This window comes from Crinia signifera, chromosome 9 (genome assembly GCF_055691185.1).
Source record: "Crinia signifera chromosome 9, ASM5569118v1, whole genome shotgun sequence".
NCBI lineage: Eukaryota > Metazoa > Chordata > Amphibia > Anura > Myobatrachidae > Crinia > Crinia signifera.
The window spans coordinates 121,769,459-121,908,457 of NC_139225.1; the positions used below are offsets into that span (position 1 = coordinate 121,769,459).

General features: G+C 45.1%; 2 long non-coding RNA genes across 3 annotated transcripts; one reads left to right on the forward strand and one right to left on the reverse strand.

Moving 5' to 3' along the window:
* The first annotated feature begins 75,653 nt into the window (after positions 1-75,653).
* On the forward strand, positions 75,654-109,290 carry LOC146036696 (uncharacterized). Of its 2 annotated transcripts, none has more exons than XR_014460933.1 (3): positions 75,654-75,737; positions 76,160-76,262; positions 108,968-109,290. It is a non-coding gene; the product is annotated as an uncharacterized LOC146036696 (long non-coding RNA). The 2 variants fall into 2 exon arrangements; XR_014460934.1 differs by having other exon boundaries at positions 76,160-76,258.
* On the reverse strand, positions 76,394-81,783 carry LOC146036695 (uncharacterized). Its single transcript, XR_014460932.1, has 3 exons — positions 81,564-81,783; positions 80,197-80,373; positions 76,394-77,900 (listed from the first exon to the last, which is right to left on the reverse strand). It is a non-coding gene; the product is annotated as an uncharacterized LOC146036695 (long non-coding RNA).
* Positions 109,291-138,999: the final 29,709 nt, after the last annotated feature.

The window sequence follows — 138,999 nt, forward strand, 5'->3', positions numbered from 1 at the left end:
CTGCAAAAACGAATGTGACCGATGGCATAATACAAGTTTTTACATTCCATAACTTTAAATGTAATATTCGATTCTGTTTATATCTTGTATAACTAGATATTAATAACTAGATTATTTATCAATAGTTTTCATTTTACTCACTATAATGGCCAGTCTCTGAGCACCCATACACATGTGTTTAGCAGCATCACAAGGGGAGCTACATGTGTATTAGCGGGTTGGGATCATTTGGTCTATTGCATTATGGTAGAAAGTAATTAGGTCGAATCCATTAGGTCGACATGCTAAAAGGTCGACATGACTCTAGGTCGACATGGGAAAAGGTCGACATGATTCTAGGTCGAAAGGTCATTAGTTCGACAGGTCATTAGTTCGACAAGGTCATAAGTTCGACATTGTCTATGTCGACATTCACAAGGTCGACATGGGGTTTTTCACTGTTTTTTTACCTGAATGTCAACACAGTCGACATGGACACAGTTTAAAGTGCACTGCATCCCCTCGCATCGCTCGCTGCGCTCGCCATGCGTCGGGCACGGTGCCTCGCTACGCTCGGCACACTATTTTATTCTCCCACCACGCCCTAGTGGATGGTAGGGCATGAAATACCGCCTGTCGGCACATGTTGGCTCAAAAAACAGTGAAAAACTCCATGTCGACCTTGTGAATGTCGACATAGACAATGTCGAACTAATGACCTTGTCGAACTAATGACCTGTCGAACTAATGACCTTTCGAACTAGAATCATGTCGACCTTTTCCCATGTCGACCTAGAGTCATGTCGACCTTTTAGCATGTCGACCTAATGGATTCGACCTAATGACTGTCGACCATAATGCAGTAGACCAAATGACCGCATCCCGTATTAGCCTAGGGCACCTGGATCCTGTAATCAGGCCCTGACATTGCTATCCCTATCAGATTAAATAAGAAAATATTTTTTGCCAAAATGTCCCAACCTTTATTATCCTTCAATTATCCTCATTAAATTACACCCTTTACCTGCTTGTGAATCAACATGCATTTTCTCTATTTTCCTATCACAAAACAACAGCCATAGCAACTTAATTTTCAACAATCATGTAAACAATGCTCTCAACTTGTTGTTGAATTTTTCATAAAGTTATTTTAAGAGCCTTGGGGGCTAATTCGGCTTGGATTGCTAATATGCAATATGCAATATGCGCACAGGGCAGCACTCATGCGACAGCTTTTAAACTGCATTCACATTCAATGAAAAAGTGCCAGTGGGAGTCAGCGATAGGGTATGGGGCTTTATTCTAGTTCACTCTTTTTGACAAAATCCTTCTTAGATGGACAAAACCATGTGCACTGCAGGTGGGGCAGATGTTACTTGTGCAGAGAATAAGGCCCATTGTGAGGGCGGCGTTGGGAGTGCACGGGGTGGGCTATGGCAGCTGTGTGACCTCACACAACAACCAAACCTGAATGAAGCCCTTAGAGCGATATCCAATTGGCGGCCAATTGACTCCTCTCATCTTAGCCTCGATGCCAGCAGTCATTGGTGATTATGTTTCACATGCTTGGGGCACACAAAAAAATATAATGTGTCACCAGCCAAATGTTTTGTGGGTAATTGGGGACACACCTTAGGCCCTGACAGGGCTAAAACTAGGATTTTCGTCACCTGGAGCAAGACACTAATTTGGCTGCACCCCTCTCCCCTCCTCATCAGAATACACGAATGGGTATTACATTTAGTTGCGGCTCTGGTCCTGGCTCTGAGCAGAACTAGGGCACCGTGCAGTTTAGTCTCATAACAACATGCTTTATATTAACAACAAAATCTGAAACCACCAAATCAATGTATCACTGGGGGGTGCACTATGAGTAATTACACACAATTAAAAAAACATAATTTAATATAAAAAAGTGCCCCATAGGCAATATAACAAACACAATCAAATGTTTTTATTTATGATCCTTCATACTTTTGGTCTTTCCAATACAGTAACCGCCCCAACGCGTTTCGTCAAAGAATTGCCGGTTACTGTATTGGAAAGACCAAAAGTCTGAAGGATCATAAATATGAACATTTGATTGTGTTTGTTATATTACCCATGGGGCTCTTTTTTAAAATTAAATTATGTTTTTTTAATTGTGTGTAATTACTCATAGCGCACTCTGAATCTGTTCTTTTTATCTCTATTATTCTTTCGGGTCCTTTCTAACAGGGGACTCTCAGGGGTGCTGCGCAGTTTGGGTTATTTTGTGTTTGCATATATATATATATATATATATATATATATATATATATATATACACAGTATAATACACACATTCATAGAAATCTGCTATATATCCTCACAGAATGTGGTCATTTTTGAAACTTCAGAACTTTGTAGTAAACCAAATAAATCAAGAATATATTCCCATCTGTTCCTGTAATAGGTGCAACTTAGCAGTCCAGCAGTCTGCACAAAGCAACTGTCAACACTTAACAGCAGAGAAATGCATAAAGGGTCACGCCACGCTGGTCACGGTAAACCTGCTTCATAGAGCTGCATTATACTGTACCTGTCTCCTGAATATTGAGCCTCAGCTGTGTTCTCCCTCCTCTACTCAATTATTGTGCCATTCCCGCTTTTAAGATTGAGACCATTGGATGAGCAAGACTTGCTCATCCAATGCTTTCTCTCCTTCCCTTCCTTTCCACATTGACCTTCTCCCACACAACTGTGGATAAAGTCCATGTACTGTAGTACTTTCACCTTCAAATATGCCCTTGTCTCACCCATCCTTAAGGAACCATTACTTGGTCCCAACTCTCTTCTCTGATCTTGGAATACATATTTGCTCTAATTTGTAGCTTAGCTAATTGTTTTCCCATGAAGTCTAAGCATAACTGTCTGCATTGTTCATGTGTTTGGCAGCATCATACTCAGATTTCTTATTTACTGCTGGAATGTTCGTCAGTTTAGTAGCAAACATATAAAGCGTTATTGCAGTGATGGTGGGAGGTCATTCTTCCAAACTGCTGAAGTCCTGGCAATGGCTTCACACAGTTCTGATAGCATAAGTGAGGTGGAATTTAGCAATAAATATATTTCAAAGTTATTATCCTTTATGGGGTTAGTTAATGCTAGCCAAACAGGTCAATGCAACAGAAAATAATTCTCCATTTTGTATATTCTCATGGCCTAAACAAATAAATGCACTTGGCCTTGAAGCCAATCTCGCATGGGTCTATGTTCTCTCACATATTTCATCTGTTCTGGGTGCAAACATATAGTCATGGGAAAGTACTGTCTTCCTGTAGGCTCATTTTCCCCATTAACCACTTATCTGGCTAATATTTTTCCAAAAACTGCACAGAAATGTATTTTCTTTTCTTTTTTTAAATACATTTTTATTTAGCATTTGTAAAAAAGAATAATATTGTCTTTGTAAAACATAGGTACATCGCCCACCACCACTGGAACATTGGCCCTCATTCTGGTTGACTCGGTAAGCTGCAAAGCTCGCAGCTTACCGAGTCCCAGAGGGCACACCCAACCGACCTGCGGAATCCCCACCCCTCCCCCCTTGCACCGCTGTATCCCATTGCAACCATGCGAGGGGATGTGTCATGAAGACACATCCCCTCACATTTCCCGCTGGTGGAGAAATCATTCAATGGTCCGTGACCATCAAATGATTTCTTTAGGCCACACAAATAGCAGTCAGTTGGGACTGACTTCTATTTGTGTGGGCCTGGCCGAAGACAGGGTGGGCAGCTGACATCATGTGACATCAGCCACCTGCCCCAGGCACCTTGCGTCATGCCATCATTAGCATGGGAACGCCCAGTGTTTGCATGGGAAAGCTGGGCGTTCCCATACCTCCTCTCTGCATCTGCACCCGTCCGCCCACCTTCGCTAACCCCCCCCCCCCCTGTGCAAGCGCAATGCCGACAGTGCAGGTCAGAGAGGGCACTCGCACAGAAGGCCTGCACATGCGCAGTCCCTAGGAGCACATGTAGAAGTGGACACATTTTAAAGATTAATGGTGACGAGGGGCTAAGGATGGTGATGAAGGGCTGAAGATGGTGATGATGGGCTAAAAAGGGTGATGAAATCGGCTAAAAAGGGTGATGAAATGGGCTAAAAGGGGTGATGAAATGGGCCAAAAAGGGGGCTAAAATGGTGAAGAGGCGCTGAGGAAGGTAATGAGGGGCTAAGGGTCTGGGTTAGGGTAGGAGAAGAACCAGGTTCCAACCCAGGTTCCAACCCAGTGGTCTGGTCTGAACTCTCTGGAATCAAGGCACTTACTAGTCTGGAGAATTGTCTCCTGCAATTACCTTAACGTCACACTATCTGTGACAGCCCAGGAGGTGTGGTCACTTCTGCCGGGGGCTGGACAGAATCAGTATTTGTTTTATTTTATTTTGTCAGGCTGTGGGCACAATGAATCAATGTGTGTTTTCCTGTGTAGGCCCTGTGGTGGCTATTGAGGTTTTCTTCCCTGTTGGGCAATGGGGCAGATGTATGATGGAGCGTTATGGGGGAGAAGGGAATATCAGCGCACAATATGTGCACCGATACCACTACTGCCCCATGTATGAATGAGCCGGTGAATGGTAAATGACAGGGGTGCTCTGCGCTCCTGTCCATATCGGCGCTGCTATCTAAATGATAGCAGGCCGAATGTATGAACGGTCAGCATCACTGCTGCTATCCATTTCGTTAGCAACAGGGTGGTGAAGCCCTATCTCAACTACTGTTGGCGCTGGGCTGCGCTGGAGATCTCACATGCATAGGGAGTTCCTGCGCATGCCCAGTCTAGCTGGCCAGGGGGTAGGAGATAGCACGTCAGTGGAAACTGATGCACTGTCTCCAGGAGGGGACATCACCGGAGCAGGGAGTTTGCACTCCCCCACTTCGGCAGACAAGATGTTAATACATCTTGTTGATGTCCCTTCCTGCTTTGCCTCATTAATGAGGCGAAGCAAAAAGTATTATAGCGGCACGCTATGCACCGCTATAACACATCTGCCCCAATCTGTTATTTTATTCCTATGCAGGCCAATGTTGTTTATTTATTTATCAAGAAGTCAATATGTGTGTGTGTGTTTGTTTTTCTGAGGGGACCAACTTGTGCCTATTCCTGTTTTTCTTGTGCAATGTTTTTAGTGCACACAGCAGAGGCCACACCTCTACCCCTAATCCATCTCTGAATTAATAAGGATTAGGCTATTAAGGTTGTATTTTAAGTGCTTTTAAATGCATAGTTTATTGTCTATATGTCAGTATCCAGTACTAATAATTCTGTACTAGGTGATTCACCGCGCCCTACGGGTACTCTTCACACCATTGTAAGGGGCTCCACCCCCTTAACCTGTGAACGTCTTTATTGCGTGAAATATTGTTTGCTGTAGTATCGCTTGCCCCAGACACAGCTCTCCCCTGATGCCATACTCCTAGCACAGCTCTGGCACTGATGCCATATCTCCTTCCTGATGCAGCTCTCCTCTTGGCACCATACTCGATGCAGCCATGCCTCTAGACGCAACTCTCCCCTTTACGTCATGCCTGAATTACGCCACTAACCCCGGGCCACTGGAGTAAAGTATCAGCGGCAGAGGAAAGAAGCTTGATGGTCCATTACTCAGCGGGTCCTCCCAATGTCCGCCTCACCTGGGTGTGGGAGTGTGTCCGTTACCTAAGGGCATGCCCCTCTCCCACTGTGTGGTTCCCCTGCATATGGGGGTGTGACCACTACCTCCAGGCACTCCTCTGAATGGTGCGAGGGCACGCCTGCGGTGATGTCACAGCACCTCCATGCGCCTTCCACACCACTGGAGTAGATATATGAAATGATGTACATACATAATCTTTGTCTTGTGCCCTGCTCCGGCTCTTATATGTGCAGCTATAATGTGTGCACATCATGTATATGGCGGCCTGCTTAAGCTTGTGCTCCCTCTGTGACTGTGTGTATAACTCCAGGCAGCGTTATACACACACTCACACTGCAGTATTCAATGCTCCCGATGCACCGTTTTTTTTTTTTTTTTCGGCGAATCGGGCTGTTTTCACTCATTGCGGTGAATCTTTTTCACTGAAAATCTGATTTACCCTTTTCAATGTTCACTGCTCGCGAGAAAGCGAAGAGTGAATGCCGGCCAGTTCTCCGTTTCATGCTCGCTGCAATTCGCTGGTGTATTTCAATGGGGTTTTCACTGGATTTCGCCGAGAGTGTATTCAATGCTAGGATGGCGATCTGCTTTCAGCATGATTTTCGCCATGATTCACCATTTTGCATTAGACACCTATTTAAGGTGAACTGGAAAGTGATCTTTTAAAATAAAGGTTTATTTTTTTTATTATTATATATTTAATTTTAAATGTATTCATTTTTTCACAATTTTTTTTTTACACGTTCGCCAGCAGGGGGCTGGGAGCTGGGATTACATATTCACTTCACACTGCTCCAGCTCATTACATATGCATGAGTGGGGAGCAGTGCAGCGGCTCCCTGTGTTCCCCTGCCAGCTCTCCCGGGGGGGGGGGGGGGGGGGGGGGCAGCTTCTGCTGCCTGTATCCCCGGGAGCTCTCCTTCCCCCCAACACAATCTGGGGCAGGCAGGGAGACTTCCATCTATCTGCCTTCCGCCGTCCTCCGGCTCCCTGCGGTGTTCATCGCAGGTGTTAAAATTCACCATCAGGGGCAGCGAGCCCCTGCGGCGTTGAATAAAGTAACAGGGAGTGCTGGCAGCGAATGCTACAGCACCACAGAACCCTGCGAATATGCAGCGAATCCTAAACAGGATTCGCTGCACATCATGAAAAAAAACGCATTGAATACTCAGAGTGGCAGATATGGGCTATTATAAGAGATTTTATATGTTTATGTGTAATTTAATTATGGGCCTATCTCCATGTGACCCCTGTCTATACACATTCCATCTGTTCTGGGTGCAAACATACAGCCATGGGAAAGCACTGTCTTCCTGTGCTTCTATGGCTCAATGTCCCCGTTTGACACCAATTACTGTCTAACTGCTCATATGACTTTTTTTCCCCAAAAAACTTTAGTAACAGGTTTGAAATTCCATAATACACACTGAGTACAGAATATGAAATCTGGAACACAACAACAAAACTTGAGATATGCGATGACATCTATACAGTATATAAAATACAATTATAGAAAAACAAAATATAAGATGTAATAAAATATATAAAACTATGGTGTGTGGTTTGTTCTTATTATTAATAACGAGACATATGACAGTTACCCCAGTGAGAATTCACCCCTATGGAGCGTTTCCATATTATACCATTTTGTAGATTGGAAACATTATCGTACGGTCTCTCTCACCAGTGTTGATAAAGTCCTAACATATGGGAGCCATACATCCAAATGTTTTTCTGTTAACTTCTCTTTCTGTAACGTAGTATTAGTCCAATCCATAGAAAATAAGTATGAAAATCTAGGGTGTAACAATGAAATGGAGACTACGTCCCGGGATATGAAGTGGATGCATTTTTATAATAAAAAAGAAACATAGGTATCATCACAAGATGTGCCCAGTTCTGGAACAGTTGCGTATGATCGAGGGTTATCATGGGCATAATAAAACCATAGAAATGTGTCTTCACTCTTCACTAACACATCCCCTCGAGGGGAAACGGCGTCAGAACGGGAGGGGCTCTCTGGCGCTCGGTAAGCTGCAATCTCCTGATTTACGTTTCTTTGGGGCACATTTACGAATTATCGGGTTTCAGAACCAAGAATTAGAATTTCTTTTTGCAGACATTCACATTTGCCAGAATTTATTAAAAATCTCATGCAGTGTCGGCAGACCAACCAAGTGCTGTGGCCATTGCAGGGGAGGCTTTAGGAGCAACATTCTCATGGTAATATCTGCTAAATAGTAGCACATACTGTAGGCTACTACAACGCTAACGCTGTTTGCAATATATGGCTGAGCAATATATCTCCCCCATGTGTACGGGTCTTTACTTAATTTCAATGTATTTTTTAGAATGTGGCATTTTCCTAACTACAGTACCTGGGTTTATGTGTCCCACAATTTAGCATAAGACTGTAGAAGCCAGCTTGTCTGGCTGAAAACAGCATAAACTCACCTGGCTATTGGCAGGAATCCTTAGCTCACACACTGGATCTGGGCCCGGGGGTTCGGCTTGTCTTGATTGACGGGCCGGCTGATTTGAATGACGGTCCAGGATAGGCTGCTTGAGGTCAGAGGTGGAGATTGATGGGGTGATGTTCTTGCTTCCAGAAGATTCTGCCTCTTGCTTCAGGAAACGTTGCCCTCCCTCCCGCCCCAATTGTTAGTTAGAATTCGTTTTGAGAAGTCGATCGCATTTATTTGTTTAGTTGTTGTCGGCTTATTTTTGTTTTGGCGGAAAGAACGGTAGTTTAAATTAGAGCTGTATCTACACTTAGCTGGTGGTTGATGTCGAGATGTGGGCATCACCGATCCAGGTGGGCCCACATCTGGACCTTAACGATCATCTACTTCGGATAGGGTAAATTGTTGCGGACATTTGTAGTTTAGGGCAGGTGGCCCAATTTTTTGATGACTCGGGCAGAGTGGTGAGCTCTGCCTTAGTGATATTGCGAGGTCAGGGGCAGAAGCAGAAGGTCAACCCCCTGACCTTAAGGGCAAGTGGCCCCTTTTTGAAAAGTCCGCTTACAAATTGTGCCGTTGTCTTGGACGCTGGCAGGTGGCCGGTCCTTGGCAATTAAGGGCAGGAGACCCTTAGATCCGGAGTTTGTTATTTTTATTACTTTGTTATTTTCCAGCAATGTTATTTATCTTGCATGCCGTTCTTTGCCCGCCACCTTAGTTAGAGCAGGGACATAAATTTTAGTTAGATTCAAATAGGCCGCCCCTGCTCAAAATAAATAAGCCGTCCCCTTTAAGCCCATTCAGTTGTACGCGTCTTTATTTCTTAGATAAGTAGTGTGAGTGTGGATGAATGCCTATGTCTGTGTGGAGTTTACTACAATTACCTTTACACCACTACAATATCATTTTTAATCAACACCACTTCAATCTGTATAACTGCCACAGTTGTGTACCCATTATGTCATCTACATCTAATATTTTTCATAAACATTACACATAATAAATGTGTGGCATTTTTCAAGATTCAAATATTGTGTAATGCAATGCTGCCACTTCCATATACTACATTCCCATACATATGTGGCCCAGTGCATACCTCCCAACTTCCGTCCGGAGGAAATAGGGACACTTGCCGCGCGAGCGTCCGAAAAGGGGGCGGGGCGTATGCAAATGAGGGCGCGGTTTATGGTAATTAGCCGCAACCTCATTTTCATACGAGAATAGACGCTGTGCGCATGCGCACAGCGTCTATTCTACTAGATTGGGGGGTCTCCCAACTGCCACCCCCCACAGCGGGACAATGCCTGCCGCGGGTGGGACGTCGGGACAGGACCCGAAAATCGGGACTGTCCCGACGGAATCGGGACAGTTGGGAGGTATGCAGTGTGTGTGTGTGTACTTGATCACTTATCTATTATAGCATTACAAAACACAATTTCTGGAATGTGTGCTTATGTGTATACAGTATGTGTTCTGCTGTTACCAGACCTTACATTCATGCATTCATTATTACAGTCATATCTATGGCCATCACACACAAACCTAACCCTTTATTCTGCAAACACACACACACACACCACCACACGTTCACCACAGGGCCGGCGCCACCACTAGGCATCCTTAGGCATTTGCCTAGGGCGCCGGCCACTGGAGGGCAGCAATTGGGACGGAGCAGGTCACAGTGTACTCGCCTTCCCACCCTGGAGCCAGGTGAGGTGAGCTGCAGCAGCGCCCGCACCCCTACCCCACTCCCACCGTACAGCAGGTGAGCAGTGGCGCTGAGCAGAAATCCCCGGCGGCTCTGTGCAGGAACTCTCGGTGATTGACAGCGGGGGCTCAGGAAGCGCTGCTCTGCTATGATGGTGCCATCGGACACACAGCGCATGGGGACACTGAACTTGCGCTGTCTCACTATCAGCACAAGCTTCTCCCCTGGCACCATCATAGCAGAGCAGCGCTTCCTGAGCCCCCGCTGTCAATCGCCGCCCGGGAGAGCCGTCCCCACCCTGGAGTGACCCGGCGGCGGTGGTGGATGCATCACCCCCCTCCCCCTGGAGTGACCCGATGGAGGAGGTGGATGCATCACACCCCTCCCCCCTGGAGTGACCCGATGGCGGCGGTGGATGCATCACCCCCCCTCCCCCCTGGAGTGACCCAGCGGTGGTGGTGGTGGATGCATCACCCCCCTGGAGTGACCCGGTGGCGGTGGTGGATGCATCACCACCCTCCCCCCTGGAGTGACCTGACGGCGGCGGTGGACGAATAACACACACACACACACCCCCGGCGGGTGAGTGGCGGGTGAGGGGCGCCCCCGCCTGGGGCGTTGTAATCACTAGCACCGGCCCTGGTTCACCAACATGTATTCATTACCCTCCACTTTATACACACATAAAAATGAAAACACACAAACATATTTGAACAGAACACAAACAACTTCTAACTGTGAATAAGCTTTTATTGGAAAAGAAAAAAGAAAAAATTCTCATAATTTTGCCACCTCCTCTGCCGCCAGCAAATGTGTTCAAGTACATGAGGCATATTGTGTACATACCACTTCCAACATCTTGTGAGGGCAATCCTGTTTCTGGACTTCCCTCTTCATTTATGTTTGCCAACACCTGTGTTGAACAGGTTAATGGATCAAAAAGGTTTTTCAACACAGGTGCCTGCCATCATACATTCAGAGGAAAGTCCAGGAACGGAGTATTCTGTCCCTCCTGGAGAGGGTCATGTTGGGAGGTATGCATGTGAAGTATAATACACATCAGTATATGAAATTCTCTCCCAATGGGACTAAACAGCATTGATGGATGCTAATGGAGAAATGTGCAGGACAGGCCAAAATAAAGTTATCCAAAACAAGGGCAACAATCTTGTTTGTTAACACATCAGTGACCTTTGAGTACATGATCATATAGATGTGTGTCATGTCATTACATTTTTGCATACAAGTATGAGAGTTAACACATGTTGACTACTTTTAATTGTGGCCAGTACTGTGTCAACAGGAGAAACACACTTATGTTGTAAGGGTGTACATGTATCAATGGGGGAAAAATGCACATGGCATCAATAACAGATATGAATTCCTTTCATGTCACATTTCCATACCTCCCAACATATGACCCTCTCCAGGAGGGACACAATACTCTGCTCCTGGACTTTCCTCTTAATGTATGATTGACATCAGCTGTGGTGAAACACCTTTCAGATTATTACACCTGTTCAACACAGGTGATGGCAATCATATATTAAGAGGAAAGTCCAGAAGTAGAGTAGTTTGTCCCTCCTGACATGGGTCATGTTTGGAGGTATGCATTTCTAACAAATGTCTGGCTTCCGTGTTTGGGCTGCAATGACTTAATGGGTTAATGCAAGAAATCTCTCCAGAGGACTGGGGTAATTAAAGTAAATTGACCAGAGGACTGGGTTAGTATTGTGTGCAGCTGGGAGTATTTTGGCTGCGGGCGTACTGATTGCCCGACCGAATGCGGTGCTGATGAACTAGTGCCCTGCGAGACATGAAAGCTACTTGTTTGCACCGAAGGTTTTGGGAGTGTAGGGACACGGTCACTCGGTGATCGGTCCAAGGGCACGCCCTGCACTAATGGGCCCCACCCATGTTTACGCCCGAGTGTACAGTATTGGCCACTTTCACACCGCGCCCATCGACATGCCCACATTACGCCCCTATTGTCCGACCTTGTTTGGAGGCCATTTTTTGCTTGTAGCGTTCCGACCGAGTGCGGAGTGCCGCCATTGCACATGAGCAATGTGTATGTTACACATGCGCAGTCAGCAGCAAAACACAATCTGAATGAATGTGTAGCTGACCGACTCAATCAGAATAAGGGCCCTGGTGCAGCCTGGAGCGCTGGGTCCTGGGAGGGCACAGCTCAGCCTCCGGTAATATAGATTAATGGAGGAGCGTTTTGGCAAGATGGTGGTGCATGCACATGCTGCAGCTGTACCTACTACAGGGTCCTCTGGTTAATCGCTACTATAGGAGTACAGGTAGACCCTGTACTGCAAGATAACAGAGCTGAGGCACAGTGCAAGTCAGAAGCAGGAGGCAGAGGAGAAGGTAACCATGGCACCGAGAAAGGTCCTGACTGTTATTGATCACATTACCCAGCTGCCTATTCATGGTGTCATAGCATCAGTGTACTGGACTGCGGTGGCTGTTCATTGGGGTGTAGGGACTGGTATGAAGTTACTGCTGTCCTCCCACATTACTGCATGTTGTGATAAATGATATACAATATCAATAACACCATAATCCTATCACCAGCCCCAGCTTTCCATCACCAGCATTATAAACCCATCACCAGCCCCAACATTACTAGCCCCATCCTCCTATTAGCACAGCCCCATTCTCTTATCAGCCCATCTTCGTATCACAAGCTCCATCCTCTTATTATCACACATCTAACCCCTTGGCAACGAGCATCTAACACCTTGGCAACAAGCACATATCTGTCCGATAATTGATACATCCATGTGATTTAATCAATTATTGCATTGAGGATTGGGATGACTTAATGAAATCACATCTGCATCCTCAAATGCGGATGGTGGTAACTCGGACACATAGTACTTTAAAGCAACCTAGAAAATATCACTTAAATATCACATCCAGATCAAAACTACTATATATGCTATTTTATCAAAACAGTTACATAATATAGCGGTGTCACTGCAGCAGTTATAAAACTTTCTCCATGCAGCAGGGTGAAAACATTTACATTTTATAATATATATATATATTTTAGTAAAGTCAGTTGCAGTAACATACGCATTGCACATGCGCAATGCGTATGTTACACATGTGCAGTCAGCAGCAAAACACAATCCGAACGAATGTGTAGCTCACCGACTCAGAATAAGGGCCCTGGTGTATGCACATGTGCACAAATGCACCTGCACATGCACATATGCACAACATCGGTCCCCCGTGTAAATGCATGGGGATGCGAAGGAATTAGAATAACCCCTGTTATGTAGATGCTAGATATAAGAGGAATCTGAAGGAAACACATTTGTAAGCTTGGTCCAATGGCATATGAGGATGGCATTAGCGGCCATGTCCTACATGTCCTATACTTGCCTCCCTCAGTGCCGGCGCCACCACTAGGCAAATCTAGGCATTTGCCTAGGGCGCCGGCCACTGGAGGGCGGCATTTTGTGCCGCCCGGGTACCTGTCCTACGGCGCGGCGGAGGCAGCGGGGGTCCCTGCAGTCCATTAGAAATAACGAGCGCTATCCGCCGGGCTATGCGGAAGCGCTTCTGTTGTGAAAACACTGGCAGCACGGCGCACGCTGATCTCAGCCAATCAGCGTGCTGCCAGTGTTTTCACACTAGAAGCGCTTCCGCATAACCCGGCGGATAGCGCTCGTTATTTCTAATGGACTGCAGGGACCCCCGCTGCCTCCGCCGCCAGATTTAAATACACAGCGCCGTAGGACAGGTACCCCCCCCCCCCCGGGGCGCCCCCACCCTGACTCGCCTGGGGTGCTCCGGTGCCTTGCACCGGCCCTGGCCTCCCTGACCCCCTTCATGAGAGAGAACTTCCGTGGAAATGTAGGATTGCCATCACCTGTGGTGAAACACCTTTCTTATCCATTACCTAGCTCCCCACAGGTGCTGGCAATCACACATTACCAGGGAAGTCCAGGAGCAGAGCATTTTCTCCCTGAAGGAGAGGGTAAGGTAGGCAAGTATGGGTTATGCCATCATTGTTAGGAAACTTCCAAGCCCTCCCCAGCAGGCTGAACTGTTCACATGTGCTCACTGATGGGTCAGAACCCATTTGTAAGTTCTAGAAGCAGTGATAGATGTGACACTAGGACAGATTCTTATCAGGTTTTGTTGTAATGGCATATTTGCAGGCATTGGATACCTCACTATACACCAGGGTTGCCTACTTGTCCCTCACCTTCAGGGAGAAAATGCTCTGTTCCTGGACTTCCCTGGTAATGTATGATTGCCAGCACCTGTGGTGAAACACCTTTCTTATCAATGACCTAGCTCCCCACAGGTGCTGGCAATCCTACATTACCAGGGAAGTCCAGGAACAGAGCATTTTCTCCCTGAAGGTGAGGGTCAGGTAAGCAACCCTGCTACACACACACCTGATCAGTGAGTGGAGCTTAGTAACCCTGCATGTTATAATATTATCCTGTGGGTGTGGATAATAAGATAGACCCCAAAATGTTGACATGCAATAGGTCTACATCAGGCCTTCCCAACCACGGTCCTCAAGGCACACCAACAGTGCAGGTTTTAGTGATATCCAGGCTTCAGCGCAGATGGTTTAATCAGAATCCCTCAGGTACTAATTAAGTCACCTGTGCTAAAGCCTGGATATCTACAAAACCTTCACTGTTGGTGTGCCTTGAGGACCGTGGTTGGGAATGCCTGGTCTACATGGTCAAAAGTTCAACATGGAAAAGGTTGCCAACAAAAAGTTTGACATGGTCAAAAGGTTGACATGAAAGGGTAGATACATGAAAAGGTGGAATGTGTTTTTCATGTTTTTGGTGACGTCTGTCAACATGGAGTCCCAAATACTGTATGGCTTTGCTCGCCATGCTTCCGGCCTGGTGCTTCGCTTCACTTCACACACTTTACTGCTCTCAATTGTAGTCTACATGGATGGTAAAGTATGAAAAAGTCCAAAAAGGACCTGTTACATCTTTGACCCTTTTTGTTGTCAACGTTTTGACCCTGTCAATCTATTGCATGTCAACCTTTTGGTATCGATCTATTGACTCTCTAACTAGACACTGTAGATCTATCAAGTGGAAGCATGATCCTTGTTGAGCGTGAGGTCGGGTCAGTGATAATGACTTTTAGGCTCGTACATTCTGCCATTGCATTTGACTATTTCTACACTTTTTCTGCAAAATTGTAAGATTTCTGCCTGACACTATACATTTATAGCTGATCATCATGCATCTGTGATTGCATCTGTGATTGCCCCCTGCTGGTTATTAAAGAGAATGCATGTAGGAAAAAAGTGTTTTTATATATAAACTTGTATTTTGAACCTGACTCCACGTCAATACTTTTTGTGCCCAGGTTGCAGAGGCTTTTTTCAATAGATGGAGGTTGGCTGTAGGTACTGGCAGGAAATTTGTGCCACTGTAGAAACAAGGCCTGATTGACCAATAGGCTGATCAGGGGCTGACTGGCAACTTTTAGCCTAGGGGGCAAGTACTGAGCACTGGCCCAAAAAGGGGGTGTGGTCGATAAAAAGGGGGCTTGCCATTAAGCTAACTGGGGCTGTGAGGCAGACTGGGGTGGTGACACTGATACATAGACAGATACTGACACTGTAATACAGACAGCTACTGACACATTACACACAGATGCAGGCAGATATTAACAAACTTGCACATGGAAGTTGACACACAAATGCTGACACACAGACAGATGCTGATACACAGATACTGATATGCAGATAAATTCTAACAATTGGACAGAAGGACACTGACAACTGACAGATGCTGACACACTAACCCTGGACACACAGACCGACGATGAAATCAGACCATATGCCTCTCACTATCTCCTTCCCTCTATCAATCATATACAGATGGGTCTGTTCCCATCTTTGCAGGGGATGGCGCTGGCGTCGCCAGCCGCCATCCCCCGCCAGCGCCATGGCGATCGTGAGAAGGGGACGCGCGCGCACGAGAGGCGCGCGCGCCCCCTTCCGACGGCGCTTCCAAACGTTTCCCCGGGTCCCCGCCGGCTTGCCGGCGGTAACCCGGGGTCCCCGCCGCCTGCCCGCATCCCCCCTAACCCCCCCCAACCCCGTCCGTCTCCCTGAGGCGGAGACGGACAGGGTTTCCGCCACGCTAGCGACGGAGACTGAGACGCGCGTGCGCGTGAGACGCACGCGCGTCTCAGTCTCCTCGCTGGCGAGGCTGCTGGCGGGTCGCCAGCGCGTACGTTCTGGCGACCCGCCAGCAAGGATGTGCATAGGCACATACTGTACCTTTCCATTCCTCCTTCATCCACACACCTTATGCCCAATAAACATAATGCCACATACCTTAATGCCCATTACACATAATGCCACACACCTTAATGCCCATTACATATGCCACACACAGTAATGTAAATTACACATAATGCCATAACGCCACACACCGTTATGCCCAATAAACATAATGCCACACACCTTAATGCCCATTACATATGCAACACCGTAATGTCCATTACACATAACGCCACACACCGTAATGTCCATTACACATAACGCCACACACCGTAATGTCCATTACACATAACGCCACACACCGTAATGTCCATTACACATAACGCCACACATCGTAATGTCCATTACACATAACGCCACACACCGTAATGTCCATTACACATAATGCCACACACCGTAATGTCCATTACATACAGTATGCCACACACCGTAATGTCCATTACACATAACGCCACACACCGTAAAGTCCATTACACATAACGCCACACACCGTAATGTCCATTACACATAACGCCACACACCGTAATGTCCATTACACATAACGCCACACACCGTAATGTCCATTACACATAATGCCACACACCGTAATGTCCATTACATACAGTATGCCACACACCGTAATGTCCATTACACATAATGCCACACACAGTAATGTCCATTACACATAATTCCACACACCTTAATGCCCATTACATATGCCACACACTGTAATGTCCAATACACATAATGCCACACACAGTAATGTCCATTACACATAACGCCACACACCGTTATGCCCAATAAACATAATGCCACACACCTTAATGCCCATTACATATGCAACACCGTAATGTCCATTACACATAATGCCACACACTGTAATGTCCATTACACATAATGCCACGCACCATAATGTCCATTACACATAACGCCACACACCATAATGTCCATTACACATAATGCCACACACCGTAATGTCCATTACATATAACGCCACACACCGTAATGTCCATTACACATAACGCCACACACCGTAATGTCCATTACATATAATGCCACACACCGTAATGTCCATTACACATAACGCCACACACCGTAATGTCCATTACACATAATGCCACACACCGTAATGTCCATTACATATAACGCCACACACCGTAATGTCCATTACATATAACGCCACACACCGTAATGTCCATTACACATAACGCCACACACCATAATACTGTGCCTCCCTCTTCTTTACTAAACTGGCGGGCCTAGTTGCAGGGAAGGTGGGCTGGCGTAGCCAGGGCCCATGGTAATATAAGGGCCCACAGCTGTGGACAATATTAGTGCTAATAAATTATTTGTACTAGTAATGTCCACGGCTGTGGTGCAGTGCACCGGCTGCACCACCAGTAGTTCCGACTCCGTTACATACACAGTGTCATACACACAAACACATATGATATACAGTCACACATATATACAATATAAATACATAGTTACACAAAAGTACACACGTCTTATACATAAAGCCACAAATACATTCACACTCATACAGTCACACATACATAGTCAGATACTTGTACTACACAAACATACAGTCACACACATACAGTACATAAATACAGACACACAGATTATATAATGCCCCATCCTCCTCCCTTCCATCCTCAAATCACATGCAAGCAGGGTAGATACTGTACCCCATGGTATGTATAGTAAAAGACCCTCTGTCCTCCTCCCCGCCTCTCTCTCCATGCTGCTGGGGCTTGGGCTGTTTGACAGTGAGGGTTGTGTAGCCTCTACCCCTACTGAGAATCCACTTCACCAGCGTGACTGACAGCCAGGACCAGCATTGATAAGAAGAGGGGTGTGCTCCTGCGGTGGCAGTGGAGTTACTTTCACACCGTGCGCCATCCCATCTTTCTGTGTACCCCTGCCCACAGCCCCGCGCACCTATGCTTCTTTTTCAAACAGCGCGCCAGAGCTATCCGAATCCGCACTTCCGGGCAGCGCTGGACGTGCTGTTATTCTATGACAGACACTAGAGGAACGGAAGTTCCTCTAGTGTCTGTCTCCTCTAAGGCGGTGGCCATTTTTGGAGGGGCCGTCGCCTTCACAAGCAGGCTGCCGCACGGGGACTGGTGGTCTCGAAAATGCAGCAGCGGCACACTGGACCACCAGGGCCCTTATTGTACAGTGGAGGCGGCCCAAGACACTAGGGTAACCAAGTGGCCGCTGGTTCCTGGGAGGGCACTGCTCTGGCAATATAGATTAATGTAGGAGCGGTTTGGCAAGATGGGGGTTCATGCAGGGCCGCAATAACAATGGGTCTGATGGAGCTACAGCTCCAGGCCCACTGTCCAATTAGGTCCATTTTGTAGATGAGGATCGGGGCTTTCTAAGGAGCCTAGCCCCACGTCGCTAGCCCCCTGGGAACCGGAGATACTGCCGGGCAAAGCTGGAACATTTTTCCCCAACGTTTTCCCAACAAGGGACCCGCTAATTCCGGACCCCCACCCAGTTCCAAGGGCTACCAGTTCCCTCCCCTGTTGATCTCTTTCGAAGCCAAATCACTGGGCCTTCAATCTGATACCAGGTTGGTTCATATGGGTTAATTGGTTCCAGTGATATTGCGGGTAAACCAATTTTTTTTTATTTCTGAAATGTAATTTCATGGTTGTTCATGTTTTTGAGGGCAGATTTCCCTGGAACCAATTGGCCCAGTTTCATGGGATTAAAATAAATCGAAGCTCACTTAAAAGTTCTTCAATATGATACTGGTCTTATGTAAATGGGTCAGTTGGTTCCAAAGTTATAGCCGGTGAAACGATATAGCCGGTTAAAGGGGGAGGGGGGTTGTTTTCTCTTCCCTTCACACCAGAAAATGCAGAGACTAGGCTGGTTTAAAAGAGGCCAACCCGGGAATGTCCCTGCATGATCCTGGGACCATATTCCTGGGTAAATCCCTGCATTTTCTGGTGTGAAAGGGGTATTATTTCAAATAGCCGCAGTACTCTGAATACAGCCGGGCAGCCCCCCTGCTCTCTGCCCGGCTGTCAATAGCTGTCACTTCTGCCTGGCGGCTGTCCCCCAGTTGCCATGTATTCCTCCTTGGCAATGAGCATGTAATCCCACATGGCAACAAGCATGGAACCCCTGGCAATGAGCATGTAGGTAAGCAGCACTTATGTAGCATAATTTTTAATTGCCATTATGGTGTTTGGCATAATACATAATGGAAATTATAGTTTGTGGTTTAACATGTAATGGACATTATGGTGTAAATTTTTAATGTTCCTGTTTGAGAAGCATATTGTGAATTTTGGTTCAATCCATTTGATATAGTGTGTATTTTGTCTCAATCCCTATGGCAAAATGTGAATTTTGCCTTAATCTGTGTGGCATAACATGATTTTTGACTCAGTCAGTGTGAATTTTGGCTCATTCCATGTGTAAGAAGCAGAGTACAGTATAAGGGATTATATGTGTTAATTATTGTGTTGCCTGATTTGTATAAGGGGTATATGGTGTGGTAAACTTAGGTGATCACATAAAAGGTGCTGAAATGTTGTCTACAAAGTTTTGGCTTTTAGGTTTTTTTTTTACAGAATCAGAATCAGAATCAACTTTATTGGCCAGGTATACTTGCATATAATAGGAATTTGTTTTCAGTTTGCTGTGCAGCAGCCAGTTGGGAAACAAGTAAACAGCATACAGTATAAACAATAAACAATATAAACAGGTGGGGGAACATAGAGGGGGACAGATACCTGGGTATCTGAAAAGGGTGCCTGTGTGAGTCTGCTGTACCAAGCTGCAACCGGTGTAAAAATGGGGGTGTCAAACCCCTAAAGGTAATCAGAATATAAGCATGGGGTGGTTGTGCTACACACTAAATGCAGGTATACAATTTGAAATTTAAAATTTAAAGAACATTTATTGCACAATAGTACATTTAAGACACAATGAAATTAGCTTAAAAGAAGCTCAAGTAAAATCATGAAAGTAACATGAAAAAATTATGAGAAAAATGTAATTGAAAATATTGCTGCAGTCATACATACACATGTTGTTAGAATATTTAAAGAGGTCACCTTATTCTCAGGTATGTCCTGTTCCTTTTTGAGCCCAAAAGGTATTTGTGAGACCTGTTTGTCAGGTGTATATATGGGAGTCCTGGATGTATGTTCGTTGTGCTTTTCTCCACAGGGTTTGTATCCAGTTTTTCCACAGAGGGATAAGTGAGCCTGGGGGGACTTGTAGGATCTCGATTTTGTGGCAAATTAGAGAGGTGGCGTTCCTCCACAGCAAGTGTTCGTGCCTCTCTGACGATCCTCTAGTCACTGTCGCCCAGTCAGGTTTTAGGTTCACACTGAAATGGGTGTATGATGGCAGCAGTTTGGGGTGTACCAATCACCAACACGTTTCGCTGCTCCTGCAGCTTTTTCAAGGTGGGGGAACATGTACAGTCATATAGAAAGTTATTCCGAGGGGACACCATGTTAGATTATGTGCAAAGGGTTATGGCGCGACTAGACAGTGAGGAGTTCATGAGTTTATGTGTCAACAGGTGAACCGCTTGAGGAAAGAAACTTTTTAGGCTACTGATGGACCTGGTGGGAACAGCCCTGTAGCGTCTGCCTGATGGCAGCAGGTTAAACAAGCCATGGCCAGGATGTAGTTGGTCCTTGACTCTCTTCGTTGCTCGCTTTTTTGCTCTGGACGGGTACAGGTCCTGGACAGAAGGAAGGTCTGTCCTGATTATCTTCTCCGCAGTTCTGACTACCTTTTGGAGTCTGCATTTGTCTCTCTCGCTATCGGAGCCGTACCAGACCAGCATTGAGGAGCACAGTACAGACTCCACAATTGCGGAGTAGAAGAGGAGCAGAAGCTTCTGTGGGATGTTGAACTTCCTCAGTTGCCTAAGGAAGAATAGCCTCTGCTGTGCTTTTCCAAAAATAGTATCAATGTTGGGCCCCCATTTAAGGTCCCGGGAGATTGTGGTTCCTAGGAATTTGAAGGAGTCCACTAGCGACATCACACTGTCAGCAATTGTTAGCGTAGGAACACCAACAGTCTTCTTCCTAAAGTCCACTACCATCTCAACGGTTTTGAGTGGGTTGAGCTCTAGATGGTTGCTGCTGCACCACCGGGCCAATTGGTCCACTACTTGCCTGTAGGCCGATTCGTCCCCATCCTTGATAAGACCAATGACAGTAGTTTCATCGGCGAATTTTATTATATATATATATTTTTCAAAATAGTTTTTATTAAGGTTTAGTTCTGTTAAGCACGGAAGGGGAGAAGGGTACAGAATGAAGATGGGGAGTGGGGGAGGGGGTAAAGGGTACAATCCAACATACATCAGTATATATGAAAAACAACAATAAGCATATTGTGTAATAAGAATATCGCAAAGGACCAAAATGGAAATAGTAACATTAATATGATACATTTTATAGTAAGTAGTACTATACTAAAAGGGTTCTCCAGTAAATTAGGCCATATTGAATAATAGGTTTGCCAATTTAGCAGGGGTAAAGTAAAGGTTATGTAAGAGTTTAAAATGCATTTCTATGTGGTTGCTGCATTTAGATATCTTATGTGATGTAAGATAGATTTTTTCCCATTGTTGTTGGGAGAGAGAGCACGCCAAGCTCACCTCCTACTTGGTTTGTATATAGGAACTAACCTCTGGGGTAGCAACCTGCAGCCCAGAATACCAGAAACTTATTGAGCCCTTAGAGTTACCCATAGCTAGTTTTTTTAATATGTTCAAGATGGGGGAGCAATATTGGACCTGATGATCGTATAGCGCTCTTAATCCAATGAACAATTTGGTTATAAGAGAAGAGTTCCCTGGGATGTTAAATTGGGATTGAAGAGAGCTAAAGGGAGTTATGGAGACACTGTCTACTTATACAGCTATAGAGCCAATGCCGCAGTCTGTCCAGTTGGTTAGGTTTATATTAGGCAACAATTTTGATAGGGCCTGTAGGGAAAGGGTACGGGAGGGGAGGGAGACATATTTAGAGGATATGACTAGTGTGTCCCATGCGGAGAGAGAATCGGAGATAGAGCGTATATTCGCGAATGAGGGGGGTCTTAGTTGGGAAGAGGTCCAGAGTAGATCCAACAGTGATATGCGGGAGAACAGCTGGCTCTTCAAGTCCACCCATTGTTTTTTTACCTTTAGGTAGAGACCAGTCATTTATTTGGGCCACTAAATATGCTTGTTGGTATTTTTTCAATCCTGAACTTCCAGGCCCCCATGCTTACGCAATCTAGTTAAACTCTTATATGTTATACGGGGAGGTTTTTTCTTCCAGATATATTTCAGGATTATTGAGTGAATTTGATTAATGGTTTTCTGTGGGACTTGATAGGGAATCGCACAGAATAGATACATTAGTCGGGGTAGTATTGACATCTTAAAAGCAGCAATTCTACCGAGCCATGATATCTCCAAGCTAAACCAAGCTTTTAAAAATGCATCTATTTGGGATATTAATGGGGTGAAGTTGATTTCTGTGGCGGTAGCTAAAGAGTTGGGGATGTTAATTACAAGGTATACAATGTAATTCTTCTTCCAGTTATATTCGTAGTTCTGTTTAAAAGTGGAAAGTTTATCAGTGCTCAAACTGAAAGGTAAGGCCTCGGTCTTGGTCGTGTTAAGTTTGTAGAATGATGCTGCGCTAAGATGATCAATTATGTCATGGAGGGCAGGTAGTGAGGTGTCCGGCTTTGTTTCTATGAGAAGAATGTCGTCAGCAAATAAACCTATTTTATGGAGGGATGAACCCACTTCTATACCTGGGAAGTCTAGAGACTGATGAATTGTCATTGCAAGGGGTTCTTTTGCCAACACATACATGATAGGGGATAAGGGGCAGCCTTGCCTTGTTCTGTTGGAGATCTCAAAAGGGGGTGATGTAAAACTGTTACTGTACACTACTGCGTTTGGCGAACTATAGAGGGCTAGTATAGAGGAGAGGAAACAAGGCCAAACCTTGTCAAGGTCTCGGTGAGAAAGCCCCAGTGAAGCCTTTCAAAGGCCTTCTCGGCATCTAATGATAAGAAAATCGCTTCTTCACCTTTATGATGTCAGGGCTCGTGGGTTTTTGCAGGCCAGGAGCTAGGGGGCACTCTGAGGGTTGGAAGGTAGCAGGCTTAAGTGGCACCCTTAGAATTGAGAGACTATGTCACCAAGCACTTTCAGTTGATGAAAGAAGATCATTGTGAGATGTCACCAACTCCTGCATTTTGTCCTCCAGGTGTTCAGTACGGCTTGTGATGCTCACTAGATCCGCTCTGAGGGACTGGATAGACGTGTCCAAGCCTGTAAGGAAATCTGTACAAAAAGCTGAAAAATTTTAAGCATCGTGTGGGTCGTCAGAGTCCAGGTCCGCTGGTGTAGCCGAGGTCGAGGATTTAGTCATGGACGTAGGAGTGGTGGGCTGTGTAGAACCGCTAGAGGAGGGATTTCGACTCGGGTCATGTTTTTTGGGAATTGTATAAGTGCAGGTATCTTGTAGAGGAGCCTGGAGCTTGCCGGTGTAGTTGAAGTGTTATAGAGGATCCAGAGAGAGTTCGGAGTTTAGCCACTCATGGGGTAAGAGAGGTTGGTTATGGTGTGAGACCCATTTCGGTAGGTGGATTAGAGAGCCATTAGGTGAGAAAGACCACACATCGGCTTGACCTCTTGCAGAATAGTAGCCCGGCCTGTGTTGCTGCCCATCCAGAGATAGTGTTCATGTACACTGGCGGAGAGATTGCCAGGCTATATGGACTTTGTGGGGAGACACCGGTGGTGTTATGTGGGTTATATATATCTGTGGTCAGCAGCAGGGTCTTATCAGCCTGTCTGCCCCTGCTGTCTGCCCGTGCACTCCCCTAGCTACAGCACTCACTCTATATATGTATTGTTAAAAAATATACAATAGGCAGATATCAAGTGGGGTCTGGGGTCCCCCACCTAATCCAGGGCCCCTGATACCCAGACCCAAGTGCCCCTTTATATGACTCCTATGGGCAGTAATATGAGCTGCAGGGCAGTTTCTATGTGCTGCTGGCCAGATCCAAGATGGCCGCCGCAGCAGAGGAAGGAGGGAGACACCAGGAGCTCCACACTCCCCACGGGTCGCCAAGAGCTCCAGGCCAGGGGGGGGGTCACTGGTATAGGGAGAGGGGCCACTCCAGAGTCCCGATTTCACCGCGAGCGGGTCCCGGAGATCAGCCGCGGGGTGCGCGGCTAAATTGAGTCCCCGGCTTCACCTGAAGTGCAGGCTGCAACCCGCAGGGCTGGATTTTTCCTGGCTCCGCAGCGCTGTCAGCCTCAGACCAGAGGGTCCCCACAGGGCAGGTGTGTGCCCTCGAGCCGGTGGGGACCTGGAGCAGGACCAGAAGTGAGTTTTAGGAGCTCAGTACAGAACCGTCCTGTCTCTCTCTGCACTAGCAAATTTTATTATATTTTAGACTGGAATGCCGCCTCACCCCGTAAGTATCTTAAGACATCGGCGTCCTGTGGGTGCACCTTTGGAAGGCACTCAGCAATTTATCCCCCTGCATCCGGTTAGTGTCAGAATTTGTAATATATAATTAGTTGAAAGTATTTACACAAATAGAGACACACCCATGAGCAGACCACCCAACCAGAACACTGGTCACGCCCCCCACATTATTAGTTGCTGACCACAACCCCTATTATTGCGCATAAAAGGACCTTGATAATTTTCAGCTCCAGGCCCATTTAGACCTTAATCTGGCACTGGGTGCATGCACATGCTGCAGCTGTACCCACTACAGGGTAACCATGGTACAGAGAAAGGCCCTCACTGTTATTGATTCATGGTGTCATAGCATCAGTGTACTGGACTGCGGTGGCTTTTCATTGGGGTGTAGGGACTGGTATGAAGTTACTGCTGTCCTCCCACATTACTGCATGTTGTGATAAATTATTTACAATATCAATAACACCATAATCCCATCACCAGCCCCAGTTTCCCATCACCAGCATTATAATCTCATCACCAGCCCCAACATTACTAGCCCCATCCTCCTATTAGCACAGCCCGATTTTCTTATCAGTCCATCTTCGTATCACCAGCTCCATCCTCTTATTATCACACATCTAACCCCTTGGCAACGAGCATCTAACACCTTGGCAACAAGCACATATCTGTCCTATAATTGATAAATCCATGTGATTTTTTTTTTTTTGAATAGACGTTTTTATTGATTTTTGCAGGAAGAAGAACAAATAATTATGCAAATTGTGCACCAATACATTCTGTAACAGCATGGTTTCAGTAAAAGATTGTCAAACATTGCGTGTGTACATTATACTCGAGTAGAAGGAGATCTGAGTTGAACAATTGATCAATAAGCTCGTACCGGAGCAGGACTAAGTTATTGTCTGATCTCTGACTTCTTGTTAGTGTTATGCTACACAATTATAACAGTATTTATATTAACCTCGTATATGAACTTAAATACGTTTGCAAATAAAGTAGTTTTTCTAATTCCTGTTAGAACATGGGAGGGGGGGAAGGGGTGTTAGAATAGAGCAATAAGTGTTAGCTGTAAGAATGATGAAAAGAATAAAGGAAGAGAGAATTACGAGAAAGAGGGAGAAGTTGGAAGAAAGAGGAAGAGAAAGAAAGATGGGGGGGGGGGGGGTGACTGATAATTTCCTGACAGATAAGCCTTCCGCGGAGCCATGAGCGCCCCCGGCCCCCCACTCAGCCTCAATTAAGTCTATAGTTGTTTATTTAATTTAGTAGTAATTATGTTTGGCCTAGCGTTACGTCCAAAGTTTCTTGTTCGCCTCTATGCGAGCTAGACAGTTCTCTTTCCTCTTTAGTCAGAAGCAGGTCTGGTAGTGCTATAAATGTTATGTGCTGATGTACGTAATAGTGACCAATTTTGATGGTCCGAGAAATGGTAAATCTTAGCCTGTGTGTCTGCGTCTAGGGCTTGAATATATAGACCCCATTTATTCCGGAATTTTCTATCACCTGTGATGGCGTTTCCTGAAAGGTATTTCCTATCGTAATACATTTGCTCTAATAGCATCTTTTGTAGTTCTCCCACTGAGGGTGCGGTTCTATCTATCCATCTTTTGAGTATCAGCTTTTTGGCTATAGTAAATATAATAGTGAGCATAGGAAAAAGTTCCTTAATTTTTTTCTCATCTGCCCAGACCGAGAAATTGATACATAAACATGCCTTCGCTTGTGGTGCTAGACGTATTTGGAATGTGGAGTTCACAAAGGTGAGTACTTTATTCCAAAAGCGTCTAATTTTGAAACAGTCCCAGAAGGAATGGTAAAATGAGGCTCCTTTACCTCTGCATTTAGGGCAGCTCCCATCTTCCTCTGGAATAAAGTGTGCTCTGATGTTTGGTGGTAGGTAAGCTCTATGGAGGGTTCTGAGATGCACCTCCTGCAAATATGCAGAGTGAAGGATGCGCATGGTGGACTCATAGGTCCCTGTCAGATCCTCCGCTCTCGCAATCTCATTGACGTCGCGGTGCCATCTGTCTGCATTAAGCCCCATAAGTACTTTGGCTGGCTCGTTAACTAGGACCGTGTATATGTGTTTTATCTTGTGTGGATAGGTTTCCCATTGTTTGATGACCTTTAAAATAGGACAAGGGATTGATTGTGTTTTGCAGTGATATTGTAGTGATTGTACATAGTGTCGTGTTTGTAGGTAAACATAGAAGTGAGAGTTTGGTAAATTAAATGTTTCCTTCAGATCGGCAAAGGAGAGTATGGAGCCCCCGGGGTCGAAGATTTGATTTGCCGAATGCAATCCTTTTTCTCGCCAGTGGTGAAGTATTGGGTTTTGAAGTGATGGTGTGAATGCTGGGTTCCCCCATAGGTGGACATACAATGTACTGTTTCTCTCCCCTTTAACTTTTTTGTGAAGTTTAACCCAGCTAGTGTAGGTGTCATGAAATAGTGGATGATGTAAAATATCAGGAGGTATTAATCTTTTTTCGGCGTGTAGCAGTGCATTAGGCGAGTAAGGGAGGAAGATCTCCTGATCCAACAAGGGATCGGTAAATTTACTGTGCCCCAGAATCCATTCTATGGCGTTCCTTGCCAGTATTGCTATAGAGTAGGCCATTATGTCAGGGAGACCCGCTCCACCTTCTTCCTTAGTTAATGTGAGTCTCGAATTCGCTATCTTGGGTTTTTTTCCCTGCCATAAGAAGCGGGTCATAGCTTTTTTCAATTTTTGGTTATCAGAGACTGAAATACAAAATGGAAGTAACTGCATAACATATAATATCTTTGGGAATATGATGGATTTTAATATAGCTATTTTGCCTAATAATGATACCGGGAGGTTCATCCATCCCTCTAGTTTTGTGGTAATAGCCGAAATTGTTTTTGTATAGTTTAATGTGTATATGTCTGAAACTAGTTTTGATATTAGTATCCCTAGATATTTGAAATGGTTTTGTGTAATTTTAAGAGATGTGTTGGAGGTCAGGGTGAGGAGGTTTGCCGATGATATATTGATAGGAAGTAGCTCCGATTTTGTAACATTAATTTTATAACCCGTGATATCCTCAAAAAATCCTATAAGTCTAAAGATTTCTGGGATCGAGTTAAGTGGGTCTGATATGAATAAAAGCATATCATCAGCAAACAAGGCGATTTTTAGCTCTTGCTTGCCTATCATTATCCCCTTATAGTTTTGTGAATTTCTGAGGAGCATTGCTAGGGGTTCTAGAGCGATGGCGAATAATAGGGGTGATAATGGGCATCCCTGTCTAGTCCCTTTCTGTATCGTGAAAGGGTCAGAGAGTAGGCCGTTGCATGAGATTCGTGCCTGAGGGCAATGATATAATAGTTTTATTGTGTTTATAAATTGATCAGGGAAGTTAAATTTTCGAAGAGTATTATAGATGGGGCCATTCTATAAAATCAAAGGCCTTCTCTGCGTCAAGTGAGAGAATCGCTGTTTGCTTTAGGGGTGTGGCTTTTTGGGCCGTGACTAGGGCAGCAATGATTTTTCGGTACTCTTTACCTAGAACGGCGCCCGCGATCAGAATCGCGGGCGTCGGGGGTAAAAAATCGCGGTCATCGCGGGCCTCGCGGGTAAATCGCGGGTACATCAAAATCGTGTACCCGCGATGACCGCGATTTTCCCATAGGGAACAATGTTAAAAAGCCTAATTGATCGCGATTTTAATGTAAAATGCCTCAATGCCCGCGATTTTCCCATAGGAATCAATGTAAAATGGGCTACAGAGCCCAAATAGACCCAATTAACCCTTAAATGTCACCCCAATTTTTTTACGCCACCCCACGATCCACGCCAACCCGAAGCGTGGTGAGCGCAGCGAGCCCGCGAGGGGCGGCGGTACGCGTCCTCCGACCTTTTCATGCCCTACTATCCACGTCGGCGTGGAGTTGAGAATAGAATAGTGTGGCGAGCGCAGCGAGCCACCGAGCCCGAAGCGTGGCGAGCGCAGCGAGCCCCGCGAGGGGACGCGGATACCTTCACAGGTAAACGCGTCCCTTCGCGGGCTTCACAGGTGTCGGCGTCGCCACGGACACCTGTGAAGTCCGCGAGGGGACGCGTATAACTGTGAAGGTATCCGCGTCCCCTCGCGGGGCTCGCTGCGCTCGCCACGCTTCGGGCTCGGTGGCTCGCTGCGCTCGCCACACTATTCTATTCTCAACTCCACGCCGACGTGGATAGTAGGGCATGAAAAGGTCGGAGGACGCGTACCGCCGCCCCTCGCGGGCTCGCTGCGCTCGCCACGCTTCGGGTTGGCGTGGATCGTGGGGTGGCGTCAAAAAATTGGGGTGACATTTAAGGGTTAATTGAGCCTATTTGGGCTCTGTAGCCCATTTAACATTGATTCCTATGGTAAAATCGCGGGCATTGAGGCATTGAATGCAAAATCGCGGTCAATCTGACTTTTTAACATTGTTCCCTATGGGAAAATCGCGGTGATCGCGGGCATCGCGTCGCGGCCGTTTATGTACTGCCCGCGATCCCGCGATCACCCCGATGGGCGCCGTTCTAGGTAAAGAGTACCGATTTTTCTGACATTGACTACCGAATGCCTGCCAGAGATGAACCCTGTCTGATCTGGGTGAATAATATGTGTCATTATCGGTTTTAGTCTATCTGCTACAATTGTGGCAAGAATTTTATAATCTAAATTGAGCAGGGATATCGGCCGATAGGAGCCTGGTTGGGCCAGGTCCCTATCAGGTTTGGGGAGGATTTTTAAAATGGCAGAGTTAAAGTGCAGTGGTGGGGAGTGTGAGGATATAATATCATTAAAGGCGGCAGCTAGGATCGGTGAGAGTGTTGGGGCCATAAGTTTATAGAATTCCCCACAATACCCGTCAGGTCCGGGGGCTTTGCTCATTTTTAGACGTCGTATGATGGCAGACACCTCTGCTGTTGTTATTTCTTCCTTTAGTGTATCTATCATATTTGGATTTAAGGATGGGAAAGTGCAATCATCCCAACCGGTGGGAGGGATGTCTTGGGTTTGTGGCGGTGAGTTTAGATCTGGGTTTTCATTAGTGTGGGAAGAGTATAGTGCCTCATAGAAGCTTTGCATCGTTTGTGCTATTTGTTCATTAGTGGATGTTAGTGATCCGTCAGATTTGCGTAGGGGTAGAACTATAGTTGGTTTACGTGTGCCTTTCATTAAGTTGGATAGCAATTTGCCGGTTTTGTTGCCGTATCTGTGAAACTTGTAATGTACCGAAAATAAGTATCTGTCTCCCATGTCTGTCATATATTCGTTGAAGTGAGTTTTAGCTAAATGGTATTCGTTTTTGAGTGTCGGTGTGGGGGAGTGCTTGTATTTTTGATATGCAGTGGTCAATGTTTGTTGTAGTGACATATATTTCTTTGTATAATTCTTGTTGGAGGCGGCGGTGAAAGATATCACAGCACCTCTCAGGACCGGTTTTAGAGCCATCCAAAACATAGCTGGTTTGGATTGTGCGGTCTCCTCATTATTATCGCAGTAGTTTTTTATTTCAGTCTCTAGGAGTTTTTTAAATGTGTGTGATTTGCAGAATCTAGCTGGGAATTTCCAAAGTTTACTGACACTTGTCTTTTCTATAGCTTGAAATGTGGTCATCTGATAAATCTATGTGATTTAATCATTTATTGCATTGAGGATTGGGATGACTTAATGAAATCACATCTGCATCCTCAAATGCGGATGGTGGTAGCTCGGACCCATGGTACTTTATAGAAACCTAGAAAATATCACTTAAATATCACATCCAGATCAAAACTTCTATTTATGCTATTTTATAAAAACAGTTGCATAATATAGTGGTGTCACTGCAGCAGTTATAAAACTTTCTCCATGCAGCAGGGTGAAAAAATTAACATTTTATAATATATATATATATTTTAAATTAAAGTCGGTTGCAGTATTTCTCTACACCACAAGAGGGCAATATTGGAATGCTTAAGTTTTCATTGGTCTAGTAACATGTTTGAGTCAAGAGTTTATAATGTACTGTAAATATTTGAAACTTTGACAAGAACAATAATTATTTATATGTAATTATGTTTTTACAATTACAAAATACAGTAGATTTTCAGGACCAGTGTTTAACCCTTTGAGTGCCAAGTGAATTGGTCAATATAGGTGTTATAATTGCCAAGTACACCTTTTTTATTCATCACAATGACCTGTAATGTTCACCTTATATCGGAAATATAATATTTTATTACGCAACATTTTTTATTTGAATTTATATAACAAATGTGAGTGACGCTGGTATTTTTAGCAGATATTTTGCACATCTCTCACAGAGATGCTGGCACTCAAAGGGTTACAAAATATATAGTTACCATGATCCAAAAGTACATGCTGCTTTATGAAATAAAGATTTTAAAAGTCTAAATAAAAGTTTTAATTCTCTGAGATTTTGAAAATAAATTGTCAGTAACAAACTCGTAGATGATGTGAATAAAACATAAGACAGAGCATCAAATTGTTCTAAATTATTTTTATAGCATCATTATATTTCAGTGCCCTGTACAATCCAAGAGTTTGGGGTAAATTTACTAAGATGGGAGTTCTAGTGAAGATGGGATGTTGCTTTGGGTAACCAATCAGATTCTATCTATTGTAAGCTCCTAACTGCCATTTAAACACATCTTGTAGCATAACAGTTAGGAGCTGATTGGCTGGTAGATTTTCACTCTCCAGCTTATCACATTCTGAAGCTTAATACATCTGCCCCACAGTGCGACCAGTTCACATTGGGCCTTATTTTGGTTCATTCTTTCTGACAAAATCCTTCTTAGATGGACAAAACCATGTGCACTGCAGGGGGGCAGATGTAACATGTGCAGAGAGAATTAGATTTGGGTGAGTAATTTTGTTTCTGTGCAGGGAAAAAAATGACTGCTTTATTTTTACACTGCAATATAGATCTCACTTTGAAGTAAAACCTCACCCAAATCTAATTCTCTCTGCACAAGTAACACCTGCCCCACCTGCAGTGCACATGGTTTTGCCCATCTAAGAAGGATTTTGTCAGAAAGAATGAACCAAAATAAGGCCCATTATATCACAATGCATTGCCCCAGTTCATATAATTTTTTTACAGTTTCTCATATAGCGCAGCAACTTCTATTGCACTTAACAGTTGTAGACAGTGATCGAACAAACTGGGTAACAACAGACAGACTTGGAGGTAGAAGGGCCCTGCTGCAAGCTTACAATCTATAGGGATATAGGAGGGAAACACAAGGACAGGCATCAGTAATAGCATAGCAGCAGAGGCGTAACTCTGGGAGGCAATGGAGGCATTTGCCGCCGGGCTCCTGCTCCAAAGGGGGCACCTCTCCTTCCCTGCAAGTTTGAATCAGTTAATTGAAAGCTTTCAATTTCACTTCTGTGGCTGACTCCCCTCCTAACATAATTTTTACAATTGTCACCCTGTATTCGAAGAGCCCATGACCTGTCTTACTGGAGACACCTTAATGATTGAGCTATTGGGGGGGGGGCACCAATATTTTTCTTGCCTCAGGGCAACTGGGACGAACTTACGCCACTGCATAGCAGTCCCACCAAGTTGTAGGTCCAGAAGGGAAGCTATATAATACACAAGTGCCTCAGAGGGTTATGGGTGCAGTACCTAAATATGAAGAGGTGAGTTTTCAGGGAGCGCTTGAAAGTTTGGAGGCTAGTGGAGAGTCTTATTGTGGGTGGAAGGGCATTCCATAGGGTGGGAGCAGCCGATGAAAGTCCTGTAATAGTGATTGGGAGCTAGTGATCCGTGCAGAAGACAGACACAAGTCTTTTGCAGATCATAGTGGTTGAGGTAGGAGATATTTTGAGATAAGCACAGAGATATATGTTGGTATTTTGGATATGTATTTGGGGAACAAAGGACAGTTCAGAGTCCAGGATGACCCCTAGGCAGCGAGCTTGTGGGGTAGACTGTCGAGTTGTCAACAGTGTACACTAAATAGTTTAACGCAGGTGATGGCAATCATGAAGGAAGTCCAGGTAGATATCACTCTGTCCTTCCTAGAATGGGTCATGTTGGGAGATATGCAGTGTAAATCTAACTCTCTCTCTCTACATGTTACATCCGTTCCACCTGCAGTGCACATGGTTTTTCCCATTTTGAGAACAAATTTGTACTGCGATCAGATCTGAATAAGGGCCACAGTTGAAAGTACCAGCCTAATTTACAGACTGTGTTTGAAAAATGACAGGAGCTGAATGGCTAGTACTTTATCTCTCACCACTATTCACTTTTACTCTAAAGGGTGATGTCTTCAGGTGGTCCCAGGACTATGCCAACCTTGCCCAAGCATGAGTGTGAAGAACAGGACAGGGAAACGTGCGCAAATATGCAAAGAGAAAATCAGACAGGGAAAGAGAATGAACCAACAATGCAAACCAGAGCAGGAGCGACCAAGGGTTAACAGTGTCAGTACAGGATAACAGGATGCACAGACATGGCAAACAAGAAACAAAATTCAAAACAATGCATACAAATCTGACACAGGCTACAGCAGATACAGACATTGACTGACAAAGGTAATGGCTGTCACTGAGACTAGGAGAGGAAAATAGCACAGTTCACCTAAGGGTCAGGAACAGTCTGAAAGGGCTGCGACCTAAACAAGCCTGACCGCTGCTGGCAATGCACTTCAGCTCATCCTGATAACTGATAATAGACAAATATGGCAAAACTAGGTGATTCATCGCGCCCTACGGGCGCTCTTCACACCGTCGTAAGGGGCTGCGCCCCCTTAATTTGTGAACGTTTGTATATGAGAAATATGGTTAGAATTGTATGAAAGATGCCCTGTATTGCAACTTAGGTGTCCGCGAATCGCGGGAGGGGGGGTCGCGGAGGGTGCCGCAAATTGCAGGAGGGGGGTCGCGGGGGGTGCCGCGAATTGCAGGAGGGGGGGTTGTGGGGGGGTGGATGCTGCGAATCGCGGGAGGGGAGGGATTGCAGAGAATCGCGGGAGGGGGGTCGCGGGGTGGGTTGCCGCAAATCGCGGGAGGGGGGTTACGGGTGCGGGGGTTGCGGCGAATCATGGTAGGGGGGGTCGCGGGGGGTGTGCCGTGAATCACGGGAGGGGGGGTCACGGGGTGGGGTGCCGAGAATCGCGGGGGGGTGTGTGTGTGTGCGGGGAATCGCGGGAGTGGGGGTTGCGGGGGGGGTGGGGGGTTGTGACGCGAATCGCCACAAGAAAAAATCAACACAGAAAGGTCAACACATGTAAATGTTGACATAAGTGTGGCACTTCATTGGTGTCCATGTCGACACATGAGAATGAATATGAAAACATTCAAAAAATGAAAAAAAAAACTTCAAAAACTCATGTCAACCTTTTTCATTGTCGACCATAGCCGTGTCAGTGTTTTCCATGTGCAATTTAATTCTGGAGCTGCCGCGAATCGCGGGGGGGTGCCGCGAATTGCGGGAGGGGGGGTCGCCGGGGTGGGTGCCGCGAATCGCGGGAGGGGGGGTTACGGGGCGGGGGTTGCGGCGAATCATGGGAGGGGGGGTCGCGGGGGTGTGCCGTGAATCACGGGAGGGGGGGTCACGGGGTGGGGTGCCGAGAATCGCGGGGGAGGTGTGTGTGTGTGTGTGCCGTGAATCGCGGGAGTGGGGGTTGTGGGGGGGGGGTGGGGGGGGTGTGACGCAAATCGCCACAAGAAAAAATCAACACAGAAAGGTCAACACATGTAAATGTTGACATAAGTGTGGCACTTCATTGGTGTCCATGTCGACACATGAGAATGAATATGAAAATATTCAAAAAATGAAAAAAAAAACTTCAAAAACTCATGTCAACCTTTTTCATTGTCGACCATAGCCATGTCAGTGTTTTCCATGTGCAATTTAATTCTGGAGCTGCTGCGAATCACGGGGGGTGCCGCGAATTGCGGGAGGGGGGGGGGGTCGCGGGGTTGGGTGCCGCGAATCGCGGGAGGGCGGGGTTCACAGGGGTTCCGGTGGGGGGTTGCCGCGAATTGCGGGTAGTGGGGTGTCACGGGGGGTGCCGCGAATCACGGGAGGGGGGGTTGCGGGGGGGTGTGACGCGAATCGCCACAAGAAAAAATCAACACAGAAAGGTCAACACATGTAAATGTTGACATAAGTGTGCCACTTCATTGGTGTCCATGTCGACACATGACAATGAATATGAAAACATTCAAAAAATGAAATAAATCTTCAAAAACTCATGTCAACCTTTTTCATTGTCGACCATAGCCGTGCCAGTGTTTTGCATGTGCCATTTAATCCTGGGGCTGCCGCGAATCGCGGGGGGTGCCGCGATTTGCGGGAGGGTGGGGGTTGCGGGGGGTGGGTGCCGCGAATCGCGGGAGAACGGGGTTCATGGGGGTTCCGGTGGGGGGTTGCCGCGAATTGCGGGAGGGGGGGGGTCGCGGGGGGGGTGCCGGGGTGCCGCGAATCGCCGGAGGGGGGGTTGCGGGGGGTGTGACGCGAATCGCCACAAGAAAAAAATCAACACAGAAAGGTCAACACATGTAAATGTTGACATAAGTGTGGCACTTCATTGGTGTCCATGTCGACACATGAGAATGAATATGAAAATATTCAAAAAATGACAAAAAAACTTCAAAAACTCATGTCAACCTTTTTCATTGTCGACCATAGCCATGTCAGTGTTTTCCATGTGCAATTTAATTCTGGAGCTGCCGCGAATCACGGGGGGGTGCCGCGAATTGCGGGAGGGGGGGTCGCGGGGGTGGGTGCCGCGAATCGCGGGAGGGCGGGGTTCACAGGGGTTCCGGTGGGGGGTTGCCGCGAATTGCGGGAGGTGGGGGGTCACGGGGGGTGCCGCGAATCGCCGGAGGGGGGGTTGCGGGGGGGTGTGACGTGAATCGCCACAAGAAAAAATCAACACAGAAAGGTCAACACATGTAAATGTTGACATAAGTGTGCCACTTCATTGGTGTCCATGTCGACACATGACAATGAATATGAAAAAATTAAAAAAATTAAAAATAAATCTTCAAAAACTCATGTCAACCTTTTTCATTGTCGACCATAGCCATGTCAGTGTTTTGCATGTGCCATTTAATCCTGGGGCTGCTGCGAATTGCGGGGGGGGGGGGTGCTGCGAATCGCGGGAGGGGGGTCGCAGGGGGGGTGCCGCCAATCGTGCAAGGGGGGGTCGCGGGGGGGTTCTTTTTGCCGCGAATCGCGGGAGGGAGGTCGCACGGGGGGTGTTTTTTCCGCGATTCGGGGGGGGTGGGTCACGGGGGAGGGTTTGCCGCGATTCGCTGGAGGGGGGGGGTCGCGGGGTGGTGGTTATGCCGCGAATTGCGGGAGGGGTCGTGGGGGGGGTTCTTTTTGCAGCGAATCGCGGGAGGGGGGTCGCGGGGGTGTTTTTGCTGCGAATCGCGGTAGGGGGGGTCGCGGGGGAGCGGGTGTTTTTGCAGCGAATCGCGGGAGGGGGGGTCGCGGGGGTGTTTTTGCTGCGAATCGCGGTAGGGGGGGTTGCGGGGGAGCGGGTGTTTTTGCAGCGAAACGCGGGAGGGGGGGCGCGCGAGGGGGGGGAGGTTTTGCCGCAAATCGCGGGAGGGGGGCGCTCACCTGGTGGCTGTGGAGTAGCAGTGCTGGGCAACATGGGAAGGCAGTGGGTGTCTGGCACTGTCTGTGGGCTCACTGGGCTGGTTCTCTGTCACATACCTCCCAACATGACCCTCTCCAGGAGGGACACAATGCTCTGTTTCTAGACTTCCCCTTAATGTATGATTGCCATCACCTGTTTTAAACAGGTTAATTTCTCAGAAAGGTGTTCAGCACAGATGAAGGCAATCACACATTAAGAGGAAAGTCCAGGAACAGAGCGTTATAGACACAGACACCCACTTTGAGTGACAGATGTAGCCAAATATATAGGAGATAGATAACTTTCGTAGACAGCCTTGGACAGGGGCGGATTGGGACTTGATTATGGCCAGGGGGGGGGGGGGGGCCGTATGTAATGTGCGCAGGGGGGTGGCGGCGGTATGTAATGCGCACGGGGGGGGTGCGGCGGTATGTAATGCGCGGGGAGTGGGGGGGGGTGCTCACCTGCTGCTGTTGCTGCTGCTTCTTTCTGGGAGGTGCTGTGCCGCTTGAAGGCCCTGGGAGGTGCTGTGCGCACATGTGCAGCAGCCTCCCGCGGCCATTTTGGATTTGGGCAAAGTGCTGCCTCTTTTTAAAGAGTTTGGGCCCGGCACACAGGGAAATGGCCCGGTTTCCCGGTGGGCCAATCCACCCTTGGCCTTGGAACTAAAGAAAACAAAAAAGAAAAACAGCGCTAATCCGGAAATATGTTTAAAATATTTTACTATTAAATCAAAAAAGAAAAAGTAATACAGTTTTTAGACAATTCACCAGCCGGTGGCTACAAGACATACAATTTATATATTTACATAAAACTGCATGTGATCACTTAATAATTAATGCTTTTGGTTAGTAAGGCAAGCAGCACAACTGTTATTAGTTCTTCTTATATATATTTGTTAGTGTGTCCATGGACTATGCTTCTAAAATCAGTTGATGGTGGGTAAATGCTTATACAGTCCTTTTAGCTCTCTCACAGCTGGTTATGCAGGATTTACTGGAAAACAGGTACCGGAGTAACTGTTGGGGCGCCTGTGTGAGTTGTTAAGCCAGCAACAATCAAAAAAAGGATTGTCAGTCCCTATATGGAAACGCAAAAAATACAAGGTGTAGATTGCGCTGAATTGATGACGGAAGAAGGTTAATAGTAAATGGTAAACATTTAAATTATACATATAAACAATAAAATGCAAGAAATTAAAAATAATGCAAGGAAATTGGAAAAGCTGCATCCAGTTATTATAACATCACCTTGGTGAGAGTCCACAGTTCAGTTGGGGCGCTAGAGTGTGAAAATGGCCTCCAGACAATACACAATGTGGTGTCCTTTAAAGAGCTTCCTCCAAGTTGGTAGTGGGGGTGGTGTTCCTCCCAATTTCTGGAACATCTGAAGCTGTAGGTAGTCCACTTAGTTGCCAGGGCAGGTGCTTTAGAGAGGTGGCTTTCCTTCATTTGGTAGTACCATGCCCAAGATGGTATTGGATGGCCAAGTGTAGTCCGGGGCCCTGTTTCTGGTTTGTGGTTCTCAGGGAGTTTTTGGTGGGTGATGCCTGGAACAGCAGCTTGAGGGGTGAGAGGGCTGGATGCCTGATGCCGACGCGTTTCGCTGCCTACTGCAGCTTTTTCAAGGTCATGCAGGATTTACACTGATATATGATTTATGGATGAATAGTCAATCCGTATTAGTAATTAGTGGTTAGTATGGATAAGCAGTCAATGGGTTAATGAACTTATTTGAGTTCTCACTTGCCAACCTTGCTTTTAGCTGCAGTGCTTAGTTGCATCCAAACTGCGGTGTCCTGGCTGCTGGCTCCCAGCTAGCATGTGCCTCCAGCCAAAGTTAGACAGCCCTTCAGGTAGGGATGCCAATCCCCGGGTATTTTTTCAATCCCGGAATTCGGGATTGAAAAATGCCTGATCCCGGGATTGGCATCCCTAATGCAAAAACCGCCCGGGCACCCCGCATATTTGCTTACCGGGCGGGTGGGCAATGAGCAGGGGGCGGGCAGGTGTGCAATGAGCTGGGCGGGTGTATCAGACAGCCTGGGCGGGAGGGCAGCACGCATAGGACAAGCCATGGCCGCGTTCACTGTGTGGGCTGCACAGCGTGACCTGTGACGTCGTCACGCTGCGCAAGGCCACACTGCTGGGGATGGGAGAAGCAGAGTTTGAGCACCTGCTCAGACGCTGCCCGGCATTAGACTGCGCATGCGCAGTCTAATCCCGAAATCCCGGGATTGGAAACTCCAATCCCGGGACTAAAATCCCTGTGTTTTAGTGGCCAAATCCCGGGATCCCACCGATCCTGATCCCGGGAATGGCCACCCTACCTTCAGGGTTCCTCCATGGATCGATGTAAAAGCAGCAGTGATCTGGCAGGGTGAATAAAAATAAAAGGGGGTCCTCTTTTGCGTTTCTCCGCCTTTCTCCATCGGTGTATGACACCTTTCTGATCAAGCCGCCAATTTACAAGGCAGAGAAATGCGTGAGAGTACCCCCTTTTTTTGGGGGGGGGGGTGCGTGCACCTGGCGTAGGTTCATGCGCAGAAATGCGGCTGCACAAACATCGGTCCCTATGCGAACGTACATTCCGTGCGAATATGACCATACCTCCCAACTTTCCGGCCGCAGAAATAGGGACACTTCGCCGCGCAAGCAACCAAAAAGGGGGCGCGGCTTATGCAAATGAGGGGTGCGGCTTATGCAAATGAGCCGCGTCTCTGGTTTCGGCCGCGAATAGACGCTGCGCACAGCGTCTATTCTGTCAAATTGGGGGGGCTCTGAACTGCCCCCCCCCCGCAGCGGGACACCTCCGGCCGCGGGTGGGACAGCGGGACAGGACCCGGTAATCGGGACTGTCCCGCTGAATTCGGGATTGTTGGGAGGTATGAATGACCCACTAGTTCACAATAACTTCTTTATGTTTAGCAAGTTGTAAAGCTGTTAGATGCTAATTAAAAGACCATCTGAATAGGAGACATACAGTACAGTACTATTCTGACGAAGTAATTTCGTGATGCCACAAAAAAATTCCATTCCTAAGGATCCATAAAGAAACAGGCTGCTAGCACGCAGCAGATGAGAAGCAGATGCCCGACACAGCTGTACGAAGCATACAGTGCACATTCTGCAGAGAGGGAACATGTAACATACAATACAACTCTCGCTCTTACATGCACTTACCATGGAGTTTATCATGCAAGCTGATAACATTTAGAACAAACAAAAACCATATAGGGCCAGATGCACTAAACTTCAAAAAGTGAAAAACGGAGAGTGATAAACAGCCAGCCAATCAGCTCCTACCTGTCAGTGTATCAAACTCAGCCTGTAATATGGCAGATAGGAGGTGATTGGCTGGTTGATGAACACTCTCCATCTTATTACTATATAAAGCTTGATACATCTGGCCCCTAGAAATGTGACATGATGTAGCCTAGCGCAATTACTAACTGTCCCTAATTTCCAGAGAGGTTTTTCTGCAGACATTTTGGGCTTGATTCAGAGCTGATCGCACATCCAAGAACAGGTCCCGGCTGGTGCTGATATCAGAAACCCTCCCATAACAGGGTTAGGCATGCCTGCCTTTTCTCTGTCACTCCCTCCATTTCTTTGGACACACCCAGCGTTTTTCTTGGCACTCCCATGAAACGGCTGGTTCCCACCCCCATGCGCCCACTGCATGTCAATCCCCTTGCGTCCGGCCAGCAAACAGAAAAAGTGCAGTACTTGATCGCAGCCAGGGGTCCAACACGCGCATTGCTGCCGATACGCACGCGCAGTTCATCAATGCGAATACGCAGCAATGCGATCAGGTCTGAATCATGCTCCTCTCTAGTTTGTATCTTCACAATATAATTTAACATAATCATATTTTGGATTCAGTATTGAATCCCGGCGGTCGGGATCCCGGCGTTCAGAATCCCAACGCCGGAATCCCGACAGCCGAAATGCCGACAAGGGGGGGACGTGGATCGCCCCCCCTTGTGGGCTCGCTGCGCTCACCACGCAGCGGGCCCGGTGCCTCGCTACGCTCGGCACGCTATTTTATTCTCCCTCCAGGGGTGTCGTGGACACCCCAGGAGGGACAAAGTGTCGGCATTTCGGCCGTCGGGATTCTGAACGCCGGGATCCCGACCGCCGGGATCTTAACTGCATCCCCATATTTTTAAGTGCAGTTTTCACTATCTATTCTGAATCTCTGGGATTTGCAAATGATAGCATTTGATGAAATTATTATTATTATTATTATTATTATTATTATTATTATTATTATTACAACCTAACTGAGCAAGCCCAGCACTGTGATGGTTCTGTACATTAAGGGTCTCATGTGAAAGTTCAGCAGAGCATCTATCATTTTATGGGACCTTTTTCTTATTTATATTTAGTTGCTATAACAAGTAAATCGGTTACAATAACAGTTTAGTATTAATACTGCTCATTAAAAACACAGTATTATGAAAATAAAAAGTTCCTAGCACCATTTAGGAAAGAAGGAAACTAAAAATCCTGTTTCCCATGCCATGTGAAATAGAACTTCCATCTTTTCCCCCACCATATGAGATGATTTGAAGGTAGGTAAGAAATATCACAAAGCAATGAGAAAGGCGAGTCAGATGCTTGGTTGCATAGGGAGAGGTATCAGCAGTAGAAAGAAAGAAGTAATAATGCCACTGTATAGGTAGAACAGTTTAATAAAACTATATAATACATATTCAGATTTCAGTATCACTTGTATGTGGATGATACTCAAATCTATCTATCAACCGCAGAGTTGTCACCAGTGGTTTTGGGCCGAGTCTCTGAATGTCTCTCTGCTATCTCATCTTGGATATCTTCTCGCCAACTCAAACTCAATATTTCCAAAATGGAATTACTTATATTCCCGCCAACTAAGAACAGTTACCATCCTGATATCTCCATCGCTGTTGACAACTCAACAATCTACCCTACCCCACAAGCTCGTTGCTTAGGGGTCATCCTCGACTCTGAACTGTCCTTTCTTCCACACATTCAATCTGTCTCCAAATCATGTTACATGCATCTAAAAAACATATCCAAAATATGACTCTATCTCACACAAGACACTACCAAATCTCTTATCCATGCACTCATTATAATCCACATTGATTATTGCAATAGTCTCCTAACTGGTCTTCCCAAGAACAGACTCTCACCACTGCAATCCATTCTAAATGCTGCTGCTAGGCTGATCTTCCTTGCAAGACTCTCATCGTCTGCTGATCCGCTCTGCCAGTCCCTCCATTTGGTTGCCTGTATCTTGACTTACCGTATTCAATATAAAACACTTCTACACTCATAGAAAACTTTTAACCATATAGCACCAGCTTGTAGCTCTTTACTTATCACAAAATATCTCCCATCTTGACCACTCCGCTCTGCACAAGATCTGCGTCTCTCTTCTGCACGGATCACTAGCTCCCATTCACTATTACAGGACTTTCATTGGGCTGCTCCTATCCTATGGAATGCCCTTCCATACACAATAAGACTCTCCACTAGCCTCCAAACTTTCAACTCTCCTGTTCAGTCAAGCCTATAATATTTAAGTACCACAAGCATAACCCTCTGAGGCACTTATGTATTATATGGCTTCCCTTCTGGACTTGTAACTTGGTGGGACTGCTATGCTGTTACTGGTGCCTGTCCTTGTGTTTCCCTCCTATATCCCTATAGATTGTAAGCTTGCAGCAGGGCCCTCCTACCTCCAAGTCTGTCTGTTGTTGCCAAGTTTGTCTTATCACTGTCTACTATTGTAAAGCGCAACAGAATCTGCTGTAATGTAGATGTAAGTTTCACATTTACATCAATGGCATATCATCAAACTGACAATGGTATAAGAACAGAATGCTCTGAGAATAGTTACCAGATCTAATGGATCTGAAATAAAACAGTTCAATTCAGGAGTGAAATTCACCAAGTGACAGCCCCGGCAGCACACTGGATTCAATCTCTCTGGCAAATAGTCCTCAGGGCAGCCTTCAGTAAATGTCGCTTTTCTACCCCAAAGTGTGTGTGTGTGTGCCGAAACTAAAATGACCTCTCTTCTGTGCCACTGCCAGTGATAGCCTCTTCATCTGCATCTGAATTATCCCCATTGTGCGAAAAGGTCCAATGAGCCAAACCCCAGTGCCATGACATCATGACATCACCTAAAGGGGTAGGGGCTGCCAGCACCAGGAATACAGCACTGCTAGAATCATCTAAAGGATGCTCCAGGTGGCTTTGTATGCTATATAGAGAGCTACATGCTGTGGTTCCAGGCCCCCAGGAGCTGATTGGCTGGCTGTTTATCGCTCTCCATTGTATCACTTTGTGAAGCTTGATACATCTGGCCCTCATGGAGAATTCAATTAGCTGCGGTAATTTACCGCCGGCTAATTGATCCCCTGGAGTAATCCAATTGACCCTTAACGCAGGCCACCAGTAGCTCTTATAATTCATTTTTCTTTTGAGACCTCAGCAGGCTGTTTTCATTAATCTGGCAATATTAACACATAGATCCGTGAACCTAACAAATATGTTTTAGCATATGAAACCAGAAAGTTTAACGGGCACATGAAAGGACTGTAATTGAATAGCCTGAAGCTAAAAAGGGAGAAAAAGCTTGAGGCTACCCCCTGTTTTTTTGCACCTGTTAAATTATCTGGACTAAGGCCCTTATTTAGATCTGATTGCAGTACACATTTGTTCTCAAAATGGGCAAAACCAAGTGCACTGCAGGTGGGGCAGATGTAACTAGAGATGAGTGGGTTCGGATCCTAGAGATCCGAACCCCCAGTGACGTGCGGTGAGGTTAGTGGTTGGTGAGGCACTGGCTTGGTGGATCCAGCGACGACGAGGTCTGTGGGGAGCGCTGGGTCCGGGTTGCTTCTGCGCTGACAGGCAGGTGCAGGAGCTGCCTGTCTGCAGAGACCGGCAGAGCAGCTCCTGCTTGACAGCGCAGAAGCAACCCGGACGCAGTGCTTGCAACAGACCCCGCCGTTGCTCACTCCACCAAGGCACCACGGGGTCTGCCCATTTGTCTGCCCACATACCTCTTTTCCTTAAAAGAACACTTGTGGCCAAATGTACTAGCCAGAGTTCAGTGGCTGTGTGGGCTGTGTGGGATGCCGGCTGAAGTCTAAGGTTTTTTAAAAAGGAAATCATGGTTTTTCCTTGTAAATGTCTGCCTCTTTAAAACAACCTCTGAGTTCAGCCGGCCTCCCACACAGCCACTGAACTCCGGCTAGTACATTTGTCCCATATACTTTAATTTATTTAGAATAAATAAACAATAAAAGCACACTTATTTTACAGAAACACACAGATACAGGCACACCTATCACTTTACACATACACACACCTCTATCACTTTACACAAACCTCTGTCACTGTACACAAAATCACACGTCTGTTACTTAACACAAATACACCCAAACACCTGTGTCACTTGAAAAAAACAACAACCACAGCCCCCACCACAGCGCACACACACACACAGCACCATTTTACACAGACACTGCTTACCTAAGCAACATAGACAGCAGTGACTTGCACCCGGAGATGGAACCAGGACGCCGAGCGGGAGGCAGAAGAAAGACCCCTTACAGGAGAGGGTGAGAGACCGCATGGAGCACAGTGCGTGCTGGTGCCCAAATAACAGCGAGAGCTGTCGGCCTGGCTCTGCGCATCCCCCTCCCCCCAGAGGCGTAACTAGAACATTCAGGGCCCCATAGCAACATTTTTAAAGCCCCCCCCCCCCATTACAATGCCCCTGAGGGGGTCAGAAAGAGGGAGAGTATTTCATGGAAAAAGAGGGAGAGTAAAAGAGAGATGCGTGTGAGAAAGGGATGAGAGAGGACATCAAGGTGAGAGAGAGGGTATCAAAGAGAGAGGGAGGGATGTGAGGAGTGAGAGAGAGTGCACAAGGGAGGGAGAGATAAATAGGGGAGTAAGAGAGAGTATCAGGCAGAGAGAAGTAGAAAGAGAGGATGCCAGGGACAGAGACAGTGCGAAAGAGAGACAGAATCAAGGTGGGAAAGAGACAGTGTTGAGGAGTGTGAGAGAGATGGGCAGAAAGAGAGAGACAGCGTTGGGGAGGGAGAGTCGGGGAGAGAGAGAGAATCAGTCAGGGGGCAGGCATAGACGGTCCAACAGAGCGCGATATGGAGACATCGATGGACAGACATGCAAACAGACGGACAGATGGGTGGGAATGGGGTCTCACATTACATACATACACTGCCTCCCTTATACATACACTGTCATACATACATACATACACTGTCTCCCTTATACATACACTGTCATACATACATACACTGTCTCCCTTATACATACATGGTCATATATACATACATACACTGTCTCCCTCATACATACATACATACATACATACATACCTACATACATACACTGTCTCCCTTATACATCCACGGTCATACATAAATACACTGTCTCCCTTATACATACATGGTCATACATACAAACACTGTCTCCCTTATACATACACGGTCATACATACATACATACACTGTCTCCCTTATACATACACGGTCATACATACACTGTCTCCCTTATACATACACAGTCATACATACATACATACATACACTGTCTCCCTTATACATACACAGTCATACATACATACATACACACACTGTCTTCCTTATACATACACGGTCATACATACATACAGTGTCTCCCTTATACATACACTGTCATAAATACATACATACACTGTCTCCCTTATACATACACGGTCATACATACATACACTGTCTCCCTTATACATACACGGTCATACATACATACATACACTGTCTCCCTTATACATACACAGTCATACATACATACACTGTCTCCCTTATACATACACGGTCATACATACATACATACATACATACATACATACATACATACATTGTCTCCCTTATACATACACGGTCATAAATACATACATATACAGTCTCCCTTATACATACACGGTCATACATACATACATACACTGTCTCCCTTATACATACACTGTCATAAATACATACATACACTGTGTCCCTTATACATACACGGTCATACATACATACACTGTCTCCCTTATACATACACTGTCATAAATACATACATACACTGTCTCCCTTATACATACACGGTCATACATACATACATACACACACTGTCTCCCTTATACATACACTGTCATACATACATACACTGTCTCCGTTATACATACACTGTCATACATACATACATACATACATACATACATACATACATACATACATACATACATACACTGTCTCCCTTATACATACACTGTCATACATACATACATACATACATACATACATACATACATACATACATACACTGTCTCCCTTATACATACACTGTCATACATACATACATACACTGTCTCCCTTATACATAAACGGCTATACATACATAGACTGTCTCATACATGAGGCCCGACATACATGAGGCCCGACATACATGAGGCCCGCTAAGAGGCTCCACCATGGGCAGTAACCACACTCCCTCTGTCCCCCAAGAGGCTCCATGGCTGTTAGTACCCCTCCCCCGACACCACCTCCCGGCGCACTTACCGATCCTGGTGCTTTGGTAGGGCTGCGCACTCCTGTTTCTTTTTTGCAGGCGGGAGGAGCGGCTAACTGAGCAGCCAGCGCCGGGGATATGTATAAGTGGCTGCCCCGCGCTGATGCTGCCGACCCCGCCGACGGGGAGACGGGGATGGGAGGGAGCAGCAGCCGCAGACAGGGCAGTGCAGGCGGGAGGAGCGGCTAACTGAGCAGCCAGGGCCGGGGATATGTATAAGTTGCTGCCCCGCGCTGATGCTGCCAACCCCGCCGGCGGGGAGACGGGGATGGGAGGGAGCAGCAGCCGCAGACAGGGCAGTGCAGGCGGGAGGAGCGGCTAACTGAGCAGCCAGCGCCGGGGATATGTATAAGTTGCTGCCCCGCGCTGATGCTGCCGACCCCGCCGGCGGGGAGACGGGGATGGGAGGGAGCAGCAGCCGCAGACAGGGCATTGCCCTGCCTCTGCTAAGGCACGGCTCCGCTTGGTGCAGGGGGATCCTTGCTGTGCCCACGGCCCCCCCTCCAAATGACAGGGTGGCCTGGCCCCATAGCAAGTGCACCCCCTGCACCCTCTATCGTTACAAGCGGCACCTATAGAAGAGCCTTGGCGATAGTAAGGGACGTGCTTTCTGCCTGTATGAAAGCACGCCCCTGTCACTGAGGAGGTGCCACTGTCCCCAATCACATCTGCCGCAGTGACAGGGGCGTGCTTTCATGTAGGCAGAAAGCACATCCTTTTCACTGAGGCACTGCTATAGGTGCCATATATGCACCTTTTTTTAATGGGCTTTTGCAGCCGGGTGCTCAGCCCCTCCCACTGCCCTCTCCCTGTCTCTAATACTATACTATAGACAGCGGGAGGCACCGCACTTGGTGCCTCCTAAACTAATAAAAATAAAGAAAAATTGAGTAAAAATGATTATTATAATAATAATACAAAGCATATACTTATTTTTTGTATTATTTTATTATATTAATCATTAATGACAGGGGAGGCACTGCCTCACCTGCCTCCCCTGACTGCAAGTCCCTGCGAACCCCCACAAACTTACCTGATCAGAGGCCGGATCCGAGGAGTTCGCCGGTTCCCGCCATCTTTCCAAGTCCAAATCGGGGCTAAACCGTCATCATCCCGATTCTCGCGAGACCTGGGGATATATAGTTCCCGGCGGTCGGCGCTATTTTCAAACAGGCGTGTGATTTCAGACAGCACGGATGTGTCAGTGCTGTCTGCTGAGCGGAGTGAGAGGGAAACATGCTGGGGGGATGACATGCTGGGGGGGATGATGTATGCATAGGGGGCTGCTGCTAGTGCTACAGAGGGGGCTACATTATTTTAATTAAGTAAAAAAAAAATCAAAGCAAATTTTTTTTTTTTTTATTACTGCTGCCAGTGCCCAGTATAAGTCCAGGGTGCCCGAATGTGTGCTGCATCAGTCCAGGGTGCCCACATGTGTGCTGTATCAGTCCAGGGGTGCCGCATGTGTACAGTATCCATACAGGGGTGCCCACATGTGTGCTGTATTTGTCCAGGGATGCCCACATATGTACTGTATCCATCCAGGGGTGCGCACATGTGTGCTGTATTTGTTCAGGGGTGCCCACATTTGTGCTGTATCAGTCCAGGGGTGCCCGCATGTGTATTGTATCCATCCAGGGGCAGGGCCGGCACTCGAAATTATGGGGCCCGGGACTGACCTTCAGTCCGGGCCCCCGGCGACACCCCCCTCTCCTCCTACCCACCTGCCCGCACTCACCCCGCCTCCCCCTACCCCCCCAATTAACATTACTTACCAGAAGCGGCGAAGCAGCATCTCCCTCCTTCACGGACGGTCGGGAGCACACACTGCACAGTGCAGCCTGCAGAGCGCAGAGTCCCTCTGTATCCTAGGCTTGGCACTCTGCAGGCTGCACTGTGTAGCCACCGAGTGGGGGAGGCCACCGGGTGGGGGAGGCTTGTGCGCGGGGGGGGGGGGGCAGCTGCCCAGGCCCCTCCAGAGGCCGGGGCCCAGGACACGGCACCCCCCTGTTGGCAGCCCTGTCCAGGGGTGCCCACATGTGTGCTGTAGTTGTCCGGGGGTGCCCACATGTGTGCTGTATAAGTCCAGGGGTGCCCGCATGTGTGCCGTATAGATCTATGGGTGCCCCCATGTGTCCCGTATCAGTCCAGGGGTGCCCGCATGTGTGCCATATAATTCCATGGGTGCCCCCATGTGTCCTGTATCAGTCCTGGGGTGCCCGCATATGTGCCGTATAATTCCATGGGTGCCCCCATGTGTATGACCATATCAGACCAGGGGAGCTGCCCTTTTTTTTATGAAAATAAAAATACTGTAAGGTTTTTTTTTTTGTTTTTTTTACTGCAAGGGCTGTTAAATGCGCTGTAGTCCAAGGGTGAGCCAAGAGTGCTGTATAATACATGGGGTGTTGCTAAATCTGCCTTATAATTCCAGGTGTGCTGCAATTTTTTATAATTAAAAGAAGACAAATTTTTATTTTTACTGCAGGAATTTGTCTGCCGTATAATTCCATGCCTGCCGCCATGTGTGCCGTATCAGTCCAGGGGTGCCGCCATCTGTGCCGTATAATTCCATGTGTGCCGTATCAGTCCAGGGGTGCCACCATCTGTGCCGTATAATTCCTGGGGTAAGCCAAGTCTGCCATACAATTCATGGGGTGCTGCCAAGTGTGCTGTATTAGTCATGGGGTGATGCTAAGTGTGCCATATCAGTCCAGGGGTGCTATTAAGTGTGCCGTATCAGTCTAGTGTTTGTGCCGTCCACTTGTGTCGCTTATTATAGTTATCCAACTACTTCTGTGCAACCTTTTGGCCTAAAAACAATATTGTGAGGTATTAGGTGTTCAGAATAGACTGGAAATGAGTGGAGATGAATGCTATTGAGGTTACTAATAGCATAGGAGCAAAAAAAAAAAAAAAAGCCCTGATAAAATTACTGGTACTTGTTTCCTATCTGGGCGCCCACAATTTTAATCGCGGGCATCGGGGGTAAAATCGTGGCCATTGCGGGCATCGCGGCCGATAAAAAATCGGGTGCGATGGGCCAGACGCGATGCCCGCGATTTTCCCATAGAGAACAATGTTAAATGCCTCAATTTACCCGCGATGACCGCGATTTACCATAGGAAACAATGTTAAATGGATCAATTTCCCCAAATTATCATAGGGAACAATGGGAAATGTGGCAAAAACACCCCTGAACATAAAAATGTCCCCCCAAAAGTAGTTGACGCCACCCCGCCATCAACGTGAACCCGAAGCGTGGCGAGCGCAGCGAGCCCGCGAGGGGCGGCGGTACGCGTCCTCCGACCTTTTCATGCCCTACTATCCACTAGGGCGTGGAGTGAGAATAGAATAGTGTGGCGAGCGCAGCGAGCCACCGGGCCCGAAGCGTGGCGAGCGCAGCGAGCCCCGCGAGGGGACGCGGATACCTTCACAGGTAAACGCGTCCCTTCGCGGGCTTGACACCTGGGAAGCCCGCGAGGGGACGCGTATAACTGTGAAGGTATCCGCATCCCCTCGCGGGGCTTGCTGCGCTCGCCACTCTTCGGGCTCGGTGGCACGCTGCGCTCGCCACACTATTCTATTCTCACTCCACGCCCTAGTGGATAGTAGGGCATGAAAAGGTCGGAGGACGCGTACCGCCGCCCCTCGCGGGCTCGCTGCGCTCGCCACGCTTCGGGTTCACGTTGATGGCGGGGTGGCGTCAACTACTTTTGGGGGGACATTTTTATGTTCAGGGGTGTTTTTGCCACATTTCCCATTGTTCCCTATGATAATTTGGGGAAATTGATCCATTTAACATTGTTTCCTATGGTAAATCGCGGTCATCGCGGGTAAATTGAGGCATTTAACATTGTTCTCTATGGGAAAATCGCGGGCATCGCGTCGGTCGCATCGCATGTCATTATAATGACATGCGATGTACCCGCGATGCCCGCGATGGGCGCCCAGATAGGAAACAAGTACCAAATTACTAAAAGAGGTAAAAGAGGTGGAGCAACAAAACACAATCGGGACCGCGATCGCCGCACGGTTTGTTGCCTCCCGGGTGCTCGGGTACGGCACATCGCGGACCGAGTCGACAGATTGTTGAGAGGGGCTGGGAGCAACCCGGCGGTCTTGGTGCACATCGGCACCAACGACAAAGTCAATGGTAGGTGGGATGTCCTCAAGAAAGAGTATAGGGAATTAGGTAAGAAATTAAAGGCGAGGACATCTAGGGTAATTTTCTCGGAAATATTACCAGTGCCACGTGCTAGCTCAGGGAGGCAGAGGGAGATCAGGGAGGTAAATGTGTGGCTTAAGGATTGGTGTAGGAAAGAGGGATTCGTGTTCATGGAACACTGGGCGGACTTCTCGGTCAGGCGCCATCTTTTTTGCCGTGATGGATTGCACCTGAACGAGGAGGGGGCTGCGGTGCTGGGGGGAAGGATGGTTAGAGGGTTGGAGGAGATTTTAAACTAGGCGACGGGGGGGTGGGGGCAGCAAGACATTATGGGACCATCAGGGAGAGAAGCCGGACTGGGATCAGGAATCATATGGGGGAAGGAGATGGGGGGGGGGGGACGGAGACATAGACAAAGTCCTGGGACATAACAAGGGTATAATCGGGGGTAACTCTCAGGGTGCATCAGGAATGTCATGTAATAAAATGTTATGTTGTAACAGTCACGTTATCCCATTACAGTTCTTAGGTACAGATGATCTTAGTATACGGGAAGGAGGGAATGACAGAGGAAGAATTCCCGGAACTATGGAGAGGGCAGGCAGTGTGCATGGTGGGGAGGCCTGTAGAGAGTCTATTGAAGGGGAGAGGGGAAAGAGGAAGCTAGTAAAGAATTCAAATGGGTCCTGGGGTGAAACTAATCACAATATTAGAGCCATATCTAAAAATAAACATAAATTAAAATGCTTACTGGCTAATGCAAGAAGCTTAGTGAGTAAAATCGGGGAACTTGAAACGGTGATCAGTAGGGATGACTACGACATCATTGGTATTACAGAAACATGGTGTAATGAGTCGCATGACTGGGCATTAAACATGGAGGGATATACACTCTACAGGAAAGACAGGGAAAATAGAAGGGGCGGGGGTGTGTGCCTATATGTAAATAATAACTTAACATCATGTGAGAAAAATATGAGCACAGACCTGGAAGACGACAACTCGGAGACAGTGTGGGCAGAGATAACCGACAATAATAAGAAACTAAAAAACAAATTTATAATAGGGGTATGCTATAGACCACCAAATATAAATGAAAGGGAAGAGTCTCTTCTTTTAAACCAAATCAAACAAGCATCAAATCAGGGTCAGGTATTAATTATGGGGGATTTTAATTTACCCGACATTGATTGGGAAAACGAAACAGGTAAATCAGCAAGAAGCAATGGGTTCTTAAGCTTACTTAAAGACCAGTTTATTACACAAACGGTAGAAACTCCAACTCGTGATGAGGCGCTCTTGGACTTAGTATTAACAAATAACACAGACTTAGTTTCAAACACAAAAGTAATTGAACAATTAGGGAATAGTGATCACAATATGGTTTCACTGGAAATCAACTTCAGTAAATTACATCAAAAAGGATCTGCAAAAATACTAAACTTCAGAAAAGCGAACTTTGAATTATTCAGGGAAGCCCTAACAGGAATTGGGTGGGAAACGGTTATGGAGGGAAAAAATGCAGAGGAAATGTGGGATACTCTAAAAAAGGTGCTTGATTCACTAACTATTGAATACATTCCTAAAGTAACTAAAGGTAAATTCAACAAAAAAAAGCCACCATGGTTGGACAAAGAAGTAAGGTCAGCTATCAACAATAAAACCAGAGCCTTTAAATTCTATAAAAATAACTTGAATGAGGAGGCGTTCGCAAAATACAAAGAATCAAACAAAACTTGTAAAGGGGTAATCAAAGCAGCTAAAATATTATATGAAGAATGCATAGCCACTGAAAGCAAAACCAACCCAAAGAAGTTTTTTAAATACATAAATAGTAAACGTTTAATTAAGGAAAACATAGGCCCACTAACTGATACTAGTGGAAAAAGTGTTACTGAGGACAAGGGAAAAGCAAAACTGTTAAATGAGTTCTTCTCATCAGTATTTACTAAGGGAGAGCAGACTGTGGAACGAACATTTACCACAAACGGGACAAATAAGCCAGATCTCATTGTGGATTTCACGCCGAAGGAAATAATACTGAGGCTAAGCTAACTCAAAACAAATAAGTCACCAGGGCCAGATGGGATTCATCCGAGGGTATTAATGGAATTAAGGGATGAACTAGCTACCCCCCTACATTATATCTTTAGCAAGTCACTATCGTCAGGTATAGTACCAAAAGATTGGAGAATAGCAGAGGTAGTGCCAATATTCAAAAAAGGAAAAAAGGAAGATCCCGCTAATTACAGACCCGTTAGTTTAACATCAATTGTGGGTAAACTATTTGAAGGATTTTTAAGGGATGGTATCCAGGAATATTTAGATCATCACCGTCTACTCAGTACTAACCAACATGGGTTCGTGAAAAATCGTTCATGCCAAACTAATCTACTAGGGTTCTATGAAGAGGTTAGCAAAAACCTCGATAATGGAAATGCTGTAGATGTGATTTTCCTAGATTTCGCTAAAGCATTTGATACTGTCCCACACAAGAGATTGATTAATAAAATGGAGAACCTAGGATTGGGTGAAAATATCTGCAGATGGGTAGGGAATTGGCTATGTAATAGAGAACAAAGAGTGGTTGTGAATGGTGCCGTATCAGATATGATACCGGTACTAAGTGGAGTGCCCCAGGGTTCGGTTTTGGGGCCCATTTTGTTTAACATTTTTATTAACAATATTGGGATAGGGTTACTCAGCAATGTATCCATCTTTGCGGACGATACAAAACTTAGCAAAGTCATCAAATCACCAGAAGATGTCACCATGCTTCAAAATGATCTTGCAATTCTAGATGAGTGGGCAAAAAAATGGAAGATGAGGTTCAATGTAGATAAATGTAAGGTTATGCACCTTGGGAGACACAACCAGTGTGCAAGTTACAACCTTAGCGGAGAGGAACTGGGTAATTCCATACTTGAAAAGGATCTAGGAGTCCAAATAGACAGCAATCTAGGATGTAGTGCCCATTGTAATGTAGCTACAAAAAAGGCCAACAAAATTCTGGCATGTATTAAGAGGGGAATGGAAACTAGGGACTCAAGGGTAATTATGCCACTATATAAAGCATTGGTAAGACCTCACCTAGAGTACGGAGTACAGTTCTGGGCCCCACACTATAAAAAGGACATCATAGAATTAGAAAAAGTCCAAAGGCGTGCAACAAAGCTTATTAGGGGAATGGAGAATTTAAGCTACGGGGAGAGATTAAGCAATTTGGGACTATTTACATTAGAAAAGAGACGTTTAAGGGGGGACATGCTCAACATGTACAAGTATATCAAGGGCCAATATAAGGAACTGTCACACACCCTATTTTCTACTAGAAAGGAATCTAGGACGCGAGGGCATGAGTATAGATTAGAAGAAAAAAGATTTCATTCAGCTAGTAGAAAGAATTTCTTTACGGTCAGAACAGTCAAACTCTGGAACTCTCTTCCCAGAGAGGTGGTAACGGCTGGCTCATTAAATGCGTTCAAGGCAAAGTTGGACAAACATTTACTGGAGAAAAACATCCATGGGTACAAATAAGAAATATAATTTGTCTGTAAAATACCAGAACCTACCAAATCAGCAATGGATATCTATACCAGGTTGAACTAGATGGACGCAAGTCTTTTTTCAGCCTTACCTACTATGTAACTATGTAACAATAACAAAGGAAAGTGGGAACAGTAACGAAGGTAAAATCTTCAACCTATCTGGTCGTGAACTCACAGACACAGAAATTAAAATCCTTCAGAAGGGTTTAAAATTTGCCCCCTCTTTCAAACCTAACAGTTTTGATTTATTTCTGGATATCCAGAAATTTATCCGGAAACTGACTATCAAGCGGTTTTTTGAATCGAGAGATACTGTTGATACATCTTCCAGTGCTTTAACACCATTTAAACCTGTTTCCACGTTTTACCCAACACACTGCAGGGGGAGTTTTTTGGATTGTTTTAACAAAGTGGTTATGGATGAAATTAACAAAATTTTAAACAAAGGGGATTCCAAGTATGGTAAAAAAATTAACTTGTCTAAAAAAGAATTTGAATCCTTGGAAGCCCTCAAAGAGGATAAGTCGGTAATCATAAAACCTGCCAACAAGGGTGGTGGTGTAGTTGTCATGAAAAAGGAATTGTATATGGAAGAGATAAATAGACAGCTCACCAAAGATAATACATATAAAAAGTTGAAAAGTGATCCAACAATGCGAATCAGTAAAGCTCTGTTGAAATTGACCACTCAAGCCCTGACAAAGAATATCATCTCCAAAAAAGAGTATGAATTTTTAAATATAAAAGAACCATCTGTACCATCATTATACATCCTCCCCAAAGTCCACAAAGATGCTATTAATCCCCCGGGGAGGCCTATTGTATCAGGCTGCAATAGCCTAACTAGCAACCTCTCTGCATTTGCGGACTATTTTTTACAGCCACTTGTGTCAAATACAAAGGCCTATCTAAAGGACACTGGCAATTTACTTCGTAATCTTAACGAGTATGAGTGGCATGAAGGAGACATTCTTTGTAGTGCTGATGTAAGCACTCTTTATACAATTATTCAAAATGAACAAGGCCTACAGGCTGTCTCCTTTTTAAATTTGTCCTCATTAAGTACAGATATGAAAAATTTCATCTTGGAGGGGATTGATTTTATCCTGTCCAATAATTATTTTTACCATGATGGAAGTTTTTATCTGCAGTGTGTTGGGACTGCTATGGGCACCAGATTCACCCCCAGTTAGGCCAACCTGTTCATGTCCAATTGGGAACATCTTAGGATAGGGCAGGGGGGCGTTCTGGGGGTGGGTCTGGTGCTCTGGCAGCGTTTTATTGATGATATTTTCTTTGTATGGAGAGATGGTCAGGAGAGCCTTTTAACTTTTTGTAATGCTCTTAACTGTAATGATTTTTCTATCAATCTGACTTTTTGTACTAGTCCTGTGGAAATATCGTTTTTAGACCTCACGATCTATATTGAAAATGGAAAGGTCAATACAAAAACTTTCAGAAAATCCACGGACTCTAATGGGTACATTGAAACAACAAGCCAACACCACACTAATTGGCTGAAGGGAATTCCTTATGGCCAGTTTACCCGAATAAAAAGAAATTGTTCGAACATAGAGGTATGTCATGAACAAATAGAAGAAGTCTCTGAGAGATTGGTGGCAAAAGGGTACTCTCCTGATATTTTAAATTTAGCAAAAAATAAAATTTAAAGATATTGAAAAAAAATGAAAAAATTAAATAAAAGAGTGGAAAGAGGTGACCTATTGAAAGAGAAATTACCTAAAGATACTACAGATGATAAATTTCAATGGGCCTTCATTTCACAATTCAATCAATTTCATTCTAAAATTGAGACGGTTTTTAAGAAAAATTGGCATATGATTAAACAGGACCCAATTTTGGGTAATATAATTCCAGATAAGCCGATTTTTATTTACAGAAGAGCACCTTCACTCAAAAACCATCTAGTAAAAAGTACCATTGATGCTGTTCCAAGACAAAGCATTAGGACAAAGGGGTTCCACCGCTGTGGCGAGTGCCTCATGTGTAGGTCTGTTAAAAGTACCCATCGTAAAATGACTGATTTTGAAGTTAAGAATAAGAAATTCAAAATCAATGAATTCATAACCTGTCATTCTAAAAATATTATTTATCTATTAGAGTGTTCGTGTCACCTTTTTTATGTTGGGAGGACTAGCCGCCAATTAAAAGTCAGACTTGCGGAACACGTCTACAATATCCGCAAGGGATTGATAACCCATACTTTATCTGAGCATTTTAAAAAAGAGCATCAATCTAATGAATGTTGCCTTATAAACTTCTGGGGAATCCAATTAATTACCCCACGATGGCGCACAAGAGATTTAGACAAGAGATTGGCGCAGACAGAAATGAAATGGATATACCGCTAAAACATACTCGTTCCCGAGGGGTTGAACAGGAAATTCGAATTGAAACATTTTCTGTCCTAAAGATTTAATTTATGCTGCTATATATTTCTTCTTGCTGCTTAGATACTCATCTGTTATTGCTGCTAAATATACTGGCGCTTTAGTGCTTTTATTGTAAATTTCTCTGTATATATCAGTGCTGCTAGATATTTTTTTATATATATTAGTGCTGTTAGACATATTATATTACTCCCTGAACATCTCTTCAAGTTTTTAACATATTTTATGTAATGACACTTTTAACATTATATGCAATTATTGTTCGTTTTCATGTTGCTGCTAATATTGTTCCTTTTATATGTTTTAAACACATTAGAAATATGGCTGATCGTTCGGGTTCCAATATGCAAGCAGCCTTGATCATTTAAATAGCTGCCATTCTTTTCCATGTCCCAGAGCGCATTTGGAACGCATCTGCGATACGGGGTGGAACGCACGGCCATGTTTAAAACACTTGGAAAGGCGGAAGTGTTTTTCTGTTGGCCGCGTCACATGTGGAACGCACCACCTGAGATAGGTGGAACGCACGGCCATTCTCTATACGCTAATTGGCGAAAATGTGTTTGCTCATTATTGCATACCGTATATAAGGAAGTAATGTTATGGTAGTTGACACACTACTGAGGAAAGACCTAGTGTCCGAAATGCATTTGGCGTGTCTTGCTTAATTTATTTACTGCTCACGGACTTCTCTTTGCGGGCATCCGAGGCTCCAGTCCCTCCCGGCTTCCGGACCTGGTGGAAATCTGTTCCTTGGACTGTCTCCCTGGCACCGCAGTTTTGCCTTGAGCGATTTTATTCTTATGCTTTTATATGCATAACCAAATTGTAAGTGCACATCCTTATTAAAATTACATGTTTTAAAAAGTTATGCACTATTATTTTCTTCTGTGTCATTTCATATCACTATTTGGGAGGACGTTGTTGTTGGAGGATATGAACATTTGAGAATCCTACCTACTGTGGAACCTTTTTGGTAACAATTTCGTGACTATCTTGTGTTTAAATACACAGACTTTATATTCTATGGGAACCACACCAGCGCTAATTGAACAGTTTTAACCCTTTTTCTTGTCCATGCGATGCGATGCGACCGACCCGATTTTTACATTGGAACCAATGTTAAATGGTCCCTCAGACCCGATTTAACATTGGACCCAATGTTAAATGCCCCCCAGACCCGATTGTTAATTGTATACCCACCCTTATGGTTAATTATGAGGTGAAATGCCCCCCATTGTTAACGCCACCCCACGATCAACGCCAACCCGAAGCGTGGCGAGCACAGCGAGCACAGCGAGGGGTGGCTGTACGCGTCCTCCAACCTTTTTATACCCCCACTATCCACGGAGTTGAATTTATATAGTGTGGCGAGCGCAGCCCGAAGCGTGGCGAGCGCAGCGAGCCCCGTTAGGTGCCGCGCAATACGTGTGAAGTTATGCGCGTCCCCTCGTGGGGCACGCTGCGCTCGCCACGCTTCAGGCTTGGTGGCTCGCTGCGCTCGCCACACTATATAAAATCAACTCCACGCCGACGTGGATAGTGGGGGTATGAAAAGGTCGGAGGACGCGTACCACTGCCCCTCGCAGGCTCGCTGCGCTCGCCACGCTTCGGGTTGGCCTTGATCGTGGGGTGGCGTTAACAATGGGGGGGCATTTGACCTAGTAATTACCCACCAGGGTGGGTATACAATTAAAATTGGGGGTCATTTAACATTGTAATCAGCCATCAGGGTGGCTGTACTATGAAAAATGGGGTCGAATCGGTCGCATTGTATTGCATGCAATTTGGTCGCATGCGATGCAACCGATTTTTTTGACCTGATGTCAAAATCGGGCGCCCAGATATTACACAAGTACCATAAATCAGATAGTATTTTCACTGCATAGAAAGAAAATAACTCGCCCAAATCTAAATCTCTATGCATGATACATCTGCCCCCCCCCCCCCCCTGCAGTGCACATAGTTTTGTTCATTTGAGAAGAAATTTGCGTTTGAGGGTGAACCAGAATAAGGGCCTAATGAATTCTCTTGTTAGTTTTAGAACTACTGTGTAAGGAATTGAAAAATGAATTAGCTTTTTTCTTTCACAAACTATAGATTTATTCCTTGTATTTTCTGTTCTTGCCTTAATTCCATGAGCTTTAGACATACTTCTGGATAGCTGCATATAACAGGTATTTTCTTCCTCTGTTTTGTGGTTAGTCTGGTACAAAAAATGTTGCTTCGAAAGAACAATGTACAGTAGCAAAGAAATAACAAACAAACTGGCTGTATTTATTGGAGATACTGTGAAGATTCATTCTTCCTGTTTATCATGCAAGGGCCCCTTGCCCGGAACCGGACATTACATTAGCTAAATATATAACTCTGTGAGAGGAAATATAAAGTTTATTATTGTAATAAATTAAGCAATTTATATTCAAGTCAATGGTTAGCACTGTTCATATTATTAGAGTTCCATTTTCAGTGCTTAAAGTGGTCCAATGGAGGTGGTGGAACTCACCCCTCTACACCCACCCTTGGGAGCCACACCCCTAGCACCTCCCACCTTGCAGAAGCCACACCCCTAACTCCGCCATTTTAAGTATTTTCATTGTTTTGCGCTTGTGTGGGACGAAGAGAGAGGGTGAGAGAGCAAGTATAAGGGACACTACATGATTACATCACAGAATGGGGGTGGAGGGCATAGACGAACAGATGAAAGACAAGTAAGGGCATGGGTGGGTGGGGGCCAAGTATAGACAGACAGCATCATATAAGGGCATAAATAGGGAGACAGAACACCAAATTGGAACATAGATGGAAAGACTGATGGGGTGGGGATAGATAAATGGGGCTTAGACAGGAAAAAGCAACCTATGGGAAAACAGACATATGGAAACGGGACATACAGTAGATGGTTAGACATAGCACTGTATTGGTGTAAAGAGGGACAGAGCACCATATTGGGGGACAGACTGACAGGGGGTTTGGACTGACATAGCACCAAATGGGGGGACAAACTGACAAGGGGTATTGACTGACTTAGCACCATATGGGGGCACAGACTGGCAGGGGGCATGGACTGACATAGCAGAATATGGGAGGAAAGAATGACAGGGGGCATGGACTGAAAAAGCACCATATGGGGGGAAATACTGACAGGGGGCATGGACTGATAGCACCATATGGGGGGACAGGCTGACAAGCAAAATGGGAAGCACCATATGGGGGGGCAGGCTGACAAACAAACAGGGAAGGGGCAAAGACAGACAGAGTCAGATGGATGGTGGGGCAGCCTAGATGGTTAGGGGGCATACAGAGACTGACAAACAGTTGGGGGGTTGCTCACCATCACCTTCCTCTCCATAGAGCAGCTCAGTGCCGCAGCAAGTCGTCCCCACCATGGAGCAGAGCGTCTCCAGCCATTTTAAGTATTTTTAATATATATATATATATATATATATATATATATATATATAGAGAGAGAGAGGTAGAGGTGTAGGCCTGGCACTCCTCTAGCAGTACAGGTAACCCAGGTGCCTTCAGGAACAGAAGTACAGGATAGTGAAGAGACAACAGCGGCACTCTGGGGATTTTTTGAAAAAATATATTTTCAGCAAAAAAGCTTCCAATGTTTCGGGGTATATGACACCCCTTTGTCAAGGTTATACATCAGGAGCAGGTGCTCAGATGCTCCTGACGACGGTAAGACACCACCGAAATGGCCGTCGGGCATGAATAAGCTACCTGTGGACGTCCATGATGTGCCTTCGCTGACCTTAAGTATTGTTTGATGGAACTTACTCTATTTGACTGCACTATTGTTACTTACCTGCATGGATTGTCCAGATGTTCAACTTTATTGGAATATAAAAATACTTTTTTCTCACGAGAGAATTGAATGTGCTGGCTTCTCACCCCAACGCGTTTTGTATCCACGTACTTCATCAGAGGGCTGGCCTGGCGTGGGACAGAGTCCTCTTTTATAGTCCGCCTTACTGGCACAGCTGTTAATTAACACTTTGAGCCATCCTGATTATAGGAGGCGTTTATATTTATACATGTCCACTGCTAGACTATCATTTTTATTAACACATTACATAATAATAATAATATATAGCTAAAAATTACATATTATAATAATACATACATATAAACAAGTACTTTACATAAAATGCAAACAATATATATTTTAAAAAAACATTTCATTACTTTGTTGTTTCTTAAAAAACCCATTCCTCTCGGAAATACATATATTATAAAAGAAACATTTTCTTGCTCTTAGTAAACGGCAACAGAGTGATGTTTAAACATTTGAGGAAAAATTCTTCATTAATCCGATCACATCGCTCCTGTCGACTTGTACAGCGACAATTCCGCCATATAAGAGACAGACGCGGCTCTGCGAAATTGAGCCATTAATTAAAACTTATCAGCGCTCGTCTTTGAACCATGAGCAGAAAAGAAAAAGATATAAAATTTAATATACAGCATACAGATAAGTGAATATGTTCTTATTAGCTTATTGTATTACACATAATTATAATAAGCTGATGTCGACATGGTTGAAAAGGAGACAGATATGTGTATTTTCAGGTTAAAAATGGTGTAATCTCCATCCCCTCATTTAAACCAATCGGGATACAGGGTCTGTGACCATTGAATGATGGGGGAGGTTCCCTGAGATGGAGGAGGCGTATTCCGTGAAAAATACACGTGTGGTCCGTTCGGCCAGCTTCTTACCGCGTACGGACGGAGTTGGCGATCCGTATGGAAGGCGGGGTTTCGCGCGCACGGTCCTGGCCGCATATTCGGATCCGGCCGCACCGATCAGAATAAGGGCCCATGTTTTTTATTTCTGTAGTGTTCTAGTATGCATATTTTTAAACTTTTTAGTTTTTCCTACATACATTTTTCCACATTTGCATGACAGTAAATACACCACAAAAATTTAAAAATTGTTGTGGTGTATTTACTGTCATGCAAATGTGGAAAAATGTATGTAGGAAAAACTAAAATAAGTTTAAAAATATGCATACTAGAACACTACAGAAATATTAAAAATGGTGTGGAGAACCATAGTGTTCCCAGACATTTTAAACATTGTCAAGGGAGTAACCTGAAAGATTTGCAGTTTATGGGTTTGGAACATGTCATACTGGACAGTAGAGGGGGCAATAGGGAATTGCAATTGTTGAAAAGAGAATCTTTTTGGATATTTGCTATGAAAACTTTGTATCCCGATTGGTCTAAATGAGGAGATGGAGATTGCACCATTTTTAACCTTAAAATACACATATCTGTCTATTTTTCAACCATGTCGAAACGCGTTGAGTCGACCAATGATGCAATACTCTTGACCCCTCGCCATCCCCTCCCTCCATCTCCCCCTTTCCCTTTGATCTGGTGTATAATTATATATCTTTTGTATGTATTCGTAAAACCATCATGTTGTATTTTAATTTTGTCTATTCTGCTGCCAAAGTACTACTCTACTAATTATTAAACCATCAAGCAATGTAGTTGGTCCAATGCATTTCGTCATGTTGTTGACTTCATCAGGGGCAAAAGGGTACATCAGTTGTATAAGATGACCAAACTGCAAATCATAATTCAAACATATAAATACATTATACTGTATACATACTGTATAAGAGCATATAGGAGGATCAAGCATGAATAGGAGATGGGTAGGTATGTAGGCAAAGAGGGAATGTTGGATAGAAAACCAGGGAGAATTGGGCACATACCAAAATTCTTATATGGAATGGGATTCCTCAGAAGGATATGGTGGTCCTACACACAGAGGCGTAGGGAGGGCAGAGCCACCGGAGCTCCTGCTCCGGGCGCCGATTGGTGGAATGGCGCCACCGGCCCGCCCCCCCTCCGCAAATTATACCTTCACACAAGTATGCCGGGTAGGGCAGTGTGCGCCGGCGGCTGCCCTGCCCTACCCGGCGCCTGCCTCCGTCCTGCCCTGCTCGCACGGCCCCTGCCGCCAAGCATCACGGACGGTGAGGCCGGGCGGCGGGCTGAATCCTCTGCTCTAAATTGCTGCTGCTGCTGCCCGGTCCGGCTTCCGGGCAGCGCAGCGTAGCAGCACCAAAGACTGACTCCTCCCAGCCTCACCCCCTCCTCCCTGGCTACAGCAGCGTCATCAGCCTCAAGAGCTGGCTGTAGTTAGCCGCCCTGGAGTAGGAGAAGTTTTGCTGCTGCCGCCCTGTTACTCCTTACCTTCAATAAGGTAATTAATGTAGTTAAAAATAGAAATAAACATAATAAACTTTGGGGTTTTTGGGATTCGTGGGGGGGGGGGAGGAGGGAGGGAGGGAGAGAGTGAATCTCTCTGGCTTCTGCTGCCACCCCGGCCATGCTGTGTGCTGTATTTATCTTTGTTCTTTATCTATATTTATAGCGCAGCAGATTCCGTTACAGCGTCTTATATAGCGCAGCAGATTCCGTTACAGCGTCTTATATAGCGCAGCAGATTCCATTACAGTGTCTTATATAGCGCAGCAGATTCCGTTACAGCGTAGCAGATTCCGTTACAGCGTCTTATATAGCGCAGCAGATTCCGTTACAGTGTCTTATATAGCGCAGCAGATTCCGTTACAGCGTAGCAGATTCCGTTACAGCGTCTTATATAGCGCAGCAGATTCCGTTACAGCGTCTTATATAGCGCAGCAGATTCCGTTACAGGGTCTTATATAGCACAGCAGATTCCATTACAGTGTCTTATATAGCGCAGCAGATTCCATTACAGTGTGTTATATAGCGCAGCAGATTCCGTTACAGCATCTTATAGAGCGCAGCATATTCCGTTACAGCGTCTTATATAGCGCAGCAGATTCCGTTACAGCGTCTAATATAGCGCAGCAGATTCCGTTACAGCGTCTTATATAGCGCAGCAGATTCCGTTACAGTGTCTTATATAGCGCAGCAGATTCCGTTAGAGTGTCTTATATAGCGCAGCAGATTCCGTTACAGCGTCTTATATAGCGCAGCAGATTCCGTTACAGCGTCTTATATAGTGTCTTATTTTTTACGTTTTTTCTTTTCAAATGTAACATGCCAACATATGTTAGCCACGCCCCCAATTCATTACCAGGGGGGGGCGACAAAATATGTCCTTGCTCCGGGCACCATAGCACCTAGCTACACCGCTGCCTACACACAATAATCCTTTGGATAATATTGGTAAGTGGAACTGGTAACAGTTTGAGAGATGTTCTATAATAGGTTCAATATGGTTCTTAATAGAACATCAATTTCAAAAGTTTCGTTAAAATTCGTTATAGTCTTTTACATACCACCTTCAGTTTAAATTATATTGTTCAGATTGGTGAAGCTGGGCGCAGTGGCTTAACTATAGCGCCGCAGACCCCGCGATGTCGATGGCGGGGAGGCGCTGAATAAGTGTGGGCACCGGGCGCCATTGTTATGCACCCCTACCCCCCGGCACGCTGCCCGTAGCTGGGCAGCGTGAAGCAACAGCGCCGCAGTGTCCGGGAACTGAAGCCCTGAGAGCGGACACTGTGGACGGAGACAGTGGCGGCTGAGGCCGCTCATTGGCTGAGAGAGAGCACACACTCAGCCAATCAGTGGCCTATCTTTTGAATTGTCAAACTCTGCTGCCTCTGTCCGTCCGCAGTGTCCGTTCTCAGCGCTTCAGTTCCCAGACACTGCGGACACCGCACCAGGTCCCCCCGGCACCCTTCTGTTCTGTTCCGCCACCACACCCACTGGTACGGGGTACCACCTTGCCTCCCCCTGCCACCCTTGTATATCTGTACCAGCCATGGTGGGGGGGGGGGCATAATTTTCCCGGCGTGGGGCACATTATTTCTTGTTACGCCACTGGCTGGGCGCTAAGAGGTTCATCAGCAATCAGCAATAATATCTATTGATAAGAAAATTTGAAACCTCCAATTTACTTAACAAAAAATCAAAACAAAGATGCCAAACATCTATCGAAGCAAATAGTGACTTAGTCTAGGGCTGCAAAGTATAGATAAGTTCATAGAGATATATCCACAGAATTCAGAATAAGTAACAAACCTTAGGTAGTACATAGACTTTCTATGTGTGTGTGTGTATATGTGTCAAACTGTATCACACTATTGTCTTTCCCTTTCTCTTTTTTCTTTTGGGTAAAAAAAAATTCATCTAAAGAAAAAATTGTGACCAGCACTCACAGGATACTGTGATATTTCTTCCTGTATATATTGTACTGATTTATGGTAAGGTGAAACAATATTTTCACTAGTATCCCTCAAGCGAGGGTCAGTGCAAAAGGTCTATCTATTTGTTTATAAAACCATATGGAATCTGTGGACATGGCACATACCCCCACAGCGGTGAAAAAATGGAGGAGTGTCTTGCCTCCTGTTAAGCCACACCCCTCACACACCCTTATGTTTTTTTGCTACTTTATGCCGTGCGCAAATCCATTATCTCTAGTCTGGGACCATCCATTAGCATATTTCTAGATTCACCTATGATCCTAATTTCTCTACATCCCTAAATCTAAATGTTACAATTTTCACATGCAACTCCATCTTTCCTGTAAACCCAGGCACAATTGTGCAAACATAGGTACTGTATGTCACATTCCCCAAAAAAAACTTGCACTTTGGTTTTCAAATGTTTAAAATGTTTTCGTTTACTTGTTTTGTTTTATTGATATAGGTAGAGTATCCCTTGTCCAATATCCATTATCTAAATTATTCTGAAAACCATAGTTTCGAAAATGTACTTTTTTTTTGTTGCTAAAAACCTACTGGGGACATCTGTAACTGGCGCTACTGGGGACATCTGTAACTGGTGCTACTGGGGACATCTGTAACTGGCGCTACTGGAGGCATCTGTAACTGGAGCTACTGGGGACATCTGTAACTGGAGCTACTGGGGACATCTGTAACTGGAGCTACTGGGGACATCTGTAACTGGCGCTACTGGGGACATCTGTAACTGGAGCTATTGGGGACATCTGTAACTGGAGCTACTGGGGACATCTGTAACTAGAGCTACTGGGGACATCTGTAACTGGAGCTACTGGGGACATCTGTAACTGGTGCTACTGGGGACATCTGTAACTGGCGCTACTGGAGGCATCTGTAACTGGCGCTACTGGGGACATCTGTAACTGTGCTACTGGGGACATCTGTAACTGGCGCTACTGGGGACATCTGTAACTGGTGCTACTGGGGACATCTGTAACTGGAGCTACTGGGGACATCTGTAACTAGAGCTACTGGGGACATCTGTAACTGGAGCTACTGGGGACATCTTTAACTAGAGCTACTGGGGACATTTGTAACTGGTGCTACTGGGGACATCTGTAACTGGATCTACTGGGGACAACTGTAACTGGAGCTACTGGGGACATCTGTAACTGGCGCTACTGGGGATATCTGTAACTGGTGCTACTGGAGGCATCTGTAACTGGAGCTACTGGGGACATCTGTAACTGGCGCTACTGGGGACATCTGTAACTGGTGCTACTGGGGACATCTGTAACTGGAGCTACTGGGGACATCTGTAACTGGAGCTACTGGGGACATCTGTAACTGGTGCTACTGGGGACATCTGTAACTGGCGCTACTGGGGACATCTGTAACTGGTGCTACTGGGGACATCTGTAACTGGCACTACTGAGGAAATTCTATGTAACTGGCACTAAATATGTGCAAGAAGATGATTGCTTGGCAATTAAATTCAATGTCTGAGAGTACACAAACTTTGTTTCATGTTTTAATATCTTGTTTCGCGCACGAATAAAATATATTTGTTTGTATTTCATGTGTTTGATGTATTTATACAGCATAAATGCAAGATACCTCAAGATACATCACTGACATATATAATTATTCCGAAATACAGAAAAATCCATTATTCAAAATTCTTCTGGTCCCGAGCATTTGGGATAAGGGATACTCAACCTGTATGTTTAGAAAACCCTACAAACACTTTATTTTTTTATTCTTTTTGTGTGACATTGTTATATGGAGCTAGATTGAGTCACAGAGACTGACTTGTTTTCTGAAACAACATAAGTATTTAATTTTTAATATGTTTAGAGAAATAGCTGAAGAATTGTTTGTATAGCAGCAAAGCACCTGGAGGGAGAATTCAAACAACTACTTTGTACAGGAAATAGATGTTTTGTTAGCTTGTCAATTTCAGATCATACAATTCTTATAAGGCAAACCACACACTGAGAAATGTGCTGGTATTTAGGCGTGGATCTAATGTCTTATTTAATCTGTTATATATACTCTGTATTCTTGAGCCACCACAATATTATTTCTTGGTAACCTGGGTGTCAGTCAACAACAAGATTATTAGAAGTCCTGGCTGCTTCTATTGGATTAATCTTTACTTCTAGGGTTCCTCCATCACATATAACCCGATAAAATTGTTTCGGGATTTTTTGCTCTCCCTTGAAAATCCAGAATAATTGCACATCCTCGTTTTTGCAGAACATTAACATCTCCTAGTATTATAGAGATTTCAAATATTTGACATGACTAAAATGAAGTATTTTTAATTCCGAATCTTAACTACTTATAAAAATCTAACATGCAAAGTGTTTAAATAGATTATGTCAGTGGGATTTCAGTTGTGGAAATGCTGCCATGTTTGTGTCGGTTTGAAATTCCAACTGTGCCTCTAGGTATCCAACTCTCTCTTACCAGCCTGTAACATGACAGGTAGGAGCTGATTGACTGGTTGATTACCACTCTCCACTTTATCACTTTTTGCAGCTTGATACATCTGACCCTAAGTTGGCCATACATTAGAAAAATGCCCGGTCCGAATGCACAGTTTTGATGGCTTGTACGATGCATTTTGTGTGTTTTTAGTGCACACCGTGAAGTCTTTAATTACAGTTACCATCCAATGTGTGGTCTCGCGGGTCGTGAGGTGGATCCTGTGATCTTATGTGCTGCACACATGATCTGAAGATGCTACTAATGACAGGTATGCTGGCCGGGGTGTGGAGTCCAATTTACGGGGAGCGCAGTCCGACAGGTGTGGTATGGGGTCCGATGTGCGGTGGGCAAGGACCAGTGTGCGGAGAGCGGGGTCCAGTGTGCGGCAGGCTGGGTACGGCAGTCGGTTAAGTAAGCTCTCCCGGGGAGTTGCCAGGGGGGCTCAAGGGAAATTGTAGGATCTGGATCAGATGCTGGTCATCCTGATCTATTATCAAGTCAAGCAGAGGGGAAAAAACAGAGGGAGAACCAAAGGCCCTATACACAGGGCCGCCTTGTTTGAGGCACAAGTCGGACCTGATTTCCCTTGTACTTCCCCGGTAGATCTTTGGGAGTCCTTCATCCGACTTCGCCCTTTATTTATTTTTTACATGCGATATATTGCATGCAATTTATCATATGAAACTGTAGCCATGTCACATCTATTGAGGTCTGCATCTGAGGTTGTAAACAAATGAGGGATTAATACACTGGTTTATCCTCTTCTCCAACTGCCTACCAAGTATGCTATTTATTTCACCTGTCAAAGAGAACAAATCTTTTAACTTAGAGTGAGTCCATTTTCTGTATTAATGTAAATAAACGCTTGTTCCCAGTGAAACTGTCAGTGGAAGTGGTCTCCTGCAGGCACACTTTGCAGGCAAATTCTGACATTAATAGATGAACCCCATACGTCAAAGAAATCTGTTTCAGATCAGGCCAACATCCCTAATAATGTAGTATATTTTTAGTGTCTAGAACTGTATACGCCAACTGAAATAATTTCATTGGTGTCAGCATTCCAGATTTAACTGTTACGGGGTTCAATTACCTTGTGGTGAGATCCCGATTCAATCAATAAGGAGCGAATCGCACGGCAAGCAAAACGCATTCTATTTTAACTATATAGTACAGCTATAATACAGATCTGTACTAGAGCTGTACTATATAGTCTTGTCTGCACACTCTGTTTTTCTATTACTCACAGACTACATGGAAGTGTGCATTGGGATCGAATCGGCGACGAATGCGGCTGAAAACCGTTCAATTTCGATTCGAGTTTTCAAACAGAAAAATAGACTACATCAAACCATGTGTACACCTTATTAAAAACAAGGGAATAGAAGTATAATAATGGCTCTGAGGGTTTTAAAAGAAATAGCATTGATGTTGATTGTATATATGCTAATGTTAACTAAGCATGTGTTCTGTCATTTTGGGAGCACTGTTTCTATGGAGTAAATGTATGAAAAGAGAGCTAGCAAATAATATCCTACATACAAAGGGGTAGTTCTTAGGGCGGGATGTATTAATATACATCGCTGCCCTTTGCTTGCCAGCTGCCGCGATGCTACCGCATATGTACTAACATATGCGGCTAGCATCGGGTTGCGGTGACGGAGACCCCCGCGATACCTGTGATGTGGTCTGCGGGGGTCTCCGTCACATCCTGGCGGCTTTCAGTGTTCCCCTGCGTCTCCTCCTCCCCCTGCAGCCGGAAGTCCCCCCGGCTGTGACACCTGCTGGGGGAGGAGGAGATCAGAGGAGGACGGGAGGGGGGGCGCGGACGGCGGGCGGCGATAGAAGCCCATAGGCTTCTATAGGGTATCGCCAGGCGAAGACGGGGCGGACGGGTATTGGTACATAGAAAAATGCGGTAAAACCCCCGTTTTACCATATTTTCCCTTTAGTACATCCCGCCATTAGTACCAGCATATACAGAGCTATACTGAGTGACTCTTTCAGCTGCAGTTTCAGTTCGACATTAATGACTATTAAAAAAAAAAAATTCCCCCACCAAATTTTGAAAATGATTTTGGGGAATATTCAATTAGTGTCAGATCAATTCCAACATTATTTTGATGGAATGGATCCGACACTACTTATTCAATGCAGCGGCCAAATCCAAATGTCGGATTTGGCCGCTGATTGATGCTTTCCCGGGACCGGATGAGCGTGTCAGCGAGAGGTGGTGGTATGCGTACATGGGGACGGTAGTAAGCTACCGGGAGGTGGCGGGAGTGGGGCAGGGCCGGGTGACCTGCCCTCACCTTCCCTGCCTCAACTCGACATCATTTCCTGTCAGATTGAGATTGCCAGAAACGGGGCCAAAACCTGTCGGATTTGCCCACGTTTCTGGCAAAAGGAGATGGATCCGCGGGTATTACACTAATCCACCTGGTATTGAGCCAGTATTGAATAGGTCGGAACCCCTTCTGAACGAAATCAGTTGTAAACTGCCGTACTTCCGACAAGACGGCAGTTTTGACTGCAATTAAATAAATACCTATATATGCAATAAACGTCACAACAGTAATTAAAGATTCGTCATTTGCTCAGATTCAGTCATGGTCATCCAACAGCACAAGATTTATCAGGGGTTTAAGAGAACCTCACCCACAGTCAAATTTGAAACCACTTGATTCTCTTTAAAGCTCACAGGTTAGGTTCAAAATCCCAATGGATCCCAGTAGGTATTTTAATCCTACCCCTAGCCTGCTGTCGGATACTGGCCACATCCCATAACTCATAAGGTTTAGTAGTTCCAATATGTATGATGTTTCAGAATTTGTGGACAAAGACATTGGGCCAAATGTAATAGGGTTCGTGTCTTAGAAAGTGAGAGATTTTTGGAGAGTTTTCAATCTTTTTTTAAAGTGGCAATCCTTTACATGGCAAAATCAACCTGCTTTCTCACTGTAAATGATTGCCGCTTTAAAAAAAACTCTCCCAGAATCTCTCACTTTCTGATTCTCACACCCTATTCCATTTGGCCCCTTATGTATATTATGTATATAGTTGAGCTGTATAGGTTATCCAAGTCCAAATACCAAGCATTGCCGAACTATCCCTCAACCCATCATGTACTGGAGCCCCGCCATGAAACAGAACATGGAGCTGCAGAACACTAATGTAATACAAATACTCCAAATAGTCCATGCATGAAATTTTGATGTAAATTACCTTTTGAGGTTAAGGCCAATGCAAAGTGACAGTCATCCAAAGTATTCAGCCCATGTAAAATAAGCAAACTTAAAAGAAGAGGAGGTCATGGAAAACAAGGCTGTTCTACTTATCCAAACCTTGGTTTGTTTGAGAATCCAGAATCAACAATATGAGAACACCACATGACTCTCTATATAACAAACAGTGGATTTTAAAAACTATGAACGGAGGAAGTTAGGTGCCAAATTACTGCTATTAGTCCTGTTACTTTAATAAAACGGTAAAATAATGAGAAGCGATAACTTGCTCACCCGCCCATGCACGGTTCTCAATTTTCTTTTTAGAACAAAATGTTGTTTTGTAAATACTGTAGTACTTGCTTTTTTTTTTTAAACAGATTATTTTGTTCACAAATATTATTCTATCTTTATCTCCAAATTAGCAACACATTTGTTCATTGTGAATGCAAGCTGCAGTTATTTGTCTTAGCGAGGTTAAATAAACATACAACACACCTAAAAATAATTCCATTTAAATAAAATAAGCACCAATTTGGCCACACTCTAGACCAGTGGTAGCCAACCCTAGTCCTCGAGAGCTACCAACAGTTCACATTTTCCAGACAACCTAGCTGCTGCACAGCTGCACTCATTAATCACTGACACATTTTAAAAGATACACAGATGGAGCTAATTAGCTCACTTGTGATTCTGTGAGGAGACCTGCAAAACATGCACTGTTGGTAGCTCTCGAGGACTAGGGTTGGCTACCCCAGCTCTAGACCAATCATCAGAGAAACCTACTTTTTATAATCACATATGAATGTCGAAATCGTGTCCGCTGAGGTTCCCTTCTTCAGAGCCAAGGGCATAACTACCATAGGTGCAACGGGTGCAGCTTTGGAACAAAAGAAGGTCTTGATAGCGCTGAACTTGTGTGTCCCACGAAATGTGTATTTCTCGTGATATGGAGAATATATAAAAATATATGAAAAAACGTGTTCGAATTTCCAGGAATAAAGAAAAACACTTAGTGGGGGGATTCGTACCCAAACTCACTAATAAGGGGTGTAGTACGAGTGTATAAAGGTATCTTTTTATGGGTCCCCCGTGCAGATGATGATAGATGGAATACCAATGTGGTTGAATGGTGTCCGAAAGTGCGTACCGTACTCACTGTATAGACAGGAGCTTGACGCCTATAAAGGTTTCTTTTGCTGACACAAAATAATGTGAGATATCCAATTGCCAAAATAGGTGCCTACTATACTCACTGTGCGTGTAGGTAGGATAAACACATAGCGTTTTCTTTAAATAAGGCCTGGTCCCTCAGATTCTCATCAACCTCATACCAGAGGTGTATATGCAAAGAGAGGAGGAGGAGGACCGGTCTCAGCAAAAGATTTTATTATTGGTACAACTGAAATGTGGCCAATTGGCCAATAGCCACAAACATATAGTCCAATAAACAAAGTGAAAACACAGTAAAAACAAAGATAAAAGCACTCACTTCTCTGCCAACATGTACAACTACATCTACAATTCAAGGTAGAGAGTGAGTGACCTGGCAGTGATTAAATAGCAATATGGAGAAAACACTTCCGGGTTAATTTGATTTAAAAAAAAAAGTCTCAAAAGGGATATAATAAAGTGCATATACAAGCTCTATTATAGGCGCTTCAGTGGCGACCAAGCTAAAGAGACCTGCTTAAAAACATCTTGTAGTTTACAAGCGTATAATCCAGAGTGCAACGGGTGCAGCTGCTATTAGGCCCAGAGCTGAAGGGGGCCCAGCTTCACTGTATAAGTAATATGTTTTACATACATTCATTTAGCACCATCACTCCCTAAATAGGGGGCCCTTACAAACTTTTGCAATGGGGCTTACGAATAGTTATGCCCCTGCTCATAGCACCAGGTGCCTTCTTCTACTGCTTATGTAAACGGTGTCACCTCTCCTTTGCCTGCACCTCTGTTCCTGATGTCATGTTGGTTTATTTATTTATATTATTTATTAGAAGTTATTTATACAGCGCACACATTTTCTTTACATAGTTGAACATTCACATCTGTCCCTGCCCCAGTGGAGCTTACAATCTATATTCTCCACATGTACACGCACACACATTCCAGGGTTAATTTGTTGGGAGCCAATTAACCTACCAGTATATTTTTGACTGTGGGAGAAGTACCCAGAGGAAACTCATGTAAGTACGGGGAGAATATACATGGCCATGGTGGGAATGGAACCCATGACCTCAGTGCTGTGAGGCAGGATAGCTAACCATTACACCGTCCGTGCTGCTCCATTGGTTGCATACAGTATGTGCCTGCTAATGCTCCCAAAAGGAGTCCTCCAACAATACTGCTCCTTTCCTCAGCCAGTGGTGCACAGGACAGAAATGGCTACGGAGAGAGTGTGGAAGCACTATAGCAGGCATGTCTGAACTATGGCCATCCAGCTGTTGTGAAACTACAAGTCCCATCAAGTCCCATCATGCCTTGCCACAATTGTGCTGTTAGGGAATGCTAAAACTATGACAAGGCATGCTGGGATGTGTAGTTTCACAACAGCTGGGGGACCACAGTTTGGACATGCCTGCACTATAGTGATTTGCATAAACTATTGCATACCCTGACATACGCTGTTGAGCAATTATTTTCTACTGCACACATTGGGCCTGATTCTGACCAGTTCACTAGGCTGCGTACATTCGAAACCTAGCAAACCGGTCAGCACCGCTCCGCCTCTGTGCCACATCGACCTGCCTGAGTTCCTAGGGGAATGCCCAGCGGTTTCATAGGGACATTTCATGGGTGTTCTCCTGCTCCAGCCCTCTGGAGCAAACAGCTCGATGAGTGTGAAACTCACCAAAGCCATACGCTCCCATGGTTTCCACATGTGCTTTAATGCACATGGGCAAACCCTTCCACAATGGTGACAATGGTCTGAATGGACCCCGTTATTCTGGAACCCTACGGTGTATGCACACCACACACAAAGTTGCTGTAGCCATTGGGAGTGTTGGTAATAAGGGATGAGCGTTCCTGACCCATGTATGGGAGGTGGCCTGAAGTGAACACATAAATATCCATCACATGAGCATGTCATGTGACTGCCGCTGGTGTGTTAGAGAAAGAGGGCTGTCTAATTGTCATTGGTGCATGTAATGATAGGCCACTGGCATGCAGGGTCCCAACTCAGACCTGCAAATCTGGGGAACTCCCTGAAAACACTGGGGTGCTGCTCACAAACGTTGGCCGCCTGTCAATCCACTTGCGAATGGTCAGCGATTACATCACTGGCTTTGTTCGTAAGGGGATTCAGTTTGATATTCGGTAGCCCTACAAATAGATCTGAATCGGGTAAATGTCTAGAATTATGGGTAATGCTACTGACTTAAATCAAGGGAGAAGAAAAGTAGGGTTTGCAGATGTGTGCATCTCCGAATCAGGCCTATTGTGTGTCCTCTCCTGATAGAAGTGGGCGTTGATCATGTCATGACATTATTATTGCAGAGGCATTATATTTAACTGACTTTATTTTGCATAAACATGACAGGTCCCCTTTAAGTTTCAGTTCTCCATTTGTAAGAAAAGAAAAGTAGGTCTGGCCTGAAAAGAAGGATGTGGCTTTAGATGTAATGGATGTAGGAAAAGACTGACCGGTCAGAGCGAAAGTTGTTTAGGAAATTAAGGAAACCTATGACATGAAGAAAAATGAAAGGAAGTTCAACATAAAACCATTTATTAAAAAAAATCAAATCAAATATTAAAGAGGATCTAAACACATAAAATAATATGTAATGCAAAATGCATTGCAGAGTATCAGGCTATGATCATAATATCTTCTTACATGACTTGTGGGGACAGTTCAAAGTTTATTTTTTTGCAGTAAAACATTGCTGCCTGCACTCCCGCATCCTGCCGGTGGCTCCTGTTTTAGACATAAATCTTCCTACTGACATACATCATCATACTTTCTTGTGCGTATCCTGACAGGAGAGATAGACAGCATCACATGATCACACACAGGGTTTCCTTATCTGTGCTGGTGTGCACTGATCCATAGTGTGCTGCTGCTGCTGCTATTAAAAGACATGATATTGCTCAGAAGGGCCCCCCCACCATCGCTCACAATACTGCCACCAATAATACTGGGTGTGACATGCTCGATGGTACACTGCACAAAACGCGGTGCTTCCTTCTATAATCTCCTTGATTGTAGTTTTCAAAAGTAGGCACTGAAATCTTGCAAATGAACAGTATAATATACTGTAGCACACCGTTGGTCACATGTGACATATTATTGCTCTTGTACACAATACAACGACCTTTTTGCCATTCCATTCTAGGTAGTGGCATGAAGGTGACATCAAATCAGTCTGACATATCATTTGTTTTGCCATACACACCGCATGATAGTCATCAAATTGCTAGTAATATTCCTAGGTTTGATGTGCAGAACATATTTAGTGATGTATGCAGGGGAGGCTTCAGATGGAGGCGGGGCTGTAGCACAGTTCAAAATTCAAATAAGGGCGGCACACCAACTGCCACCATCTGCTATTCTAAACTGACAATTGGCAGTCCTCTATTTGAATTTTGGACTGTGCTGCAGCCCCTCCTCTGGGGCAGCCACTGGATGTAGGTCATATGATGGTGCGATCGGCCTGATCAGAAGGAATATTGCTCAGTGTGTGCCCAGCTTTAGGCATAAGGGAGCCCTTTGGATCATTAAAATCAAAGAAAACATTGTGTGATTTAGATTGCAATAATAATTTGTAGAACATAAAATATCTCTTCACCAATGATGTGCAGACAGGAGAGGCAGGGGAGGCAGACCCTTAACTTTCATACACCAGAGTTTTGACTGTACAAATGTATAACTTATAAATATCATCTTTGTATTGTTATAATCATTTCTAAAGTCAGATTTCCTCTGGAAATACAGGGAATATCAAGGAGAGAGTTATGAGATCAGCCTCCCATTCCAGCAAAAAAACAAAACAAAACAAAAAAAGCATAAGATGAGACAGTTATCAGATCTGCCTCAATAAGGGGGTGTAGCTTGATGCAGTGTCAGGTGACCTATTCAGGCAGTTCCCCGGCACCCAACCATGAGCCGCCAACGTGCATGAGAATCTGATTATCAAGATATATGAAATGCAGGGGAACGTGCTGGTGAGTGGCTCCTGGGACTGGGCAGGAGAGCACAGGCTTTCTCATTCCCCTCCTGTGGCCAACATACCAACCCGCCACAGAGAGGAAGCAGATAAGTTTTAGCCATACCATGGCACACCCCTGAGGACCACAGTAATTAACCCTTTGAGTGACAAGGGAATTTGTACAAATATGTGTGAAAATTGCCAAGAAAACATTTTAATTCATCATAATGACCTGTAATGTTTACTTTATATAGGAAATAAATATTTTCTTTTTACACAACATTTTTTATTTGAATTTATATAACAAATGTGAGCGACGCTGGTATTTTTAGAGGACATGGTATTTCGCACATCTCTCACAGAGATGTTGGCATTCAAAGGAATAAGCAATTGGAAATTTCCTATTAGCTTAATTAGTTAGTAATTACTGAGCCTCCAAACCTTCTGCATTCAACATCAGGAGCTGGGTCGTATGCCACAGCATTGAGAATGTGTGTGTGTGTGTGTGTGTACGTGTGTGTTTGCAAGGGTGTATGCAGGGGTTAAAATGGGAGGGAAGGGGGTGTAACTGAGTTCCACCACCTCTAATATTAGAGGGAACTACTGTAGTTCCACCTCTACCACAGCCCTGCACAGCATTTCCAACAGAATGCCTGTCCTAGCAGCTTCCTTTTCTAGCACAGTGAATGTAATGTAACGCCATCACAAGGTACTATTGCTGTGGTCATTATGTGTAAGGGGCACCACTACAGTGGGCATTGTGTACTAAGCAACACTACTGCATCCCATACATGGTTGAGGAGTACTACTGTGTAGCATACCATGAACAAGGGACACTACTGAGTGATGTAATGTTAATAAGGGGCACTACTGTGTGTCATAACATACTAATATGTGGTGTAATATTAGGGGGTTTGCATTTGCGCACTGGCCTGGGCTCACCTTATGTGGTATGATGGGGAAAGGGGGGCACTTTAATCCCTGTGTGTATATGAGAGTCTCTGAGTGTGTATGAGTGTGTGTGTGTATGTGACCCCCAATGTGTGTACACCCCCCTCCCTGTGTAATATTGTCCTCCCTGGAGCCAGCCACTGGGGAACTACATCTCTCAGCAGCCCTTGTTTCTCTAAGAGCCACCCAGAAGCCCCAGTGACACCCAGCAGACCCCACCCCAGTGACAGGATGGAGAGAAGACCAGCAGGAGCAGAGGAGACCACCTGAGAGAACCGGGTAGGTAAGAATTTATTAATTTTTACTTTTGCTGTGGGGTTTGCAGTGCTGAAAACCCAGCAAACTTTTTTTTAAATTATTATTGGACACCGTGCGTATCAGGTACGGGCTTACCTGTAGTAATTCAAAATGCGGTGCGAGGTATGTGAGTTATTTCCCCCCTCGCTAATTAACCTCACACGTAATTGAATTCCCCCCTCAGACTGCCAGTTGGTGATTACTATTTTAGTCAAATAAAGGATGACACATAAAGACTAAAATCAACTGTTCAATGTATACATTAAAATGTCTTGACATTACAACTTAGAAGGGGGTAATACTTTATTGCTTTCTTGGCGTACTATGTGTGCATTTGTTAGAGCTTTATGTAGAAGGAAACACTACACATTTTTCAGCTTTTCAGAGCTGTCACAAAAAGACAATGAACAGATGGATTTTGTAGGGATTGAAATGCCATTAATGTGCATCATTTGGCATTTTTGGCCTAAGACTTTGTAACCACAAGGGATGTTGCTAACGAGGACACACAGTTACATTTTTTTCTGAATTGCTTTTCATTTATAATGACTTAATTGCGTTCATGAGCAGAACATTTCAAATATTTTAACAGAGTCTGTTATTAAAGAATAACCTCTAACATACTCCTGAAACTGCTTAGTAATTGTCCTTTAACCAAATTATTTATTTATTGTTCACAACATTCATTATCTCCCTCTTTGGCTCCCTCCCCCTTACCCCTCTTTTATATTTTTCACAGAACTTTGTGTCCTTGCTGCTTTTGTTTAACAAAAACACATTGACATTACTATAAACAAATTGAAAAATGTTTCAATTAGGCTGTTTATAGCAAATAATAGAATCAAAGTGGATTTGCTATAAATCACGATTGTGCATTTGCTTTGCAGATTGTGTGGCTTAAGGCCCATACACACGAGAAGATTATCTTTCCAATCTGGCTGGTTGGAATGAAAATCTGGAATTTTTTGGGAGCAAATGACAATTGACCATTTGCTCCTAAACATAGAGAACAGAAAAAATGGTCCTTCAGCCAAATTGGTTAAATCGATTTATGCAGATGACTGCTTTTGTCCATTTTCCAGCAAATGGTTGATTGTAATTTGTTCCCAGAAAATTCCAGATTGTCATTCTAACCAGCCAGATTGGAAAGATACTGTCGTGGGTTGAATCCTTTAAATTCCTAGGGACAACCATGTCCAGTGACCTAAGATGGGGATTAAACATAACCACAAACATCAAAAAGGTCCAACAGCGCCTGTTATTCCTGAGGCAACTCAGGAAATTCAACATTCCACAGGAGCTGCTGTGCGTATTCTACACCGCCATCATGGAGTCTGTCTTATGTTCCTCGATCACAATCTGGTACGGTGGCGCAAGCGAGAACGACAAACAAAAACTGCAGAGGGTAGTGAAGGCTGCGGAAAGGATCATAGGGACCGACCTCCCCCCGATAAGGGATCTGTTCTCATCCAGGGTAAGGAAACGCGCTGAGAAGATTGCGAAGGACAAGCTGCATCCCGATCACAACCTGTTCGACATCCTACCATCCGGAAGACGGTTCAGGTCCATCCCCGTCACAACGTCCAGATCCGCATGAAGCTTCTTTCCATTAGCCGTCCATCACCTGAACAATCCAATCAAAGCGAATGTAATCCCAATATCAACAGCCAAACAACGTGTCCCTACTTGGCGACTTGACCACCATAGTCGTAGCTAGAAATGGAATGCATGTAATGTCCTTATGTAATATATGTAATGTCTCCACCCCCCCTTTTCATCCCTGCTTGATGCTGCACTGCAATCCACAAAAAATTCCTAGTGTGCGCAAGCACACATGGCCAATAAAGTTGATTCTATTCTATTTTATAGTGTGTAAATTTAGGCAGAAATCTTAAGCCCCATACGCACTAAAGGATATTGGGAAAGCTTTCACTCAGAAAGGGGCACTCTGTGTGCTGGGCGGCAGAGTGGGCAGGGAGTTATTTAAAGTACTATTATTTCTGTATTTTAAGGGTGCATGACCATGCCACCTGCGATTAGTCCATGTCCCTGAAAAGTATCTGGGCCTGGTAGGCTCTTTTCTGCCCTGTGTGGGAGATACTGCAGGAGATAGGGGCTACCTCTCTGTTGTGCTCCGCAGCTAGCAGGATGAATGACAGGCCCAGACTTCCTGTGCAGTAGGAATTGGAAGAAGAAGGAAAGACTTTCTTTTTTGTTGGGGCACTCTTGAAAATTAAATTGTTACATCAGTGGAGGAGTATTGTTGATGTGTACTGTAGGACTATATGTGGCACCCCACAGCGGGTCCCACTAAGCAGGGCATTTGAAGTTGACCCCACCACAGAGAAGGGGTTAACTACCCTCCCCACTAGTGCCGATGCTGAAGGACAAGGGGCGGGACCTACCCAGAATGATGGAAGACGGGAGACCGGGCAGAGCGAAGGAGTGAGGAAGAGGCTGCAAGCGGAGGAGGTGCCCGGGGAGCGCGAAAGGAAGCCGGCTTGTGGTGTGAGTGGCAGAGTGCGCCAAAAAGAAGACGGGAGACCCGGCAGTGTGAGGGGGTTGATCGCGGCTGCAGCACCGGCAGTAGTCGGAGCCACTAACAGCAGCCTGCGGGCACAGGTGACGTCAGCCACGGCTGCACAGAGGAGGAGAGGGCAGCTGCAGCACATGGAAGTGGCAGACGCAGATACCGCCGCCGCTGCTAAAGGGAGAGAGAAGCCGACAGTAACGCGGGACAGAGGAAACCCCCGGTGCCCGGTGGAGCCCACAGACAACTGCACATGCTGATTCCTGGGCCCCGACGGGGGTAGTCCACCATGAGAGGAGCTCCCCTGACCCGGAGATCTGCCCTGCAGAAAATGTGAGTTTGGGCCCTGGCGCCCTTGATAGTGCACCTGTGATGTGCTCTATAGAAATAAGGGGAGATAGCAGGAGCCGGCCAAGTGCAGGGCCCAGTAAGGTGCTTAGAGTCCGGCCTAATTGTTGCCAAGGGGGCGTCACCCCCAGTGGCGTAAGTTCATCCCAATTGCCCGGAGGCAAGATAAATGTTGGTGCCCCCCCCCCTAATACAGACACATACACACCTCTGTCCCGCAAAAAAATGGGTATGGCCTCACAACCATTTCTTGGCCTCCGAAGGCATGATGAGGAGAAGCAGTGGTGAAAAGTGAGAGAGTGGGGGAGTGTGAGAGAGGGGAGAAAAGGTAAAAGTAAGTGTGAGAAGTGGGGGGGGGGGTGAGAGAGGGGAGAGTGTGTGAGAGATAGAGAGGGTGAGGGCTGAGCGTAGAAAGGGGTGTGAGAGAGCGTGAAGAGACAGAGTTGAGAGAAAGCGGGGAGAGAGTGTGAGCGGGAATCAAGACAGAGGGGTTAAAGAGAGAGGAGATGGGTGAGAGGGTGAAGAGGAGAGAGAGTTTGAGAGAAAGGAGTGAGAGAGGTGGAGAAGAAAGGGGGATGAGACATATTGAGAGAAGTGGGGGGGAGTAAATAAGGTAGATAAGAGAGATAGGGGTGAGAAAAGGAGAGAAGGGTGAGAGTAAGGGAGGGGGGTAAGTGTGAGAGAGGGGAAGAATAGAGGGGAGGTTGAGGGGAGAATGAGTGTGAGAAAGAGGGAGAAAAGAGAGAGGGGGTGGGATTGAGTGTGGAAAAAATAGGGAGAAAGTTAGAGATGGGGGGGAGGTAGGGTTACCACCTAGTCCCTTTAATTCCGGACACATATTAATTACACAGGTTCTGTGGCTGGCTGACTTCAAGACTACACTTCACCTGATTTTAAACTGCCACAGAACCTGTGTAATTAACATGTATCCGGAATTAAAGGGACTAGGTGGTAACCCTAGGGGGAGGAAGTGTGCGAAAAAGGGAAAGAAGAGAGAGCATTGATAGAAGTGTGCAGGGAGCAGCATACAGATCAACATTACCTTCTCTGTGTCACTGGATCCCTGTAAGAATGGGAGTGCTCATGGGGGGTTGCCCAATGTCCCACGGAGGTGTTGCAGCTCCCAGTATGTGTCCTGGCTCCCTCCAAGAGTGGTATACGGCCTGCTTCTGTGTGAGGTGATATGCGGGTCGTCCGGCTTCTGTGATATGCGGGTTGGCTGTTTAATATGTAAAAAAAAAAAAATCACATAAACGACACGGGTTGTTCGTTCATGTGTCTTGATGGCCTTCCGAAATCCTCCACTTTCTCTGTCACTCAACACAAACACACACCTGTTTCACTCAAACATGCACATGCGCAGTCACTCTACACTTAACAGACACACACATCTCTGTCACTTAACATCCACAAACCTGTTTCACTAAAAACACACATGCAGCACTGCACACCTCTTACATAACACACTTCTGTAACTAAATAAATAATCATACTGTACACTTCTAAACATCCATGCACACAGACTGCTCACTGATTAAACACACCTCCTGGCACATGTCACATTATTTGCATAAATGTACCCATTTATTTGGGCTGCAGATAAAGAAAAAATAACCCATACTCACACATAAAGGGGGTCATTCTAATTTGTTCGCATCCACAGTGCGTTCGCATGAGGAATCGATGTGCGTATGCGCTGGCGCATGTGTATCGCCACACTATTCGCCAAGCGCAGGCACCCAAACTGCGGGCAGGAGTGGCTGCGTATATTCGCACCCAGCATTTTATGGTTGTTCCCATGATAATCGGCCCGTGACGTGGGTGCCATGGGTGGACAGCTGACATCACCGGATGTCAGCTGCCTGCCAAGTTCCTCTCGAGTGTGCACGCAGATCTAAGTGAACTGAGAGTCACTTAGATATGCGTGCACGTTCCACATCATTGGATGGTCAGCGGCCATCGAATCATGTGACTGTTTCCACGTAGCCTGCGAATGGATGTTTATGTTAAACATCCATTTGCAGCCCATGAGAAGGGACATGGCATGCAAGGGGGGGCGATCGGACCGACATTTGGCAGGCGACGTATCACACACCTATACACATGCATATATAGTCATACTGTCACACACTTATACATACCTACACTTATGCACACCTATTCACCCATGCACACATTCCAACAGTATAATAATTACACACAGATAAATACATACAGTATATTATAGTTACACACACACAAATACATACTGTATATAATAGTTACACACACACACTGTACATAAGTTACACACACAGACAGATAAATACATACTGTACATAATAGGTACACATATACACACACACACACCCACACAAAGATAATTACATACTGGATATAACAGTTAAACACACACACAGTCACACTCACCATGCTGCTGCTGCTGCTGCAGGGCCTGCCTGGCTGGCAATGACTGTGTGTACAGTCCAGTCCAGTGCCGTGTAGCCACGCCCCCTTTTCGGACTGCTGCTCCGGAGCCACTCGTTCCCTTTTATCTGGCTGCAAGGAAGGTGCAACTGCTGCACAGTGCACTAACTGCAGCTGGATTGCAGAAACTGAAACTAAAATTAAGCTCCCAGCAGCCCTGAGCTTCCTGCAGCAAGGTCTGCTAGGAGCTGTAGTTTTTTTTTTTTTTTTTCATTTATGCGAGTGCACCATGCTCCTCTCTCTGTGCCCCCCCTAGTGGCTAACGCCCGGCGGCAAATGTCTCCATTGCCTCCGGGAGTTACGCCACTGGTCACCCCCCCATTGCACCCCCAGCAGAGGATCAGTGGCCAGAGTCCACTGGCCTGCATCAGAAGGGATCCCCTGCCTTTCCCCAGCTTGGCCGTATAGCCCATTCAAAAGTAACCCATTACACCTCACTTCAGTGCTTCTGGACGAGAACCCCCACCGAGAAGTAACCCCTGACCCATCATTATGCCGGCTACTTATCCTTAGGAAGGCCCTACTGTACTGGGACCCAGGCTGCTGATCCGCTTTAAATGTGATTTGCATTGTTGATAAATATTGTAAAACATTTCCTTCCTTGTACTGCTGAGAAGTACTGTAGAACGTTTCTTTTCCTTGCATTGTTGATGAACGTTGTAAAGCATTTCTTTTCTTTGCATTCACTGATAAGAGTTGTGCAATACTCCCCTTCCCTTGTACCATTGACGGGTCTGGTAAAACATTTCCAGAAGATTGCACTATATCCGTTTGTTGTAGAAAATAAAAGGAGCGTTGTATTGCATTTGTGGCCTGTTCTTTCCTCCAGAGCCCTTTTCCCCCGGAAACCAAGAACTTGCCTAAGCCCCGGCTCCGCGTACCACATTATACACAAATTGAAATAAGTACTGTCAGTGAATGAAAGTCGGCTCCTGATTGGAATCGGTCTGAGGAGAGGTGCGGAAGATGAAAATCTCTGCGTCTCTCCAGTCCATGAGCGGGTACCAGCCGGGAGCAGTGCGTCTGCCGCTGAAGATGCCGGGGTCGTCGCCGGGGACCAGGTGAGTAGGATTTCCTTCCTCAGGTACCCCTTTGGATTACTACAGATCCAGGACCCCGGAATCTTCAGCCCAGGAGCCCCGGACCCCGAACCAGCCCCGGAACCAGGACCAAAGCACCGGAACCGAACTCTTCAGCCCAGGAGCCAGGATCCCGGATCCAGGGACCGACCCACGGGCTCAAGGTAGGTAAGTATCAGTATGTGTGGGTTGTGGATGTATTAAACGTTTATTTTTCTGGGTGTCAGTGTGTGTTTTATTTAACTATTTCTTGTACTGTGGAACTACAAGTGCCAGCGGGCCCTTTAATGCCCCCCAATCTGGGACTTGTGGTTCTCCAAGTCCCAGCATGCGGGGTAGGCTTGCTGGGACTCATAGTTCTACAGTATAAGACAAAAGTTTTTATTCTCTTTTTACACTTTTCATCAGCCCGATGCCCACCGCCCAGGGGCATCGGGGACAGCCCCGGACTTTCAGCATGGGCTGGTAAGTCCTGGAGGGGGGGGACCCCTTCTTTGGGGGGGTCCCCACTTCCCCAGGACCCCTGTCCATGCTGACCAGCCAGGGGGATAATGCTTTGGCCGCGGGACCTTATATAATAAGTGTCCCCCGGCTGTGGCATTACCCTGCTGGCTGGTTGGGTCAGGTGCTGGTTCTTGAAATGCGGGGGACCCCTAGTCATTTTGTCCCCCGTATTTTGGGAACTAGCGCCGGACCTTGAGCCTGGTGCTGGTTTCATTAAATGAAGGGGACCCCTATTTGTCGGGGACCGTGATTTTATGTCACCAGCACCGGCTCAATGAGCCCGGGGCTGGTTATGCTCTGGCGGGGGACCCCGCGCAGCTGTTTTGTTTTTTTTTAAATTGCGATTTCCTGCAAATGTGCGATTTTCAGACCTGAAAATCGCACATTTTCAGGACTAAAGAAATCCCATCAAATCGCACCTATTCGCACTATTTGGCCTGTTTATCTCATTAAATATGCGAAAAACGGCCCAATCTTGCGATTTTCAAAAGTGCGATTAGGTGCTGTAAAAATCATGCGGTTTTTACCGCTACACATAGAATGTCACCCATAATATCAAATAAACAGTAGCACTATACGGAAGAAAAGAATATGTTATTTTGATTGCCAGTACTTTGTATGTAGATAGTATGCAGATCCTGTGCAATGCCAATAGCAGCAGGATCCAGGGAGGGAGGAGAATGAGAGTTTGCAGCAGGGCTTTTGCAGAGCACGGAGGAAGGAAAAGTTGACCTAGTGCTCATAGGCGAATCTAGAATTATGGTAATGGGTGGTCCCAGATCTAGACATATTAGAAGGGAGACCTTTGCACGGCGTAGCTGCGTGGCAGAAAGGGGGCGTGGCCTCATGGGAAGGAGGCGTGGCATCACAAAAAGGGGTGTGGTATTACACTTTAGACCATACACAGTAATGCCCATTACACTTTTTAGCAAACTCCGTAATACCCATTACACATAAGGCCACACACCATAATGCCCATTACACATTGTGCCACACATCATGATGCCCATTACATACTATATAACAAATCGTAATGCCCATTACATATTTGCCACATAAGTGCTGCTTACCTACGTGCTCATTGCTAGGGGGTTCTTGCTTGATGGCACCATAGTACCCATTACACATGATGCTGCACACAAAATGCCCCTTACACATGATGCTGCACACCGTAATGCCCCTTACACATTAAGCCACACATTATGCGTAATGCCCCCACATACTGCCACTTGTAGCATCCCTTAAGCAATGCCCATAAAAGTAACACTTACTGTAAATTTTTATATGAGCCTTCGCTGCTGCTGCAGGGAGAGATGGAGAGCGGTGCAGCTGCTTCTATGGGGAGAGGAGCAGAGCGCAGCGCAGAGCACGCTCCCACTCCCCTCCTGGTGTCCCCTCTAGCCAAGTGGACATTTGAAATATTGTGCGCGCTGTAGTTGTGCGTGAAGTCGGGGGAGCACGCTGGGCGCCAGCACCACATGATTAAAGGGGGGGGGGGGGGCGGGCTGAGCTGAAAGCGGGGAGAAGAATTGGAGGGGTGACAGTCATTTGCAACTGGGCAGAGAGCAGGGGGCTGCCCGGCTGTATTCAGAGCACTGCAGGCAGTGGCGCAACTAGATACATGTGGGCCCATAGCAAAAGTTTGTAAGGGCCCCTATTTATTACCTTATGCTGAAAAATGTATACAGCACATGATACTTTGACAGGCAAAGTGGGCCCCTCTCAGCTCTTGGCCCCATAGCAGCTGCACCCCATGCACCTATGGTAGTTACTCCCTTGACTGCAGGTCATGGCTATTTGAAATAATACCCCTTTCACATCAGAAAATGCAGGGATTTACCCGGGAATATGGTCCCAGGATCATGCAGGGACATTCCCAGGCTGACCCCTCATACACCAGCCTAGTCCCTGCATTTTCTGGTGTGAGGGGGAGACAACCACTCCCCTCTCCCTACCCCCCTTTAACCAACCAGCTATATCTTCGGAAAAAACTGACCCATTTACATGAGACCAGTATCATATTGAAGAACTTTTGAGTTGGCTTCAAATGATTTTGGTCCCGTGAAACTGGGCTGTTTGGTTCCAGAGAAATCTGCCCTCAAAGAACATAAACAGTCATGAAATTACATTTAAGAAATGAAAAAAAAACGGGTTAACCTCAATATCTCTGGAACCAATTAACCCATATGGATCCGGCCTGGTATCAGATTGAAGGCCCAGCGATATGGGTTCGACTGAGATCAACCTCGAGCTTCAGTGATGTCGAAGGGGGAACTGGCAGCCATTAAACTGGGTGGGGGTCGGAATTAGCGGGTCCCATGTTATCCTATAGGGAAAACGTTCCAGCTTTGCCTGGCAGTATCTCTGGTTCCCAGGGGGCTAGAGACATGGGGCTGGGCTCGTTGGAAGCCCCATCCCTCAGCTTCAAAATGGGCTAATGGGTGGTCCTGTGCACCCCCGGACCACCCCCTAGATTCGCCTATGCTAGTGCTGGGGGCCTGAGGGGGAACCAGCAGTGGCGGAATTTACCGATGGTCACTTCACTGGTGGTCACTTCACTGTGACCGCCAGTGACTTCCTATTGGAAGTCCAACCTGTCAGTCACCCAAATCAGTCCCATTGCGAGGTCTTATCTCCCTCCAGGATACCTCTATGGGCTGCTGTGGCAGCTCCCCCCCCCCCCCCCCCCCCCTCAAGAGCCACCACTGCAAATTCAGTATCCCCTTAAGGTGTCCCCATCCAGGGGCGGCTGGCCCCTTCTCACACTGACAGGACACAGCAGCATGCACTGTGCAGCAGCCTGACAATGACAGCCTGAGCTGGGAGACAGGTACAGCAACCTTTTTGGCTGTCTGGTGTATGCATACACAGTTAACAGGCCCTATTGCTACATAATATTGCACTAGCCTGGGGGGAGGTGGGGTTAGGCTAAGATGGCACCCTGCCCACCACTGCCTATCACTTTGACCATAAATATTTGGATTTGGACCACTAACCTGAGACACCCCTGAAAGAGCATCACAGTTTGGGAACCACTGTACTGGTTACAAGAATACAAGAATCCGTCCTATCCTTATATGACAGTGTATCTTTTATAAAGCCCCTCTCCCCCTGGTGGATTCTTATGGTTACGGATGAGCCCCTGAGGTCAGTCGGGGTCCTATGCGGCCACCTGCACTGACTTGTGGATAATCCGGCCTTACCCACACAGCACATATAATGAGCAGTTCTCTCTCACACACTTTTACTTTTCTGTATACTGTACATTATTATTTAGCTTTACAAGAAAACCACATTCTTGCTTTGCTATAACAGGCTGCATAAATACAGCTGTATGTATAACCCTTCCTTTGAATTGATATGGTGTGATAAACCATTAATGGAAAAAATAAATCCAATGCTTTTTTATCCATTAGCAAAAATAAAAGTTATTCAGAAAGAAAGTGAAAAATTAACTGTATAGTCTGCACACCTGGGTGGTATTGCTGTCAATAATGGAAATTGTACGTGTTTAGAAAATTACACCACCACAAAATATATATATTCGGAATGCAAAGCAAACACAAAAAGAAATGCAGCGCTGATATAAAAATTTATATAGTGGCTGTATTACGGTATTTTATAGAATAACATATAAAACCATCGATGAATAAAAACAATGATAGACCACCGTCTGGTGATATTGTGACACCTGCACTGGATTTGGGTGTTTAGTACCCCATGTGAAAGAACGTGTCCATATTATATTACCACACAATGGGATCCCTGGAGGAAGGAATCTGGAAACTTTCCCAATCGATCCAAGAGCAAAGTTCCTCACTACTGTATTTATACGGCACCCGTTTGTCCAGGTGGCTAGGACTTACGTTGTTATGGTGTTCGCAAGGATTCAGTCCAAAAAATGGTATAAAGTGTCCAATGTCCAGTGAATAAGCAGGTAGGAAATGATCAGACAGGTGGTGTCCAAGGCACAACTAACGCGTTTTGCTGCAGGACTCTGGTAGCTTTGTCAAAGGCAAAGCAATGATTTAAACCATAATTTCTCAGGTATGGGAGTAGAATTGGCAGATCACACACAGTACTTATGGCGGGATGTATTAAAATACAACACCGCCCGCCCGCCGCGATGCCAGCGCATATGTACTATCATATGCGGCTGGCATCGCGATGCGGTGACGGAGCCCCTCCGCGATACCTATACTCTGGTGTGCGGGAGGTCTCCGTCACCTCCCTGCCGCCTGGCTCTCCCCTCACGCCGGGGACAGCTAAGCAGGCTGTCCCTGGCGTCTCCTCCTCCCCCCTGCAGCCGGAAGGATGTCCGGCTGCTTCACTAGGGGGAGGAGGGGTTTGCCTTCCGGGGTCCAGGAGGACCCTTCAGGAAGGTAAGCCAGAGGGGGGGTCGGCGAGGCGTCTGGTTTGCGTCGGAGGCGGCGAAAAGAAGCCCATAGGCCTCTATAGGGTATCGCCACCCAAAGGTGGCGATACCCTTCAATGCGGTATCATTTTTGATACATTGGAAAATGCGGTAAAACCGGGGTTTTACCCCATTTTCCGTTTGATACATCTCGCCCTTAGGGTGAAAAAAATCCACTACGGATATAGGTGAATGCCTTCCAAGAATGTACTTATTTTATTTAATCATTTGATGTACAGATAAGTGAGCTGTCGAACTTAATCCTATGCTAATCCCCTACTGTATTGTTCTAAATATTGTATTGCAATAACAATAGGCCTTGGGGAGCCATGGTTTCACAAAAAACAGTGAAAAACCCCATGTCGACCTTTTGACTGTTGACCTAGGCACTGTCGACCTAATGCTTGTGTCTTTTACAGGATGCGCTAAGTGCTGTACCAGGTGTCAAAGGGCTAAGCGATAAACTGTTTCACAGTAAAATGGCTGTAGTTGGGAAATTGTTAGGTTTATTTACTGAGATGGGAGTTCTATTGAAGAGAGGATGTTTCAATAGGCAACCAATCAGAATCTATAGTTTTATTTAATTAGCACCTTCTAGAAAATAATAAATATAATCTGATTGGTTGCCCATAGCAACAGCCCATCTTCAATAGAAGTCCCATCTTAGTAAATAAACCCCAGTGAATACATATTTTCCTCACATAAAACCTGTCAGTTCTATTATTGTAACAGCACAGTGCTGGTGACTGTATGTTCCTGGACAAACAGTTTATATGACACAACAATGACACATCTTTTCCTTATTGTCTGAAAAAAATGACGTATCTGTGGTAATGACAATAATTTCCGGAATGGCTGGGATTTCAGATGTGTTGGGAATGTGTACGAATATTTTTGTCTATGTTACTGTGCTCTATATACAAATACATGTTAGTGTGTCTTGAGGATTACGTTTTAAGGTGCATTTATATTATTTAGTGGGCGGGAAGTACTAATACTGTAGTTGCGATAAGTATCACAATGGACAGCTCTTCCAAAATGTTGCCCTGTGCTTCTGGGTTTTAGCCCCGGGAGACCCCTTGCAGCGACCACAGTGGGTACTAGGAGGGATACAATTGGATCCATCTAATGCACAATGTGGAAATAAGCCCATAAATATTCTGGGCTTAGTACAAATGGGAAATGTGGGCACAGCCTTAAAAAGGGCTTTTGGCTGCATTTTCCCTTTAGTACATTCTACAAGGGTCCGACCTGGGTTGTTGCCGGGTTGACCCGGGTCACTGTGTGGTGTGAGAGCTCCAACAGGAAAAACCCGGGTACAGCAACCCGGCAATCCAACATGGGTTAAAAGAAGGGTTTTACCTAGGTCGGACCCGGGGGTGATGGATGACTGCCTGACAGTTGGGATTCCGATGGTCAGTACTCTGACATCGGAATCCGGACTGTTTAAATGCCTGACAGTTGGGATCCTGACTGAATTAGGGGGTATTCAATGTCTGAATGCTATTTTTGACAGGGGAAATACTGATGAGAGCGGCTCCCATCGCACCGTTTGCCACCCTGTGCCAGAAGGGAGCGTGTGCACATCATGACATTCATGCACCCCATTCTTGGCGTCCATGTCCTATAATCTGTCATTCTATCGAATCGCTATCCACCAGAAACCTGCGGATGGTGGTCTGGTGGCAACGCTGAGAGCGGCCCCATCTGTAGCAGCCATCATTTATTTAATGCTGCCGTTTCTGACAGCATTGAAGGCGGATTTCGACAAAACAGATCTGACTTTAAAACAAGTCGGATCTGTTTTGTGGGAAATGGCCGCAGATTGTCGAATTGTTGGCCATATTTCGACAATCTGCAGCCATTTTCACCAACACGCCCACTTTCCGAATCTCGACATTCAGATCATTGAATTCCAACAGCCGAGGTTGAGTGGGATGTAAATGCCCTGGGATTCCGACTGTCAGGTTCTTCAGATAGTCAGAATGCCAGATTGAATACTCACCTAAATCTGTTCCTCCACTGGTCAATTCGCCGGGACATTCTTCCAACATGCATGTCACATGTGCTACTTTCGAAAGAGACTATATCCATTTCTAACTGAGAGATACATTCAATCTGGTAAATATCTCCTGCTTTACTTAAGGTGCATGCAGCATTCATATTTACCTATATATATATAATTTATTTTGCATCCACTTTTGATTTAAATTCAGTAACAGTAGTTGCTGTAATCACCCCCACCGGCAATGAGTTCCAGAATGTTACTGCTCTAATGGTAAAAAATCCTTTTCTTAATTCAGTACGGAATTTCTTTTCCTCGAGCCTCGGTACATGCCTGCATGTCCTAAGTATAGGCCTGTTAGTGAACAAATCAGGTCCCAGTTCCATGTGATTCCCAATCCTGTATTTGAACATACTAATCATATCACCTCTCAACCTCCGTTTCTCCAGTGAAAACATATTCAGCCTGGTTAATGTATCTTTGTATTCCAGTGATTCGAGACCTTTTACTAGCTTAGTCGCCCTTCTCTGTACCTGTTCCAATTCATTTATCTCCTTTTTAAGGTGCGGTGCCCAGAACTGAACACAGTATTCCAAGTGTGGTCTCACCAAGGCCTTGTAAAGAGGCACTATCATATTGGCATCCCTTGAATCCATACCCCTTTTAATGCACGCCAGTGTCCGGTTTGCTTTTGCTGCTGCACTTGAGCAGTGTGCACGATTACCCAATTTTTCATCAAGGCCTTCTCTACAGCAGATTTCCTATAATAACTCCATTTAGCCTATAAGTAGCTTGTTCATTTTTGTTCCCATAATGAATTAATTTACATTTTTCAATGTTAAAGTGCATTTTCCTTTATGTATTATAAATGTTGCATTTCCTTTCTGTATGATAAATGTTGATTAATAAATTCTGTAAATTCAGACACACAGGGTGAAATTTAATAGGATGAGAAATTCAGAAATTGCGAGATTTGGTAAGAAATCTCCAGTTTTTTTAAAGCGGCAATCATTTACACTTCCAAATCAAACCGGTTTTGCATTGTAAATGATTGCCACTTAAAAAAAACCCTGGAGATTTCTCACCAAATCACTCACTTTCTGAATCTCTCATCCTATTAAATTTCACCCAGAGTGTTGTTATCAATACTTCAATGACACCCAAGCCCTGTATATTGTATTTGATTGTTCATTTATATTTGCTGGAAGTCGTACTCCCTCCCTATAGTAGCGCCATTGTTCACTTCTCTCTATTTTAAGTCAAAAAACAAAACTACAGATTAAGAATTATTTAGAGAATTAAAGTAATTACTCTTCATTTAAATTATTTTTTTCCGACTACTTTGTACAATCATTTCTGTACATGTTCTCATCACACAACTTTTCTGTCTGCTTTAGAAAATTCTGAAATAAATAATCATGATCAGTATTACTATGTAATCTCTTTATCTAAAACCTAACAGGTTTTTCCAATGTTCTAATTAATAGAAAACAGATGCTTTTTATCTAGAATTTCAAATGCAAAGCGTATTAACATTTTTTTTTGTTTATTAAAGAAACTAATTAACAAAAAACACAATGTCAGTAAAACATTTAGAACCTGCGTGAGTAATATTATAAAAGTAGAACGGAGGGGACCACCCAGCGTTTCATGGATGCGTCCACAAAAATGGTTGGCGCACCCAAAGAAATACTGGGCATACCCTTGCGAATGCTGGCTCGTCGATGCCTGATTGGGGCAGCCGGCTGACATCATATGACATCAGTGCCTACCCTGAATTTGGCGATCTCCGACCAGAATCAAAGTCAGTCTAGACTGACTGTAAGTAGTGAGGGGGGGGGGGGGGGGGGGATTATTTGACAGTGACGGTGGGGTGGTGGGTGCTTGCTAGGCTGTGAATATACATAAAGTAGCAAGCAGGTCTGAATCATGCCCCAAGGTGGAATCATCCCCTGATAAGACTAGGGCTTTACTCATCACACTCTCTGGAATTTACATCAATTGCATTGTTGCCTATAGATGCTATAGTAATCCCCCCGCCCCCCATCCCCCGCATGCTTACCTGTCCGCGCGTCCCGGCTCCCCTCCTGGCTTCAATCAATGCTATGGAGACGGACCACGATAAAATGGCCGCCCCATAAAGCAGACTGTTCTCTGAAATTGTGGTCCGTCTGCATAGAATTTATTGAAGCCAGGAGGAGAGCCGGGACGCGCGGACAGGTAAGCATGCGGCAATGGGGGGAGGAGGCACGGGGGGCCGGACGGACGGGCGGGGCACCACCCCATTAACGGCGGGGGGGGCGCCCCAAAGAAAGCTACGCCGCTGACTACCCACCATGCAATTTTGCCTAAAATTGTGACAAAACACTGAGGGGGCAAGTGCCACAATGGCACAATTTAGCCACACCACATACCCAACCCACCTACATGGGCCTCATGCTGTCATCACCCTGCGCCCACGGTTTTCACCACATTTTTTTGTTAGTACACTACATTCCACCCCATTTGTGTGGTACAGAGACACAACATATAACTATCCCTTTTTCTTTGGGCAGTCCTTGTTGTTGGACCGTGTAAGTGGCAGAGTGTTACCAAAAAGTGGAGTTTTCTGGAACGGATCCGACCATGGTTTGAGACGATTGTGTGTGGGGCTTATTTTTCCCTAACTGTGCATGACATTGTGGGAAGTATCCAGAACTATGCATACCTCCCAAATTCTTAAGGTTAGCCAGTGTGAAGAAAAGAGCAATAAAAATATAAAAATCCACATAATTACCTAAAAAAAAATTATTTAATAAAGACTTCCTCATATCAAACAGATTTGGTTATTATTTGAGATTGTTTCTTCCTGCTGACGAGCATTACAATATTCGACACTGCCTCATGGTTGATCTAGAGCAGGCCTGGTCAACCCGTAGCACTCCAGCCAAGCATACTTTACCAGTCTAAACGACACGGCAACAGCACCTCAACCCCTTCGCATATAGTAGGATTGACCCCTAAACCTTATAGCAACTTTTAATATTTGAATTTAACCGATCCCCCCCCCTCCCCTAAAATACCAGAAAACCAAAAAACTTTTTGCCTCAACCAGCGCACCAGGTTGCTTCATTATAGGCACACCACTGCTGCAAGCAATACATGTTTAGCGGGCAATCACAATGCTCTGGATGATTGGTATCCGTAACAATTATGTTTACTAAGTCACTACAGTAAATACTTCACAAAAACAGTTTTCTTGCCAAACTTTCCTCACTTTTTCCATGAGTTTTGTTCAGGCTCTGAGGAATCAAAAATAATTCAACAGCTGTAATTGTTTTCTTCCAAATGTACAAAGACGTGTTTTCAGGACTTCTAATTTGATTTTTATTCTTGTTAGTATGAACAACGATGCCACATGCCACTAAGCTCAAATTCAGAAGTGAATTTTGAAAAAAAATAAAAAATTGTAAGGAAAACTTCTTCTGTGGGTACTAAAAAAATATACATTGAGCCACTAATGATTGCCCCCTGTATTTTTCAACGGACCTTCAGAGATAGACCGTGCGGTACATTATGAGGGGGCAGTAGAGTTCCTTCACAAACTCATTATGGATCTCAACAGTCACCGCTAGAGAACCATGATGCTCTACAACTGTGAGTTGCTTTTGAGAAAGAAGAACCCAAACCACTGTATTTAAGGGTTTGCAGAATTTTCATGTGGGAGACAGTCCCTGAAAGATGAGAAGCGCTGAGGCCAACCTCTATTTGCCATCACCGAGGACAATGTTGCTGCCATGCAAGCCATAATTGAGGTGGATGCCTAGGTGACCATGACTTAGCTAGAAAAGGAGATGTCTCATCAGAATCCATTCACTTGGTACTCCACAAGTTTGGCCTGTGCAAGGCTTCACGCTTGATGCCCCATCAGCTGTCTGTGTGCGCGTGTACATGTGGTAGGAAATACAGATGGTAAGCTCCACTGGGGCAGGGACAGATGTGAGTGTTCAAAAAATCTCTATAAAGCGCTGCGGAATATGTGTGTGATATATAAGAAACTGTTAATAAATAATAATAAATAAATGGCTCAGGTACAAGGCTCTGTTTTCTGCATTCAGCCACTGGAACAGTGATCTGTAAACTTGTCCACTATCAGCTTTCCTTTTTTATTTTACTCTTGACCACCATGGTCTCTGTATTATTCACTAGCCAACAGAATGTGGCCAATACTATACACTAGCCAACAAAGACTGGGATCTGCTTAGTATGAAATATCATTGCAGGATTTCCTTAACTGCATCAACATTGAAGAAAAAATAAAATTAATTCAATGCTCATAGTATGTATATGAAATACTAGTTACCAACCTGTCATAATAATGATGGCTGTGCACGCGCTACACTTAATTTGCTCCAATAGGCACCATCTAGTGACTGCCAACACGCACAATGCTTGAATACCCCCCTAAAGGTGAGAAGCAGTGTTGGACTTTTATCATATAATCAAAAATAGGAAATGAGAACTGAACTCATCCTTTCTTAGAGACCAGGATAAGAATATTAGAAAAGCATTGCCTTAGGTAAACTTGTATTTTAAGGACAAAGGAGCAAACAGGAAATTCTGCACAGCTGCCGCCTTAAGAAACAATGGAGCATTTGATCCATTCCAGCATTATATTGTTATGTTGGTTCCCTTAAATTACATCAGGTTTTTTTTATGCTTTTGTCCAGGCTAGATTACTGTTTTGCTTTAAAATAGCTGTATCCACCCAAACTTCCATCTGCCTGCTGAACAAAGGCTTGGGATTCACTCCTCCTTGAGTGAAACTATTATGGTAGACATATTTTGTTAGACTAAACTAAAGCTAACATAACTGACCCAATTTTCGCAGGAAAGTGCAGTTTTTTTGGGACAGTCCCGCGTGGCAAACTGCCGGCTCTGGGACGGGACGTCCCAGAGCCGGCAGTATGCCACTGGTGGCAGTTTGGAGTCACGTCTGCCCAGCCCTGCTGAGGAGAGCAGAGGTGAATAGACGCACATCGCCTATGCCCAAAGACAGAGGGAATGGGGGCACGGCCAGCAGCTTACAGAGCCACTGGCCATGCCCACACAACTGCAAAATGGGTCACCAGACAGGGCAGGCGACAGGGGGGGGGGGGGTCAAGGGGGACAAGTGTGACGGTCCCCAGCAATCTCAAGGGCCCCAGAGCTACCATGCCCCATCACAGCCGCTGGCCTGTCAGTGACCCTCGCGGCCAGGACGTCTACTGTGCACCATCTGTGTGTGGCTGAGTCTGACTGACACTGTGTGCCACTGCTGTCTACTGTGTGTACGCCCTGCCATTCAGTGCTCAGAGCCATCTACTCTGTGTGTGCACATGGCCTGTGGCTGCAGGTGCACAGCCATACCCGCTGCTGGCACTGTAGCCTCAGTCTCTGGCTCCTGTACTTTATATCACATACGCGGGTCGTCTGTTCCGTGCCTGCTTGTAGTGCTCGGCGTTCTTTTGTGAAAGTGACAGGCCAGCAGAAGGCAGCAGCCAGGAGCCAGGCCAACAGGACTGAGAACGAGAGTCTGCATCTGAAAGCAGGATCTGGAGCAGCGAAAGGTTAAATGAGTCTCATACAGAAGAGGATTGTGTGGATTTGGGATTAGGTGGGGGGCCCCAGAAATATAATTGTACAGGGCCCCAAGATTTCTGTTGCCAGCCCTGTCACCAGAGGGACGCTATGGCCACTTGGCCAATAGGCCATGCCCCAAAATTTTGACACTCCTGCAGGGGACCCAGCTTTGACTTTTCACAAGTTGGGAGCTATGACTATACTCATAATAGTAATAATGTACTTAAAATATATACGCACAGTGAGATTTTGGCTATGTACGAATTTGACTATGTGATTTCCCTTGAACTCCGCAGAGCCCAGAACCATAAAATATTGGCTATATTTACTTGAGATTTTGACTATACTATAACCCTAGACTTTATACAAAATAGTCAAAATTGGCATGCCTGGACACTCTAATTTTTTATGTGAGAGGACACTAAGGGGAGCATCGGCATCCCAAGCTGTATACACACTGTGCGATATTCTTCCATTTTTGACTATACTGTACAGTCAGAATCGGAAGCTGATATCGCACCGTGTGTATGCACCTTTACTGTATGTTGGACAATAGACTTCTTTACGTCTGTGCATTTATTGAAATACATGAAGGATATGAATGATATTGACACATGTTTCTTTCTGTATCTTGCTAGAAAAAGCATTGGCCATTTAAATATCAGGCATAAACAATACCCAATAAGCAGCGCCAGGTTTTACAAACCAACACTTCTTAAATAAATTGGGGAGGACAGAGAAAGGGTGTCTTTGGTTGGTGCACCAAAAGAGAATTTAATAATAAAACATGACTTTTATTGGTTTCATTAAAATAGTTGTGAAGATATAAAAAAAACCACGAAAAACACATAGGACAACATTGAGTGATTTAAATATTTTATAAATATATCCTCACCTAGTGGGACCCAACTTCACACTGTCCCTGAATAATTTTATAATTTTATAAAGCACGGTGGTTGAAATATAAGAGTGGAAAAGTTATGTCTGGTATTGACAGTTTTACAGTGTGTATGCTTATCCAGGATGTAACAATTATCAGATACAATGTATATATTTCTGGGGCTCACTATGCAGTAGTGATAAGCGCCTGAACACGGGTGTGATCCCGTTTCAGCGCTACCGTTGGCTGGAGCCGCTAGTTCCACAGCCTGTGTGCTGACCGCAGAGCTATGTCTGAGGTGTGCCGTCGTGCACTACCTCACTCTTGCGTGTCAGATCAGACAGGAGTGTACATGGCTCTTGCGCTAGAGTCCGTGTCACTGTACTACAGGGAACCGTGTGCTACGGATACCCTGTGTCGCCACCGGCCTAAACAGATCAAAATACAATCATATGGGGGGAAGGGAAGTGGGGTTTAACACACTAGGGGCGAAATGTAATAGGGTGCGATTTTTTAGACTAAAAAAAAATCGCACCAAATCGCACCTTTAAAAATCGAATTTTTTGCCGCGAATTCGCATATGTAATGAGATGCGAATTTGCGGCAAAAAAATGCGATTTGCCACGATTTCGGGCGATTTTTAGTCATGAAAATGTGCGCATTTTCAGTCATGAAAATGTGCGCATTTTCATAAATGCGATTTTGTGCTAAAAAAAAAAGTAAAAATAAAAACGGCGTGGGGTCCCCCCTCCTAAGCATAACCAGCCCCGGGCTCATTGATCCGGACCTGGTTCCAAAAATACAGGGGAAAAAAAATCTGGGGGTCCCCCGTATTTTGAAACCAGCACCGGGCTCCAACAGCCCGCGGTGTCATGCCACAGCCGGGGGACACTTTTTATACAAGGTTCCCCGGCCAAAACATGAGCACCGTGGCTGGTCAGCCTTGGACGGGGTACCTGGAGGAGTGGGGACCCCCCCAATAAAGGGGTCCCCCCCCCAGGCTTCACCCGTCCAGCATGCGGGGCATTAATGGGCCCGCTGGGACTTGTAGTCCACCTGTAAAAAGAATGTTTATAATCCAGGAATGGTAAGTAACGCTGGTGTAAAAGTGAGGTGTGTGTGTAATAAACTTTTACTTCTCTGTGTGTGTGTTTTTTATAAACATTATTTGGTACTCTTTACCTAGAACGGCGCCCACGATTGAAATCGCGGGATCGCGGGTAAAATCGCGGCAATCGCGGTAATCGCGGGTAAATCGCGGGTACATCAAAATCGGGTACCCGCGATTACCGCGATTTTCCCATAGGGAACAATGTTAAAAAGGCAGATTGACCGCGATTTTAGCGTTAAATGCCTCAATGCCCGCGATTTTGACATAGGAATCAATGTTAAATGGGCCACAGAGCCCTAATAGTCCCCCTGAATTATTAAATGGCCCCCAAAAATTTTAACGCCACCCCACGATCAACGTGAACCCGAAGCGTGGCGAGCGCAGCGAGCCCGCGAGGGGCGGCGGTACGCGTCCTACGACCTTTTCATGCCCTACTTTCCACGTCGGCGTGGAGTTGAGAATAGAATAGTGTGGCGAGCGCAGCGAGCCACCGAGCCCGAAGCGTGGCGAGCGCAGCGAGCCCCGCGAGGGGACGCGGATACCTTCACAGTTATCCGCGTCCCCTCGCGGGCTTCACAGGTGTCCGCGTGGCCACGGACACCTGTGAAGCCCGCGAGGGGACGCGGATAACTGTGAAGGTATCCGCGTCCCCTCGCGGGGCTCGCTGCGCTCGCCACGCTTCGGGCTCGGTGGCTCGCTGCGCTCGCCACACTATTCTATTCTCAACTCCACGCCGACGTGGATAGTAGGGCATGAAAAGGTCGGAGGACGCGTACCGCCGCCCCTCGCGGGGCTCGCTGCGCTCGCCACGCTTCGGGTTCACGTTGATCGTGGGGTGGCGTTAAAAATTTTGGGGGCCATTTAACACTTCAGGGGGACTATTTGGGCTATGTGGCCCATTTAACATTGTTTCCTATGTCAAAATCGCGGGCATTGGGGCATTTAACGGTAAAATCGCGGTCAATCTGCCTTTTAACATTGTTCCCTATGGGAAATCGCGGGCATCGCGTCGCGGGCATCGCGGGTACATTTATGGCTACCCGCGACGCGACCGACGCGATTTTTCAGTTTTAACATGGTTTTCAATGGGAAAATCGCGGGCATCGCGTCGGTCGCGTCGCGGGTAGCCATAAATGTACCCGCGATGCCCGCGACGGGCGCCGTTCTAGGTAAAGAGTACCCATTATTTTTACAGGTGGACTACAAGTCCCAGCGGGCCCATTAATGCCCCGCATGCTGGGACTTGTGGGTCTCCAAGTCCCAGCATGCGGGGGAGGTCTGCTGGCACTTGTAGTTCTCTGGTATAAAGCAATGTAACTGGCCACGGACGCCGGTGACAGCCCCGGGCTTCAGCCCTGGACGGGTGAAGCCTGGGGGGGGGGACCCCTTTATTGGGGGGGTCCCCACTCCTCCAGGTACCCCGTCCAAGGCTGACCAGCCACGGTGCTCATGTTTTGGCCGGGGGACCTTGTATAAAAAGTGTCCCCCGGCTGTGGCATGACACCGCGGGCTGTTGGAGCCCGGTGCTGGTTTCAAAATACGGGGGACCCCCAGATTTTTTGTCCCCCGTATTTTTGGAACCAGGACCGGTCCAAGAGTCCGGGGCTGGTTTCAGAAATACTGGGGACCCCTATGCTTTTTGTCCCCCCGTATTTTTGGAACCAGGTCCGGCTCAATGAGCCCGGGGCTGGTTATGCTTAGGAGGGGGGACCCCACGCCGTTTTTTTATAAAAACACTTTTACACATTTTTATTAACAGGACCATGCACAGATCTCAATCATCTGTGCATGGTTCTGTCAAAATCGCCTGTCAGAACCTGGTCTATTTTTTTTCCGATTTTTGGTAACATTTACCAAAAATCGCACCCTATTACATTTGCGAGTTGTATACTTTATAATGGGAAAACATCTGGATGCGATTTGAAATGTGACTAAAAATCGCACTTCTAAAAGTGCGATTTCGCGGTAAAAAGTGCGTTTTTTTATCCCGCGATTTTCAATCTATTAAATGTGCGATTTTCGGAAAATGTGCGATTTCGGCCGTTTTTGACCAAAAATCGCACAAGTCTAAAAAATCGCACCCTATTACATTTCGCCCTAGGTGTGCAGTCAAGCGTACGCTTTTGCAAGAGCTTCTTCAGGACCTGAAATCAGGACTCCTGTCTGATCTGACACGCAAGAGCGAGGTAGTGCACGGCGGCACACCTCAGACACAGCTCTGCGGTCAGCACACAGGCTGTGGAACTAGCGGCTCCAGCCAGCGGTAGCGCTGAAACGGGATCACACCCGTGTTCAGGCGCTTATCGCTACTGCATAGTAAGCCCCAGGAATATATACATTGTATCTGATAATTGTTACATCCTGGATAAGCATACACACTGTAAGACTGTCAATACCAGACATAACTTTTCCACTCTTATATTTCAACCACCGTGCTTTATAAAATTATAAAATTACTCAGGGAGAGTGTGAAGTGGGGTCCCACTAGGTGAGGATATATTATATCCTTTTTAAATCTCTCAATGTTGTCCTATGTGTTTTTTTGTGTTTTTTTATATCTTCGCTATTTTAACCCCTTCCCGACATTTGACGTATATATACGTCATGGCCGGGATGTACTTCCCGACACATGACGTATATATACGTCATGACTTCAAAGTGCCACTGCGTCTCGAGACGCAGTGACAAAGGGACGATTTCTGCTGTCCCTGACAGCAGACATGTCCCTGCATGCCCAGGGGGGGGCGGCGATGCCGCCCCCCCGTCGGCGATCGCTGTGATTGGCTGTTCAATGTGAACAGCCATTCGCAGCGTTTTCCTGTGTTACCGGCGAATCAGACGCTCGGTAACACAGGTGTCAATCACCGCCGGGTGTGAGGGGGCATGAGGGGGTCATCGGTGACGACGACACCTCACCCCACCTGCCCCCAAGGCTGTGATTGGTCCGTCGGACCGACGGACCAATCACAGCCAAGGCGCGCCATTTAAACTAACGGTGACTGCGCTGCAGACGCCATTCCGGTCTGGAATTGCGTGCAGAGCGGTCACCGGCCACTCTCTCGTGATATACATACCTGAACCTTGCCTGATACTTACCTGATCACCGCTGATCACCGCTGGTAGCGTGCTGCCAGCAGTTGGATGCTTCCTGGATCTTGTGACTTCCTGTGTCCTGCTGCTGCAGTGTCATAGAGTCACAGATCGTGAGAGATAGTGACAGAGAGTGATAGAGAGTGATAGAGAGTGCTATATTTTGTGTCTGCTGCACCCCTTTTGTGCTGATCAGTATATCTGTGCTGATCAGCAACTTTTTTTTTTTTTTTTTATATATATATACCTGTCAGTTGCACCAAAGGTTGTGCTGCCTGTGCAACTGACTGCTGCCCCCCCTTTTGTGCTGATCAGTTTAAATTAATTAACTGATCAGCAACTTTTTGGGGGTCCAGGTTTTTTTTTTTTATATATACCCTGTCAGGTTGCACCCACAGTTGTCTGTCTGCTGCCCCTCACTGCTAATCAGTGTCGCATCACTGCATCACTGATCTGCAGGGGGGGGGGATTGCAGTGGGGTTTTGTTTTTACACCCACGTTGCTTTTGTGGGTGCTTTTGTGGGTGTCCTGTGGCCGCTGATCAGTGACATACATCACTGAACAACATTTTTGGCACAGGGTTGATATTTTTTTTCTGCAGTTTTTTTAAATTGTTTTTTTTTTGGAGAGTGCTGTGGTATTTTTTTTTTTTAAATTGTTTTTACACCTGTTGCCTTTGAGCGCTGTTCAGTAACGGACGTTACTGACCAACATCTGTGCTCAATTTTTGGCGCAGGACCTTTTTTTTTTTTTTTTTTTTACCCCTTCAATTTTTTTTTTTTATTGGGATCAAATTCCTGTATAAAGTATTTTTTTTTCTGCACTACATACACACTACACACTACATACCCCCCGTGTTGAAATAAAGTTTGTACCCCCCCAACACTATACACGTGTTGAAACATTACACTTACAGAAACACAAAAATAAAAATGGCATCCCAAATGTCATCCCAGTCATCCAGAAGAATGTATTCAGCGGAGGAGGCATATGCCATGCTTGCCTCTGACTCTGACACAGCCAGTGATGCAAGCGGGGAATTTGAATGATTCGTCTTAAGCTCCTCTTCCTCCTCTAGTGATGAGGGACCCCCTCAAAGACGCCCCCGTAGAGCAGCTGAGACCCCCCCCCAAATGATTGATCCCGTATGGACCCCACCACCAGACAATTTTGAGCCCCAGGTTCCTGAGTTTTTGGCCATCCCAGGAATCCAATTTGATTCAACAGGTCTCAGAGAAATTGACTTTTTCAAATTATTTTTCTCTGATGATTTTATAAATTTAATGGTGGACCAAAGTAATTTATATGCTCTGGAAAATGGACCAATGGGCGCTTGAGGTACCTTGAGGCTGGGGTATTGGCCTTATACCCCAGTCTATCACCGTCTGTCAGCATAAAATCCCAGTCAAAGTAACAGCAAAGTCCGCTCCTCTCCTGCCAACGCGTTTCGACAGAGGACCTGTCTTCTTCAAGCCTTGAAGAAGACAGGTCCTCTGTCGAAACGCGTTGGCAGGAGAGGAGCGGACTTTGCTGTTACTTTGACTGGGATTTTATGCTGACAGACGGTGATAGACTGGGGTATAAGGCCAATACCCCAGCCTCAAGGTACCGTGCTTTGTTCCATCCAGCTTATCCCAGTTATTTTTTGTTTATCCGTTCAGAATAAAATTTGCGTATCTTTGAAAGTGGGCTCTCTTGTTTTTATATATATCCGTATGGAGTTTTGACATCCACATGAGAGTATTCCCACCTTCTGAGAGTGAAAGATACCCTGATGCGTCTGAATTTACGTATACCCTTGTGAGTACGGTACGCATCCAGTTGTCCTTGTAACCGCACGTGAGGTGAACCCCTAAAAAAGAAACCTTTACGGGCACGTCTATACCTCTCTTATAGTGAGTGATGGTACGCTTATGGTTACCCTCATCGTGAACCCCACTTTTTGATTATCAGACCATAACATTTCTGATACATTGTTTTGTATTTTTTCCCCCATATTATCTATACGGGAGAGGAACATCGTTGAATTTGTGTACACTACCCTCCAGCGCCCATTGGTCCATTTTCCAGAGCAAGTTTTCCTACGTTTGGGTTGAGTGGTGACCCATCTTTGTGGATCCGGCTGAAGGAGGGCTTTGCGCCTTGGGACTTATTCTTTTTGTCTTGTCCAAAGTAATTTATATGCCCAGCAGTTTATTGCTCAAAACCCCACGTCATCATTTGCTAGGTGGACCCCTGTAGATGCAGTAGAGATGATGACGTTTTGGGGTCTGGTGTTACATATGGGCATAGTAAAAAAGCCAGAAATTAGGCAATATTGGAGTACAGATGTTCTGTACAGCACCCCACTTTACCGTATGGCCATGACTCGGACTCGTTTTGAGATAATCCTTAAATTTTTACATTACACCGATAATGCACAGTGCCCACCCAGAGATGATCCCACCTTTGACCGGCTATTCAAAGTCAGGCCGGTCATTGATCATTTCAGTGCCAAATTTGCAGAGATGTACATCCCTGAAAAATGTATTTGTATCGACGAGTCCCTTATACATTTTAAAGGAAGGGTTAAATTCCGCCAGTACCTTCCCAGTAAGAGGGCAAGGTATGGCATAAAAATGTATAAACTGTGTGAAAGCACCTCAGGGTACACCCACAGGTTTAGGGTATATGAAGGGAAGGATTCAAGAATTGAACCGCCAGAATGCCCCCCCTCCCTCGTAGGTGTTAGTGGAAAAATTGTCTGGGATTTAGTGCACCCCTTCCTGGATAAAGGTTATCACCTCTATGTGGATAACTTTTACTCTAGCATCCCCCTGTTTAAGGCCCTTGGTTCAAGAGGTACAGCAGCTTGCGGTACTGTGCGCAAGAACCAAAGAGGCCTCCCAAAAACGCACATTGCCCAATTACTGAGAAGGGATGAAAGCAGGGGAATATGCACCGAAAATATGTTGTTGGTCAAATATAAGGACAAGAGGGATGTCCTTATACTGACAACAATTCATGGAGACAGTACCACCTCCATCCCTGTACGAGGTACCAGTACCCACACCTCAAAACCTAATTGTATCCTAGATTACAATAAGTACATGGGCGGAGTGGATCTTTCAGATCAGGTACTGAAGCCGTACAGTCCCCTGCGGAAAACAAAAATCTGGTACAAGAAGCTGGACGTGTATATCATCCAGATGGCACTGTATAACGCTTACGTGCTATTCCATTCTACCAGCCAGAGGGGGACATATATGCACTTTCAAGAGGAAGTCATAAAGGGCCTAATATTTGGGAACCAGCAGGCAGAGGGCCCCAGTACTTCTAGTACTGGCCCCCGTATTGTACCAGGGCAGCATTTTCCTAACGAAATCCCCTCCACTGCAAGAAAGGGCAGGACACAAAAAAGGTGCAAAGTTTGCTATAAAAAGGGAATAAGAAAGGATACTATTTTCCACTGTGAAACTTGCCCCGACAAACCCGGCCTATGTATAAAGGAGTGTTTTAAAATATACCACACATCTATGGATTATTAGGTTCATCATTTCACCGTGCTTCAGGGGTCTTGCTAATGCCACATAGCACCCACCATTCATTCCACCAGAATCTGAGCTGCAAAATCCAAAAATCACTCCTTCCCTTCTGAGTCCTGCCATGCACCCAAATGGTATTTTTTGGTCACATGTGAGGCATTGCCGTACTCGGGAGAAATTGGGGCACAGATTTTGGGGTGCTTTGTCTCCTTCATTCCTTGTGAAAATGACAAATTTGGAGCCAGAACTGCATTTTTGTGTAAAAAATGTAATTTTTCATTTGCACAGCCCAGTTGTATCAAAATTGGTGAAACCCCTGGGGGTTTGAAATGTACACTATACCCCTAGATGAATTCCCTGAGGGGTGTAGTTTGCAAAATGGGGTCACTTGTGGGGGGGTTCCACTGTATTGGTGCTTCGGGGGTCTTGCTAATGCGACATAGCACCCACCAACATTCCACCAGAATCTGAGCTGCAAAATCCAAAAATCACTCCTTCCCTTCTGAGTCCTGTCATGCACCCAAATGGTATTTTTTGGTCACATGTGAGGCATTGCCGTACTCGGGAGAAATTGGGGCACAGATTTTGGGGTGCTTTGTCTCCTTCATTCCTTGTGAAAATGACAAATTTGGAGCCAGAACTGCATTTATGTGTAAAAAAATTAATTTTTCATTTTCACTGCCCAGTTGTACCACAATTGGTGAAACCCCTGGGGGTTTGAAATGTACACTATACCCCTAGATGAATTCCCTGAGGGGTGTAGTTTGCAAAATGGGGTCACTTGTGGGGGGGTTCCTAACTTTTAGCATCTTATGGTGCCTAGAAACCTACATGGTGCCTAAAAAATAATCTCATAAAAAGGAGGCTCCAAAATCAAGTAGGTGCTCCTTCTATTATGAAGCCTGTGGTTTGGTCAACGTGCACACTAGGGCCACATATAGGATATTTATGAAAACAAAATAATTGGGGGAATCAATTTTTAGTCACATTTCTCTAGTAAAATCTACTGTGTTCCTTAGAAAAATGTATTAAAATTGCAAATCTGCAAAAAAAAATGAAATTTTGAAATTTCACCTACACTTTGTTTTAATTCCTGTGAAACACATAAAGGGTTAACAAACTTCCAAAATGCTGTTTTGAATACTGTGAGGGGTGCAGTTTTTGAAATGGCATCATTTATGGGGGTGTCTCACATACAAGTCCCTCAAAGTCACATCAGAACTGAACTGGTCCCTAAAAAAATCAGTGTTTGAAATTTTCTTGAAAATTTGAGAATTTGCTATTCATATTTTAAGCCTCCTAGTGTCCAAAAAAATTAAAAGGATGTTGAAATAATGATGGAAACATAAAGTAGACATATGGTCTATGTTAGTTATTAACTATTTTGAGTGGTATGATTATTTGTCTCACAAGCAGAAAATTTAACATTTTGAAAATTGCTAAATTTTCCATTTTTTTACGACATTTTGGTATTTTTCACAAAAAAACACAGACTGTATCGACCCAAATTTACCACTAACTTGAAGTACAATGTGTCACGAGAAAACATTCTCAAAATCACTGGGATAAGTAAAAGCAAAAAAAAGTTATCCCCACTTAAGTGATACCTGTCAGATTTGAAAAAAAGGGCTCTGTCAGGAAGGCAAAAACAGGCTGCGGCGGGAAGGGGTTAATGAAACCAATAAAAGTCATGTTTTATTATTAAATTCTCTTTTGGTGCACCAACCAAAGACACTTTCTTCTCTGTCCTTCTCAATATATTCATTCTGTTTCTATGGTAGCACACCCTCGCATATCGAAATATTGAATACTAATAGTGCAAAAAAAGGGTCCACCCGCATAATAAGTTTGTGATTTCTGTGCGACTGGCACAGCTCTCCCCAATCTATTTCTTAAATAAACCCTGCACAGTGTAGACTCGGAATATGTCCCTAAATTATATAATTTCTCTTACAATATTTTATGTAAAATGTGCAATTAGAGGTCTCTATTCAGTGCCAAGTAACTCTTTGCACAGCCCTAGTGTGATGAAATACTGTACATGCCTTTATCTAGAATATCTAGTTTCTTAAGAGAACAATGTAGAGTTGCATTTGGACATGACCTTGACCAGTGTCACAATCTCAGTTGATGGACTGTGCATATATCCAGATGTTTCCTTTCAGGCCACTGACACAGAGTTGGCAATGCATTGTGGGCTTTAACATTAACAGTTCTGTATTACCTGGATATATATGTACAGTATTATTGTATGTTCAATTGGCAGGATGAAGTGATGTACGGAAACAATAGTCTTTAAATATAAATCAACCTTATTGTTTAGCTTGGACTATGTAGTATAGAAGCAACATGTTTATATTATATGGTTGCCTATTGTGTTAGATATAACTATAAATGGCTCACACACTGGTAGTACTGTGCACGCAAATGTACTGAATATGCAGCCATGGTGTTCTCATTCTTGTATGATCACACTGTTATGCTATTACCAACATTTGGGTAATAAGGTTAATCTGCAAGACAGTCACACCCACTTCTATCACTTATATATGTCTTCCTCAATAGATAACTCATCATGGAAGATTGATCATCTATCCTCTGCCCTGACATGTCTCCTTACCCAACCCACAGCATACAAACTTTCTTTTTATGGCAATGGTATTTCCGCATTGGAATATACAGCAATCACATTGAGTGCAATGTATATAGCGATCGTGTGGGACCAGTGGCGGATTTAATCTATGGACTGTAGGACTCCAGACCCCCCCCCCCCCTCCCAGTAAATCTGCCACTTCAGTGAGCTCAGCTGAGTCAGTTATATTTTGCGTAAATGTATTGGCTCAGTGGTTTCACTGTGACTGGTATTGATTTCCTATTGGAAGTCCTACCTGTCAGTCACCCGCATGAGAAGAAGTCCCATTTAGAGATGTTCCCTCTCTCCAGGACTGCCAGACCAGGCTACAATAAGCAGAGAGCTGTCTTCCTGATGAAAGCCCTTATCTGCCTGATCATCAGCTCTAACTGGCTTCAATGGGCTGCAGTGGATGCAGCCCTTTTAAGTTGGGGGTGTATGCATGTGCACTGAAGCCACCGCTTGTGCACATGTGCTGGGTCTTAGCACCTGCCAGCTCCATTTTGCAAGTACGTAGACCCGGTAGGAGGTAGGAGCTGCCGCTGTGTGGCACCAAAATCAAAAAGGTCCTGGACACATCATACTTACTAAAGACTGTGGCAACACTAAGGGGGAATTTAAAAGGATGAGAGCTTCAGAAAGTGAGAGACTTGGTAAGAACTCTCTAGTTTTTTGAAAGCGGCAATCATTTACACTGCAAAATCAGTTAATTTGGTAAGAAATCTGGAGATTTCTGGAAATTTCTTACCAAATCTTTCACTTTATGAATATCTCATCCTATTAAATTTCACCCATAGTTTTCCTATATTATGTAATTAGACTGCCCTGACTTTTTTTCAAGGAGAACATCCATTTTCGGTGGGTTTTTTTCTCTGCTATGCTGTGGCTCCCAGCCGCTGGTGCTGATCCCCCTCTAGTGCAGCTATTTCCGGAGTCTTCCCACCACAGCTCACCCAAAGCGATAGTGAGGTATCCCAGATCTGATGGAGAGATATTAGTGTTAACGCATTTCTCCGCCTCTCTTTGTTATCAGCAGCTTCCTCAGGACAAAAAAGTGTGGTATTTTAGTGTAACAGCTGCAAAGTGTTAGAGAAAATCACCCATTGTCACCCAACAGTCACATGATTGAAGCATCACACACCCTATATTAAACCCAATCCTCCATTTTGTGTTTTGTCCTTTAAAAGGTAGCTGGCTTTTTTTGAGGAGAAGTGGTGGTTTGTAGTAGAGAGAGGTAAGTGTGAGCTTGGTGTGCAGTTTGGAGAGGTGTTGCTTAGAGTTGGAGCAGGCATGGCATCTAGGATAGTGTCAAGAGAGAAACAAGGAGAAGTAAGCCCTTTTCAGGCAGCAGCCTGTGTTGGCACAAGGACAGAGGAGGTTGAGGAGGTGCTGGAGAGTGCTACGGAAAACATTGAAGAGGTGGATCTGCTGGATCTGCAAATATAAGGTTAGGCCACAATGTGCAATTTTTCTGTCAAGAAAACTGCAATCTGGTCCATGCCACTGTGCAGTGTTTCCAACACCTGCTGGGTGCCCAGGCATACAGCACCCCCTGCTTCTCGGAAGCAGGTCATGTGAAGGACGGTCCTGGACACAGTCAATGTGGTCAGCTCTTCCCATTGGACATCAGGAACATGAAGAAGAGGTACGGCAACATCATGCACATAATAAAGGCCAACATGGCTGACAAGCGCCATGAGGGTCACAGGACAGGAAGTGGATGAGCTTCTCTGGTCCACTACATGGACAATTAGAAAAGGCTGAAGCAGACAATTCCTATGGAGGTGCTCCCAGGAAGATATGTTGTAGGCACGGACCGTTCAGACTCTCACCCTCATCTGTTGAGTAAATGTGAAAATGTTCCATTTTAACTGTACCAATCTTATGTTGTGTGCTATGTGCGACTTTGTTTGAACACACTAACCACTTGTTTTTCGATGGAAAGGCCATTTGTACATTATGTAAACATCAATTTTGACATGAAAAATGTGCTTTTAAAGAATAATGCCATTGATACATGACTAAATAATGACCACAGCAGATGTGCATCAACATATGGATCCATTGAATTGATAGACATTTATAGATGTGGGCCCAACTACACAAGTGAGTTCTTGGCTGATTTGTGAAGTTGTTTTTAAAATTAAAAGGGCCCCAGAAAATAGATTTAATAATCCATGCTGGCGTGTTTTTTGAAGTCAGTCATCATTTTTAAAGCACTGCATTGGTAAGGGCATGTGGTCCCTGGGTCAACAATGTCTAGGTTAACAGTTACTAGGTTTACCACTAATGGTCTACAATGACTAGGTGTCAACCTTCTGCCAATGTCAACCTATGATATGTCTACCATTTTCAGGTGTCAACCTAGTCACTGTTGACCATTAGTGGTTGACCTTGACATTGTCAACCCACTATACCGTAACCATTTGTAAGTGTTCAAAATGAGTGTAGGTTGTATGTATTTTGCATTATAAGTGTTTCTTATTTTATTTTTCAATCCTTTGCAGGTCCTTTTCATGTGCTGTCAGCACCACCATTGTCCCGTAACCATCGCCATTCAACAGGAGGAAAAGGAGGAGGAGGAGGATGACACCACCATCATCCACACTCCTCTGGATCCTAAGCCCCATGTGCCACTCTCACAGTAGCCACAGCCAAATCCAACCACCACACATGATACTGTTCCCACTGTAGATTAGCTGGCCTTGTCGGAACCTCTTTTGAGAGCAACAGGTGGTGTTTATGGAGTACAAGTCTAGACTGCTGGACTATCTTCTGTTGGTAGTCGGCATCAGTATTGTTGCTGGTGGCATCTGATCCGTGGGATGCATCCCGTGTGTCTCAAGGTGCAATAAGTTGGGGGCCCGGATAGTTCAGTGTACCGGGCCTCAAGATTTCTGTTGCCAGCCCTGATGGGATTGCTGTGGGACTAAGGGGCTCTCTGAGAATTTTTTTTTTATACTACAGGGCTGCCCCTAATCAGTCCAGCTGTGCTGCCCAATGTCACGTATCAGTCCAGCTGTGCTGCCCAATGTCCTGTATCAGTCCAGGGGAGCTGCCCCCCATTTTTTAATTCAAATAAAAAGTGTTTGTTTGTTTTTTGTTTGTTTTTTACTGCAAGGGCTGTTAAGTGTGCCATATCATACCAGTGGTGTTGTATCAGTCCAGGGGTGAGCCAAGTGAGTCATATAATTTCTGGGGCGCTTCTAAATCAGCCGTATAGTTCCTAGGGAGCTGCCCTTTTTATCAAAGGAATAAAAAAAATGTCTCTTTTTTTTAATTGCAGGATTGCTGTCATGTGTGCCGTATAATTCCATGTGTGCCGGCAAGTGTGCTGTATCAGGTCAGGGGTGCCACCATCTGTGCGGTATAATTCCTGGGGTGAGCGCAGTCTGATGTAAAATTCATGGGGTGAGCCGTATGAGTCCAGGGGTGATGCTAAATGTGCCGAATCAGTCCAGGTGTGATGCTACCTGTGCCGTATCCATCATGGGGTGATGCTAAATGTACCATTTAAGTCCAGGGGTGATCCTACCTGTGCCGCATCAGTCCAGGGGTGATGCTACCTGTGCCGTATCAGTCCAGGGGTGATGCTACCTGTGCCGTATCAATCCAGGGGTGATGCTACCTGTGCTGTATCAGTCCAAGAGTGATGGTACCTGTGCTATATCAGGCCAGGGTTGATGCTAGGTGTGCCGTATCAGTCCAGATGTGATGCTAGGCGTGCCGTATCAGACTAGGGGTGATGGTAAGTGTAGTGTCAGTCCAGGAGTGCTGCTAAGTGTGCCATATCAGTCCAGGTGTGCTACTTAGTGTGCCATATCAGTCCAGTGTGCCGTCGACTTGTGTCACTTAGCATAGTTATCCATCTACCTCAGTGCAACCTATTGTCCTATAATCAACAATGGGGCAGATGTATTAAGCCTTAACAAGAGATAAATGCAAGTGTGATAAGGAGAGATAAACATCCAGCCAATCACCTCCTTACTGACTTTTTCAAACACAGGCTGTAACATGGCAGTTGGCAGGTGATTGGCTGGACATTTATCTCTCCTTATCACCCTTGGATTTATCTCTTGTTAAAGCTTAATTCATCTGCCCCATTGTGAGGTGTTCAGGATAGACTGGAAATGAGTGGAAATTTAATGTTATGAAGGTTAATAATAGCGTAGGAGCAACCCCCCCCCCCCAAATTCTGCAATTTAAAAAAAAATACAGACCCAAAACACGAAACCCGAAACACTGAAGGGTGGTGTTTTGGAACAGATCCAGATCGAAAACACATTTCACGAAACACTAAAAGTGGTCAGTGCACATGCCTAGTTTCAAGTAAGATGCTTCATATGATACGTGTGACCATAATTAATATTTACTTAGATTTTAGAGAGTTTGTGAAGGTAACACCTATAAGCTTGGTGTTAAAGTGTTATTTCTGTTCCAAATACATAACGCAAACATCCCAACTGTCCTGATTTTCACATCCCTTTTTTTGTCGGTCTCGGAGCAGGCTGCGTAGTAACACAGTGGGGGGCAGTTGGGAGTTCGCCCTGCTACCCGCTGCCCTGTTCGCATGCACACAGTGTCTATTCACTGCAGAAAGAGAATGGGGTCAGCTCACACAGCGCTGGCCATGCCTCCAACAGCGGTGAAAACAGGGGGACATGGCATCGCGGGAGCACCGTGGACACAGATCACGCCCCCTGAACAGGAGGCCACACCCCCTAAGGCACACTCCTGTATCCCTCCTTCACTGCCACCAATGTTGAGAGGTACGATAACAGCTTAAAATTGTGGGTAAGATACAATCGGTGAATGCTACACTATTAAGGGAGTCAGGGAGATTGCGTCTAATTTGGCAAATATGCTGACAATATAGAACATACAGTAGATGCACAATGTGTTGTCAGCGGCAGTGCAAGGCACCTCAGCGCCCCAGGCAGGGCGTCCCACAAGGGGGGGGGGGGGCGGGTGCGGCCGTCGGCCAGTTGCTCCACGGGGCAGCGCCTATTTTGCCGCCACTCACTTGCTCCGGCACATGGTCCACCGGGTGGGGGGGGGGCACCGGAGCAAGTCAGCAGTGGTGCGGGTGAGTGATGGGGCTCAAATGGCTTTACGGGGGGTGCAGGTGCCATTCACCTTGCTTCACACCGCTGACCTGCTCCCAAGTGCCGCCCTCCAGTGGCTGGTGCCACAGGCAAATGCCTAAAGTTACCTAGTGGTGGCGCTGGCCCTGTGTGTTGTAGCAAGGTGGATTATTTGCACCAGTGTTGGGTAGGTGCAAAATATATGCTTTGTACGTAATGCTGATCCACTATTCCAAGTGCAATCTATTAGGCAGCTAAATGTAAGTGGGTTTTAGTCAAGGATTATTCCCTCTCTGCTACATGTGGTGGTAGTACTTAAAAAAGGTGTTGCTCATAAATTAACTAGGCCTTTACATTTTATGTTCAGGGATTCTCTATTTTGCACCTACACATAACACGTAAGGAGTAAATAGTTTCTTGAAAGAGACATAGAACAAAAATTTCTGTGATTCCAGACTCCAAGTCCCTGACTTAAAATAGCTTTAATTGTGACAAGCACTTCCCTCTGCCATAGCTGTCTGTTCTTATCTCTGCTACAAGAAGAAAAGCCAGGCAGACACTTCAACAAAGAGCATTGGACATGATGCATTTGAACTTTATCCAACTAGTGAGAGAAACCAGTGTGCAGCTGAGGTAATAGTTAGGGAAATCTTAAAGCATTCCTCATGAAGAACTCTACTCTGACAACCCTTATGGATTAGAACACTTCAGCTTCATAATTCTGCAATATCGGAGAAAATATGTGGTTTTGTATTGAATTATTCTTGAAAAAGAGGCTAATGGTGCGTCTCTTAGATAGAAGAGGTGTGGAACAGGGATCCTAACATTCTTTAGTGACTGACAGAACCAAGCTGTTTCTTTAAATCTTACATATTCTGACAGACAAGACATGAAGATACTGTATGTATCTACACCACTCAACTACTGTAACTTATCATGTTAGGTAACAAAAAATAGATATATAGATACAGTGGTGGATCTTACCTCTATGGAGGATGGGGGCTGCAACGATGTGCCCCCCCCCCCCCCCCCCCCCGCTGCTGCCGTGCTCCCTGCTTCTGCCGCTGCAAATGACTTCCGGCTGCCGGCCCCCTACACGGGGCCAGCGGATGTGCAGTAGCTTCTTACATACTGGGCATTCGCCGGCCCCAGCCTCTATGGGCTGCTTTTGCAGCAGCCCCCGGAGCCGTATTCAGGGTCCTGGGTGCAGCGCATGTACAGTATTGTCCGTGGTACTGCACATGAGCAAAACACACCTCCCAATGGGACTGCCTTGAGTGACTAGCAGGTCGGACTACCAATAGGAAATACCTGGGGGGGGGCTGCAGCCCTGCAGCCCATAGGTAAAAATGATGGATGATGGATGAGCTCTATGTTTGACCTAGTGTGTAGTGTTAAGGACAGTGTTATTGTGTTATCCTATTCTATAGACTTTTTAACACAAAAATATTGAGAAGTTTATTATTGCGGAAAAAAAAGTTATTTTTCAACACAGAGTAGAAGACATGATTTGATACAAGGGCGTAACTACCATAGGTGCAAGGGGTGCAGCTGCTATAGGGCCCAGAGCTGAAGGGGGCCCATCTTTACTGTCTAAGTAATATGTTTTACATGGATTTATCACCATCAGTTGCTAAATAGGGGGCCCTTACAAACTTTTGCTATGGGGCCTACGAATATCTAGTTACGCCTCTGAGGTATATTCAAAAAAGAGTGCTGCTGTGCCCATGCAGGGACTATTTGTGAACTGCACGAATATACTTCCAATATCCCCTTGAGTTCTACCCCTTCTGTCCTCTTCCATGTCACCTGTTGCCTTTCTGCAATTTTCTCTTGGATGTTCCACTGCTATGGGGTACATTTAGGGTGTTTTATTGTGGGGGAAGAGGAGTGGCCACACAATAGTACCCCTAGTTCAAATGACCCCCATGCAGTAGTGCCTCTTAATCTTATTATTCTGCATAATAGTGTCCATTCAGTGGCATAACTATAGCACTGCAGCCCCTGCGGTCGCATGGGGGGGGGGGGGCGCTGTGCATGTGGGGGCGCCGGGGGGCTGCGATTCTATAGTAATGCCCCCGCCCCCCCATCCCCCGCAGGCTTACCTATCTGCGCCTCCCTGCTCCCCTCCTGGCTTCAATCAATTCTATGGAGACGGACCACGATAAAATGGCAGACAGTTCTCTGAAACTGTCTGCGGTATGGGGGCGGCCATTTTATCGTGGTCCGTCTGCATAGAATTAGCCGGGACGTGGTGGGGGGCACCGGCGGCTGGGGGGGCACCGGCGGCCAGGGGGAGGCACCCCCCCCCCCATTAACGGCGGGGGGCGCCCCAAACCAAGCTACGCCACTGTGTCCATTATTGCCATTACACCACCCAGTAGTCCCCTTATTCACATTACACCACTCAGTAGTCCCCTTATTCACATTACACCACTCAGTAGTCCCCTTATTCACATTACACCTGTCTTCTGTATCTACCGCCAAACCTTTTGTTCCTCCAATCCTGTAATTTCCATCTTATCAATATTAACAGAATCTGTCCCTTTGACAGCTGTTTTTACTTGCTACTTTTGGACTCATGACCCAAAAATGAGCTTTCAAGAATGATTATCAGATAATTTTAGACATAGTTTATATATACTATTTTTTCTTAATAAACTTTAAAGTACTTCACTAAAGTTCTTGAACAGCATACAACTGTGCAGCAGTAAGGGGTTCACTGCCCCTGATTGAGTACAAGTCATTTGTAAACTGCAACTTGTCAGGCTTGACTACGGACAGTTCTCAGTGGCTGAAATGTTTGCATTGGCTGAGTATATCGGGAATTGATCCAATTCTTTTGTTTAATATAGGGTTAAATTAACCTAGATATTAGTGAGCCAGACAGAATGTGTGAGTGTTTTTATACCGCCATTGTATTTGTCAATTATTTTCTTTTTAACTTCACATGAGAGGATACCTGCTGTGTCCTTCAATAGGTTTACAAAGAGGAAATTCACAGGTTACTGGAAGAAACGATTGCTATTAATAGTGTTTAATACACGGCAACTTCTATTTTAAGTACTCCCCTTTTCTTGTTAATCGAGTGGTTAAATAAGCGCAAACAAACTTCTAGGTAGTAAGATCAGATGAACCTCACACAAGGGTTAGGTAGTTAAACAGTTAATATTTTTTGGGGCAGGAACCAGTTAGGCTAGAGGGAGTGTTTAGGGAGGAGCTATAAGCCATTTTATGTAAAGAAGGAATAGAATCTGCCTCTTTTTCATTGGATTCCTCCAGAGAAGCTCACATTGCTGGTGCTCTGAGTAACTTACTTATCCTTATATTGTGTCTAGCTTTCTATATCACCTTATCTTATTACTGTATTTCTGTCCTATCCCTTTTTCCTGTCTCTGTTTCCTAACATATTGATTGCTATGGCCCACGCAGAGAGCCTCCCCAACCTCCAGCGAGGCGACAACCTTGCTGGAGGTTACTAACCGGCATCGCCAACCGGCATCCTGCCCAGCTGTAATGCTCCCTCCTGCTCCTGGTGGTAGGAATTGTAGGGCGACAGGTTCGGCAAGATGTTGACCTCAAAATATATGTTGGGGGAGATCAATATGTATTGTGTCAAATGGTGCTGTGTGCTACAATTGTAGTTATGCAGTGCAAGGATGCAATGTGTGTTTTACCTGCTTGTTGATTTGGCTGCTGCCTGCTCTCAAGCAGTTTCAGTATTTCAACCATTTTGGCCTTTTTGGGGGGTTGGGAAGTGGAATCAAGCTTCTCTGCGCATCGCATGCACTGACACCACTTGTGATAAAGATGTTGTGTAGTGGAGGCATTCTACAAAGTTTTATTTAGTCAGGATGACCTCAGATCAGGAACTTCCAGAGAGCAAACAATCACAACCCTGTCATTTACTAACAGTTAACTACTCCCTAGTCACCGGCCACTAACCAGCATCGGTCATATAGACAAATGATCTAGACAGGCCTTATATAACCTTTACTCCTCCTTCCTCTCCCAGACTGACAGGTAAACGACACTCCCATCATGCCTTTAAAAGGAAGCTCTTCACTAGGTTGATCAATCAGGCTGCCAAGCTATATATATATATCCGGTGGGAGAAAGAAGGCACTCCAGGGACTTATAAAGATGAAAAAAGTATATTTCACTACAAAAAACGGCCAACGTTTGGTGCTACAGCGCCCCTTTGTCAAGGCATACAAGTGGATAAAAATACAATCCTCGATTGCCCCGTTTCTCCAGGGCCTTTGTTCCAGAAGAGAGAGTGTTGGTCCGTTTTTTCACTATATATATATATATATTTATATATATGGCAAGAGATTATAAGACCATGCGCTAAATATAGTCCTTATCACCAGTTGACATAGAACCCTTTCAGGGGATCCAGGCCCAAAAACCAGGGTTTTTCTCAATTGGAGACCTCTGGAGACCTCTGGAACCCACAGAGGTAGAAGATCTAGGAGAAAGTGTAGAAAATGCGCTTCATGGTGCATTAAACGAGAATAATTTAATAAGAGAGAGACAGTCTCCAAGGTATCAGAATCAGAATCATCTTTATTGGCCAGGTATACTTGCGTATGCTTGGAATTTTTTGTGGTAACAGTGCAGCATCAAGCAGGGAACACAAGGGGGGTGGGAAGAGAGGCATAAACATACATCAAATACATTTCACATACTGTATATCTAGAACAGTTCGAGTTAGTATTTAGTATTTGGTACGTTCAATACTGTTTAGTTGGTGGACAGCTATTTGGGAAGAAGCCTTTTGTAGTTCTTGTCGTCTTTGCTGGGATGGGCCTAAAACGTCTGCCTGACGGAAGGGGTTCAAACAGGTTGTGGCCAGGGTGTAGCTTGTCCGCCAAGATCTTTCCTGCACGCTTATTGACCCTGGCTAGGTATAGTTCTTGGACCGTGGGGAGGACCACCCCGATGATCTTTTCTGCCATCCTCACCACTCTTTGCAACCTTCGTCTGTCATTCTCGTTTGCTCCTGATTGTGATCGAGGAGCAAAGGATAGACAGTGTATGGCAGTGTAGAAGATGAGCAGCAGCTCCTGCGGGATGTTGAATTTCTTGAGTTGCCTCAGGAAGAACAACCGCTGCTGAGCCTTCTTGACAGTTGTAATGATGTTGGGACCCCATTTGAGGTCGCAGGAAATCTTTGTTTCTAGGAATTTGAAGGACTCGACCCTCGACACTACTCTGTCAGATATTATGAGTGGGTGCATGGCATTTGGTTTCCTTCTGAAGTCCACCACCATCTCCACCGTTTTGAGGGGGTTGAGGTCAAGGTTGTTTCCGCTACACCTTTTAGTTAGCCGATCCACCTCCCGTCTGTATGCCGACTCGTTTCCATCCATGATTAGGCCGATTTGTCATCTGCAAATTTTATCATTTTTACTGACTGTTCTGCTGAGGTGCAGTCGTTTGTGTAGAGGGAGAAGAGCAGGCGGGAGAGGACACATCCTTGAGGGGCACCGGTGCTAATTGTGCATGTGTTTGACATGAATGCGCCTGCTTTCACCGCCTGTTTCCTTTCAGTCAGGAAGTCAGTGACCCAGGAGCATGTAGGTTCTGGGACTCCTAGTGAATGGAGTTTTGGCTCCAGGATGTGAGGGATGATAGTGTTGAATGCCGAGCTGAAATCAACAAATAGTATCCTTGCATAGGTGCCTGGACTGTCCAGGTGCTGTAGAATGTGGTGCAGCCCTAGGTTGACTGCATCCTCGACACTTCTGTTTGATCGGTAGGCAAACTGCAGGGGGCCGAGGTGAGCATTTGTCACAACTCTCAGGTGTTTCAGCACCATATGTTCAAGCACTTTCATGACCACCGATGTTAGTGCAATCGGCCTGTAGTCATTGAGGTCTTTCCCAGTTGAGCTCTTGCGAACCGGGACGATAATTGAACCTTTGAAGCAGGTGGGGACCTTGCACATTTCTAGTGAAGTGTTGAAAATCCTGGTAAAGATAGAGGCGAGCTGTGTTGCACAGGTCTTGAGGGCAGATGGAGACACTCCGTCTGGGCCTCCAGCTTTCCTAGGGTTGACTCTTTTGAACATTCCTTCTACCTCTGTTTGGTCCACCCGGAGAGTCTGGGGGCCCACGAGGGGCGGCGGTATGCATCCTATGACCTTTTCATACCCCCACTATCCACGTTGGCGTTGATTTTATAAAGTGTGGCGAGCGCAGCGAGCCACCGAGCCGGAAGCGTGGCGAGCGTAGCGAGCCCCGCGAGGACAGACAGAATGTGTGAGTGTTTTTATACCGCCATTGTATTTGTCAATTATTTTCTTTTTAACTTCACATGAGAGGATACCTGCTGTGTCCTTCAATAGGTTTACAAAGAGGAAATTCACAGGTTACTGGAAGAAACGATTGCTATTAATAGTGTTTAATACACGGCAACTTCTATTTTAAGTACTCCCCTTTTCTTGTTAATCGAGTGGTTAAATAAGCGCAAACAAACTTCTAGGTAGTAAGATCAGATGAACCTCACACAAGGGTTAGGTAGTTAAACAGTTAATATTTTTTGGGGCAGGAACCAGTTAGGCTAGAGGGAGTGTTTAGGGAGGAGCTATAAGCCATTTTATGTAAAGAAGGAATAGAATCTGCCTCTTTTTCATTGGATTCCTCCAGAGAAGCTCACATTGCTGGTGCTCTGAGTAACTTACTTATCCTTATATTGTGTCTAGCTTTCTATATCACCTTATCTTATTACTGTATTTCTGTCCTATCCCTTTTTCCTGTCTCTGTTTCCTAACATATTGATTGCTATGGCCCACGCAGAGAGCCTCCCCAACCTCCAGCGAGGCGACAACCTTGCTGGAGGTTACTAACCGGCATCGCCAACCGGCATCCTGCCCAGCTGTAATGCTCCCTCCTGCTCCTGGTGGTAGGAATTGTAGGGCGACAGGTTCGGCAAGATGTTGACCTCAAAATATATGTAGGGGGAGATCAATATGTATTGTGTCAAATGGTGCTGTGTGCTACAATTGTAGTTATGCAGTGCAAGGATGCAATGTGTGTTTTACCTGCTTGTTGATTTGGCTGCTGCCTGCTCTCAAGCAGTTTCAGTATTTCAACCATTTTGGCCTTTTTGGGGGGTTGGGAAGTGGAATCAAGCTTCTCTGCGCATCGCATGCACTGACACCACTTGTGATAAAGATGTTGTGTAGTGGAGGCATTCTACAAAGTTTTATTTAGTCAGGATGACCTCAGATCAGGAACTTCCAGAGAGCAAACAATCACAACCCTGTCATTTACTAACAGTTAACTACTCCCTAGTCACCGGCCACTAACCAGCATCGGTCATATAGACAAATGATCTAGACAGGCCTTATATAACCTTTACTCCTCCTTCCTCTCCCAGACTGACAGGTAAACGACACTCCCATCATGCCTTTAAAAGGAAGCTCTTCACTAGGTTGATCAATCAGGCTGCCAAGCTATATATATATATCCGGTGGGAGAAAGAAGGCACTCCAGGGACTTATAAAGATGAAAAAAGTATATTTCACTACAAAAAACGGCCAACGTTTGGTGCTACAGCGCCCCTTTGTCAAGGCATACAAGTGGATAAAAATACAATCCTCGATTGCCCCGGTTCCTCCAGGGCCTTTGTTCCAGAAGAGAGAGTGTTGGTCCGTTTTTTCACTATATATATATATATTTATATATATGGCAAGAGATTATAAGACCATGCGCTAAATATAGTCCTTATCACCAGTTGACATAGAACCCTTTCAGGGGATCCAGGCCCAAAAACCAGGGTTTTTCTCAATTGGAGACCTCTGGAGACCTCTGGAACCCACAGAGGTAGAAGATCTAGGAGAAAGTGTAGAAAATGCGCTTCATGGTGCATTAAACGAGAATAATTTAATAAGAGAGAGACAGTCTCCAAGGTATCAGAATCAGAATCATCTTTATTGGCCAGGTATACTTGCGTATGCTTGGAATTTTTTGTGGTAACAGTGCAGCATCAAGCAGGGAACACAAGGGGGGTGGGAAGAGAGGCATAAACATACATCAAATACATTTCACATACTGTATATCTAGAACAGTTCGAGTTAGTATTTAGTATTTGGTACGTTCAATACTGTTTAGTTGGTGGACAGCTATTTGGGAAGAAGCCTTTTGTAGTTCTTGTCGTCTTTGCTGGGATGGGCCTAAAACGTCTGCCTGACGGAAGGGGTTCAAACAGGTTGTGGCCAGGGTGTAGCTTGTCCGCCAAGATCTTTCCTGCACGCTTATTGACCCTGGCTAGGTATAGTTCTTGGACCGTGGGGAGGACCACCCCGATGATCTTTTCTGCCATCCTCACCACTCTTTGCAACCTTCGTCTGTCATTCTCGTTTGCTCCTGATTGTGATCGAGGAGCAAAGGATAGACAGTGTATGGCAGTGTAGAAGATGAGCAGCAGCTCCTGCGGGATGTTGAATTTCTTGAGTTGCCTCAGGAAGAACAACCGCTGCTGAGCCTTCTTGACAGTTGTAATGATGTTGGGACCCCATTTGAGGTCGCAGGAAATCTTTGTTTCTAGGAATTTGAAGGACTCGACCCTCGACACTACTCTGTCAGATATTATGAGTGGGTGCATGGCATTTGGTTTCCTTCTGAAGTCCACCACCATCTCCACCGTTTTGAGGGGGTTGAGGTCAAGGTTGTTTCCGCTACACCTTTTAGTTAGCCGATCCACCTCCCGTCTGTATGCCGACTCGTTTCCATCCATGATTAGGCCGATTTGTCATCTGCAAATTTTATCATTTTTACTGACTGTTCTGCTGAGGTGCAGTCGTTTGTGTAGAGGGAGAAGAGCAGGCGGGAGAGGACACATCCTTGAGGGGCACCGGTGCTAATTGTGCATGTGTTTGACATGAATGCGCCTGCTTTCACCGCCTGTTTCCTTTCAGTCAGGAAGTCAGTGACCCAGGAGCATGTAGGTTCTGGGACTCCTAGTGAATGGAGTTTTGGCTCCAGGATGTGAGGGATGATAGTGTTGAATGCCGAGCTGAAATCAACAAATAGTATCCTTGCATAGGTGCCTGGACTGTCCAGGTGCTGTAGAATGTGGTGCAGCCCTAGGTTGACTGCATCCTCGACACTTCTGTTTGATCGGTAGGCAAACTGCAGGGGGCCGAGGTGAGCATTTGTCACAACTCTCAGGTGTTTCAGCACCATATGTTCAAGCACTTTCATGACCACCGATGTTAGTGCAATCGGCCTGTAGTCATTGAGGTCTTTCCCAGTTGAGCTCTTGCGAACCGGGACGATAATTGAACCTTTGAAGCAGGTGGGGACCTTGCACATTTCTAGTGAAGTGTTGAAAATCCTGGTAAAGATAGGGGCGAGCTGTGTTGCACAGGTCTTGAGGGCAGATGGAGACACTCCGTCTGGGCCTCCAGCTTTCCTAGGGTTGACTCTTTTGAACATTCCTTCTACCTCTGTTTGGTCCACCCGGAGAGTCTGGGGGCCCACGAGGGGCGGCGGTATGCATCCTATGACCTTTTCATACCCCCACTATCCACGTTGGCGTTGATTTTATAAAGTGTGGCGAGCGCAGCGAGCCACCGAGCCGGAAGCGTGGCGAGCGTAGCGAGCCCCGCGAGGACAGACAGAATGTGTGAGTGTTTTTATACCGCCATTGTATTTGTCAATTATTTTCTTTTTAACTTCACATGAGAGGATACCTGCTGTGTCCTTCAATAGGTTTACAAAGAGGAAATTCACAGGTTACTGGAAGAAACGATTGCTATTAATAGTGTTTAATACACGGCAACTTCTATTTTAAGTACTCCCCTTTTCTTGTTAATCGAGTGGTTAAATAAGCGCAAACAAACTTCTAGGTAGTAAGATCAGATGAACCTCACACAAGGGTTAGGTAGTTAAACAGTTAATATTTTTTGGGGCAGGAACCAGTTAGGCTAGAGGGAGTGTTTAGGGAGGAGCTATAAGCCATTTTATGTAAAGAAGGAATAGAATCTGCCTCTTTTTCATTGGATTCCTCCAGAGAAGCTCACATTGCTGGTGCTCTGAGTAACTTACTTATCCTTATATTGTGTCTAGCTTTCTATATCACCTTATCTTATTACTGTATTTCTGTCCTATCCCTTTTTCCTGTCTCTGTTTCCTAACATATTGATTGCTATGGCCCACGCAGAGAGCCTCCCCAACCTCCAGCGAGGCGACAACCTTGCTGGAGGTTACTAACCGGCATCGCCAACCGGCATCCTGCCCAGCTGTAATGCTCCCTCCTGCTCCTGGTGGTAGGAATTGTAGGGCGACAGGTTCGGCAAGATGTTGACCTCAAAATATATGTAGGGGGAGATCAATATGTATTGTGTCAAATGGTGCTGTGTGCTACAATTGTAGTTATGCAGTGCAAGGATGCAATGTGTGTTTTACCTGCTTGTTGATTTGGCTGCTGCCTGCTCTCAAGCAGTTTCAGTATTTCAACCATTTTGGCCTTTTTGGGGGGTTGGGAAGTGGAATCAAGCTTCTCTGCGCATCGCATGCACTGACACCACTTGTGATAAAGATGTTGTGTAGTGGAGGCATTCTACAAAGTTTTATTTAGTCAGGATGACCTCAGATCAGGAACTTCCAGAGAGCAAACAATCACAACCCTGTCATTTACTAACAGTTAACTACTCCCTAGTCACCGGCCACTAACCAGCATCGGTCATATAGACAAATGATCTAGACAGGCCTTATATAACCTTTACTCCTCCTTCCTCTCCCAGACTGACAGGTAAACGACACTCCCATCATGCCTTTAAAAGGAAGCTCTTCACTAGGTTGATCAATCAGGCTGCCAAGCTATATATATATATCCGGTGGGAGAAAGAAGGCACTCCAGGGACTTATAAAGATGAAAAAAGTATATTTCACTACAAAAAACGGCCAACGTTTGGTGCTACAGCGCCCCTTTGTCAAGGCATACAAGTGGATAAAAATACAATCCTCAATTGCCCCGGTTCCTCCAGGGCCTTTGTTCCAGAAGAGAGAGTGTTGGTCCGTTTTTTCACTATATATATATATATATTTATATATATGGCAAGAGATTATAAGACCATGCGCTAAATATAGTCCTTATCACCAGTTGACATAGAACCCTTTCAGGGGATCCAGGCCCAAAAACCAGGGTTTTTCTCAATTGGAGACCTCTGGAGACCTCTGGAACCCACAGAGGTAGAAGATCTAGGAGAAAGTGTAGAAAATGCGCTTCATGGTGCATTAAACGAGAATAATTTAATAAGAGAGAGACAGTCTCCAAGGTATCAGAATCAGAATCATCTTTATTGGCCAGGTATACTTGCGTATGCTTGGAATTTTTTGTGGTAACAGTGCAGCATCAAGCAGGGAACACAAGGGGGGTGGGAAGAGAGGCATAAACATACATCAAATACATTTCACATACTGTATATCTAGAACAGTTCGAGTTAGTATTTAGTATTTGGTACGTTCAATACTGTTTAGTTGGTGGACAGCTATTTGGGAAGAAGCCTTTTGTAGTTCTTGTCGTCTTTGCTGGGATGGGCCTAAAACGTCTGCCTGACGGAAGGGGTTCAAACAGGTTGTGGCCAGGGTGTAGCTTGTCCGCCAAGATCTTTCCTGCACGCTTATTGACCCTGGCTAGGTATAGTTCTTGGACCGTGGGGAGGACCACCCCGATGATCTTTTCTGCCATCCTCACCACTCTTTGCAACCTTCGTCTGTCATTCTCGTTTGCTCCTGATTGTGATCGAGGAGCAAAGGATAGACAGTGTATGGCAGTGTAGAAGATGAGCAGCAGCTCCTGCGGGATGTTGAATTTCTTGAGTTGCCTCAGGAAGAACAACCGCTGCTGAGCCTTCTTGACAGTTGTAATGATGTTGGGACCCCATTTGAGGTCGCAGGAAATCTTTGTTTCTAGGAATTTGAAGGACTCGACCCTCGACACTACTCTGTCAGATATTATGAGTGGGTGCATGGCATTTGGTTTCCTTCTGAAGTCCACCACCATCTCCACCGTTTTGAGGGGGTTGAGGTCAAGGTTGTTTCCGCTACACCTTTTAGTTAGCCGATCCACCTCCCGTCTGTATGCCGACTCGTTTCCATCCATGATTAGGCCGATTTGTCATCTGCAAATTTTATCATTTTTACTGACTGTTCTGCTGAGGTGCAGTCGTTTGTGTAGAGGGAGAAGAGCAGGCGGGAGAGGACACATCCTTGAGGGGCACCGGTGCTAATTGTGCATGTGTTTGACATGAATGCGCCTGCTTTCACCGCCTGTTTCCTTTCAGTCAGGAAGTCAGTGACCCAGGAGCATGTAGGTTCTGGGACTCCTAGTGAATGGAGTTTTGGCTCCAGGATGTGAGGGATGATAGTGTTGAATGCCGAGCTGAAATCAACAAATAGTATCCTTGCATAGGTGCCTGGACTGTCCAGGTGCTGTAGAATGTGGTGCAGCCCTAGGTTGACTGCATCCTCGACACTTCTGTTTGATCGGTAGGCAAACTGCAGGGGGCCGAGGTGAGCATTTGTCACAACTCTCAGGTGTTTCAGCACCATATGTTCAAGCACTTTCATGACCACCGATGTTAGTGCAATCGGCCTGTAGTCATTGAGGTCTTTCCCAGTTGAGCTCTTGCGAACCGGGACGATAATTGAACCTTTGAAGCAGGTGGGGACCTTGCACATTTCTAGTGAAGTGTTGAAAATCCTGGTAAAGATAGGGGCGAGCTGTGTTGCACAGGTCTTGAGGGCAGATGGAGACACTCCGTCTGGGCCTCCAGCTTTCCTAGGGTTGACTCTTTTGAACATTCCTTCTACCTCTGTTTGGTCCACCCGGAGAGTCTGGGGGCCCACGAGGGGCGGCGGTATGCATCCTATGACCTTTTCATACCCCCACTATCCACGTTGGCGTTGATTTTATAAAGTGTGGCGAGCGCAGCGAGCCACCGAGCCGGAAGCGCGGCGAGCGTAGCGAGCCCCGCGAGGGGACGCGGATACCTTCACAGGTATCCGCGTCCCCTCGCGGGCTTCACAGGTATCCGTGTCCCCTTGCGGGGCTCGCTGTGCTCGCCACGCTCGGGCTCGGTGGCTTGCTGCGCTCGCCACACTTTATAGAATCAACTCCACGCCGACGTGGAGAGTGGGGGTATGAAAAGGTTGTAGGACGCGTACCGCCGCCCCTCGCGGGCTCGCTGCGCTCGCCACGCTTCAGGTTCACGTTTATACTTGGGGGTGGCGTGGGGGTGCATTTAAGCATTGTAAGCACCCATTAGGGTGCTTATACAATTTAATATCGTATATGGGTCAAAATCGCATCGCATTGCATGCCATCGGGTGCATGCGATGCGATAAAAAATTGGGCGACTAATTATCGTGGGCGCCGTGCTAGTACACAAGTACCAGCTGTTTTTTAGCACTACTACAGACAATGGCAATACTACAGAGGGGGAGGGGGTCGTGTGGTGGTGGTGGTGGGGGGGGGGGTTGTTGGAGGCTGTAACAGTGCTTTTCTGTACACAGAATAAGGGCCTACAGTATGTTACAAATCCTTCCTCACTTTACAAGCAAAAGCTTTGAATTACAATAGGGGCTTTCACACACATTCAAACACTCTGGACATAAATTATATCATTGAGGCAAAAAGTGAAGCAGAAATTGGGCTCTATTGTTACACTTCATCCCTATCATACACCTTAGCAGCTGCTCCTGCAGAGATAAGGCAAGTCACTCGTGTGATAGGAACGTCTGGCTGCCACTTCCTTATATGCCGGTCATAGATATCGCAACCACTGCCACAGTCTGCTCCATAAAACACAGCAGCATTCTCATACCAGAGCATGTTGTCTGCAAGGGAGATACGAATACTAGAGCTGGCCAAAATAGAGCGGTCTTAAAGATCCTAAATGTTAATATATATATATATATATATATATATATATACTCATAACTGATCCAGGTTATGCAATGGATTGTGCATTGTTTGGTAAATGTCACATTTCCTGCTCAAACACCCCATTCAATAAACTGTAGAAGTATTTTAACACACAATAAGTCTATTTATATGTTTATTGTTATAGCTTTTAAGTCATTTTCTTTTTGGTTTTAAAATGTTGAATTTAAGACTAATTTCATCTTAAAATGAAAATGTTAGAATACTAAACCCCATGTTCTCTTATAGCTATGTGATATCAGCAGTGTCCCTGTACCGCCATTGTCACCTACAACTATCATAACACCATATCTAGGTGCAGGGCTACCAGCCCTTGTAAGAGAACTGCCTGTTCCCAACCCTGTTTCTCAAGTACACCCAACAGTACGTGTTTTCCAGGTCACCCGGCAGGTGCACTCATTAATCAGACACATTTTAAAAGATCCATAGGTAGAGCTAATTATTTCACTTGTGATTCTGTGTGGAGACCTGGAAAACATGCACTGTGAGGACCAGGGTTGGGAACCACTGGCCTGGAGCATCCTAAAGATGCTTTGGGAAGCTGACCGGCTGCAGGATGGCTGTCAAGATTTTACCTTGGATACATTGGATACTCCACGTGGCTCTGCAGTAGTGCTACTAGCTGCAGGCTGAATTTCCAGGGACTTCACAAGCAACAAGCAGATCATACTTGCCTAGCCTCCCGGAATGGCCTTGAGGCTGCTTAAATTGGGTGTCGCTCTCCCACCTTTGATAAAGCTGCTACTGTATGTGTAGTGAAATGCATAAGGGACCCACTGTTGTGCACCTTATATACTCCATGGATAACGGAACAAGTCCGAACCAGCCCCAGAGAACTGTGCTCAATATCAAGCTAGATGAATGGAGATTACTGCACCGCCAATTCCGTCTCTTCTCCCTTGCTTGGGAACGCAGAGACTCAAGTGTTGTTCCTCAATATACAGTTGTGCTCACAAGTTTACATTCTCTAGCAGAATTTGTGATTTTCTGGCCATTTGTCATAGAATATGAATGATACAGTAACTCACAAACTTTTCTTTCCCTCATGGTTAGTGGTTGGGTGAAGCCATTTATTGACGAACAACTGTGTTTACTCTTTTTAAATCATAATGACAACAAAAACTACCCAAATGACCCTGATCAAAAGTTTATATACCCCAGTTCTTAATATTGTGTATTGCCCTCTTTAACCTGAATGACAGCTTAAAGTGTTTTGTGGTAGTTGTGGATGAGGCTCTTTATTTCCTCAAATGGTAAAGCTTCCCAATCTTCTTGGCAAAAAGCCTCCAGCCTCCAAACTCTTGGGCTGTCTTGCATGAACTGCATGTATGAGATCTCCCCAGAGTGGCTCAATGATATTGGGGTCAGGAAACTAAGATGGCCACTCCAGAACCTTCACTTTATTCTGCTGGCCTTATGTTTTGGTTTATTGTCATGTTGGAACGTCCAAGTGCGTCCCATGCGCAGCTCCGGGCTAATGAGTGCAATTTTTCCTCCAATATTTTCTGATAACATCTTGCCGTCAATTCTGACCAAGTTTCCAGTGCCTTTGTAGCTCACACATCCCCAAAACAAAATGGTGTACCTTTCATCATAGGCCTTGTTGACTCCTCTCCAAATGTAACATTTATGGTTGTGGCCAAAAAATTCAATTTTGGTCTCATCACTCCAAATGACTTTGATCCAGAAGTTTTGAGGCTTGTCTCTGTGCTGTTTGGAGTATTGTAAGCAGGATGCTTTGTGGCATTTGCGTAGTAATGGTTTTCTTCTGGTGACTCGACCATGCATCCCATTTTTCTTCAAATGGCTACTTATTGTGCATTTTGAAATAACCACACCACTTTTTTCTAGAGAGTCCTGTATTTTTGCTGACGTTATTTGTGGAAGTGTCTTAGCATCCCGAACAATTTTCCTGGCAGTTGTGTCTGAAATTTTGGTTGGTCTGCCTGATTGCGATTTGGTTTCCACAGAATCCCTCATTTTCCACTTCTTAATTAGAGTTTGAACACTGCTGATTGGCATTCTCTTTTTATATCCCTTTCCTGTTTTATATAGTTTAATTACCTTTTCCCGCAGATCCTTTGACAATTCTTTTGCTTTTCCCATGACTCAGAATCCAGACACGTCAGTGCAGCACTGGATGAAAGATGCAAGGGTCTTTCAGGAGACTAGAAACTCACTGACCTTTTATACACCCACACACAATGATTACAAGCAAACAGATCACAGGTGAGGATGGTCACCTTTAGTAGCCATTCAAACCCGTTTGTGTCAACTTGTGTGCATGTTATCAGGCGACAATCTCCAGGGTATGTAAACTTTTGATCAGGGTCATTTGGGTAGTTTCTGTTGTCATTATAATTTACAAAGAGTAAATACAGTTGTTTGACAATAAAAAGCTTCACCCAACCATTAACCATGAGTGAAAGAAAAGTTTGTGAGTTATCATTCATATATTGACAAATGGCCAGAATTTGGCTGCTGGAGGTGCTTACACATATTTTCTCTCCAGATACTGGCTACTACACTGTCTCTGTTTGGAATTCCAAGGGATCTAGTGTTTCCATCTTGACATTGCATCTTCTTCTAAGTGCCTACTGTTTTGAAATTGAGTAGACATATTGCCCTGAATTTATTGCCGTACTTTACCACTAATTATGAGACATCCCACCTCACTGTAGATCATGGAATCTTGTGGAAAAAATCCATTGTAAGGATCTATTTTGCTTCAAACTGTATGTATGATTTGTGTGTTATTTGTATTGAACACCTGATGAAGTCTTTTTTAAAGACGAAACGCGTTGGGTTGTGAACCGTCGCTTTGAAAAGAAAAATCAGATGTGAATCATGGAATTTTATTAAAATATTAAATTTTTATTATGACCATTTGTACATTTCTATTCAATCTATTAGGTGGTGGATGACATTAGCGCTATCTATATACATTTCTACCCTCATCCTGTCCCCCACTAACGGGGGGGGGGGGGGGGGAATTTATAGAGTAGCTGCTGTACCATATAGGGCTTACTTGGGGTCATTATTTGATAGATATAGATATATATATATATATATATATATATGGTACTTATGTATTATCTGGGCTCCCATGTTAAATGGACCCCATTTTTCCATACCCCTACTATCCAACTACACATGGAGTTGATTCTATATAGTGTGGCGAGCGCAGCGAGCCACCGTGCCCGAAGGGTGGCGAGCGCAGCGGGGACGTGGTCTCATAAGAAAAACGGGAGCCCAGATATTACATAAGTACCATATATATATATATATATATATATATATATATATATATATATATGCATGCACACACACACACAAATCTTTGAAATACAATAATATAACTGCATCAATAAAACCATGCTTACCATCAAGCAATAACATAAGTCCCAGCACACAAGTAATACTCAGCAAGAAAATTTATTTGAAAAAAGTATCTTTTTAATATATTTCTGTCAATAAGTGAACATCTTCACATCTAGAAAATCAATATCTATGGTTCTCAATAAGTTATTTCATTTTTATTCGGAATTAGTTTTTCTCTAAAATAATTCTTAAAAATGTTACTATCTACAGTTGTTCAACTTAATTGTGTGTTCCAGTGATAAAACGACAACATCTCCCAATGTCCTTACAATAAATACATTTTATAGTTTATTTGACCCTACATAGTTGGAATTCTTGACTAGGTCAGCTATGTGCATTAACATTTTCTTCTGTTTTTCTTCTCAATTCTAGCAAACAAAACAGAGCATTATACTGTAGTTGTAGCTATAAAATAGTTTAAAAGATGTGGAAATGAACAAAGGGTAGAAAAGTGGAAGATACTAAGGAACAATTGGAACATTATCCAAGAGTTAATTTTAATATGAATTTAAAACATGAAAATCAGGAATAATTCCACGGGCAGATTGGCAATAGAAACTACAGGGAAGATCCACGGTTGGCCGACACACCCATGGGGTCCACTTGTGACCGGGAGCAGGGCAGGCGACAGGGGGGGTCAAAGGGGACACTCGTACCGGGCCCCGACCAGTTGAGGGGCCCCAAAGCTTTGAGGGACTCAGGGTCTGTATGCATGGCTGCCTAATCACCTGTCTGGCTACCCGTTCTAATGAGTTTAGTCACATCACGGGTCCATACCCTCCAACATGACCCATTCCATTAGGTACAAAATGCTCTGTTCCTGGACTTCCCTGCCAATGGCAGTTACAGAGGTGGCACTCCAGCACAGTCCAAAATTTAAAGAGGGGGAGTCACATCAACTGTCAGTGAGTCCAGGATGGGGTGGCATTAGGTGTGGCTCCCCTTTTTGAATATTGGACTATGCTGCAGCCTCACCTCTGCAACTGCCACTGACAGGGAAGTCCAGGAACAAAGCATTTTGTACCTAATGGAATGGGTCATGTTGGAGGGTATGCGGAACACACCAAACCACACAACACAAAATGCTGTGCCCTCCCATCTGCCCTTCCCTATTATATTGCATTGTAAATATTAGTTATCTATTAATTTCTAATAATAAATAAAATACATTCAATATGCAATGTAATAACAATCCGCATTCTGTGTTGCGTGGGCCCCAGAGATATCAGTGTTCCGGGCCCCAAGATTTTTGTTGCCGGCCCTGACCGGGAGAGGGTAAAGGGTGACAGACTGGTGATGTGGGTGTGTTAGAAGTAAAAGGTGGCAGGCTTGGGATGCACGCGTGTAATGCCATGTATACACAATGGGATGTACTGGGCAATTTGGACTATCTAGTCGTAGGCGTGCCAGGGGTGCACAGGCACCTCCTAATGACCACCGGCCCGGCACCCCCCACAGGATTGCACGCAAAATGGATTTTCAGCAGCAGCACCCACGGCAGTCAGGACTGCATTACTTGCCTGCCGCCGCCAGTCTCCAGCCCTTCAAACAGATCACGGCGGCTGGTGACATAACGGGTGTTGCTACTGCAGGGATGGACCTGCATCGCAGGCTCCATAATGTCAGCCACCCGGACCTCCTCTGACCTATATACGTCACGGTGCACAGCGTGCACACCAGCTCCGTCCCACCTCCTGCCCGGTATCTCACCTGCTCTATCCCACCCCCCCACCCCCCGCCTGGTCTCCTACCTTTTCCATTCCACCTCCCGCCTGCCTGGTCTCCCACCTGCTCGGAGTCAAGTCACCTCCCCATGACCTGCAAGTTCTGCCTGCAATTGTGCCACACCGAGCAGGAGCCAGCCGCTGGCTGTGTTTATCCTAGGTGGAGGAAGATTGTTTTTTATAATTAACCCCTGGGCAATGAACACCTTGGCAGCAAGCATGCAAGTGTCCTTGGCAATGAGCAATTAAGTCCCCTCTGCAATGATATTACAGTGGGTGGAATGAAGTGTAATGAGCATTACAGTGGGTGGCATAATGTTTCATGGGCATTATGGTAGGTGGCATTATGCTTAATGGGCATTAAGGTGTGTGTCAGTATGTGGAATGGGCATTAGGATGTGTGGTATTATGTGGAATGAGCATTATGGTGTGTGGCATTATGTGAGATGGGCTTTAATGTGTGATGGGGATTATGGTGTTTGGCTTTATGTGGAATGGGCATTACAGTGTGTGGCATTATATGGAATGGGCAGTACAGTGTAAATTTTTGCACGCACTGTCCAGATTTCTAGTGTATTTAAGGGGTATGATCCATTCTGAAGTGCATATACATAAATAAGTCACCTTGTATATTGTTTGCATTGATGCTCAATAAGTGTTTATAGACACGTACAGAAGGCGGTGATGGACACACCCCTCCAATGGTGCATCCCCTAAAACAATGGGCTGCGCACGCCTATGTATCTAGTCAAGATTGCCTAGCAAGTTAGCCAGAATCACACCGTGTGTACAATGTGGGCAATAGCGATGCGTGGCCCTGTGGTGATGTTATCACATGGCAAAATAGACTGTGAATTCAAGGCAATTTTGATTATGCCACAGTGTAGTGTATTGGGCATATTTTTGACATATTTTGTTAAAATCGGCCTTGGACTAAGTCTAAATCAGCATAGTCAAATACGCTCATGCCTCGCACTTTGCGTACACCCCTGAAGCGGGCCACTTTTTAGAAATATCCTACTCTGCCATGACACAAAGGAAGGACAGTGTAGTGCAATTTGCATAAAGTTGCAGACTTCAGGAAATGATACAAAGATGGCTGCAACGTTGTCCAACACAGAATCAGGGCCTATGAGAAAGGATCCCACCCCTTCAATAAACACCGACATCAATTCTTACAGAGAATTTCCCAGACTGGACTACTACCAGAAATTTTCCAGGCTTAATCTGCCCTTGAATCATTTCTTTACAGATGGCGACATGGTCACCTCTAAAGAGAATTTGAATACATGAAATTTTCAGAGGGTTCAAACACTTCCGGTGTGTGGACCACAAAGTGTATTCCATAACTTTCCTTTTCTGAAATTCTCATGAGATGGTTCTTATAAATCAAAATAAATAATAAAATTTATACTTTTCATTTAAGCCCTCCAAAAAATTCATATTAAACATAAAAAAAAACTTTTTGCTGACCTAAATCCCTGACGTGGTCATTGCCTCCTTATTTTGATGTGTTCTAGACTGATCAGTTTGAGGCATTTTGGGTCCCCATTATGGAAAACACTATAATGTTTTGATACACACTGGGGCTGGATTTTGTTCAAAATATTCTTCCTACAGTATGTTCTAAAATTCTTGTTTAAAGAAGCATCACATTTAAAACTTTTTTAATATATGGATTTGCATCTTCCTCAGATGTAACGTCTAGGGTACGATTTTGATTATGATTACATGCCATACATATGTTTTTACCACATTTATCAAAATCTTTTTGTTTTTTGATTCAGCCAACTTATTTTGTTATTTTTAGCTCCTCAGGTGACTTTTAGCTAATAATTTGTTAAGAAATGTATTTTTACAGAAGACAAAGCATGGTTTTTCTAGAAGGAAATCTCTTAGTACATTATGCTGCTTTGTTAATAAGATACTCTAAGGGGGGAATTTACTAAGATGTGAGTTGTATATCACATGGGATGTTGCTCTGGGCTACCAATCAGAATCTACTTTTTTTTTTAGCATTTTCTAGAAGATAATAGATAGTATCTGATTGGTTGACATAGCAACATCCCATGTGAAATAGAACTCACATCTTAGTAAATTCCCCCCTTAGGGTATTCTCATTTCAAACAGGAATACATCATTACTTTAGCTTGCAGTTCGAAACATTCTAAAAAATTCTGGGCAAAATCCAGAGGCAGGAGGGGTTTTCCCGGTACTTGTGTAGTTCCGGAAGTAGCACGGTGAAACTACACAAGTCCCGTTTTCCCATTAGTGATTAGTCAAAAAGAAGGTTGATGATCAATTGTTACCTTTCAAATATGCAGCATGAGTAGCGCAAGATGGAGGCAAGGCAGATATGGGAGGAGAGGGGAGGTGGGATGAGAAGAGGGGGTAGACAAGCCACAGGAGGGGGAGACAGAGCTGGTAGGGAAAAGGAGGCAGGGCTGTGCAGTTAATTTGTAAACATCATTAATATATTAAACTTAAACATGGGATTGGCTGCAATTTAAGAGGCTAAAATGTATTAAGCAGAAAAAAAAAAAAAACAAGTGAAAGAATGCTTCTTACAGTGGAGTTCAACAGTAGCATGTTACATACGGTAACAGTAAATCTAGGTAGAAATAACAGAATTGCCATTAGACCCTTCCTCATCTGATCTTTAGTGTGTCCACGAGTTTCGTCAATCAGACTTCAGGATATTCCATCCCTGTTACTGCTACTAAGATCTTCTGTTACCTTGTGTAACATGCAACTGCTGACCTCTTCTGTGGCGCATATATAACACACACCCACCAGACATATTTACCAATATTCATGTGAGATACAGCAGTGGCCAGCAGGTCACTGATGGAAGCAAGGCCAGGCTAAGCATGATTAGACCATGCCCACTCACTCCGTGATTTACAGGTCTTTGAAGTGTTTGTAAATTTAGACTATAAGTCTAAACACCTCCTCCATCTGTGGGAACCTCCCCCATCATTCGACCATCGAATGCTGGACCGAGTGGTCAGGCAGCACCGAGTGCTCCAGACCACTCGGGCATTTCTCTGTGCAAAAGCAGGGATATGGGCGGGCAGCTGGCACCCGGCTATGTCATATGTCCGCCCCCCACACGTGCATCACGGCCGCATTACCATACGTACGCCATGCATTTTCATGGGAACGCCCATGAAACACGGGGCGTACGCATATAGTAATGAGCCCAAACAGCCCTTCACGCCCCTCTCCACCCCCTGTTCGGATTGTTCCAACCGATCGTTTTCTGTACAGAATTCACGCCGTATTCGGACGTGCGTGGCTTTCACACATGCGCAGATACGCCTCTACACATGCGCAAAAACCAACCATCGGCCTTCCATCCGCATTCGGAGCCATCCAACTCAATCAGAATAAGGGCCTATATTAGTTAATGATCATCGTAATATACAACCACAGATACATTATTTCATGGTTAAACAAATATATGAAGTTAAAAAAATCAGAATAGTTCTATTTAAAAAATGTACACCTGAATGAGATTTTAGTAAACTCATTGTCTGCTCTTTCATTTCTTTACATCATCTCACCATGGTGCATAACTGTATGACTGCATTGGTGAAGGCATAAGCTGAATCATTGGATTGGAGATAAGTAGATGAAATAAATGATTTGCACTAATTACAAATTGGTGTATTCAAGCACTGACATAAATAGCTGTTTTTTTATTATTATTATTATTATTATGATCATTTGATATTAACAACCTTATTTTAGCCACTGAGTTAAACTATTTCACTTGCATTTTGAAGTTTGCTCTGGATGGTACAGTAGGACAAGGGCAGTCAATATACAGCCCGAGAGCCAAACACAGGCTTCCCCATGCTAAGATTTGGTCTCCTGCCCAAGATTGCTCTTCAGTCCAAGGTGGTAAATGCTTGGTGTGAACCAGCATTGACCTGTCTACGGTTCCATTTCCAGCCCCTCCAGAACCAGCAGATATGGCAGCCACTGCAGTTAGAGCAGTGCATGGAATGGGTGGGCTATTGGAGCCAAGCATAGACAAAGGCAGAGACCGCCAAAAGGCAGACACTTTCAGTGACGTAAGTACAATAAGGGGGCTTTGAGCAGGTATGTAAAGCCATGAGTCAGGGGGATTTGGATTATTATATAAGAACATAAGGTGGACTCTCGGCTGACATATAAAGACACAAGGGTGAAGGGGTCACGAGTTGGCTTATATGGACATCAGGGTGGCTCTTGGTAGGCATAAAGGGACTTATACACCAGCTCTGGGCTGCCGTATAAAGACATGATGGGGACCTTGGCTGGTATAGAAGGACATGAAGGGGACTCTGGGCAAGCATATAAAGCCATTAGAGGAGTTCCAGACTGGCATATAACGACACAGTGGGGGTGGGGGTGGGGGTGGCTTGCATATAAAAACCTGAAGAGGGTCTCTGAGCTGGCATATAAGGCAATCAAAGTCACAACTCGGTTGTTCAAACTCATACAGCACAGTAAGTAAAATAATAAAAAATACATTTACTTCTTTTAATTTAGTGTTTCTTTCTGTCATTTTCTTAATATTACACTCCAAGAATAACAGTACAGACGTCCCTGGTATAGGCATTACTCCAGTACATTGTAATGGAAAGTCAGGGTAAGATGGACCGTGATATAATCACTGTGCTGCTTATTTAAAACGGTTTTGTTTAGTTGCCCTTTAATGCACAAATGGATATTGTTTTTTTTATTACATTTTTTAAAATTGTCTCTGGCTTTTCATAACAGCAGCAATGAAATCTACTACTCTGAGAACCTTTGGGGCCCCATTCTTTTAGCTTTTACTGGGATTCTTGTTGCACAAAGAGTTGTTTCCAAGGAAAATAAAAGCATTGCAGCCAGATCTCCACATCGTATGAATGGGCCACAATGAAAGAGGTTAAAGCTATTTATAATAGAAATGAGTTGGATTCTCTTTTTTCAAACTAACACTGCAAAGTGTATGTGTGGACTCTCTCTGCACTGCGGTAGAGAAGGAACATCGGAATAATCTGGAGCATAGAATAAAGCCCCAGAACAATATCTTTTTTTGTTTAATAGGCTTGTTCCTAAAAGGATATAATCTATATTTTTGTTAGGAATAGATAAATGTAGAGTCATGGTCAAACTTCCTGCACAATGTAAAGATGTTGGCTATTAAATCCCAGTAGAACACAAGTGGGCAGGCGGAGTGGGCTTGATGATGCGAATTGTGCTGAATCGCATCATCACAGCCATGGGAGCTGAGCCACAATGACACAATCGTGTAACCAATTCTCCCCAAACTGCCCACTGTGTGATGGCCATGCCCCCATGTGTTGGTTAGTATGTATTAATTATCAGTACAAAGGAACTGTATACAATAAGAAATGTTGATCTTTATAATTTCAATATACAGTATGATAACAATTATATGATTATTATTATTTTTTATTTTATTTTTGCAAGCAGCGATGGAGCGGGTCTCATTGGCAGTACTCTGTGCTGGACCCAACCATGAACACGTGACATCCCACAAGAGAGCAGCCGAGGGCGTTCTACAAACTGCAGAGTGCATACCTGGAGCACTGTAACTGTGCCAATAGCCACTGAGTGCCGCTCTAGACACCTCGCAATCTCGCATACATTGTCAGTGCCATTCTTTATAAAGGTAATGTAGGTGAAATCACATATCTCCTACTTACCTTTCACTCCCGATCTGACACGCTATCCATCCATACAGTACTAGTATGGGGACCAAAAATCATCAGGATCCGCATGATAGGTCAACAGCCAATGGGTTAAAAGTTACATACCTCCCAAAATAGCGCCATTGTAACACTGCCAAAAGGGGGCGTGGCTCACCTAAAAGGGTTGTGGCTTAACAGGGATGACCGTCCCACCAGCCATGCCTCCCGCTGTCATCATCACTGTGAGCTGCTGGCCATGCCCCTAGCCCGTCTTGCTCTATGAATAGACGCCGTGTGAATGCGCACAGCATCAACTCACCGCTTCTCTGCTAAGCAGTGCAGCGTGGTGAAAGGGGGCTTCCCAACTGCCCCCCTCCACCACGGGACACTGCTGGCTGGGTGTGGTACAGTGGGACAGTCCCCAAAAAATGGGATGGTCTCATGACAGTTGAGAAGCAATTATTTAATCGATCGGCCCTGTATGGTCGACATGCATTAGGTTAACAGGTGCAAACAGTTGATATGGTCCAAAAGGTCAACATGTAAAAGGCCTACCGCGCTTAAGTTCAACAGGTATTAAAAGGTCAACAGGTGCAAATAGTCAACATGACTATTTTATCATCAACATTTTTTTAAATCATTTAACATCCACATTTCAAATAGAAAATAGCAACCGCAAAAAAATTGTGTTTATCAATATTACCACCTTGACCTTTGACTGTGCGACCTTTTGTACCTGTTGACCTTTTCAGTGGTCTGTCGAACCTGTTGACCTCTTGCATGTTGCCCATATGAGGTCGACAAATTGACTGTCAAGCTACTGTAATTATTGTCAATTCCAATGATCCACACTCAATTCATCAAGCACCAAAAGTACAATATTTTACAAGCTTGACTGCGGGAACCTTGAAAATTTATTATCAGGGGCGTATTATCTGGTTAAAAAAAATAGAACACTGGGCCACTCATTTCTGATATTTAGAAACAGACACTGGAAACATACCTAAAATTCATTGGATTGTAGATTCTAATCTGTTACAGAATTAGAAGAAATTGGTTCAATGAAAAGGCAAATTTAGTAAATTTACAATTAAGTAATTTTTTTGTCCATGGTCTAGTAATGTATAGTCTCGATTGTGTATTTTGTGATTCTGGGCTGTAATTATACTAAAAACGGGCAAGTAATTGTCCCCTAAAATGGTGGAATTACTGACAAAAATAGCACTGTACCATAAAGAAACAAAAACAGAGTTCTAGTAGAGATTTAAAAGTTAACATTTAATAAATTGTAGGTTAATAGAAAAAAACCTGTATAATAAATAAGATAAAGAAAACAAGAAACTATGGGCCTTATTCTAGTTCACTCTTTCTGACAAAATCCTTCTTAGATGGACAAAACTATGTGCACTGCAGGTGGGGCAGATGTAACTGGTGCAGAGAGAATTCGATTTGTAAAAATAAACAGCCAGTATTTACCCTGCACAGAAACAAAATAACTCACCCAAATCTAATTCTCTCTGCACATTTTACATCTGCCCCCCTGCAGTGCACATAGTTTTGTCCATCTGAAGCCCTGTACATGAGCTAAAGCCCTGTACACACTCTTAGATTTGCTTTAGATTTGATGTTAGATTCGATTTTCTATTAGATCTGGCATTAGCCATTCATACCGGGGACACGTAACCCACCAGTATGATTAATATAATTCATTAGGTGAGGGTCGTGGGTGTGATTGTATATTCTATCACAGCGCGGCCTGCGCACCAAATGATTAAAACGTGTTACACGCTTTTCCTGACTGGTTGCTGACTAATAAATATCTGAGGCATACAACCCACCTTTGTGACTAATTTTACCACTAGGTAGGGATCTAGGTGTGACTAATAAAGTTTATGATTGGCACACTAACGATTTAAGTGTGTTACCTACATACCCATATCGTATGACAAATAATTGTGTGTCACACACATACCCAGCCCTTTCGGAGTGTGCCATACGCATATCCGGACCACTTCACAACCAATTATCAAATGTATTTTGATTGACATACTGTACTAGACAGTGCATAAATCACTATTATAGTGACCACAACCATATATAGAGAGTGTGGGGTCCCACTTTGTAAGGATATTTATATCCCTTTTATCATTTGTGTATGTTTTTATGTTTTTGTGTCTTTTTATTTCGCTATATTTTACCAATGTACTAATAAAAGTTACATTTTAATAATTAATTCTCCTTGGTGCACCACACAGCGACATTCTTTCCTTTCCAAATCCTTCTGTTTCTTAGAATAGATTTGCGCTCTGTCACTTTTTGACCTTTCAGGACCCTTTCACACTGACCAATTTCCCAGGATGTTGCGCATTCATGTACAATAACCCCGGATATATTTCTCAGTGTGAACGGGATGGATCAAAAACAATTATTAGTTGTCACAACTGAAGGGCTGGATGAAGTCGTGTGGTGTGTAGCAACTGGAGACGGACCAGAGGATGAAGGATTAAATCGTGCAGGTTTAATAATAGAATTCATAAATGGGAACAATACACACTTGAATACTTTCTTAAAAGTGGCAGTTAGTGATAAACAATACTTGAGCCAGCAAGGCACTTTAGAAGAAGAAAGTTCATTTGAATAATGACAGTTCAAAATGCATAGGACGGCAGGCTGGGGTCTTGAAGAATAAGAGGATCCGGAA